At 37.7% G+C, this 144179-nt stretch overlaps 1 protein-coding gene across 3 annotated transcripts; it reads left to right on the top strand.

The window, feature by feature from the left end:
* Positions 1-29800: 29800 nt before the first annotated feature.
* Positions 29801-100633, top strand: SIPA1L2 (signal induced proliferation associated 1 like 2). 3 transcript variants are annotated; one of them, XM_070932562.1, is made up of 21 exons: positions 29801-31326; positions 35048-35181; positions 38974-39162; positions 41673-41847; positions 42709-42812; positions 54177-54334; positions 55288-55864; positions 63573-63847; positions 71650-71907; positions 73199-73282; positions 74583-74680; positions 75814-75917; positions 77417-77802; positions 80115-80339; positions 84619-84736; positions 86977-87196; positions 89032-89163; positions 92800-92853; positions 93728-93845; positions 96070-96151; positions 99393-100633. In XM_070932562.1, exons 1-21 carry the CDS (start codon positions 29871-29873, stop codon positions 99537-99539), a joined length of 5094 nt encoding a protein of 1697 aa, XP_070788663.1. In that variant the 5' UTR covers positions 29801-29870; the 3' UTR covers positions 99540-100633. The 3 variants fall into 3 exon arrangements, with proteins under 3 accessions (XP_070788663.1, XP_070788661.1, XP_070788662.1); XM_070932560.1 differs by lacking the exon at positions 92800-92853 and having other exon boundaries at positions 93728-93854; XM_070932561.1 differs by lacking the exon at positions 92800-92853.
* The last annotated feature ends 43546 nt before the right edge of the window (positions 100634-144179 follow it).

The raw sequence follows: 144179 nt of genomic DNA on the forward strand, positions 1-144179 counted from the left end.
GAAAGATCACTGGCCATGGGCTTTTTAAAATCCTGCTTGTTCTCATACTGTATCGGTGCTCTCCTGATAATGATAAGTATTTGGAACTTGTCAAGCCGTAACAAATGTACAACTTGTGAATGTTATCCTGGCACAGTGAATGCTTCATTAAATTAATTAATATATCACAGTCCCAAAACTAAGTCTGACTATTTGGATAGTCAGATACCTTTTACATCATCTCCACTGAATCCCCCCCCCTCTTCAGAGTAAGCATGTTTAAAATCAACAATTTGTTAAAAATCCAAGTCGAAGCCTGGTTTCTTGTTTCAGAAGGGGAAAAAAAATAGGTATGGAAAAATAGGAAATAGAGAGATGGGGGAAAAAAATCTAATGGAATGCTTCCTCTGAAAGCATTTTGACAGTTTGCAGTAATTATGTGGCCGGAGAAAACTATCTGACTTTATAACATTCATTTTGAGTTGTGCAATAAAATAAATGTCTATTCTGTCAGATTTCTAGAGACTGTTGAACTGATTTACGTGTTAGCCTGACAGTAAGGGGTACAGACATTTAAAAACTATACAAAGAAATATATGAATACAGCTCTCTGAGATTGCCATTCATCTTACAAAGAAGTTTTTAAGTATCTGAAATATCACATGCATGCATAAAGTAGTGCCTAAAACCATGAGAAAAAATGAACAGATTAGTCTGAGGCCAAGTACAGTAATGTTTGTAGTGGCCATAAAGTATTAAAATTAATGGAGTAAGCTACCCAGAGTCACTGTGCATGAGTTGGGTGGCCGTAGAAATGTGTTTAATAAATAAACAAAGAAGATTGCATTTAACAGTTCAGTGAAGGCATCCCATTCAAATGAATTCACATTGTAATAGCAGCTAATATTTCATGGACTGCTTCAGTTATAATTGAAATGTGATAGGCAGATGTTCCTATTTTTGTAAGGACTGCAGATTTCTAATATGCAAAATTAATTTTGTAGAACACTGCAGAAAAAAAAATAATAGAGGACACCTAGTGGTAAAGAGTTGTGCATTCCTTTTTCCTCAAGACAATGTGCATTGTGTACATGGTACAATGAAACTGTATTATACTTTGCAAAACTCTATATAGATTAGGCTTCGTTACTCGAGTAAATTTGCTACTATAAATGTATTAAATGGATTTGGTTGTACTGCAGTGTAGACTAGGAATAGTGCTGCTGGTATTTTGTGTGTATTGTATTGCAATGCAACAATATATCTATTAATTATTCCTAGGAAAAAAGAGTGGCAGATTATAAAGAAAAAAAGGATCTAAACATAGCCAGAATATTTAATTAGCACTTTGTGGGCTAAGAAATCCTGAGTGCAAAGGCAACGTATCTGTTGTAATTTTATATATTATTTTTTTAAAGGATAGAGATAGATAAGGTGGATATTAATACAGCATATATAGATCATTTAAAGAAAATCTATCTATTAGGTCACTAGGAGTCAAGTCCTTCCCAAGAACCTGAGATAAGCAGATGTTATGGTTTGATTGCATTAAAAGTATCATTGCAGGATGTAAACTGTTCCAAGTTTGGAAATTGATTGATGGTGATTTTGTTAATGTGATGATGTTCAAGTATTGCTCCAGATGTTTTGGGGCTGCACCCAAGGTACTTATTATTATTGGCACTATCTTTGCTTTCTTTTGCCATAGTTGCTCTACTTCTATTTGCAAATCTTTATATTTTGTGGTTTTTCTCCAGTTCTTTCTTTTCTATTCTGCTGTCTCTAGGTATTATAACAACCATTACCTAGATTTTTCCATCTTTCTTATCAACAATTGTTAGGTCTGGAGTGCTAGATCTTAACAGTTGTTAAGTGTGGGATGTTATGTGGCAAGTTCTTGAATTCTAAAGTCCCAGAGCATTTTACTTTCTTCATTTTCTATTACTTTATCTACTCTGTGTCTCACCAGTTCTTGCTGGTAGCTTTTATGGCATCTTCTTCACTGTCCGTCACATACTCTTCCAATGCTTCTTCAGCTGTCTATGTACTTGCAACATTCCACACCCATGTATTTTTTTTTTTAATAAGTAGAGTCTGTCAACATTCCTGCATGGAGGAAGAGCATGATTCTTTGTCATTGCTTTTCTGTCTTCTTATCCAGGGATTTAGTTCTGCTTAAGTCCAGACCACTTTTCAAACTGTGTATCTAATGATGATGATGATGATTTACTGCTATTCAACTAGTAATATTCATTCAACTACAATAATGGATGATCTCTGCAATGCCTCAGTATACTACTTAAGTTGATCATTTCTGATGAAATACCAGCTTGATGATCACATCACTGGAACTATGCATTTATGTGTGTTTATGGAATGCATGAATGGCTCTCTGTTTGGCAAAAATCTCCCCTCTGAACAGAGAGATACATTTCCTTGGATGAATATGTAACTACATTCAGAATTTACATGGGAGAGTACATTTTAGATGATACTGATGTGAACTTGGCTACTCACAGTAGAGCATTCAATATGATTTTTGTTGTTTAAAAACAATGGGAAATCCTTCACAGAATTGTTTGCTCCAATAATTGGATTAATATTGTGTAAAATTTAAAGCAAGGCATCTGGGAAAAAAAATCATAGTATAATAAAGCAGGCCAGGAAGAAGTCTGGTTGTGTGGGAAAAGTCAAGTGGAAATGAAAACTTGGTTGGTTGCATATTTTAGAACAATCCTGAGTATGTGTCAGTGTCACTGTAGTGTCTGCTCTATTTCAAGATTAGTCATAACAATGAGATTTAGATGACAGTTGGATTCTTGTGCATGTCATTGTACTACTTGTTTCAAAATACAGTGAAAGTCATTCAGCAATGACTAATCCCTATGTCAGTCTGGTAAAGAACTGAAATTGTGACAGGCAAATCATGTGCAAAAACATGTAATAAATATATAGTTTACAATACAAAAACAGTCTTGAGAGAAACTGTCTTTTTTCGACTAACGATCTATGCAATTTCCCTGTATTTAGATAAATAGGCAATTCCAGGTCTTAAAAGATGGTAAGAAAGTATTTGGGGGATGAATGATACCGAGTTGAAAAGTCAGTTGACAGAGAAATGGATTTTATGATTCACTCAAACTTCAAGATTATGGCATGAAGATCTTTATCTGTCTGACTTGGAAACTAGCTTTGCTGTATAAATCAATGCATAGTTAATCCACTAATTTCTGCGGAGTTTTCTTGCCAGCACTATATTGTCAGTTTCAATAAGTTCAGATTTCCTTTATTACAGGATGTGCTTTTCCTTCATTTGAAGAACTAATGCTTTAATAAATGTCACTTTATGCAATGCATACAAAATATCCTTCTAATATTTTTTTACATCCCAGCCTCCATTTTGAACTGTGATCAACTATTTGATAAGTTTAAAGGCTTGAAATTCAAATAAGTGTACATTTTTTTGAAAAACAATCTAACCATTAGAGTTGATTTGATTACAGAACAGTGGGAAGACTTTTAACATATTTTTAAACCAAAGTGACTGCCAGGCATTGTCTTGTATATAGTAAATTTTCTTCTTTGGAAGCAATGTAGGCTGTAAAATAAAATCTGGTCAGAAGTTATGTTGATGATGTGAATAACTGAACATAATATGTTTGTTGGGAATGTCAGATAGGTGAGATTGTTGGTACTATTTGCTCATAGTGATAATCCCAAATGTTCCTGTTACTTTAAATCATTTTTGGTTGGTTTGGTGCTCAGTTTTATAGTGGGATATCTGTTCCAGCGGAGATCTCTAAATTATAGTATATTACAATCATCCCAACCAACAACCTCCATATGTACTGAATTATATTTTCAACCGGTTTTATGCTGCCTGAGGGATGGAGGAGAGTTGTCGTTGAGTAACATGGAGGACCGTGTTCTCAAAGTCTGATCTGTCTGATCTTATTGTGGGCGGTAGCGTTGTCCCGTCCTCCCAGTCTTGAAATTGAACAGCTGTGATCAGTAGCTTATTTTGGAAACGCTCAGCCTCTCTACAAAAATATGTCCATGTTATGGCTGGAAGCCTTCTCCGCAATCTCGGAGTCAGCTTTACTTTTTCAGACGGACCTAACCACGCAACCTCCTGCCGTTCTTTAGTTTAGCGCCTCATCTTCCTCCATCATGCAGAAGTGAATGTAAAGAGTTTGCGATGCAGCTGGGAATCCGGCCACTGCCAAGCCTCCCTCTTAGCAAAAAGCCACCGGGAGTCATTCCGACGAGCTCTGACGCGCATCGCGAACCAGTAACCCCGCGCGATCACTTGCTCCACTCAGGGCTTTCCGCAGATAAACTTTCCCCAGTGAGGCTATCTACACCCCCACCGCTCCCCAAAAGCAGAACTGTCAGGAGACGAACCCCGCCCTTGCTGCCTGGGAAAGAAAGACAAAAACAGAAGACGGCGGCGGCGGCGGCTTCCCACGGCCGGGGAAAAACCATTGTAAAAAGAAAAAAAGAGAGAGAGAGAGAGAGAAAGGAAGGAAAAGGAGCGGCAAGAGGCCGGGCGGGGCCAATGGGAAACGGGGCGTTTCTCCGCGAAAGGGCGCGACCCAATCGCGTGCGCCGAGGGGGACGCCTCGAACGACGGGAGCCAATGAGGCGCTGGGAAGGCGCGGCTGGGAAGAGGAGCGAATCTGCCTCTTCTTTCTCCCCCTCCCATCCGGCGGCTGAGGCGGACCGAGCCGCAGCTCGCTTGGGCTGGCTGTGATACTCTGCGCTGGGGAAACAGTCAGGTGGCGCGCGGCGGGGAACTAGCCGCTGGTCGCCCGCTCGCCCCCTCCCTCCCTCCCTCCCTCCGGGAGAACCCCCCCCCTCCCGCCCGCCCTCCCGAAGCGCGGTGCCCGTCACTCGTTCAAACGTGCGTGTTGAGCGGAGATCTCGGGCGACGGGGGTCAATGGAGCTCCTGGACGGGAAGCAGCCCGCTCGGGCGACCTGATTATGAAAAGGAAGGTAAGGGAGTAAATCAGGGTCGCCGCCCTGTGTTTGTTTCCCCGCGGGGAGCCGGGAACGGACGTTCCTTCCCTTCGAAAGGCGGCTTCCCTTCCCTATCGCCGAGGATGCCTTTTTTTTTTAGAGTGATGAAGAAGCGAGAAGACTTTGGGGGGGGGGGTCTTATGTAGTTTGGGGAAGCGAGTTAATGGCACCCCGGGGGTCGCGTGCAAGAAGGTGTTTGGGGAAGGGGGGACACTAGGAGAAAAGAAAGGGCGCCCCTCTTTTAAACCTTTGGGGAGGGGAAGGGAGGAATCCCACGAAGAGGAGCGTGAGAAATGTTATTAGCTTTGGCAAGATTGACCCCCGAGACCTGGCCGTGTCCCCTTTGGGGCATAGGGAGCTCGACCGTAAATTTCTCCCCACTGGAGCCCCCGAGGGGGGCGACGGGATGGGCGGTCGGAAGGGAGGGAGGTGTGACTCTGGAGCGGGGGATAAGTGAGGACGCCTGGAGTTGTTGTTTCGCCTGCCTGCCTGCCTGCCGGGTGGGATCAAGACGCTCCCGTGAAAAAAAAGACCAAGGTGTGTGTGTGTGTGTGTGTGTGTGTATGGGGGGGGGGAGAATGCAAAGGGTCGGACAATCCGCCTGCCAGAACCGCCTTGGCCCCTCTCGCCCTGCAATGTTACAGCTGGTATATTTTGACCATCGCCACAGATACATTATATGCACATTATTAATTTCATCCACACTTTGCTTGCGCTGGCAGTGGTTTCTGCTCTATCCACTGACTTTTAAAAGAACGCTGTCCTGTGGGGATGTATGTAGTTGTATCTCAGATACGTTTCTCTCCGAGGAGGAATAGCTTAGGGTGGATAGAATCTTGCTTCTTCCTAGATGAGGAAAAAGAAAACTGCCATCTGCTGCAAATTCAGTCGTTGTAATGTTTTATGTATGAAAAATCACAAAGAAATGTCCCCCCCCCCCACTCCTGTTGCTGCCAGTTCTTGGATCCTGCCCACCCTCTGAATATCTGTGCTCACATATTCCCTTTGTTTAATTTTCTGGATTTCTTTAAAGTACCCCTGGTGTGATGCAAAAAGAGTACCCCCATATTATGAATTTTTGTTCAACTTTCATTTAGAAAGGCTTCACACTGCTGTTGGGAATTTAGTTCACCAAGCTCACAGCACTGCTTAGACCATTACCATAAGTCTCTGCTCAATATATGAACACGTGTAAAGTGTTGTTTTATTGAAACATATTTTAAGAGTTGTTTGTTTGTTTATTTCCAAAATATTGCTTGCAAGATCTATGTTGTGGCAAAGACTCTTTTAAGTGCATACTTTATCCAGTCTTTTTTTTTTTTTTGGTCACTTTTCATTTTAAATGTTAACACTAGGTGGCTTTCTTGCATCATTTACAAAGTACAGCACTCTTGAACCATCTTCAGATTTCTTATGCTCCATTATTAGAATATGGTATCACTTCGTAGTAAATGATTTAAACCAAATTTAAATTCTTCCTAACTGGATCGTTTATGTCAAGACTTTGTTTATTGTATTTGCACTTTTGTTTGAAATTTCTCTAACTTTGTGGTAAAGAAATAATTGGGAAGAAAAATCCACATTTGCATTCAGGGTTTTTCACATTATTTTTCAATTAACATAATTTCCTCAGCACAAAGAAATTAGCAGCCTTACTTAGCTTTACTAGAAGCTGCTGAATTTTTGTTTAACACAGGTGAAATGAATGCTTGTTAGTATTAAAAAAGAGCATAGAGCAGCTTTTTTTGTGGTATGAGGGAAAATAGAGTTTGAAGAAAGTATTGTGTCTTATTGTGGTTAGTAATTATATGAAACTGGGATAAAAACCTCTTTATATGAACACTTGCTCAGGAAGTATGTTTGTGATTATATGTCTCCTTTGCTAAAGAGAAACTTTTTTTCTCTGAACATAATGATTCCAAGATTCTACTGCAGTGACTAGAATTAAAATATAGAAGTTCTGTATGGGATTTGGGTAGGCTTGTAAACTGAATAGATCTCAACAATGCTGCAAGAACTTTGTGTGTTATCTGTGTTTTCTAAATTATTATTGTACCTAGAAAAACTGAGTTGTTTCCAGCTTATATAGTTTGATACAATCACCAATTGTGTGGCATTACAGTATTAAAACAAGCTCAGATAAACATCAAAATAACCCAGCATTTATATAAACTAATTTTCCAGCAAAACTTTAACTATTGATTGTATTAATACTTTTAAGTACTTGACTTATACAAGTATTTTGAAAAGGAAGGATAGGAATAAGATAGCCAAGATGATCTACTCCTTTGATTAACAAGAGATCTCTGAATTACTGTTTCTAATATTTTGATATCAGCAGTCTTTCCAATTGTAAGGTTGTTGTTTATCACTGAGATGGATGTGTGAATAAATTTGTACAGAATTGGGTTGTATGTCTTTCAAATATTTCCCTTGCATCCAGACTTAGGGAAATATTTGTTTATTTACATAGATTGTGCCTTAAATTATTTCTTTTAAAGTAAACTCTTGTTTTCTTCTTTCTTGTGGTTTAACAAAGTTTGGAACAATTTGTGTGCTTTATAAAATGTAGCAGTTGTAAATGGCCATTAGTCTTCTTACTTTTTTCCCCTTTGTATTTAATCAGTTACCCACTTTGAATTATAGAAATGTTAGTATTTCAGAATGAAACTATTTTATTGGCTTCTACTTCCTCTGTATGATTTAAATCTCAGTTTAAAAGATAGTGATGTAATATATGTTTTTAGTTTGAAGGTGGATTTAAGATGCACTTTATCCATATGGCAGACAGTATTCTTGAATTCTTGAGGCTGCTTCCTATACAGTACATACATTGCTGGAAGAAAATAGACTAAAGAAATTCACTACAGAATGTTCTTTGGTTCCTACCTATGCATATTTCAATAAATGATTTGAATTTCTGATAACTGGTTACTAAAGCTAATAATGTGGTTTTTAAAGAAGATATGTCATTTGTAGTTCTTAAATGTCTAAATATAAGTTATATACATACTGATTTTCAAATTCAGTAAAGTTGCAAATTCATGTGTTTTAATTAATATTACTTTAATTAATACTATGTGTTCTTTTAATTAATATTACTTAGATGTTTCTTACTGAACTTTAGTTTCACAAGATGTATTTCTAGCATTCAAGGCTTTTAAATGTGGCCTCTGATTTTAATTTTTACATAGGAAATTTCTTTGCAGGAAATCTTTTGCTACTTTACAAAGTACACTACCTTTTAATTAAATGAAAAATAAATCATGTACAGTATTATAATGTACATTGCTACGTACATTGCCTTTTCATTAAGTCTGGCATTTTAGTAATATAATTAAATAATGTAACTAACATAATAATTGATAAACTTTGAGCAATATGGAACAGGTTTTCTTGTTTGTTTGTAATGCAATTATAAGAATCCCTAGTTAGTTTTTATACCAACAAAGTTAGACAGTTTTGAAAACAAATTGTTGCTCTGGAAATACAGGCATACTTAGGACACCAGCTGCTTCATAGCACCATTGTTTTTAATATTCATTTGACACTTCAGTGTCTCTTTCACAATTTAAATACCAACATGGAAAAGCACACATAAAATGAAAAATTAAAGGATACATTTGTGGGATAGGGAACAAAATGTAATAGGAATGCCATGAACAATGTGGAATCCCCAGATACCTATTACTGGGTATTTATTACTGGTATTTATTATGTTAACATTCAGTGGGACATAAATCAGTCAGCATATGACATGAAAACTACCTGGAAGATGAAGATGAGAACCCTTTGGTGGTATTTCAGACTAAGCAAAAGTATTATAATTCCCATACTCCAAAATCTCAAGCTATTCCAGCTCCTGGTTTTAGGCAAGAGAATGGAGTGTATCAGTTGGACATGGCTGCTTGAAAGTGTCATAAGGCCTGTTATGCTGGCATCCAGCACATAACATTGCCTGTTTTTTCTGGATGAAGTATAAGACGGATATATGTGCCAGTATGGTGGGCAATCCAAAGCTGTAGAAATACCTTTTTATATCACCTTTATTATTTTGATAACTAATTCAAGGCGACAAACACACCAAATATTCTGGAAGTTTATCAGAGGGAGATCTAACCTGGAACTAAAGAGAAATTTCCTGACAGAGAGAACAATTAGTCAATGAAAAAGTTTGCCCCTTGGAGTTGTAGGTGCTCCATTGCTGGAGTTTTTCAAGAAAAGATTGGAGAAACATTTATCCGGGATGGAATAAGAACACCTGCCTTGGACAGGAGGTTGGACTATAAGACCTCCAAGGTCCCTTCCAGTTGTATGATTCCTTCCTCCCCCCCTCATTTGTGATCTTATTATGGAGGGGGGGTGCGGACCTGGCAGGTATTACGGAGACCTGGTTGGGCCAAGAGGGGGGGTCCCCCTCGTTGAAATGTGCCCACCAGGTTTCTGTGCATTTCATCAGCCAAGGGCCCAGGGGAGGGGTGGGGGAGTGGCGGCGATTATTAGGGAAAGTCTTTGTCCGAGGGAGACCACTGTTCTTCAGATAGCCAGATGTGAGTCCCTTTTTGTGAAGTGGGGCCGTGGGGTGCAGATAGGTGTGCTGACTACGTACCTGGCTCTTCTATGTGGCGGCGACCCTGCCCGAGCTGCTCAATGTTATTGCCGGGGTGGCGGTTGATACCCCCAGACTTATTGTCATGGGGGATTTCAACCTACCATCCGCAGGTGAGGCGTCAGAGGCGGCTCAGGAGTTCATGGCTTCCATGGCGGCCATGGACCTGACCCAGTTAGTTCGAGGCCCCACTCACATAGGGGGACACACTCTGGACTTGATTTTTGTCTCTGGTCAGTGGTTGAATGATCTTGGTAGAGGGGACCTAGATATCAAACCCTTGTCATGGACAGATCATTCACTCCTTCACTTGGACTTTCCAGCTGCTTCCCCCTGCCTCAGGGAGACGGAACCGACCAGATGGTTCCGTCCCAGGCACCTGATGGATCCCAAAAGTTTCCTGATGGAGCTTGGGCCGTTTCCTGAGACCCTGGCACATGACTCGACTGAAGAGCTGGTGGCCGCCTGGGAGAGTGCGGCCGCTGGAGCTTTGGATCACGTTGTGCCTTTGCGGCCTCTGACCCGATGCCAATCTCAATTGGCTCCTTGGTTCTCTGAGGAGCTGAGAGAGATGAAGTGTCGGAAAAGGCACCTAGAGAGCATTTGGAGGACTAGTCAATCCGATTCCGACCGGACACTGGTGAGGTCTTATATCAAGACCTACCTAGTGGCGATAAAAGCGGCGAAATCTAACCATTTTCCCGCTCTTATCGCATCTGCAGAGAACCACCCAGCCACTCTGTTTAGGGTGACCCACTCCCTTCTTTGGGGGGGGGAGGAGTGCGGGAAGACCTTTTCCAGGGTCGAGCTGAGGATTTTGTGCAATTCCTGCATGATAAAGTCACTTGGATTCGGGAAGGCTTGGACTCCGATTGGATGAGTCCAGGGGAGGAGACGAGGGTAGGTCTTGAGAATATTATCGGGGAGGAGTTTGATCCTGTGGCTCCCGAAGATGTGGACAGGGTTCTGGGTAAGATTAATGCTGCCATGTGTTTATTAGACATGTGTCCCTCCTGGTTGGTACTGGCCTCCCGGGAGGTTACACGAGGCTGGCTCCAGGGGATTATAAGTGCTTCTCTGAGTGAGGGTGCCTTTCCCACTGCCTTGAAAGAGGCAGTGGTGAGGCCCCTCCTCAAGAAACCTTCCCTGGACCCGGCTGAATTAGCTAACTACCGTCCGGTCTCCAACCTTTGTTTTGTGGCGAAGGTTGTTGAGAGCATGGTGGCACGACAGCTTCCCCGGCACCTGGATGAAGCTATCTATCTGGACCCATACCAGTAGGGCTTCATGCAGGGGTACAGCACAGAAACGGCATTGGTCGCATTGGTGGATGATCTCGGGACAGGGGTTGCTCCTCTTAGATCCTATTAGATCTCTCAGCGGCTTTTGATATCATCAACCATGGTATCATGCTGCAGCGGTTGAGGAAGTTAGGAATAGGGGCCACCGTTTTGCGGTGGTTCTCCTCCTTCCTCTCTGACCGCTCGCAATTTGTGTTGGCAGGGGGGCAGAGGTTGACCTCGAAGTGCCTCGCATGGGGAGTGCCGCAGGGGTCGGTCCTCTCGCCCCTTCTGTTCAACATTTATGTGAAGCCGCTGGGTGAGATCATCCGTGGTTTTGGGGTGAGAGTCCATCAGTACCCTGATGACACTCAGCTGTACATCTCCACCACAGACCACCCCAACGATGCCCTGATGTGATGTCTCACTGCCTGGAGGCTGTGCGGGTCTGGATGGGGAGAAATAGGCTCAGACTCAACCCTTCCAAGACCGAGTGGCTGTGGCTTCCAGCATCCCGATATAGTCAGCTGGTGCCATCGCTGACTATTGGGGGTGAATCGCTGCCCCCCACAGAGAGGGCTTGCAATCTGGTTATCCTGCTGGATGCATGGCTGTCTTGAAGAGTATATGACGGCCGTGGCCAGGGGGATTTTTATCAGGTTCGCCTGATTTGCCAGTTGTAGCCCTTTCTGGACCGGGACGCCTTGCGCACGGTCACTCATGCCCTTGTCACCTCCCGGCTGGACTATTGTAATGCTCTCTACATGGGGCTCCCCTTGAAGAGCACTCGGAGGCTCCAACTGGTCCAGAATGTGGTCGCGTGGGTGGTTATGGGCGCAACCCGTTGTGCCCACGTGACACCCCTCCTGTGTGAGCTGCACTGGCTCCTAGTGGTCTTCTGGGTGTGATTAAGGTGTTGGTTACCACCTTTAAAGCGCTCCATGGCAGAGGACCCGGGTACCTTCGAGACCGACTTCTGCCACCAGTAGCCTCCCACCGGCCAGTTCGCTCCCACAGAGAGGGTCTCCTCAGGGTGCCATCGGCCAAGTTATGTCGGCCGGCGACACCCAGGGGGAGGGCCTTCTCTGTGGGAGCCCCAGCCCTGTGGAATGAACTGCCCTCAGAAATGTGTAAGATCTCCGACCTCAGGGTATTTCGCTTTGCCCTTAAGACCCTGCTGTTCCACCAGGCCAGGCTATCAATGTAATGATTTTAAATTGGATGTTTTAAATTTTGGGGGGGTTTAATATTGAGCCAAAATTATTTAATAATTTTAAATAATTTTAATTGTTGTTTGTGCTTTTAATAGGCTGTACACCGCACTGAGTCCTTCTGGAGAAGGGCGGTATAGAAATAAAATTATTATTATTATTATTATTATTATTATTATTATTATTATTATTATTATTATTATTATTATTATTTTCCCCACAACAACCACCCTGTGAGGTGAATTGGGCTGAGAGAGAGTCATTAGCCCAGTCACCCAGCCGGCTTTCATATTCATCTTGGCTTTCTTCCCAGCTTTGGACCTGGAATAGTGATCCAAATCAGTTCTTCATATAACAGTGTGGATAATCCCTATCACTTTGTACAACTTTATCAATGGAAGGAAGATTAATTTCTTGTAAAGTTTCTCGGAGTGAACTTACTGAGATACTAATAGTGGTCCTACTGTAATTAGAAAGGTCAGGAATGAAGAAAGAGGTAGCAGATGGAAATTTGTGAAAATCCCTTCTATAGAATTCAGAAGTTGATATATGAAATGAAAATTAGAAAGCTATAAAAACTCTAAATTATATTTGATTTTAGCTTCTTATCTGAAAGCTGATTTCTATCACTGTAGCGCTGATAGCTTAAGTTAGATAGCTTAACATTTTTCATTAGCAAAATAGATGTGCTTCCTTGAAAATTCTTTTTTTTTTAATTTGACATATATAACACACTTTTCTACTATGGCAAATACTCAAAGCAGCAAATATGTTTTCTTTCTCTCTCCCCATTAAAATTTAAAATAGAGACCCAGATTGGTATCATGGTGAAGGCATCAGGCCAAGAAAACTGAAGGGAGTCATCTAGTCCAGGCAGTTACCAGGAGTCAGAAACTGACTTGAAGACACTGGCTGAGGAATTCTGGGAGCTGAAGTCCACAAGTCTTAAACTTGCCAAGGTTGGAGACCCCTGCTTTAGATAGTGGCTGTAAGCTATTTCAATGGAGAACAGAACTTCATGCAGTTATGGGGGAGTTCATTCCAGAACAGAGAGCAGCACAAGGTAAAGCTTAAACTGGAGCCATTTTTCAGCAGGTACTTTTTGCAGAGATTAATGGGGGGACAGGTTTGTAATAGGAAAGGTGCCCCTTGAATTACAATGTATGCTGATCAATATCAACAACTTAAATTGTATTTGGATATTTTGCTACTGGCATCATATGAGCCCTTTTCTTTACACTAATTAGCATCCTAATTGGGTTTTGTATCAAATTCAGTTTCCGAACTCTTTTCATATGTAACCTCTTCTACAATATGGTGCATTAGCCACGATGAGTTATTCCAGTACTATAAAAAAATCAGTATGTGTACATACAATTCTAGTTTTCTTATTTCTTTGCTAGTGTATCAGTGTATGTTTATTTTGGCTGCTTTATTATAATAAAGTTTGTAAGTTAATACTTGGTTTTACAGATTGCCGTCCTAGATAATTTGGGATAATTTGTATTGTGCTGTCTTTAGATTGAAGGAGGAAAACATAATTTAAATAATTGTTTATGCTATATTTCAAGAGTAGGTTGTGGAAGATATGTCTATGACAGGGTTCATCTTTCTAGATATAGCAGAACACATCATTTGATGACATCTGTGGGAAATTTATATATTAATTGATTATGTCTGATGAAGTCAGTGTTGAGTTTTTGCAACCACATATATAGGTTTTTTTCTCCACAGTAATCAGTCCCTAACTTGGTCCTTCAGGTCTTATAATAGTACATTCATCATTAGTATTATTAACTAATTAATTTTGCTGGTTGATTGTCCTCTTTTTCATTCTACCCTACTCAGCATTAAAATCTTCTCAGAGAGTCTTATGGATCTGAAATAGGATAATTTGAGCCTGGTTATTTGTGCCTTGGGTGAGAACTCCAGATTGGTTTGGTTTGATTGATGATATATTTGTTTGTTTTTGCAACTAAATGCTGAAAATTTAGGATTCTTAAACATGCTATACTTGCATTAATGACAAAACTTTTGTCCCCATTCTAACACTGAAATTAAAATTAAGAACAAAGTATTTAAAAAACTAGATTTGACTATATTAAAAAGAAAAACTTTTATTTAAACTCCAGTTCTAATATTTGAAAAAAAATGTAATAAAATTTAACTGTTTGAAACAGGCATGTAATGTAAATTAAGAAAAATAGCAAAAGTATGTGATAAAGAGAAGTGGTTGATATCTCTAGCAATTTTGGTAGCAATTTTTTTCATACAGTATGGGGTTGACACAACAATGCTCAGCTTGCTTTCTGTATTTAAGGAATGCAATTTAAAAGAACCATGTCTTATCTAACTAGTTGTCTTAAATAGTTGCCAATATGCTGTTAGGTATGAACATATAATCATTCTTCAATATTTGGACAAATACATAATAACTAATTAAAACTGTGCCAGGAACTGAACTTTTAATTGCTTAGTATAATACACAATGTCTTACATACAGTAGATGAAAGAAAGAATAGAGTGCAATTTTTAGGAAAGAAAAGATTATATACCGTATATTCAAATATGTGCATTCAAACTATAGAAATATGATTGGTAATATTCTGTTTAATTGAGATAATTTGAAATAGAATATTTGTAGAAATGGGCAATCTTGTATATTTGAAAATAATTAAAGGATTTTTTTTATTCCTAGGTATTGTACAATTGTGACAATAAATACACTGGGTAGATAGATTATATGCTCAATTAAGCTTGAGTACTCAAAATAAACCTTTGGAATTACATTTTCATTTTTTTTCTGAATCTTTTTTTATCCGGTTATGGTTGGTAGACCTTATTACACTAGTAAAAACTAATTCAACAGAGCTGAAATGCACTTTTTATTATTTTAACTTTACTAAATCACCTAATTTAGAAAATTAAGGAAAGAAAATAATCTTAAATTACCTAAATTAAAGAAGGAAAATTACATACTTTTCTGATAATAGAAATTTTAGATGTGGAGAATGCTTTGTAGAATCATAGAGTCCAGCCTCCTGCCTAATGAAGGAATGCATTATGGGATCCCTGACAGATGGTCCCGTGACTTCTGTTTAAACACTCCCAGCAAAGTAGAGTCTATCTCATGAGCAGTGTGATCTATTGTTAAAACTGTTTATACTAGTAGAATCTGTTTTGCTGACATCCTATGTTCCCTCTAAGTACTGTATGCATTTATGTGCATGCATGCACACCACTCATGAAACTTGCATAGACAGTAAAAGGCGGACTATGTACAAAATTCAGATTAATTAATAAATAAATGTAATCACATAAAACTTCAGGCTCACAGTTTGCGAAGAGTCCTGGGTAAGCTTGCTGCTTTGGCTTAACTGCAGCAGCAAAGGTTGTTTGGTAGCACTGCAGGGTGAACTGAGACGGAGCTCATGGCAGGAGTTCCTGATCAGTCAATGGTGCAGGAGCACTAAGTGTTTGCTCCAGGGGTGAGTTCTACTTTCCTTTACTACCGGTTTGCAGCGGGAGTGCATTTGCACACTTCGGTGCATGCGCAGAAGCTTCTGAGCATACGCAGATAATCCATGATGACGTCTGGGCGGGTGGGCAGAGCCTCCCGCCGCTTTTACTACCGGTTCACAAGAACCGGACAGAACTGGGAGCAACCCACCACCGGTTTGCTCCTGCAGTTAAACAAGCTGGTGCCTTTTGTCCAGGGCTTTCCCAGTCTTGGAGCAGTATAGTCCCAACTGCATGAAGAAGTCCCCATCCTCCAAAAAACTCCTTACTCCCCCTTCCCCCCCCAAAAAACCACCCCATTTAATGTCTTCCCTCCTTTCAAAAAATGTTTAATTAATATGAATTAATTAATATCTGTAGAATTTCTACATGCAAAAAAGGTTTGGGGTTATTGTTAATAGTACAAACGTCAGTTTTTAAATGTTTAAATAAATCCAGAATACATCCAGAAAAGAAGGAAAGAATAGGGGAAATGAACAAAAGAATGGTCTATCTAAATACCTTTTAATGCTTTTTTCCCCTTTTTTCTTTCTAATTTTTTTAATTGCACGTCAGATTTCAAACGGAGGGGAAAATTATAAATGCTTACAAAACATTGATTGCGATTATTAGTGATCAATGACTAGTGAGGTTAAATTATAATGTTGTTAGCATGTACGCATTGAGCCAGTTTGGTGTAGCAGTTAAGGCACTGGGTTAGGAATTGGAGATTACGAGTCCAAATTTAGGCACAAAGCCAGCTAGGAGTGGGTGAGGGTAGGTCCAGCCACTCATTCTCAGCCTTAAGAGGAAGACAGTGGCAAACCACCTCTGAAAAATGTGGGGATGATTGCCAGGAATCCAAATGACTTGCAGGCACAACTTTTTAAGTGTATACAATTATTATACTTTAGGGTTTCTATCCTTGAAGAGAGATGTAAATATGCTAACATGTTGTTATTGTGTGTATTTCCAATTTACTTGTATACTCATATTGTGGTGCACAAATGTATAGTTGGTTTGGGAGAAACAGAACAAAAGTTTTTTCCCCCCTGCACATGGCATGTCAGAAATTAGAGGGAATGTTGCTGACATCCAACTAAAATCTACTCTGTAATTCAAAATCACTGTTTGTTGCCTTGAAAGAATTCTGACCATTGTAGAGAACTCTCATGTCTCTCTGCAGTCTTCCTTCCTCCAGGCTAAACCGGGGCCAAGATAGTTTGTTATCCACGAAAATACCAAGATTCTTTCTTCATATACTCCTGCCCAGTATGATCTCTCACATCATGTTTTTGATTTTTCTGCCCCAAGTGAAAGACTGTGTTTGTTATTGTTAAAATTATTTTTGCTGATTTCTGCCTTTTGTTCCAGTTTGTCCAAATTTTCTTTTATTTTTGATATTGTCTTTTAAGATTTGTGTCCATTCCTTCATCACCTCTGCATTGTCTAAAATGTAAAGATATATTCTAACTCTTCATTCAAGTTATTCATAAATATGTCAAACAATAGAATAGAAGAGAAGAGTAGAGTAGAGTAGAGTAGAGTAGAGTAGAGTAGAGTAGAGTAGAGTAGAATAGAATAGAATAGAATAGAATAGAATAGAATAGAATAGAATAGAATAGAATAGAATAGAATAGAATAGTTGGAAGGGGCCTTGGATGTCTTTTAGTCCAACCCCCTGCTTAGGCAGGAAACCCTGCACCATTTCAGAGAAATGGTTGTCCAATTTCTTCTTAAAAACATACAGTGTTGGAGCATTCACAACTTCTGGAGAAAGTTGTTCCACTGATTGTTATAACTGTCAGGACATTTCTTCTTAGTTCTAGGTTTCTTCTCACCTTGATTAGTTTCCATCTATTGCTTCTTATCCTGAGAATCTTAAGAAGATCCTACTGATACATTGTTTGACTTTTTCAGCTTGATGTGGAGCCATTGATGTATGTTTTCTGGATACAGTTGGTCAACCAGCCTGATCATCCAATGTAACATGGTCTGGTTCACATTTGCCATCTTCTCCATTAGGTTCTGTTTGAGATCTATCATGTTTATAGTGGAGGGAATACTCAATTGCCACACTAGAGAAGTTCACAAATAGCTCATGGCATTTGGATTAAGAGGCCTGGAGCAGCACTAGCATCCAGTGATGCAGTTAAGAGGCTATTCCATCAAAATCTTGAAAGAATGCATTGAAGCACAAAAGTCAACATGAGCAAAAGCAAGACAACCCTGTCAATGACCAACCCATCAAGTTTCTCCAAAGAAGATGGTTAGTTGCTGTGACAGTTCCTCATGGAACTTCATGGCTGAGTTGACCCAGTGAAATCTGCTGTAGCCAACTTAGGAAGGGAAGGAGCTAATACAAGAATATTGCACATTAAACCTCTGGAAAGAAGAGAGAAGCTGTACTGTACATTTGCGGGAGAAAAAGGATGGCCATAAGATCTGGAATCTAACCCTGTAATTTCTACAAATTCTTACTATTTGTGATTTTCTTACCTGGGACAGAACTTCCATAATGAGGGCCAATTGTGTATATTTTGTAAAAATATACTAGTTGCATTATACTTAACCATGGTATTAATGGTATTAATTATTAATCTTCTATTAAGAATAAAAACAATATAGACATTAATTGCATAGGTACTTTAAAATATCTAGTACAGATTGATAAATCAGGAATCTATTAGATCTTGGTTTGTTAGTGGAGTACTTGTACATGCAGCTTCTTGGATTGTAAACAAAATGAGGAATTTGCTTAGGTGAATTTTGTGTGGGTGGCAGACATATGTTCTTTTTGTCAAATGGCCCTGAACTGTTTTGGGGTCCAATTCTGGATGGGGTTAAGTTTTCTGTTTTCCTAGCTGTTTGAGAGTATGAAGGGGAAAATAGATCCCTAAAGTGTCATAGAGCTTGTGGGGGGGAGGAGATTTAACAGTTGCTTCTCTTACACTCCAGGTTCATATATCAGGCCTACTTCTTGATTAAGATTCTTAGATCGAGAATAATCAGTCAAGTCACTGGCTTGAAGAGCATGATGAATAGTAGCATCCATGGAAAGGTGGAGGCAAATGCAAGACCTTCCCCTTTTTTGTATGCATTGATATTTATGTACATTCAAAAGCAGGCAATGTTTGCATTGCAGGACTGTAGGACTTCCCCTGAAAATGCCGTTACAAGGCACATCTATTGGTTTACTTATGGTTATACCAGTAAATAGGAACAAATTAAGAGTACAGTACGCACAAATCATTCCCTAAAGTAAGGGGTTTCCATAAGTTTGGCTAGTTTGATGTGAAAATGTGTTGTACCAATCTTGAAATATTGCTGCTGATACTGAATGTATTCCAGTTCTATAATATAAGTACTATAGGCGTTCATGGGATTTCTCCAGTGGTTACAGCTGTCTTTAAAAATAACATTAACTGTTGGGTGTGTTTGCATTTTTTGCATTCATTTGATTTGTTGTGAAGGTGGGAACAGCTGAGCAGCTGCAAATTGTATATGTTTATCATAAACTGTAGCAGTTGGAAAATGTTATTCTACCTCTTTACATCTAACAAAAACAGCTTGATGGTTGTTAAAACCAAAGTCATTTACAGTTCCAAGTACACATTGTACAAATTTTTGTCCACAATCCATATTTATGTAAGAGCTGAAAGAAAAGGGGTGTGTGTATACACACACATATACATATACATATACATATACATATACATATACATATACATATACATATACATATACATATACAGTTTGTATAGTCTCAAAAATGTTCAGTTATTTTTTATAAATACTTGGTAAACCTTGATAACCTTTGTAAGTATTATTGGACTATAAAGAATAGAAATACATTCTAAATATGGAATGTTTATCATGTAGAATTATGCCTATACAAAGTGACACAGATTCAGTTTGTGGGCTGTGGATTTATTTTATAATTTTTATAATTCTTGACTCCCGGCATAAACTATTTGTGGTGATTACCATATCCACTTGATCACAATGAATGAAATGTCATAAAATAATTGAAAATATCCTAAAGCAATAAATCATCCCATAATTTAGTAAAAAAACCAACCCAAGATGAAAATCAAAGGGAAAACAACATTTGATCAATATATGTGAGCTGCACTGGTGGCTGGTCTGCTTCTGGATCCAACCCAAAGCATTGATTGTATTGACTTTAAATCCCTTTATGGAATGGGATTAGCGAACCATGATAGCGAACCTATGGCATGTGTGCCACAGGTGGCATGCGGAGCAAGTGTTGCCCTAGCTCAGCTCCAGTGTGCATGCACGCGCCAGCCATCTGATTTTCGGGCCTTCTGGGCCCACCGGAAGTCGGGAAATGGGCCATTTCTGGCCTCCGGGGGGGGGGGGGAGGCCATTTTTGCTCTCTCCAGGCTCCAAGAAAGCCTCTGGAGCCTGGGGAGGGTGAAAAATGGGCCTTCCGGGGCCTACCAGAAGTCGGAAAATGGGCCATTTACAGCCTCTGGAGGGCCCCGGAGAGGCCGTTTTCACCCTCCCCAGGCTTCAAGTAAACCTCTGGGGAGGGCGAAAAACGGGTCTACTGGGAGTGGGAGCATGGGGAGTCGCCCGCGCATGTGTGGGGTGCAGGATGCCCAACCTCCCCGTGCTGTCCTCGTTTTTGGCATGCGACGGCAAAAAGTTTAGCCATCACTGGACAAAGCTACCTTAGGAACTGTCTCATTCCAATGGGTTGGACTGCCCCACTTGCTCCAGCAGAAGGAGTATGGTGCAGTCAAGGAATTTCAGCTAGTGGGGTCCAGAAGAAAAACTTTCTCTGCCATGGCTCCCACCTTCTGAAGCATATTGCTGCTGGAGGTAGGATCCACTCTTACTATCTTGGCCTTCTGGAAGGGCTGTGAAACCTGGCTCTGTCAGTTGGTTCTATGCTGGAGGTGGCTGGTAGACTAAAAAAGAAGATCCTACCTCCATATTTCCCAGAGCGTGGGTGTCAAACTTAATCATGTCACATGACATATCACAACTTTTTTTTTTGCCTTTGTGGAGCTGGGGTGGGCGTGGCCGGTGTGTGACACATCTGGCCCGCGGGCCACCAGTTTGACAGGCCTGTCCCAGAGTCACTTTGATAGTGAAATGGACAGCATATATAAATAGATCTAGTGATAATTTAGAACAGCCAGTTTTCCATTTAAACTGTTCCAGCTTAGCTGTTGTTAAGGCATAAATAAGTTATCATTATTTTTTAAAGCTTACCAGAGAAGTCTAAAAGGCCCAAGGTAATAGATACTCCATGGTCTTCTTTCAAGGAAGGGCATATGCAGAAGACCTTTATTCAAAAAATGCAACTTTTGGCCTAATGTATATGGAAGAAGGTATTCCTTCAATTAGGCAAAATAGGCAAGCAGGGCCCAATCAAGCAACACATTTTTATGTAATAACAAGCTTGATTTGACTATAGAAATTCTTTGGAGGCCAGTATGGATATGATATGCTCTGGCTGAAAGACATTTGATAACATCTCTTGACTTGAGCCAAAGCTCAGAAGTCATACTTTTTGAAATAATAGATTGACTTGAACCACTTTGGGTCAGTACTATTAGCCTCTTCTTAGCTCTGGCCAAAATGTTTCTAGGCTGGATACACTAGCTTGAGGACTGCCCTAGCCCTCACCAATGTTGTCTAGCCATAAAGACCTTGAACATGTTTGACCTCACTGCCTAAGCGTGCTTAATATTAGGTTAGAGAGATTTACTAACCTTATTCTGTTTGGTGGTTTAAAAACAAGTTTTAAAATGCTAAATGAAGTTTAAAAATGCAAATCAAGCTTGTTATTACATAAAAATGAGTCAAGCTATCTAGTTAAACATCATCTCCATATTTACCTCAGAGTTATCTGTTTTATCTCCAGGTGCCTCTGCTGAGATTAGGTAAGTAGCTACTAGCAAAACAGCCTTTCCATGGTAGCACCTGGTGATTGAATTACCTCTGTAGAGAAAAATAAATTTATCAGTTCTCTTTGTTACCATGTAAAGTATTTTACAAGACTTCAACCAACGTTTTTTAAAATGTTAAGTTTCAAAATGCACTGGTGTTCTTTAAGACTTTGTACTGCAACAGTTTTCCCTTGGTTTTATTCGGCGGTTCTGTGTCTGAATTTTATAATTATTTTACTTAAATTGTAAATTGTTCTGACAGCTTTGGCCTAAAACTCGCTTATAGCACCTTTAAGAATAGAACTAATTCTCAAGAGTGCAGTCACTCTTTTTAGAGCAATATAAATGGCTCAGTTAATACATAGATAGGAAAGGGGCCACCTTCTAGAACTGCAATTCTATATACATTTACTGAGAAATAAACCAGATTTAATTTAGTAACTAATTTTATGTCAGAACTTCCTTGTCAGTTAGAAAAACAATACAGATGCGTTCTTCGTTTATATTTTTATTGTGACAACTTATGTCACCTCAACCTAGTCAGCTGTGCTTAAATTTTGTCATCCCAAATTCGCTCTAAAATGCTGCTACCTATGGAATCAAGAGACATTTTGCCAGTAATTGCCCATCACATTTCTAAGCCCAAGAATCCAGATAATGTTACTGACCTCCCTTTGAATAGAAGCCCTCCAGCAACTAAATGGAGTTCAGACTTCAGATACCAGGAAACAATGCTTTATTTAATGCTTTCCAACAAGCTCTGAAATATATCTTTCAGGTTCAGTTGGACTCAGAGCACTGGCTAATTTTGATGATCTTGTTTATCAATTTGTCTAGTCCAATGATGGCTAACCTTTTACTCGTTGTGTGCTGTGAAAGTGCAAGCGCGTGTGCGTGACAGTGCGCTTGTATGCTGTCACCCATAATGCAATGCACCCCCTTGTGCATGCGTGCATGACCCCGCATGCCTTCCTGCCTCCCCTCACACATGCGTGCGCGACCCCCTGACCTCGTTTTGGGTCTAGTAGGCCTCCGTGCAGCCTCCTGGGACCAGAAATGGGCTGTGGGGGTGTGTGCCACTTCCCGCCCCCCCCATTTTGGGCCTAGCAGGCCTCCCTGCAGTCTCCTGGGCATTGGAGCTGAGCTGGGCGATGGCTTGCATGCCCTCAGAGAGGGCTCTGAGTGCCATCTGTGGCACACGTGCCATAGGTTTGCCATCACGGGTCTAGTCCATCAGATCATAAACTATCCAATTCATGTCTCTAATCCCATTGCTTACCCTCACTTTGACCATCTAGGGATCTTGTAATTGTATTTAACTTCTTCCTTGCGTGTCCATTTTTTCTTGGAGATAGATTGGCTACATGTTACTGAGATTTGTTAGAATTTATCTTTTTCATCAAGGAGCTGTCACAATTGCTAATTACAGCTAATCACATTTCCTGCGCTGAGAGTTATTTCTGATAGATGGGTGGCCATATATATTTGTTTAATAAACAGATTTTATAAATCAATAAACTTTCCCATCATCACATCATGCCAAGCCAATCCTGTTTTATCAGTAAAATACTCTGAACGTGCTGACGGTTTTGGAAAAGAGGCAAATATGTGGCAAAGCAGCTGTGTAAATGTGGCTTTAGTAAGCTATTTTTTTCATTCCTCCTCATGGGAACAGCTTTGAGAAGTTGTAGAAAGATTTTTTTAAAAAAACTAAGTTCTATCGGGAAAGTCAAATGTATTTTTCCCCTGTTGATATGAGGGAGGGTGAATTTTAAATCTAAATTGACTTGGATATTCTGCCTTGTCTTGAGTGTAACTCTTTTCATTTATATATTGCTTGGAAATATAAGCATGGAAAATGAGACCTCTGAGAAAGAATCCTGATTAGCTCTATAAACATGTTTTAACTGTAATGTACACATATTGAACTAGCTTGTTTCTCAAAACAGCATCATAAACTAGGATCCAGTTTGAGATGGTCAACAGGACAAGAGGTTTAGTTTTCCAAACTTTAATACTTCTGCTGGAGCCCATCTTCAGGGAACTTCTCTCCTTCTCTCTAGAACAGTGAAGGCTAACCTTTTTGCTGTTGTGTGCCAAAAGCGGAGGGAGTGTGGGGAGGGTCACACACACGGGTGACCACACCTATAATTCAATGCCCCCCACGCATGTGTGCGCAACCCCCCCTGAGCTCCCCCCGCTTTTGGCAAAAAGGTTACCAGTGGTTACCAGTGGGCCCGGTAGGACCGTTTTTTGCACTCCCCAGGCTCCAGAGGCTTTCTTGGAGCCTGGGGAGGGCAAAAACGGCCTTCCCCACCCTTCCGGAGGCCAGAAATGGCCGTTTCGCAACTTCGGGTGGATCCGGAAGGCCTGAAAATCAGCTGGCCAGCTCATGCATGCATGCTGGAGCTGAGCTAGGGCAACTCTAGGGCAGCCCACAGATATGGCTCCACGTGCCACCTGTAGCACACGTACCATAGGTTTGCCATCACAGCTCTAGAATGTGTGAAAGAGAGAGGGAAGTTCCCCAAGGATGGGTTCCAGCAGAGTCCGAAAGTTTGGAAGACTAAATCTCTTGTCCCCATGACCGGCTCCTGCAACATTATCCTGGGACACATATATTTGCCTTCATCATAGGTTTGTTCTCTAGAAAGAAACAAGCCATGTGAGCATTTTTCTTTGTATTGTCGATTAGCAGAATTCTTACTAATCAAGATATCAAATATTGAAAATATCTACTTATTTTTCTGTCTCATTCTATCCCTTTTCTTCCTGTCTCTCTTAGCATGATAGGAAACAAAGCCCTTTTCTGTTTTCATTGCTACACAGAGTTGAATTTCCAGCTTGGAAACAACAACAACAAAAACTGTAGTTAAGAGAATATGAAATTGTATTTGCAGGATGCTTGCTGTATGAATGGAAGGAAAGGTTCCTTTATAAAGATCATCTCATTGTGCTGAATATATTATTGGCTAAATCAGTTTTAGCCTAGTTTAGAGAAACTAGCTGAAAAATAAATATTATATTAATTTGAAGAGAAAGCTTGTAAATTTTAGAATCTTGCCCTCACAAGCAAATGTTGGCCAATGTTTAGCAAGTAGTTCTCCAACAAATAGAAAATGTTCAAATGTTTTTTTTATGTATTCATTGATTTTACACTATCTATCTATCTATCTATCTATCTATCTATCTATCTATCTATCTATCTATGCATGCATGCATGCCTTTGGCAGTGTGGTGATTGAAGTGTGGAGATGACTAAAAGTTCCTTTAATCTGGAAATTTCTTCCTCTATATTTACTCCTTCCACTTTCTGATGTGTAGCTTGGTACAGCGGTCATGTGCATAGTATAGAGTCATGTTGTGCAAACTTCGCCTTCATTTTTTTCCTACTAGGCTGAGGATTTATTGGTAGATATACTGCTTTCAAAATCAGCTTTCTATTTGCTTTTTATTAAAGTGTTTTTTCAACCAACTAATTGTGTTCTGTTTTATAATGGATGTCATTGCATCCATTATTTTTTAGCTTCAGAAAAAAATGTCACAAAGATTTACTTTTAGATCTAACTTGGCATCTTTTAGAGATATCCTCAGTTGCCCTCTCCACTCTTCACTTTATTTGTACTTTCTTGAGTCATCTGGACTTTCTTTGAAACACAATATTGCAATGTTATTGGGCACCAGCTCTGTTCTGATAGTTTTAATTGTAAACGTATTAGAGATGGGAATTATTTAGGTGCCTGAGGAGTCATCTCAACCAATCCCTGTTCTATAAAAAGACAATCTCTTCTCATTAAATATTAATTTGAGCAACCAGTGGTACAATAAGGCTCATTGTTCTTGCAGAAAAGCACCATTTTATTTAGCTGAGTGCTACAGCCCTTCAAAAGTAGTAGTCAAAATTCCAAATAATTACAGAAAAGTTTCTCAGATTAAAGTAACAGCAGCTTCTGTTTTTTTCTTTTCCAAAACCCACTATATCCTAGCTACAACCAGAGATCTCTGAATATGAAAAGCATCTTTAAAACTGAAGATTTAAAGTTGAACATTGGTTGAATGAAATACTTGCTTACAGAAAATGACACACATTTAGGGCTTGAAAAGAAGGGATAGCAATCTTCAGAAGTAATGCAAGATAAAGTCTAGATTATAGATATTAGCTTGGGTTAGAATAGTAGGACTATTATTTGGAGAAAATGTGTGCTTTGGTTGTGCGCGTGCTATAGGTACAAATAAGAATGACAATTTGCTCTACCTTATTATATGAGTATTACATGACAGTCTTGATTGACTTCTACTACCCAATATGACTTGAGACAAAGTATAAGGACCTATCCGGTAGTAATTACTGTATATGAAATATTGTAACATAAGAGGAGAATATGATAAAGGGTATGAATTAACAAATGAAATGGAAGAGAAAAATAAGTTGCACCTGTGAAACTAACAGAAAAGGGAAGGATGTAATAGGTCTGAATAAAAGTGGTCAGATCTTGTGAAATGGAGCTGGTATGCAGAGAGATGAAGATATAGGCTTCATTATGAATGAAAGAGTTGGCTTATGTTAGAAAATATGGATTGGTCTAGCGCAGGTTGCTGCAAGGACTAGATTAGCAACGCTAGAAACAGAGGTACAGAAACCAGTCTGGTCCATTGCATAGACATGCATAGACATGTAGTAAGAAGCTTTCAGATATAACACAGAAGAGATGTAGAAATTAAACTTGGATTATCCTATATGCAGCTTGTCTCTTATACTCTGCATATGTCGGATTCCTTCTTGAACAATTTTTCTAATTATTTCATTAAAACAGTTCATCAAGGCCTGTAAGGAATCTATACTTCCAATATTTCACAGAGAGAAGCCTAATGGCTGTTCTATATATAGATTATAAATTTATAATATCGGGCTGAAACTGGCAAAAACAAAGGTATAGAATCTAAGGCCAGACAAAGCCATTATGCAAATACTGTGCAGATATTCCTCAACATTCAAAATTAAGAAAAGGGTGGCAAAAACTCAGGTAAGGAAAAAGAACTGACACATAAATATGGTTGGATTCATAGCCATTATGAATGCCAGTAGCTGATTTTCATTCTAACAGAAATGTTTACATCTGCAATAAAAGCTATGTATATTTTGAAACTTGACTCTTTAGCTCATGAGAATATGTTTGTATTCCTAGAGAGAGCTTTATTGCTATGCCCAGTTAGTAATGGTTGCATGTTATGCTCTAGTGAGTGGTGATAATGGAAAAAACAGATTTGTGTTTTGGGAACCTTCTGAATAAATATGAAGGAGAAAAATATTCAGGTAAGGGCATAAATGAATGAGTGGGAATGCAATGAAAAAAACAAAAATGACTGGGCCATATGAAAGGTCTAGACAGAAAATTTCTGTAGGTTTTGAATAAGTCTAGTATGTAGATACATATAGCAAAATAATGAATATAAATCTAGATGCATGATTGATTTATGCATGAAAGATTGAGAACATGGGTAAGGGTACAAGAGTGATGAGTATTTAATGTAGGACAGGCTATTTTATACTAGTATTAGGATATTGGAGGAAAAGGACATGGAAGAAAAGGAAAAAAAGGGGAAAAACCATAGAAAGTCTATAGGTAGGAAGGCACAAGTTCCATATGAGGTAGATAAAGGATATATTCTTCTAACAGAATAACTGGAAAACGGACTTACAGAAAATATGGAAGCTGTTTGAAAAGAAATAAAAATAATATAATTTTTCAGAATCGTGAAGAAGTGGGAAGTATGCTGAGTATATTGCATATCAGTTTCTCTTCCCACTATCTAGGAGTAGCCATGACTCTAGGATGTCACAGATCTGGCATCTCAGAGGCAATACCATCCCATCAAGAGACAACACTGGAGATGCCAAATAATCCTAATGAACCAATAGTGACACTGTCTTGCTTCTATTCAATTTCAGCCTATTTTATCCTATCCAGATCTGACAACTTCCAGACACTGGGCCAAGATTTTCAGTTTTTTCCAGGGTAGTTCATAGTAACCATGTACAGTTGGTGTCACCAGTGTATTAATAGTGCCATACCCCAAACTAAGGGAAGACCTTTCCTTCCAGTTTGACAAAAAAGCAGGGAGAAAGGTCCAAAGCATGAGCCGTCCACAAAAGAGCAACTGCTTAGCTGATCTTCCTCCCTCCCGTGCCTGAAATTGCTCACTGGAGGGGGAGCAGAACTATCCACTGAGCAGTGTTTCCATTCTCCAATCCAAATGGTCCAAGAGATCAGAATGGTCAAATATATTAAAAATTGTTGAGAGATCTAAGAGAACCAGTAGGGATTACTATCTCCATCCAGGTCTCAACACGGATCTTCTACAAGAGTGATCAGAATCATTTCTAAGTTTGAATCCAGTCTGAAAGAGTTTAGTTTGTCCGCTTTTTGTATGGTAGCTGAATACTAATCAGTCTTAGTAAATTTCTTCAAGAAGATAAGATGATAAACAGGGTAATAGCTGGCAAAAACAGATAGATCAAAGATAGCCTCTTGAAGAGGGAGCACCCATAGTTTCTTTCAAGACTGCTGTCACTCTAGCTCCTAAAGAAAGGTGGTTACCAGCTCCCAGGTCCAATCCACCATGTTCTCTATCAGATCTCTTAATGAGCAGAGAAAATGATGGATCAAGTCCATAAGTGGCAGGGAACAGTTGGGACAGCTCTATCTTCTTCCTCAGAGTCCATGGACTACTAAAACAGCATGTGCTATGGGAGGATGGAAAGTTCAAATGATTGTCTTGTTTATGATCTGATTAAATCATGGTCTGTCAGACTCTGATGATTGAATCAGATCAAAACACTCATTGTATTGTATCATTTTTACAAATAAAGTCATATGTCTGACACTGTTCATTCATGTTTACAGTGGTGTCAGAGTTCCAGATCAGTTTTGTATATTTAATATGCTGTTAACATTTCCTATTGTGGGTGTGAGTATCAGTAAAAATCCTGTTTGCTTTACTAAATATTAGTAGAGGATTATTTTGATTCATGGATTTTATATCCTTTAAAAGAAAATATGGACCATTTCTTAACTATTTATGTTTGCAAATGTCAGAACCTTTATATGTATTAGGACCTGGGGGAAGCTTCAGTTTTGACAGTCTGTTACTTGGTAATTTAATCAAATCTATCAGTGGAATCACTTTTTGCATAAAATTAGCAAGTCTATTCCAATTCTCAGATCAGATCCCTCTGATGATTTATATGGTTTCCATAAATGTGCAGAAAATATTTTAATCAAAATTGATTCAGAAGTGATTCTTCAATTCAGACGTTCAAATTAAATTAGATCTCACACTGGAATTATAATCAGATTATAATCAGATTTGGCTGGTTTGCACATTTCTATTTTGTATGTGTCTCCCCTTAAGATACGTAACATAAAATCTTTAAAAAATGCAAATAAATCAGCTATCATTCATTAATAAATATTTTGATTCAAGTTGGAAATGTAATATTGTCTGGTCTGAGATATTTTTAGAAATGTAAGCATGTAAGTAATCTGTATTCAAGTTTCAGTAACGGATCTTTTAAACAGTGGAGGGTTCTTGTGATCAGAAAAGCTAGTGCTAGCCAATAATTTAACATTGCAGTGAAGATTGGTAGGAACAGACTTCCAACATTCATTCTCTGGGGATTCAGTGGCAGAATTATTTTATTTCCCTTGTTCTGACTTTAACTCTAGGTAATTTGCAATCAAGATAAAGTACAATAATTATACAGTATATTATAAACAATGCGAATATAGCAAACTGTAAATATTAAATATTCATTTTTAAGTTATTAAATATTAAATATAATATTGAAAGCTCTAGAATCAACCTCTGTAGAGAAGCCATGCGTTTACAACTTTACAATAGTTGTACCATAGGAGAGGAGCCTCTACAGAGATCAGGGAATAGTTGGATATTCAAAATTCCCTCACTAGTTTTATGAAACTGACTATTTACACCTAGCAATAATAGAACAGGCTGAATTTAATTAAATTATTTGCAGTTATCTACATTTAATTATTTATTTACAATTTTTGGTGGTGGTATATTTGTAAATATATGTTTTTGCATTCAAAATGTATGTTAATTTATTTTCTTTCTTTTTTTAATGTGGACAGATACATGGAGTGAATCAACTCCAGATTCATTCTTGATCAAAATATATGAAGACTGAGAAATGAATTATATAAGACTATCGTCTGAAACAGCAACAGGATCAAATTTTAGATATATTCTTATTTTATTTATAATGGAAATGTTACAGCAACACCATTGGTCTTGAAGATAAAAGATAATATCCCATTTTCTTTGGATATGAGTGATAAGAAATCTTCACAAGAAGAAAAGCACAGGCCTAGCAGAGGTTCCTCAAAATACAGGGAATCTGTAAGAATAATGCAATCAGATGATTACTTTGCCAGAAAATTTAAGGCTTTGAATGGTAATATGGGTCCTCCTATATCTCTAAATACCAGCAACAAAAGTGAAAATAGTAACTCAGCCAATGGTACTCCTGCTGTGCCTAAAATGGGAGTCCGAGCCAGGGTATCTGAATGGCCACCTAAGAAAGAGTGTGTCAAGGAACTACCCAATGCTACCTGGGAAGACAGGCCTCAAAGTGAGAGTGGTGGATTAGTAAATGGGGATCAGAATGAAGGACAGCAAAAGGAACAGCTTGATTTGGAATTTGCAGGAGCCAAGTATGGACTAGGAGACATTTTTATCCATTCTCCACATAGGGGACTTCATCCTATAAGGCAAAGAAGTAATAGTGATGTTACAATCAGTGACATTGACACTGAGGATGTTCTGGACCAGAATGCTGTGAACCCAAATACAGGAGCAGCTCTTCATCGGGAATATGGAAGTACTTCATCAATTGACAGACAAGGCTTGTGTGGAGAGAACTTTTTTGCAATGCTTCGTGGCTATACAGTAGAGAATGTTGAGCATAAAATACATGCACCGTTTGGACTTCCTGAATTTTTCCACTGTGACTCCGCAATTTCTCCAAGTCTCCATGCGGCAACCCAGATTTCAAGAGGAGAGTTTGTCAGAATTTCTGGACTGGACTATATGGATAGTACCTTGCTTATTGGTAGAGATCAGGGAAAATCTTTCAAATGGAGATTAAAATCAGAGTCAGTAGAAACATCTCTTTTTAAAAAACTGAGAACTGCTAAAAGTGAACACGAAGCACTAAAATTCGCAGCTGAATTAGAGGATAGTAGACTTGAGAAGAATGTTCATCCTTGGAATTGTCAGAAGTGCTTTGCACACTATGATGTTCAGAGTATTCTGTTTAACATAAATGAAGCAATGGCTACTAAAATTAATGTAGGCAAAAGAAAGAATATAACCACCGGGGCGTCAGCTGCATCACAAACTTCAATGGCAACAAGCCAGATTGGGAGCTGTGAATCTCCTTTGGGAAGTAAAGAGGATTTAAATTCAAAGGAAAATTTGGATGCCGATGAAGGCGATGGGAAGAGTAATGATTTAGTACTGAACTGCCCTTATTTCAGGAATGAAACTGGTGGGGAAGGAGATAGGAGGATCTCACTCTCTAGAGCAAATTCAGCATCTTTTTCTTCAGGAGATAATTGCTCTTTTGAATCTTCCCTAAGTTCACATTGCACCAATGCAGGTGTTTCTGTCTTAGAAGTACCAAGGGAAAATCAACCAATCCACAGAGAGAAAGTAAAACGTTACGTCATAGAACACATTGATCTCGGTGCCTATTATTACAGGAAGTTCTTCTATGGCAAAGGTGAGTGATTTTCTTTTAGCATCTTTCACTTTCAAGGTGTTAGGGCTTGGATTTTATGTTCTTTTAAAATAAATTACTGAAATTGCATATTCCTTTGTTGGAGTTGTAGATCTCTGTCTAGTTTTGTCCTTTGATTTTACAGAAAACCATAATTAGAATTAGCTTTAAAAACCAAATACGACATCAACAAGGTTCTTTAGACTATAAGCCATACTGTTTCAAAGAACATTGATGTAGCTTGACTTTCTTTGTGAAATTCAGGAATTTAAAAAATTCTGTGATATCCCCATTTAGTCTTTTTAGGGCTAAACATGCTTAGTTCCTTCTTAATTGTGGTGTCAGAACCCTTGGCAAAATAATTGAAGTAGTTTAACCAATTTAGAAAAAAAGTATACCTAAATTTTTCTGGCAATTTTATGCTGGTGTATAATATTTAATTGCTGATCAATTAAAAATCCCAAATTAGTTAGTTCTGTTGATGAGCATTGCTGGAATGTAGTTTTCAAACCAGTTCTGAAACTATCTAATGGCAGGGCTGTTTTAATTAATTTGCTAAACTAATGGCTACAGTCTTACTTTGCAACATGCAAATAGACAATACATATATTGTGTCTACTGCATTTCCACAGTCCACTAACAAAGTTTATCAGTTTAAAAAATGAGATAAAGGTAATGAAGATTTGTTCTTGATCCATTTGTGGTGATTTTCAGCAGTTACTGCATTGTTTCCAAATAATTTAACCATTTTGTCTAGAATTTTCCAAATTTTGAGTACTAGATTTTAGTCTTCTGATTCTTCCTTCTCCCTTGATTAAAGATAGAGGTTGCCCTTTGACCTTCTTCATGCATCTGGTATTTCAGCTGTTCTCCATGAAGCAAAATGCCTGGTTGAAATAAAGTGGCCTGTCTTGATGCTTTTATTAGTGGCAGTGAAGTAGAATGCTTTCCATTTTGCTGCCTTGAATTGAATTGCTTCTATGATTAGGCTTGAGGTAACTCTGTGAAATGAAGTAGTGCCACTTTGCAAAAGCCAATTTACCATGTTTTGATCATCCTCAAGCTGCAATCTTGATCAATCTGCATTTCACAATTACTAGCAGAACACAAAGCTGTTGTTGGAGAAGATGAAGCCAAGTAGTTTTGCTTTTTCCTTGATATCTGGTAGTATTTTACAATTTTGCTGAGCACCTATTGTATTAATCTTTTTCTTTTTTATTTGAACATATTTAGATCAGTCCATTTTGTTTATATTAACAGCTTTCTGAGCTTTAGCTTTCAATCTTAATTTTTCCATCCATCCATCCATCCATCCAATTTCTTTACTACTCATCTCACCTAAGTTACTGTCACTCCTTCCATAATAGTATGTGTCATGTTTTATTATAAATCTTAGATCATTGCAAGCTTTTTGAACAGTGAAATCAATTTTTTCTTTTTCTTGACATTGTTCTTGTTTGGGGCCATACTTTTAATATTTCTTTTTAATTTATATTTCATACCCAGATACATATAAAACATGCACCCTACTTTCAAAGTTTATTAATTTCCTAAAATATTTTGCCTTATGTTCTATGTTAAATTTATAACTAGAAACATTATGAAATCAATTTAAGTTTGCCCTTGGAAAGAAAGAAACTTTTCTGACTGCAGAAGTGGTAGATTCTTAAACTAATTTTTGAAAAATAGTTTTGTGTTCCGAACATGTCAAGTTTCTTAATACTGTTTTAACTGAAACATTATTAAATAAGTCAGGCATGTTGGTTCTCAATATTGCAATTGTGCTCCAGTTGCATACTTTTTAGTATTGAAAGTTAAACATTTATTTACACAGAGAAAATAGGCGCTGTGATTATGACAGTGTACCATATGGGCAAAACCTGCCATTTTTGTAGAAAATGAATATTCTAACTTCCAAGAGGAATTTCATGGTGCGAGTAATTGCCCCCTTTGATAGAAAACTCTTTTAAAAAATTTTTCCTATAAAGAATATAGACAAACTATTATGACTGGAGAAGGGATCAATGAGGATATTTTTTAAGGAGGAGAGAACATGCTTGGATTGAGAGATAGAGTTGAGAGAAATTGATTCTGTTTCTTTCCTACCTATCTATGTTAATGGGTTGAATGAGTAACTGAGGGGGAGAGGGAGAGTTCCTGGAGAGAACAATTATATTTTAGTGCACTCATATCAAACTTTGAATCAGTGGGCTCCCGTTTTATATAGTCTTGGAATTTGGAAGTCAAAGCCCTGTTGAATCATAACACTAAATGGATTTTTATAAATTGGCATAATTTTCATTAGCCTTATATAATGAGAAGAATTATTCCTAGAATAAATTGCATAACAATTAAGTTTGCCAAGCTTCCAAAAGAGGTGCTGTATTTATTTATGGTTAGTCATTAAACAGATTTTTTATGGTTGCCTGTCTTAATTAATATAAATCACCCAATGTAATTTAATGTGATGAATAAAAGGACAAAAACAAAAGAAAAATCAATAGAAAAATAATTGAATTCCCATTAAACATTTTTCTAGCAGAATAAGATTGGTACATATAGTGCTGACTTTTCTAATACCCTATCCACACTGGTCTGTGGGGGAAAAACATATCTTCAAGTCCTTTGAAAGATTAACAGTTTGACGTCAGGGTCCGAAAACCATAAAAAATAGGCCAAAATGTTGACTCTCCAAAGTAAATTTCTTTATTGTTCCACACCTATAGACAGAATCTTGCCAAACTGAAACATTCTACTATCTACATCAAGTGTATATTCTGAAAATCATTATGGAGGGGTTGTCTTCATCCTTTTTCTCTCACACAAACTATCTGAATTGAGCCACTTCTTTCTCTGGAATGCACCTCCACCCTCCTGGGAATCCAAACTACTATATTCTCTCAGACATGCCCAACATCACCAAATTTAGAAGTGAGAAGCTACAGGTTCAATTACAAAACTAACAAATTCCTGATCCTAAATTTATAGTGCCATGGTTCTAATTGTTCCCCAACATGGTGACTTTCAGGTTTTTTGAGCTACATCTCCTATCATGCTCAGCCATCTAGCCATTGACTAAATCACATCGGGAGACTACTAGGTGAGGCTGTGTATCCTACTGTCAATAATTACCTTGCTTTGTATGATATTGATAAGCAAATTGTTAATTATGAAGCATATTTGATAAATTAATACACTTGTATTAAGTATATTAATGAAGAATACATGTAAAAATCCATTTTATATTGTAGATACAATCCCAAAAGCACATTCTAATAGTATTGGCTTCTGGTGGATAATTAATTCTTATGTCGTTGAAGTTAATGACATTTACAATATGTTTACATGTATTGAATTTTGCCTATTGTGAATTGAAGATCATTTTTTTTCTTTTCTTTTTTTAAAAAGGGGGTATTTCCCTTCCTATACAAGTTTAACTGATTTTAGAATAATTTAGATTATTGGTATATCTAAATTAAGAATATCAGGAAATAATACAATCTTTGTTTAATCAGTATTTAGATGAAAATAGAATTGTGTAGATATTCTCACATGAATGTTTCATCATACTTTTAGATATAAAAGTTGTCATAAAAATAAAGTTAGTATCAGTAATAGAAAAGCATAAGGAAGGATAATCTAATATCAACCAGTGATTTTCATTTGTGATATAAAGAGGAATCTAACTGTTTCATTATTATTTTACCCTATTTATACATTACAGAGCATCAAAACTACTTCGGAATAGATGAACATTTAGGACCTGTAGCAGTCAGCATTCGAAGGGAGAAGTTTGAAGAAGGAAAAGAAAAAGAAGGTTTACAATTCAACCATCGTATAGTGTTCAGAACAAGTGAGGTAGGCTTTCCACAGTGCTTCAAAATTGAGATGTAAAAGAGAAACAGATTTTTATAGAACTTTTTATTACATATTTACTTTATATTCCTTCATGTGGACTGTATGGTTCCACATATATATACTGTAACTGGATAAATTAAATATGTTCTCTGAATGATCTATGATGGCTGGAGAAAGTATCATTACATTGTCTTTATTTTGTCTTTCTGCACATTAGTTCCCAAGGATGGTTGGAAATACTAATCTGTGTATACACATAATATTCTATTAACACTTCTTCATGCTTATTTCATAGATTAATTAGAGTGAAACCCTCATTTAGTCATAAATGTAGATAATGGACTCTATCTGTCCACACTTTGGAGATACTTTTAGAAGGCAGGATATGGAGAATTGCTGTCAGTTCTCATAAACAACTCAGTGAAAGCAATTTGGGCAAATGAACTCTAATCAATTATCTTTCAAGCAAACTTATAGACATTATTTGAATATTTTAAAATGCAGAGACAAATGTACATATATGTATTTCCATGTGTGGGTGCCCTTAAGAATATATTTCATGCTTTCATCCATTTTATGTAGTATCACATCAGTTTTCATTGCACAGTTTAGTATGCAAGACAACAATGACCTTGTTCATTCTAATCCTTTTCGTGCATTTGCTCTTTTTAATACTGATCTTCTGTACTCAGCTTTTATCATTATCTTTTATCTTCTCAATTCAAATAAAATTGAGCAAACAAGTAATAGTTTATATAGTGTGTGTAAGAGATGTTTGCATCAATTTCAGGTTTTCATACTTTAATGGAGTGATAGTTACACTTTATAATGCAACCTTATATGTGTGCATGTATATTTACTGATTTTAATAGCATTTATTTGGCCTTTCCCTGCAATAGTATGTTTAAATATTTTGGGAATAAATTCATAGATGGAGTGTAATGGTTCTTAAAGTACCAAAACATATTAGAACCTAGCAGTTCTTAATTCAGAAATTCATTTCTTTCTCAGTTTTAGCAACTAAGGGAAAGAGCTGTAGGGAACAGTTAACATTTTCCAAAGACAAACAGATGGAGAAAATAGAATCGGCAAATATGCAGAAGTTAAGTATAACTGTAAAGAGGATTATAGAACTATAAACAGACTTGGAAAGAGTGTTTGGAAGAAGAACTGACTTGGAAAAAATTAAGAGAGGGAAGTAAGTGAAGGGTGCCAATTCTATTTTTAAATACAATGTTGTTGAATATCAATTTATTTGTGAAGTTTAAAAATGGAATTAGGCATTTTATTAAAGTTAAAAGGAAGGATATTTGAAGTACCACTTTTCTTAAACTGTATGCATTTCTTAAAAGAAAAGATGTACTTTTGAAATGTGGCTGTTGATAACCAGCAAATTAATTTTTGTAAGAAAAAAAAGTTTTATTCAGACGAAAAAATTTCAGATTTATCATAGGCCTCATGAAGAGCCTTTGTAAAATATAATGTAAGATGCTCAGAATTATGCTGGCTATCACATTGTATTTCTAGGAAAATATCAGAAAAGTGAAATGAAATGCAGGTGTTTGAGATTAACTGACTTTAAAATATTTATAAAATCAAGATTGGCAACGTTCTTGCAGGGAATTATTTTTCATTCTGGAGATGACTCAACTTTGTAGCAGTATTGGTGAACCGTCCAACTTCTAAGATGAGTGTAGTTGTTTATTCTGTTCTTTCCAATTGCTCCTTTTTTAGTTATCAGAATGGAGCTTTCTTGTGCCAGCCCCACTTATCCATCATTATCATAACTACTCTCCTAACAGATCATTCTTAGACGTGAGACATAATTCTCCCAAAGCTCTACTTGGTATGGAAATCTGAACAGAAATTTGCTCTTTTTTTCCAGTGTTAGAATTCAAGAGTCATCTATTGAAGCTAAATGCAGAGAGATTCAGACCTCATAAAAGGATTTAATTTTGGTCATTATACAAATAATAGTTAAACTATACAGTTCCCTGTCTTGAACATAATACATTGGTTTAGATCGGGGCGAAATTCATTTACCTTCCTTACCGGTGCGGCTTGCGCGCACCGTCTGCACATGCGCAAAGTCTTCTACACATGCAGAGAGGCTTAAAATGTCGCAAAAAGCAACATCATGACAAGTGGGCGGAGCCTCCCACAGCAGCTGCTCCCAGTTCGCCTAAGCCGGATAGAACTGGCTGAATTTCACCCCTAGTTTAGATAACCTGGAAAAATCCATGAGGATACCAATGTTCATATTGGTTTAATGAATGAAAGTAGCACAGCTTAACTACTAGCTTCTAGGAAGGTTTATTGTCTTCTTGTACATGTCTGAATTTACTGAATGAATCTAATTGACTATTCTCTATCACAAATCATTGTGAATTAACAGCACTTCTTATGTTCTTACCATCAAGATCCCTCTTGGACTTCTTAAGTGATAGTACCTCACCAACAATTTTCTTAATGATAGAGTGGTTTATAAAACGGGTTTAAAGTGAATAACATTTTATCTACCTCCTTATTCCAGAAAGCTCTCCATAGAAGATCCCGCTTGTTCTCTACACTATATCTTACGACAACTCAAAAGTATAGATCTTTCAGCAAAATATTGCTATGCTTCAATATTAGAAGTATTTCAAAAACATATACCTTTGAATCTGTATAATCATTAACCCACTCTCTATATTTTATATAATACAATTTTTGGAAGAGCGAGACAAACTAATCGATATAATAGATCCTATTTGCTTGTCTCATAATATATTGGCAATACTACTATTGATTCCAAGTATATAGCATGAAAGAAAGGATATTGAGGCAGAAATATTGCAGGGAAGGCTTGGAAATCCACGTTTTAATCATCCTCATCTAGGAAGCTGGAGAACAAGAATTTAATTCTTTAAATGATCCCTTGGTTGTTAATCCAAAAGTGTCACACCATAGTGCAATTATAGTGCAATGTAAACAAAAGTCCTAGAATCTGTTTATTAATAGATTCTCTTTTGTCCTGTCTCACTTTGGAAGTTATATTTCAACTTCAGGCCATATCAGAGAGATGAACTTTCAAGCAATTTGCTGATAAAATTTATGCAATTTATTTAAAATGGGAGTGGAAAGTTTCTGGTCTTCCAGATTTGAACTGCAATATCCATGATTAATACCCATAGTGCCTGAATCTGAAGACAATTGAAAGTTTGCAACACCTAGAGAGACACAATTTCCCGGCTTTATTCAGGGGACTGAGTAAAACATGATGGCATTATAATAATTTTAATTCTTTTAAAATTTTAAAATCTAAATAAAGAATGACAATGGCTTTCCACCAAGGAGCCATAGTGGCGCAGTAATTAGAATATAGTATTGCAGGCAAGCTCTGCCCACAGCCAGAAGTTCAATCCTGTCTGGCTCAAGGTTGACTCAGTCTTCCATCCTTCTCAGGACACAGATTTTTGGGGCCAATATGTTGACTCTGTAAATTGCTAAGAGAGGACTGTAAAGCTCTGTAAAGCAATATATAAGTCCTAAGTGCTATTGATGTTCTTAAGAGGGGATGGGTGGAGGTCAAAATAGGCAATTGTAACTTGGTGGTCAAAGACTTTGAATATGGACTGACTTTGCACGCATGCACAAAGGACCGGGATTGTCACAATTTGCTTGGTTCCCTGCAAATGCCACTGATTTGAACAGGTTTCACATCATGAATTAAGCATCAGTGTGTCCACATTGTTAGTTGCTGAAGACTGCATTCATATTAAACATATTGCAATCTATTTTCTGTTGCTACAGCTTACAACACTGCGAGGAGCCATTTTAGAAGATGCCATTCCGTCTACTGCTAGACACGGCACAGCACGAGGCTTACCTCTTAAGGAAGTATTGGGATATGTAATTCCAGAACTGAATATTCAGTGCCTGAGACAAGCTTCCAACTCACCCAAAGTGTCTGAACAGCTGCTTAAGCTGGATGAGCAAGGGGTAGATATTGATTTTTTTAAAACATTAGTATACCAATGTGTTATTTCCTTTTCATAAATAGAGATTTGAGATTCCTGATCTTACCTGTTTGAGAGACGAAGATTTTAACTGCAGTGACTTCCATTAGATAAATAACATAGTAGAAAGAGGATTTTCGCATTAATAGTCAAGCAAGCACATTCAAAAAGCATTGTGCTAAGAGCATCAAATTACATAAAAGGAGAAAATTATTGTCTTGCTAGTCTTTCACCTTTTCCAATTTTCCTTTCCTAATTATAATTAGCACATTTTATTCGCAATACTAATCTTCCTACTGATGTGAGAAATTTGATGGCTCAAACAACTGTATTCTTAATTGGGACTATCTAACAAGTTAACACTGCATGAGCAATGAAATGCATATATACTTTAAATTCAGAGTGAATAAAGGTGCGATTGTCTGGTCTAATGCAGAAGATCTGACTTTCTGCAACATTAAAAGGCATATTTATGTATTTGAAGTAAACTGCGTATATGTGTGTATATCATGTAAATATTATATTTATATATATATATATATATGAGTGTGTGTGTGTATATGTATATATACACCTATACATATCTATGGAAAAAATGAAACCACTGTTTTAATTACCTTTGTTCATTGATAGAACATTTATTTAGCCATCTAAATCATATCAGTTTTATAAAGATGTTCATGTATAAAGAAAGACATATCTTTTTTCAGGTTGAGGTATATTTTTGTGCTTTTAAGGCCAGAATAAAATTACATTTGATTTAATTTCATTTCATTTAATTTAGTTAAAATTGAATGCAGTTAACATGATCATAAAAGAACTGATGTATGAACATTGGAATCATACAATGTTGACAAATCAATAAGAATGAGGAGGGAGTAGGATGAGTTTATTGTGATGTCAGGAGAACAATTACTATTTTTTCTACTGATAGTAGTTTATACATGCTTGGTAAGATCTGATGACTATCAGAACTAAGCACAATGAATTTGACAATACAGAAAATTATCTTTCTTTTAAGTGAGAGCACGGTCCCCACCCCCCAAATATTCTTCAAATAGCTAGGAAAATAGAAAATAATAATTATAACAAGGAATGTATCAAATAGCAGGAATTTAAGTAGTGAATAAATGAAAAAAAAATCTTAACAGTCAGAAATTTTAGAAGTCATTAAATTCCTTGAAGTTTTCAGTAATAGCATCTTTTATATAAAGTGTATTCTATTTGTATATTATTTTATTTACAAATGGCTACTTACAATAAACACATTGCATGTTCATTTAACAGGATGATTGTAGTTGCTGTGATAATTGCTTATGTTTGCCCTATCTTATATCAGATTAATAGGTTGCATTCTGGTAAAAGTAAGTTATTTGCTTGGCAGATCTATTCCATTACCACATTTCATTTCCACACCAATTAAGAGTATTGTCCTAGCCTTCTAGAGCTTGCCTTTACTTGATGTACAAATTAGTTGTGTATCATTGCATTTTTTTTCTCTAGGCATAGACATAATTATAATTTCCCCACATACTTTTCTTAGGGAATGAGGATCTATGTTTATAAAATAATCCACAGATCATTATGCTGGGACTAGAGAGAAATATATTTCATTTGGTTTCAATCAAAGCTAGAAAGCTCAAATAACTAATCTTTTCTATGCATGTTCATAATGAAAATTCTGGGTAATATGATATTGCTGTAAAAGAAAAATAAAAGTTTTGATTACAAATTTCCAATTTGTAAATGGAAAAGTCTTTCAAAATTAATTTGCAACATTGGGCTTGCTTTAGTCATCCAAAAATAGAAGATGCTGCGATTATCCAATACTTCATAGTTTACTACTTGAAACATCTAATTTGCCATTTCATTACCATATTTTTTGGAGTATAAGACGCTCAGGACTATAAGACACACGTACCTTTTTTGGGGAGGAAAACAAAAAAAATCTGCCTCTGCCTCTACCTCTGCCTCTTAGCAATTTGCCTCCTTGCAGCAAACAGCAAACAGCCTGCTTTAGTTTCATTTTCATTTTTAGCACAGCCTGATTAGCACAAGAAAAAAAAATCTGCCTCCCAACAATTTGCCTCCTTACAGCAAACAGCAGAGGCCCGCGCAGCAATAGGCAATGGCAATCCCTGCAGCCTGTAACAGCTGAGGGTTGGGAGGCTGATCTAACCGACAATCAGCTGCTTGTGTTAATCAGGCTGTGCTGAAGCTGAAACTGGCTGTTTGCTGCAAGGAGGTAAATTGCTGGGAGGCAGAGGCCAAAGGGTGGGGGCCGGCGGGTGGGCGGGGCTACATTTGTTGTATAAGACGCACCCAAATTTTCACCCTCTTTTAGGGGAGAAAAAGTGCATCTTAGATTCTGAAAAATACGGTATTTAAAAATGTTTTACACACACACCATACATATTTTTTTTTTAATATGATGGAAAAGTGGATGGGAGATGGAAAAATACTTACTGCTAACTATTTTTTTCCTAATTTCAGCTAAGTTTTCAGCACAAGATTGGAATCTTATATTGCAAAGCAGGCCAGAGCACTGAGGAAGAAATGTATAACAATGAGACAGCAGGCCCTGCTTTTGAAGAATTCCTTGACCTTCTAGGTCAAAGAGTACGACTCAAAGGATTTAGCAAATACCGAGCACAATTAGATAATAAAAGTAAGTAGCAATGACAAAATGCAATAAAATATTAAAAATGGTAATGAAATATTGCATTATTTTTTTTTATTTTTTTTGCTAAAGTAGCGCCTGTAAATTCCTGGGTTTTTCCCCCACCCCCCTTCTCTTCTGCAGAAGAGACTGTTCATAATGCCCTGCAGCCATCTCCCATCTCCATTTGGACTTAAATGCTTCCATCTCCCTTTGTGGTCTGTCATTATAAGTGCCAATTGTTTTATGATGTGCAGCCTTAAGACATAAAGCAAAAACAATGGGAAGTAGGAATGTTGCTTCTAATATATAATTGATAGATTTTGTGAGGGGCTGGTGTCTCAAAAAGTTTGTATTTAATTAACAGCAGGCTATTTATACTGGAGGGGGTGTGATGGCTCAGAGGTTAAAGACACTGAGCTTGTCAATTGGAAAGCTGACAGCCGGTTCAAGACCCAAGCACTGCACAATGGGGCGAGCTCCTGTTCTTTGCCTCAGTTCCTGCCCACCTAGTAGTTCTAAAGCATGCCAATGTGAGTAGGGTGCGAAGGTAACAGTGTTCCATGCATGTCGGCATATAGTCATGCTGGCCACATGATCACGGAAATGTCTTCAGACAATGCTAGCTCCTTCGGCCAAGAAAAGGAGATGAGCACCATACCCAAGAGTCGCACATGACTAGACAGGAAAACTTTTACCTTTCTTACTTTTTACCTGCCAGTAGTGACCAGCTAGCAATGACCGTACGCCAGTTAGGTTATATAGGTTGAAAAAAGTTTAGCGTGGGAAATAACATTCACTTGAAGAAAATGCACTAAACTATACTTTAATGTCTATATTTATGTACTCATTTTTGGAATTTCTTTTCAGCTGATTCAACCGGAACTCATTCTCTTTATACAACCTATAAAGATTATGAAATAATGTTTCATGTTTCAACTATGCTTCCATATATGCCCAGTAATCGGCAACAGGTATGTCTGCTTTGGAATCTTGTACAAATATTTGGCTAAGTAGCAGCAACAAAAAAAGTCAGCTTGTAATTTTTTTTTCCCTGTTCAGTTGTGTGCTATGAACAAATTACAAAAATTATGATTCATTTAACTTACTGTAATTTTTTTTTTAATTGTACAGTATTTCCAGTATTCAATGATATAAATAGTTATTTTTTTTTCTAAAACAAATCTTGCCATCTATATTATAGTATTATACCATGCATTTGGTTCATTTTTTAATATATTTTGTTATACTTTGCTTACTACACTATTTGTACCTGATACAATTGGAGCCTATTATGCAGAAAATGTGATGTCTGAAAATTGTTTATTTCTAAGTATTCTTTTAATATCTTAAAACACTAAAGTTGGCTAAAATGACATGGTACAGGTAGTCCTCGACTTACAACAGTTAATTTAGTGACATTCAAAGTTACAACAGCACTGACTTAACAATTGCAATGATTCACTTAACAACTGTGGCAAGAAAGGTTGTAAAATGAGGCAAAACTCACTTAACTGTCTCACTTAGCAACCTAAATTTTGGGCTCAGTTGTGGTTGTAAATCAGTGGTTCTCAACCTTCCTAATGCAGCGACCCTTTAATACAGTTCCTCATGTTGTGGTGACCCCCAACCAGGGATGGGCGTGACTTGGATGTCATATGACTGGGTGGGCGTGGCTAGCTTGTCATGTGACCGGGTGGCCATGATTATGTGTATAGGGACTACTCAGAGGGCTGAAAAAAGTCATTTCTGACAGGTCCTCGCACTTTTGACTGGTCCTCACACTTATGACCATCCTCACATTTATGCCCGTGCAGCATTCTTAACAACCATGTCACTCATTTCACAACTGCTTCTCTTCAGCATGGTGATAAGATAGGGCAAAAATGTAAAATGTGAGGACAGTCGTAAGTTCGAGGACTGGTCAAAAGTGCAAGGACCAGTCAAAAATAACTTTTTCAGCCCTCTGAGTAGTCCATATGCATAAAAGGATACAGCAATAGAGAGGGATGAAGGAAGGGAAGGGAAATTAGAGTAGGAGGGAGGGTAAGAGAGGGAGGAAGAGAGGAGGAGAAGAAGAAAGGAAGAGGAAGTAGGGAGGAGAAGAAGAGGGGGAGAAGAGAAAGTAAGAAGGAAAGAAAAGAGAGAGGTGGTAGGTTTGAGGAGAAAGATTGCTGTACAATAAAAAAGATGAAAGGGAAGAAAACCAACCCCAAACAAATATAAAGATATTAAGATAAAGAATGAATTGTTAAACTTTAAAGAATTAAAGAGAACAAATATGAATAAATAGCAATAATTAGAAACACACATACAAACATACAATGTATTTTCTTTGAACAAAGTATTTGGCCGGTTCACAAATTTAAACTGTGTTTAGTCATTTCAATTAAATTTACAATTTCTATATTTCCTTTTTGCCATATTTATTCCTCATCTGCTTTCTCTCCTCTTTCTCTCTTTTTGTCTCTTTTTCTTTTATTCTTTCTTTTTTCTCTCTCCCTTTCTCTCTCCCTCTCTCTCTCTCCCTTCCTTTCCTGCTTTCTCTCCACTTTCTTTCTTTTTCTCTTTCTTGTCTCTCCCTTCCTCTCTCTCATTCTCTCTCATTCTCTTTTTGTCTCTTTTTCTTTCATTCTTTCTTTTTTCTCTCTCTCCCTTCCTCTTTCGCGCTCTCTCTCCCTTCCTTTCCTGCTTTCTCTCCTGCACCCAAAACAGGAGCTTCAGGCTGTGTCAGGCAGAGGCAGGGGTTGAAACGGGAGCTTCAGGGAGCACTCCCGAAACTTCTCCTGCGCGGCTTTTGCCGCTGCAGGCATCGGCGGTGGGGTGGCGGCAGGGAATCCCCGAACTCGCCCACCAGAAACTTCTCCTGCGCGGCTTTTGCCGCTGCAGGCATCGGCGGTGGGGTGGCGGCAGGGAATCCCTGAACTCGCCAACTTACTCACCCAAATAAGTGAACTTACTCACCCAAACTTTTTCTGTTGAGCTCTTGCAGCTGTAGGTATTGGCGGCGGCAGCGGTAGCAGCAGCAGGGAGTCCCTGAACTCCCCAGGACTTTTCCTGCACTAGAATCTTTTCTAGTCACGTGCGCGCACACCCACATGCACCCACGCACACACTCTCTCTCCGCTCTCTTTGCTAAAGCGTGGGGCATCACATTGCACGCTGGGATACGCAGCCCTCCAATAGAGACAGAGGGTGAGGGTGAGTGAAGGCGTGGGGGGGGCGAGAGAGGGCTTTGGCGACCCTTGTGAAATGGCCGTTCGACCCCCAAAGGGGTCGCGACCCCCAGGTTGAGAACCGCTGTTGTAAATCAAGGACTACCTGTAACCAATTTCATCAAGTATTAGGAGTTTTTATAGAATTTGTTTTATTGAAGTTAATGGTTTTGACTCTAAAGGATTCAGATTAATAATTTTGTAATATTGTGTTTGTACTTGGTCTAACTATAGTGTGTTGAATTCAAAGCTTTGCAAGTGCTTTGGGATTATCTGGAATATTTTATATGCAAAGTGATTGGAGGTTTAAAAATCACTTTCAAAAATAATGCTATCAAGGATTATGGGTTTAATACTAGTAAAAAGAGCTATTCACAAATGAGATTACTGCTTAAAATGCAATTTTTTATATCTTATGATATGTGCAGTTCGGAGAAGAAATGTTCATAATTCTACACACCTATAGAAAGAATAATGACTTTTACACATATATTCCAGGTTGTCTGGAAAATTTTCAAAACCTAATCTTTTGTTGATGAGAAGATTGGAGGAAGTGTTAATAGTAATATTAGCTATGATAGCTTTATTAGGCTATGCAATTATGCCTGGAGAATATTTCTAGTTATTTGAGAACAACAGTATTCAGCAAAAGTGTGTAGATATTTTAAGAACAAAAGAGATAGCTTTGTAACCATCTAGTCTGGCCTGTAAAAAAAAATGTAATGAAAAATTCATTTTTGAAGGAACAGTACAGAGGGAGGGAGAGAGGGAGGGTGAGGGAGGGAGGGAGGGAGGGAGAGAGAGAGAGAGAGAGAGAGAGAGAGAGAGAGAGAGAGAGAGAGAGAGAGAGAGTTCTTTTGGAGAAAAAAGGAACAGGAAAGATAAGGAAAAGTCACAACTAAGTTCACAAACTTCTGAACATGTTAGGAAAACATACAAGATATGGCTTCTTGAATTTTTTCCATCTCTTTAAGCAGCAGGGTAATAGGTTCTAGCTACCTCTATTGTACTCTGAGTAACAAGGTAACTGCACTTGTATGTGATTCTGCTTTACCTCTGAGTGTCTAGGTGTATGTGTAGATTGGAAAGCATAGAACTGGAATGACCAGGAGGGAGGGAGGCAGACTCCACACACTCCATTTTGCTCAGTCTTTATTTTATTTTATTTTATTTATTTCCTAATTTATTTTATTTATCAAGTTTACACGCCACCCATCTCACTCTGTAAAGTGATTCTGCAAAGTCTTTTAGGGACTTTTATTTATTTATTTATTGGTTCAATTTATATGCCGCCCTTCTCTGGAGATTCAGGGTGGCTTACAATGTGTTAAGCAATAGCCTTCATACTTTTAAAGAGATATCCTGCTAATTGACAGAGTCCCGAGTCCCTTTACATAATTTCTTTCCAGCATTCTATTGGATTAGAAATATTTTTGGGGAAACCAATAAAACTGCCCAATTAGCTTGTAAAATCATTGGACTGAGAAAGGTCCAAAACATACACAGAATGTACTGTAGAAGGGATAGTCTGAAAGAGGACATGTGAGCTTTCTATTTAATTTTTTTTCCTTCCAAAACTAAAAAGCCAGAGTCGGGGAAATCTACTGCTTTGCTCAATCAAAAGGTGTGCTCTGTTTTTGATGTTAGAGATCAGTGTTAAGGCCATCCTTTTGCTAAGGCTAAGGACTATAAGATCTCTGCTAGAATGATGGTATTGAATGGTATTGAAAGGTTGATAGTATTCAACCTTTCATTCTCTGCAATAAATATCCTGTCAAAGATTCTGGGTGCCATTAAGTAGAAAAAGAACACAATTTTTTTTCCTGAAAAGGGCACACACATATTCATTTTGTTATTTAACTTATATGCTATAGTAAATGTTAACTGCAATAATAGTATTAGTTAGTGCTCATCAATAATTCCTCACCTAATTGAATAGAGATATCAAGTGAGATGTTTCAAGCACTCGTCCTGAATACTCTACTAAATTAATATTTCATGGATGAACAGGTGGAAATAATGCGTATCAGGTTTTCATATAACAAAAAATAGGATATGGAGCTAACGATTTAGAAAAGAAATGTGAAATTTTGAATTTTAAGATAATTTTAAATTATCTTGAAGTAGCATAGTGACATTTAACAAATATAAGTGCAGATTTTTTCCTTAGGAAACAAAAATTAAAATGCATAGATCTTGAAATAGTAGATGAATATTAGCCAGGTCTCAAGTCATCCAAGCTCCGGACCTACCCAGCAGTAACAACGCCAGGCGTGTGGGTGAGTGAACAAACTGGGTTTATTAAGCCGGCCTCAGGCATGCAAACGAGACCCGAGGTTTGACACCAGGAGTATAATATGACTGCAAAAAAGGCAAAGTATATTTGATCTAAGACCGTAAATTGCATAAGTGAACAAACATGGCAAATACAATTTTAGACTTACATCAACAGAAGAATAATCACTCACAAACTTTCAGTCAGAATCCGCTTCCTTTTGGCCATTGGTTCCTCTCCTCACATGGCTTAGGTAATTTGCAACTCCCACAGCCAGAGATACAGAACTAATGCCCTTTCACAACACAAGTTCTTCAATTCACCCATCCAAATCCTGATGACCACAAGATGACAGCCAAGAAATACACACATACAATTATTTTAAAAAGTTCAATCACTTAATGAAAAGAAAAGAAAAAAAAAGCAATTTGCAGATATTGTTGGGCAGAATCAGAATTCAGTCCATGTATTTATTTTATTGAAACTCAAATATTTTGGCCACCTAATGAGAAGGAAGGACTCACTGGAGAAGAGCCTAATGTTGGGAAAAATTGAGGACAAAAGAAGAAGGGGACGTCAGAGAATGAGGTGGCTGGATGGAATCACTGAAGCAGTAGGCATGAGCTTAAATGAACTCCAGGGAATGGTAGAGGACAGGAAGGCCTGGAGGAACATTGTCCATGGGGTCACAATGGGTCGGACACGACTTCACAACTAACAACAACAAATTTATTTTATTTATTAAATTTATCTGCTGCCCATATCACCAAGACATAACCCTGAATCTCAGCCTTTAAGATATTGCAAACAACACAGATCCATTTCAGGTGCACAGTAATAACAGGCTGCCAGCTCTGAAATGGAGATGAATACAACAAAGCAAGTCTATTTTATGTGATATCCTTTCAACTATTTAAAGAATGCTTACATATCTCCCTCACTCTTTTTTTTTTCCAAGGAAAAACATAGCCAACTTCAAATTTTCTTCAGGCTTACTTTCTAGTCCCCTAATTATTGTTTTTATTGCCATTCTCTGAATTGTTCTATTCTGCCCAACAATATCTGCAAATTGCTTTTTTTTCTTTTCTTTTCATTAAGTGATTGAATTTTTAAAAATAATTGTATGTGTGTATTTCTTGGCTGTCATCTTGTGGTCATCAGGATTTGGATGGGTGAATTGAAGAACTTGTGTTGTGAAAGGGCATTAGCTCTGTATCTCTGGCTGTGGGAGTTGCAAATTACCTAAACCATGTGAGGAGAGGAACCAATGGCCAAAAGGAAGCGGATTCTGACTGAAAGGTTGTGAGGGTAGTGATTGAAAGGTGATCAGGGACTGGATGGAAGGGGGCATGACCAACAAGAGGCCCAAGTTTGCTGATCCAGAACAGATCATTTCAAGTCTCCACATCAACATATCTCTATATTTTCTGCATTTGGTGTCTAGAGATAGAATGAGAAGGAAAACATTACTTCCAGAGTCAAATATTTAAAGCTGTGCTCTAACTGCCTAAGCTATGAGTGGGCCATGAAAGGCAGGCAATAGCACAAGGACATGTCTTCTGGAAATGGTTAGGTAGCTGTTTTCAAATTTTAATTTTAAATAGGTTTTTTTGAGGAAGTTACATAATATTCTCAGAGACTCTTCCCATCCTGCTTACAATCCTTTTGGACTGTTGCCTTCTGGCAGAAGATACAGAACAATTAAAACTCGGACCACACATTTTCTGAATAGTTTTTATCCCAGAGCTATCAAAATTTGATTTTAAATAGGTTTTTTTTGAGGAAATTACATAACATTCTCCGAGACATTTCCCATCCTGCTTACAATCTTTTTGGACTTGCAGAAGATACAGAACAATTAAAACTCGGACCACATGTTTTCTGAATAGTTTTTATCCCAGAGCTATTATTGCACTCAACTAAAGGGCCACCATCACTGAGCTGTTGGACAGCATTACTTGGTCTGTTGTGTGGACGTTTGGTTGGTTTAGGGGCGGGGAATTTGTGGTGGGTGGGGGTGTGTTTGGGGATTGTTATGCGTGTTGGACCTGGTCTTTGGGTGTTATGTGAATTTCGTTGTATGGGTATACTGTGTATATACGTACAATGACAATAAAGTTAAAACTAAAGCTAAGCTAAGTTTTGTTTCCAATTGTAGACAGCGACAACAAAAAGCTCTACTTTATGTTGAATGTTGTTTATTATAGCTTTGTTGAATTTGAAACTGCGGGCAATAACCTTTAGCCTTCCTAGATTTACGCCTTCCAGATTTATATTGTACCTGTCACTGAAATTGTGGCATTTCCTTAGCTACTCATAGCATTGTTCTTTTTTTCCCCTCTTGGTTTTTCTTCCTTCCCTTTATTTTATTTCCAAATGTTCCTTGATTCCTCCCCAGAGAAATTAAACCTTGTTTTAGTTTATCTCCAGCATATTGCAACACTCACTTCCAGAAGCAATCAATCCCTTTTACAGTGTTAGTAAACATTAATCAGTCTTTATAATTTGTACTGTCTTGTTAAATTTAACAGTAGTATCACAGCATATTCCATAACTTCTCTAGAATTAAAACAATGTGAGCACTGTTACTGGACTTGTAAATTCGAGTAATAGTGATATCTGAAGATATAAGTGCCTTTAATTGTATTTGACTGCTAAATATATGTCTCCGTAAGTTCTGATAAGCACACTCAAATAGCTAGCCCTAGTCAGCCTTAATATGTAAAAATATAATTAATGAATATTTACACGCCTTGTTGTTATCTAGTTGTCAAATAATGTAGAACATGTCCACAGGTATATTCTAGACATGGTATAGTAATCATTCTTTTCCACTGAGATGCAATAGCTGATATTCTCAAAGAATAACCTGCCTGGTCTTACAGTATAGAAATTCAGGGCTCGAATTATTTCATCCCATCGCTTGTTCAGATGTGATTTATCAAAATTGTTATCCATACTTTTTTCTTTGTTTAAGAATGAATTAAATCAATCTGATGCTTCAGTATCTTTTAATACTGATTAATACAGTGTTTGGGATATATCTACTTTGACCAGGTTTGATTAAAATGTGTGATATTATTGTATCTTGTTATAATTTAACCTCGTGAAATTTTACAGCGATTCTAAGGTTGCGTCGCGATGGCTTTTCATTCTGTCTTTAAACTGAATGAAGAAAGATGGTTTATCCTTTACTATATAGCTCCGGTGTTTTACTTTAATGCCATACAACAAAATCAGCACAGAATCTACTTGATTGGAGTGATTTGTTAGTCCAGAAAATAGTCAATCAGTCAGTTAAATAACTTAGTTGCTTTATCTGGAACAAGTTAGCCCAAATTATAAAATATAGGTAGCTTATTTGGATATGTGTGTATGTGCATGTGGATTAAGGATCAGTGCCTCTTGGGGCATTTAATAAGTAGAAAGAAATGAATAAATATTACAATTGAATGTTAATGGAAGCATGGTGAAAGGATACTGAGCTAGAGAAGAAAGGCAAAGTCTTTAGATCCATTAGAAATGCAATGAGTACTTCTTTTTAACATTCTCTTAACAGGATGTACCTTCATGACAGGCTGAATTTTCATATTAATACTAAATTTAGATAGATCATGCAAGTGAAAGTATGGTCTTCATCCCTTATTTGAAAAATTCTATAGCAATGTGCATGTTGGAATTGAAGGAAAAGAGGGATAGAATCTCCTGTTAATGTTGGCTGCCTTTGGAAGTAACGCCACATGATCTATATGCTATATTGTACATTGAGTTATTTTTTTAATAGTGATTGCATTGATTAAGTTGGAAGGGCAGATAAATCAATAAAAAATGACCAATGTGTGGAAAGAAAAAAATCAAATTAAAAACAAAGGAAATGAAATGTTTGTATGCCTCCCTCCCCCCCTCTCTCTCCCTCCCTCCCTCCTTCTCTCTCCCCCTCCCTCCCTCCCTGTGTGTGTGTGTCTCTGTGTGTGGGTGTCTGTGTGTTTTCTTAAATTTACTTCGATATTTAGACTCACTGGTCTGTTTTCCTGATTTGTTTATCTTGGTGATAATGGTAGTTGTATTGATTTAAATGCACACACACACACAGTATCTCGGGCCTTATTCATTTTTAAGAATCTGAGAATTTCATTCCCATTTTATTTTAATTATTTATTTGTACTTCATCTATATTATTTTTTACAAATAACTCAAGATGGCAAACATATCTAACACACCTCTCTCCTTCTCTTTTCTCCACAACAACAACCCTGTGAGGTGTGTTGGGCTGACAGAGGGTGACTAGCCCAATATTTGAAGCTGTTTGAGCCAAATGTTTATCATGCCGGTGAAATGGAAGTGTAGGGCTGTGCAAGAACTGTCTCTAAATGAGAGACACCACAGTTGACATCATTCCCACTAACAGAGTATAAATTTCAGGGGCCTGCCTCAGATAGTGCAAGGCCTTTGCCCAGTGGTCTTTTAGCTAAGGCTGAGCACATCTCTGCCTTTCCTTTCCAAACAAAAATGGAGCACGAGAAGACAAATTCCATGAACTATATCAACATAAATGGATGTTGTCTGCAGTAGAGTACATTCTGACGGATTGATTGATTGTGTGCCATCAAATTGGTGTCCAGTCTTAAGAAAGACATAGGTTTTTTTACGGGACAATCTGTCCTCGGTCTGATCTTTCAGGTCTTCCAGCAGTGCACACATTGCTGCTTATAACTGAATTCATCCACTTTGCTTCTGGTTGTTATCTTCCCTTTCTCTGTTTGCAGAATTATAGACTTCTCCAGGGAGCTTAGTTCTTTGCCTAATGTGCCCAAAGTATGATAATTTGAGCCTGGTCATTCTCAAGGGAGAATTCTGGGTTGGTTAGTGATAGGATCTGTTTGCTTTGTATGGTATCCATGGTATTCTCAGTAATCTTCTCTAATCTTCAAAGATGTCAATATTCTTTCTATCCTGCTTCTTGAAAGTCCAATTTTCACAGTCTTAGAATAGCACAGGGAAAATTATTGTCTGCCCAATCCTGATCTTTCAGGTTTACATCCAGCAGCTGAGTATTTTTGCCAAGGCTTTCATTGCTCCTGTATCAAGTACTAGTCTGTGGTGTATTTTTTGATTGCTAGTTCCTTTGTTGTTGATATTCATTCCTAAAAGACAGAATCTGTCCATCATTTCAATATCTTCATTATCAATTTTAAGGCTGGTTGCTATTCTGGTTTATCAATTTTATCAATTATCATTATCAATTTTAAGGCTGAGTGCTATTCTACTCATTAGTTTGATTTTTAAAATATATTTCATATTATTCCTATTCTTTTCTATGTCTTCCTTGGCTTTAGTAACATTTCAATCAGAATATCCTTTTTTGGCTTGTTTATATTTTCCTTGAAGTGGGTTGAAAGTTAGAAGAATTTATTTTCTCTCAGGAATTAGGATGAGGCTATTTGGCCAACTTTTTATAAAAATACTTTTAAACTAGGGAAAACACTTTTTTTTTTTTTTTGCTCCAGAGTGAAAATAATGCATGTGAAAGTTGCATGAGTTTTTCTATTTTTTTCTGACAGTGATTTATCAGTATAATATTTCATATACCAATATGAAATTCATAGGTTTTATTCCTTGGCTATTAGCAACATCTGACTATCAATTATTCTTCATTTTGGAAAAATAAACTGGCACTAATATATTTCACTTCCCTAAAGATAATTCAGTATATTCTTATATTTAACAATTTATACTCCATTAAAATGAGTATATGTGTGTATGTGCAATTATAAAATGAATTATAGCTACAGTAAGACTGTTATTATATTGCTTTTCATTCAGAAAACTTTGGTTGCAACAGATGAGGTTTTGGTTTAGACTTCTCATAAAGTTTGTGTATTGTTTCTGAAGCGGTCTGGATAATTGCAATAATTCATATCATTTGTATCAACTTGGATGATTTGCATATTTACAGAAAGGTTTAATAAATCACTTAGCATTGTTTGCATAAGGGTAGAAAATATGGCAATACCACAATTACACAAATGAAACAAATGGATTCTAATGACCTAGTTCTGTATTTAATGGTCATTCATAATTAAATGGACACCCTTTTTCTCCAAATGGTCCATTAAACTGAAGTTTAACAATGGTTATTTATGATGTCACGACAAAACTTCCATTAATCTTAATACAGCTAGATTATATTCTGTAGCCATCGTTAACAGCTTGTGTCAGATGAATATTTTCTCACTATCCTCTCATTTTAAAAGTGTAATTAAGTTGCCATTTAACTGAAACAGGTTAAATATAGGCTAAATTGAATCTATACAATTCAGTGACCTTACTGGTTACTATACCAAGTAAATACAGGAAAAATCTTGCAATAATTCTAAATAGCTTTGAAACTCAGGTACTGGATTACCTAGTTTTCTACAGTAGTTTCTTTCTCTAAAATCTGTGCTTTTAAAATAATGCAGAAAAACAGCTTTTGTTCTCTTCAAAAATTAAGAAATTGTATTTTGGGAATGAAGAAGAACAAAACAACAAGGGGTCAATAAATGTGGCTTTATATTTCATGTTGCACCCTTGAATATAATTAACAATTCCCTTTCTTCAAAAGCTATTATATTTCAAATACATATGAGTGATAGATTATTAAATATACATGGGAGTGATTAGTGTATCATTATTGATTCATCACCTCCATGTGCAATAATACATTTATTATGATTTATGTGACTTCCATTTTCTTATATGACTTCCAATTTATTTAAATTGACACTTTTCCCCCTAGTAGGTACAAGAGTTGAATTTTCATAATTAATTTTTTTCTTTTTTTTTTCTTTTTTTTTCTTCCTATCTAGCTTCTAAGGAAAAGGCATATAGGAAATGACATTGTTACTATTGTCTTTCAAGAGCCTGGAGCACTTCCTTTTACTCCAAAAAATATCCGTTCTCATTTTCAGCATGTCTTTGTCATTGTCAAAGTCCACAATCCATGCACTGAAAAAGTGTGTTATAGGTGAGTACAAATGTGTGGACCAATAGTTTTTGCTTCTTGAAATCCACTAAGCACTGTATAGGTTTTCCTGAATTTTAGCATTTTCGTCTGTCATCTACAAAACCTAATTATTAGCAAAACTTAGAAAATCAGTATTTAGTCACAATAATTAGTTGAGTCAGTAATGAACTTTCCTTTGAGAAACAGTTTCTACAGTATTCACAGAAGCAAAGGAAGTGATTCTCTTCCCCTGCAGCCTCCCCACACCTTCAATATTAGATTCCCCCCCCCTTTCGACTTTATAAAGTAGTTCTTAGGAATATCTGAAGGCTGCAGGGGAGAGAAAACCAAAAGCAAATCTTATATATATAAGCAGAAGTATGTTTGTGTTCTATCCCAGCTTGCCTATAGCACTAGCAATAGGACTTAGATTATATACTGCTTCATAGCCCTCTCTAAGTAGTTTACAGAGTCAGCATATTGCTCCCAACAAGTTGGGCCCTCATTTTACCGACCTCAGAAGGATGGAAGAGCTGAGTCAATCTTGAGATGGTCAGGATCGAACTCCTGGCTGTAGGCAGAGTTAACCTGCAATACTGCATTCTAACCACTGCACCACCACAGCTCCTAATTACATGGCTGGAGAATGGCATCTGTAGTTGAGGTAGACATTTCATGTCTTTGCGCTAAATTTCTTTCAATCATTAAAGTTTTACTAGAACTCATGTTGTGATGCAATGGTACAACAGAAATTTAATGGTTGAGGACTAATTGGCTAATAACACATATATTAGAATTTGCAGCAAATGCCATAATTAGAATGACTTCTTCAACCTTCACTGCAGCTGCTGCTTAGTCACCAAATGTCTATTAAAGAGTATAAAAATTGTTAGGGAAAAATAATTTTTCATTTGTACAAAATCATGATGTGAACAGTAAAACTTTTTCATTCTCTCTTTATTTTTTTTTTTTAGTGTTGGAGTTTCAAGATCAAAAGATGTTCCACCTTTTGGACCACCTATCCCTAAAGGAGTAACTTTCCCTAAATCAGCAGTTTTCCGGGACTTCCTTTTGGCCAAAGTTATTAATGCAGAAAACGCAGCCCACAAATCAGAAAAATTTCGAGCCATGGCAACCAGAACACGTCAAGAGTACTTGAAAGATCTAGCAGAAAATTTTGTTACTACTGCTACAATAGAAACTTCAGTCAAGTTTAGCCTCATTTCATTAGGTGCAAAAAAGAGAGAAAGAGTCAAAGCAAGAAAGGATGCTCATTTATTCAGTGTTGGAGCAGTAATATGGAATGTGATAGCACGAGACTTTGGTCAGTCACTTGATATTGAATGCCTGCTTGGCATCTCCAATGAGTTTATCGTCTTGATAGAAAAGGAGTCAAAAAACGTTGTATTCAACTGCTCCTGCAGAGATGTTATTGGCTGGACATCTGGGTTAATGAGCATAAAAATCTTTTACGAAAGAGGAGAATGCATTCTTCTGTCCGCATTTGATAACTGTGCTGAGGACATCCGAGAAATAGTTCAAAGGCTAGAAGTAAGTATATGTTTCAATGCTTTTGTTCTTCAAAACTTATTGAGATACTTTTAAGAAGCTTAAAGATGAATAAAGTTAAGTGACAGCACTATGTATGTGCTTCAGTAAAAGAACACTGCTCTACCAGCAGAGAAGCTATAAAGAGGAATGAGCACATGTTTATTCATCCTTCAACATGCTCATTGGATCACAATAACTATTGTGTTCTTTGTATTTGTACGTAAGAGAGAGAGAGAGGGAGGGAGGGAGGGAGGGAGAGAGAGACAGAGAGAGAGAGAGAGACAGAGAGAGAGAGAAAGAAAGAATAAGCACCAATATTGTATAGTAGTTAAGTTTTAGGATTACGATTACAGAGACTTTTTAAATTTCCTTTAGCACTGACAGCAGCTGGATGACTTTGGCTAAGGCACACTCCTTCAGCCATAGTCTGGGAAATACGTACATAGAATTAACATAATAACATACAAATTTTTATCTTTTATAAATCTGTAGAAATGTATGAAACAACTTCAAATAAATTTGATCAGCTTGCTGCTGACAGATGCCACACATTAGCAATGCACTGCTGCAACTTTCATGCAGATTGCCCTTCCAATGTTGCATTATAATTTTTAATCAGATGAATTATTTGCATTCTTAATCAGCAATGATTACTCAGAAGGCATTTTAGCAATCCTGTGGATTTCAGTCACAAATGTGGTAATAATAGGACAACTCTAGAATATATGAATTAAGATTCCAGTTCCTGGATTGCATACTTAGTCTCAAATTGCAATTGCATCTAAGTCTTACCAGACATTCTGGAAAGTGTTTACTACTAATGCAACAAAAGTTCCTATTGTTTAAAAATAACTTAATGACCTCACTTAATGACCATTTGTTCAGAGGCCATTTGAATTGACAACAGAGCTGAACAAGAGGTACTTATAACCGATTCTCAAAGTTCTGACTGTCAGTGTTCTCACAATCACATGATAGCAATCCATGTGCTCAGCAATGACTTTACAATTCTGATATTTTAGCATTGCAAGATCTGATGGTCACCATTTGCAACCTACACTGCTGACATGCTTAAAAATGGTGTGTGGTTCATTTAACAATGGTAACCAGAAAATTGGAACCGCATTTGCTAACAGCACAGTCACATGACATTGTGTGTTACAACTGTGTCATTTAGTGTTGGAAATTCCGATCCCAATTGCCATCGTTAATTGAGGACTGCCTAATTTTAAAGCAACCTTCCACTGTTTCCTGAAAATTAGTTGGAAATTCAAGTAAACACTGTAATGTCATTTTTAGAAATTTTGAAAGAAGTGGATTGCTGGCTAAAGAACCTCAGATGGTTCCTCCAGAGCCCCTGACAGCTATGACATTACAATTAAAGCAACAGCATCAGTATCAAATAGCCCAAGAAACAAGTGCCTCAATTAACTTAATAACCCAAGAGCATTTTAGGTTAAAAACAGCTACATCCTGGTAGGTTCATCCAAAGTAAAAGATCCCTTTTACCCCAAAATCTATTAAAGAACTATTATTAAATTATGATGATCCTCTAATGAGTTAAAAGATCAAAGTCAGGCTGTGATTCAGTATGTTTCAAATAGTTCTTGCAACATTTAAGTTCTGTTATGCTAGGGCAGTCCCATGTAAAACAAATGATGATAAACTAAATCTAGAAATAGCAAGGGTTGTTTTCAGTGCATTGTGTTCCAAGCAAAGCTGCAAGTGATATACCAGGTAAAACTGTGCAAAAGTCCTACTTGCCACAGTCAAATCGTAACCCTAATCCACTCAGATAAGACTAGCAGCACCATAACACTTTGCTTCCAACTCTCAGCCCTCCCAGATGTTCTGTGGTTGATGGTATTAAAACATCTAGGAAGACAAGAACGGTCATATTCCAGCCATCCAAATCCCATCCCAGATCATACATGAGTAAACTCAGTAGAATTTCTATCTGATGCCTACATCCCAATCCAAATTGCCACTGATCCAGATACTTCCAGAGCCCTCTACCACTTTTTCAATAATCCAATAATCCTTTCCATCTCTATTCCAAAGTATAACATCACAAATACAATGGTTCCCCAATTAAGGATTGTTTTGGAAATATGAGCTATTTGGAGGGAAACATGCTAGGACTTAAACTGCTGCCATTCCTAAACTTTGTTTATGCAACATGTTTAACCAGGTTGGATTGGGCAGCTCTTATTTACACGACAAGCTTTGTTAATTTAATCTTTGTTTATATTTTTGTTTCATGTCTTAGCATGTTGTATGAATCAAATTTGTTTGGTTAGGGTTTAAAGTTCCTTACTGTGCGAATTCAATAAATGTAAGTTTATTCCAGTAACAAAGCTATCCTTTGTAACTGTGATGGCGAACCTATGGCATGCGTGCCACAGGTGGCACGCAAGCCATATTAGTGGGTACGCGAGCGTTGCCCTAGCTCAGCTCCAGTGCGCATGTACATGCTGGCCAGCTGATTTTCGGGCCTTCCAGGCCCACCGGAAGTCAGGAAACAGGCTGTTTCAGGCCTCCAGAGGGCCTCCGGGGGGTGGGGGTGGGGAAGTCTGTTTTCACCTTCCCCAGACTCCTAGAAAGGCTCTGGAGCCTGGGGAGTGTGAAAAATGGGCCTTCCAGTCCCATTGGAAGTCGGCAAATGGGCCGTTTCTGGCCTCCAGGGGGGTGGAGAAAGCTGTTTTTTGCCTTCCCCAGGCTCCTAGAAAGGCTCTGGAGCCTGGAGAGGGCGAAAAACAGGCCTACTGGGCCCACCATGCCATCACATGCCAAAAGCAAGGGGAGCAGGAGAATCATGTGCACATGCATGGGGGGAGAGGGGTGCATTGAATTATGGGTGTGGGCACATCTGTGCACCAGTGGTGGGTTGCTCCCGGTTCGCACCAGTTCACAAGAACCGGTAGTAAAAATTTATAGTAGTTCGGAGAACCGGTAATAACATTGGCTAGCCATGCCTCCGAACCGGTCCCTGGCCCGGTCGCCGCTAATTTAACCCCACCCACCTCATCAGAGGCTTTTTTTTTTTAAACTTTTAAAAGCATTTTTTTCTACAACCTCTTCGGCCGAAAAGATGCTTTTAAAAGTTAAAAAAAAAAGCCTCTGATGATCACGCGGCTCAGCTGGGATCGTCAGAGGCTCTTAAAAGCATTTTTTTCTGCAACCTCTTAAGGTTGTAGAAAAAATGCTTTTAAAAGGAAAAAAAAAAAGTTGGCCATGCCCACCCAGTCACATTACCCGCCCACTAAGCCACGCCCACAAAATAAGCCACGCCCACAGAACTAGTAGTAAAAAAAATTAGAACCCACCCCTTGTGAGCACGACACCGCGCTCTCCCCAGGTTAGCCATCACTGCTTTATAACAATACTTATTGAAAGAAAGCATAAGACAGGAAAAATTCCTATTACTTTGTTAAAGACCTCACTTTGTACAATTAGATAATTGTATTTTAATCTCAATTTTTTTTAAAAAAATAACCACCCTTCTTCAAAATTCCAGTACTCCCTGACACCATTCTTTCCCTCAGGTTACTCCTTTCGGACTGGATAGTGTTTGGCTGGGTGTGGAATTACGGATACAATAAACAGAGACAGAATTTACAGATTTCAGAAGGATAACTTTACAGTTTAAAAAAACAATAACATAAAAGTAGCAAAACAAGTTCAACAAGGTTTGCAAATGATTACTTAGTTACTGAAATAAAAAGAGAATGCATCTGGTAAAGGCAAATTTTCCTTTTGGCATTTCATTTTCTATAAATTCTTTTTCAAGCCAAATTCTTTTAGTTCATTTTCTTTGTGTTTCCTAATCATCATACAACTCAAACTCAACAAGTTGAATTTCGGATGAATTTCTTCCTCCCAAGGATGGCACAGGAGGCTACAGAGATTTCTTTCCAATTGGCATTTTCCCTCTCTGCAAAATAAGCTTTCCACCTGACCTCTGGATTGTGTCAGAAAGATTCCTTCTTTCTACCTCAGTTCTTATTATTTCTTCCAAACTTTCCGCTGATCAGTCCCTGTTAATTTGTCAATTTCCTTTATTTTCCTTCTTGCCCAGTTCTAGGTTTTCAGTCAATTCCTAACCAAACAATTTCATTTGCTCCTTAAAAGTTCATTATCTATGCAGACGGCTTCTTCTGAGAAAACTTTTAATTGGCTGATGAAAGTTATATACACTTTCTGCATATAAAGGAGTTCCAAACATTTCAGTGATTAGGTTTGATGCATTGCAACAATCCTACTGTTATGCTTACATCAAGTATTGTAATCCAAATATTGCTTTATCAACACTAAACAAGGCAAAGATTACTGCAATTCAATTATCTTGATGGAACTATGGGGATAGGCAAAATAATAGCAGGGGATAGTGGAATTCCAGAAACACTCCGTGTCCTTTTTTCCAGTGGGAGCACCTAGGGAGCAAAGTTCATATATCCTATCTGTCATGTTTTTTTTGAAAACTTTAATTCCATAATACAGAGTTTTCCATCCTTGACAACTTTAGGATGTATGGACTTCACTCTCAGAATCTGCGAAATAGATGGGTAGTTTTCCAAATTCGATAAATAAATAAAAATTGGGAGTTGGAGTCCACCCATCTTAAAATTTGTTTTATATATATATCAAATTTAGAAACTGTCCAGCTCCATACTCTGTTATTATTGAGGTTGAGAAACATTGCCACAATTCACTGTCATGATGTATGGGGTTATTTCTCTCCAGTGATTGGAAATAAAACGTTAGAATGTGTTGGTAAAACTGGGATTTATATAGGTGAAGGAAAGGTTTTTTTTTTAATATATATATTTCCTTTAAACTTCAGAAAATTATAGATGTGTTTTAAAAACCATTTAAAGGAAAATGGGATTGCTTTCTTAATGGTTGATCATTCTAATTATAGAAATCATTTTAATGCTTTATGACAAAAATCTAAGATGGAATGAAAGATAAGTAGGTAATGTATGTAGATGTTTCAAGAAACGTGACTAATGACTTAGTATGCTACTGCTCCAATTGTTCCATGTTTCAAATACGTTTAACCTAAAGGAATTGTCAGATATAATTCATCATCAAGGAGATTTCTTCCTCTGGCTCTGGGTTCCCTGCTTGCTGACTTTTCTTTTTCTTAATCCTCCCTTTTTGGTTATTATCTGTTTAGTATAGAAATTTATAAAGTCCCCCAATTGTTAGCTGTAGGAAGATTTGAAAAATAGATGATTGAAATACCAGCCTTACTCTGAAACCAAACTAGGCAAAATCCTAATCATAGCAATATTTGAATCAAGATTTGTAAATTTTAGGAAATATTGGAGATCAGAGAAACCAAATCTATTTTTGGGTTTAAATCCTGAATTCCAGAATTGGAAGAAAATGATGGATTATAGTGGAATATATGAGATGTATAAAATAATAAGTATTATGTGTAATACTATTAGGGACTTTCATATTGATTCTTCACAATGTACCTCCTAATAATTTATAGACCTAATAAAAATCATCAGAAAAAAATAAAGTGAATATCAAAACAATTTTTTTGTTTATACATAGAAGTAATATTCGTTACTTTTAAAATATTCTGCTTTCAAAAACAGCTGTCTCTTGGAAGAGAAATTATGGAGACCTAAATAAACTTTTTTTCACTGATTTAAGAATTTCTTCAAGTTTGTTAAAAAACTGAAATTCACCAGAGTACAATAAATTAAAAATGCTGTTAAAAAACTGCATCTGCAAGGCTTTACAGTGGGGCAAAAAAGTATTTAGTCAGCCACCAATTGTGCAAGTTCTCCCACTTAAAAAGATGAGAGAGGCCTGTAATTGTCATCATAGGTAGACCTCAACTATGAGAGACAAAATGAGAAAACAAATCCAGACAATCACATTGTCTGATGTGGAAAGAATTTATTTGCAAATTATGGTGAAAAATAAGTATTTGGTCAATATCAAAAGTTCATCTCAATACTTTGTTATATATCCTTTGTTGGCAATGACAGAGGTCAAACACTTTCTGTAAGTCTTCACAAGATTGGCACACACTGTTGCTGGTATGTTGGCCCATTCCTCCATGCAGATCTCCTCTAGAGCAGTGATGTTTTGGGACTATCTCTGGGCAACACGGACTTTCAACTCCCTCCAAAGGTTTTCTATGGGGTTGAGATCTGGAGACTGGCTAGGCCACTCCAGGACCTTGAAATGCTTCTTACGAAGCCACTCCTTCGTTGCCCGGGCGGCATGTTTGGGATCATTGTCATGCTGAAAGACCCAGCCATGTTTCATCTTCAATGCCCTTGCTGATGGAAGGAGGTTTGCACTCAAAACCTCATGATACATGGCCCCATTCATTCTTTCCTGTACACGAATCATTTGTCCTGGTTCCCCTTTGCAGAGAAACAGCCCCAAAGCATGATGTTGCCACCCCCATGCTTCACAGTACATATGGTGTTCTTTGGATGCAACTCAGCATTCTCTCTCCTCCAAACACGACGAGTTGTTTTTCTGCCAAACAGTTCTACTTTGGTTTCATCTGACCATATGACATTCTCCCAATCTTCTTCTGGATCATCCAAATGCTCTCTACCAAACTTCAGACGGGCCCGGACATGTACTGGCTTAAGCAGGGGGACACGTCTGGCACTGCAGGATCTGAGTCCCTGGCGGCGTAGTGTGTTACTGATGGTAGCCTCTGTTACATTGGTCCCAGCTCTCTGCAGGTCATTCACTAGGTCCCCCCGTGTGGTTCTGGGATTTTTGCTCACCGTTCTTGTGATCATTTTGACCCCATGGGGTGAGATCTTGCGTGGAGCCCCAGATCGAGGGAGATTATCAGTGGTCTTGTATGTCTTCCATTTTCTAATTATTGCTCCCACAGTTGATTTCTTCACACCAAGCTGTTAGCTTATTGCAGATTCAGTCTTCCCAGCCTGGTGCAGGTCTACAATTTTGTTTCTGGTGTCCTTCGATAGCTCTTTGGTCTTCACCATAGTGGAGTTTGGAGTGTGACTGTTTGAGGTTGTGGACAGGTGTCTTTTATACTGATAAATTCAAACAGGTGCCATTAATACAGGTAATGAGTGGAGGATAGAGGAGCCTCTTAAAGAAGAAGTTACAGGTCTGTGAGTGCCAGAAATCTTGCTTGTTTGTAGGTGACCAAATACTTATTTTCCACCATAATTTGCAAATAAATTCTTTCCAAATCAGACAATGCGATTGTCTGGATTTGTTTTCTCATTTTGTCTCTCATAGTTGAGGTCTACCTATGATGACAATTACAGGCCTCTCTCATCTTTTTAAGTGGGAGAACTTGCACAATTGGTGGCTGACTAAATACTTTTTTGCCCCACTGTATGTGACAACCTTTGCTCACTTTACACATTACTGGAATAAGTATCATTAACTTAGGGCTGCTTGTTTTTGAGTAAATATGCCTGGGATTGAAGATCCCACGTTGAAATACAGAGTACATTTTTCTAAACATTAGGTCTTTTAAACACAAAACGTCCTGCTTCCTGAATAACTCTGCTAGAATTACACTTTTAGGAATAGTGGCTCTACCATAAATCTGAGATACTTATAGCTGTTCTGAAATATATATATAAAATATTCACATTTTATCATGAAAAATGCTACATTGTTACACACTAAGTGATATGTAGAAACTTTCTTATTCTTATCAAATCTGATGGTTCTTTAGATAGTAACCAGAGGATGTGAAACAGCAGAAATGACCTTGAGAAGAAATGGCTTGGGACAGCTTGGATTCCATGTCAACTTTGAAGGGATTGTAGCAGATGTGGAACCGTTCGGTTTTGCGTGGAAAGCAGGCCTGCGTCAGGGCAGCCGCCTCGTAGAGATCTGCAAAGTAGCTGTAGCAACACTCACTCATGAACAAATGATTGACCTATTGCGCACATCTGTGACGGTCAAGGTGGTGATTATTCAGCCTCATGAGGATGGTTCACCTAGAAGGTAAGACATTAGTGGGTGTATCTTTGAGCTTACATATGAATTTTGTACAGGCTTTCCTTGCTGAGATGATGACATTGGATACAGGTAGTCTTTGATTTATGACCACAATGGAGCCCAAAATTTCTGTTATTAACTGAGACACTTGTTAAGTGAGTTTTGCTCCATTTTACAACCTTTCTTGCCTCAGTTGTTAAGTAAACCACTGCAGTTGATAAAGTTAGCAACCCAGTTGTTAAGTGAATCTGGCTTCCCCCTTGACTTGGCTTGACAAAAGGTTGCAAAAGGTGATCATATGACTTTGGGACACAGCCCAGCAGTGGTCATAAGTATGAATCAATTTCCAAGCTCCTGAATTCTGATCACTTGATTCTGGTGATGCTATAAAGGTTATAACTATGAAAAGTGGTCATAAGTCACTTTTTTCCAGTGCCGTTGTAACTTTGAACAGTCACTAAATGAACTGTTGTAAACCGGGGACTACATGTACTTTCCCTCTGTAAGAGACTGAATTAGGAATTATTTGGTTAGAATGTAGCAGTCTCCCTTTTTTAAAATCATTGTTTTAATTAGAGAATCTTTTGGAGAATAAAAAAAAGGGAAAAGTATATTTTTTAAAAGAATAAAAGCAGGAAAAAGAAAATAAAGGAAAGTGAAAGTGAAGAAAAGAATAAAGAGATGAAAAAGAGAAATAGAAAAAGTAATGGCTTTCAATCTGCTTTACAGCAGTTATAAATGCATTCAAATTTTGTCTTCTGTCTCTAAAGTTACATCTGAACTCCTTTTTCCTTGTAATCTATCCTTTCTCATTGTCAACCCCAAAAATCACAAATACGTTTTTCCCATTTTCAGCAAAAAGTCCATAAATGGTTTCCAAAAGAATGGAGTGATGTCATATTTGACTCTTATGTATTCAAAAATATAAGCCACATCCACCTGGGCCGTATAAAGGCTCATATTATCCAACACATATTTTCTCTTAGTTGTACACTTAGATGTCTTCGGGAATCTCACAAGCTTCTCGGACTAGAGTTCCATTATCCTCTCTCACAACCGGCACCTGCTACCTGGGTAAGCTGCATTGGCAGCCCTTGCCCTGCGTTCTCCAGAACATGATAATGGAGTGACACTGGACCTGAATCTAAAGATTGGATGTAGCCATATAGACCCTAACTAACTATTTATCTTGGGCCATTTAGAAACCATCTAAGTTAATACCCTGTTTCCCCGAAAATAAGGTCCTGTCTTATATTTTTTTGAACCCTGAAAAAAGTGCTTGGCCTTATTGGCATGCGCTCAAAAGCCCAATTGGGCTTATTATCAGGGGATGTCTTATTTTGGGGAAAACAGGGTAGTTATTACCATAACTTGTGGAAAAAGATTTCATCTCCTGTTTGAAGCTACTTGCTTTTGTCTGCTTGGAATCTCTTGTCATTGAATGACCCCAATTTTAATCCTATGTATGTGGGCACAAAACCTGCCTCTCCATACTCCGTGTAATTGAATTGACCCCTACCTTGTTTCCCTTGCCCTCTTTTCTGAAGTATAAAGCGACAAACATTTCTTGCATAGGAAAAGCATTCCAATTGTGAACATTTTTGTTGTTCCTCATTTGTTCAATCGTGGAAATAATACAGGGACACACACACACAAATGAAAAGCACATAAAATCAAATTAAAACCATAATATTTGAAAATACAAGAGTAAGATAAAATACCTAGCAGCTGTGGTATTAAATAACACCTTACATTGTCAAGACTAAGCAGGACAGGATCGACTTAACCACTTTCCAAAAAAACTTAGCAAGGAAGGAACATCCTAACTTTACTCTATGGAACTGGGACTGCCACTAAGAAAGCCCTTTTTCAATTGTCAAATCCCCTGACATTCTAAGTAGCAAAAACCAGAAGCATACATTTCAAATTGGATGTACAAGATAAGCAGGTTATACTCAGAAAAATTAGTCCCAAAGATAACAAGAACCTGAGTCATAAAGAGATTTATAGATCTTCACCAGCAATTTTAACTGTACTCAGAAGTCTGTTGAGAACCAATGCAGCACCTGCAAAACAGATGTTATTTGGCTAAAATGCTTCTTGTCTACTCCTAAATTTTGAATCGGTTGCAGTTTTTGTATAATCATCAGAGACAGCCCAAAGATAAGAATTTGTGCAAGAATAAATGTCATCAGGGCATCCTCCTCCAATTACACTTATATCTGGTGTAATGACTAAAGGTAGCAAAGGTTTTCATGGCTATAGCCTCTATCTATTAGCCAGGCAGGAACTATAAATCAATCTCCCATATTATGGATCTGTTCCTTCAAAGAGATTGTGATCCTGTCAAGAGCCAGTGTTGAAACTAGATAAACAATACTGCTGTCATTCTGGAAAGTTGATCACCTGCAGACTAGGTCTCTTTGAAGAACTTCACTGCTTCTCTTCTGCAATCTTAGAATTACAGCTACTGCAGCACCTAAACCAAGTCAAGAGGAATTCTGGCAAAATAATTCCTTTCCACAACCAGACTATAGTAATACATGCCAGATCTGCCCATTCATCTCTGTCAAAGAAAAGGACGGGTTGCAGATTGATTCAGGCCAAGGCTCTCAATGATCTGGCATCCAGGACCTTCTGGGCTGGAAGTGGTGCTCTTTAAATTGACAATACATGACATCATAATGCAAATCCCTATTTCAATTCTAGAATTGGATACTAGTAAATAAGTTGCAGGTTTTATCAGATTTTTCAGTGGACTGTCATGGCCTTTCACAGATATATTCAGCCCCTGAACAGTCAAAATTAATTTGCATTGCAATCAGTAAAGAGCTTCATAATGTTCCCATCAGATTCTGTTCTTTTTTTTTTTTTCCTTTTCTTGGGAATGCCTTCTGGGTATGCTCATTGGATGCCCATCTTATCAATAGAGGATTTATCATTTTTCTGTTGCTGGGAGAATGATATGTTTGAAATCTGAAAGCAGTGAATAATGACTTTAGCCAATTAGTTCCCTCTTACAGTTAAGGATTGTATTTCTTTGAATCCAAGATCTGAGGAGTTATGATACATGCACTGATAAACATATTTTTCCTGGTGTTGTTTTGTTTAAATATCAGAAGCCAATAGTCGGAGGTGAGGAGGAGACAAAGGATATTAGAGGGAGGTTGCAAATGCCGTTTGATTTTGCTTGTGCTCTTTATTTCTGGTTAAGAAGGCTGTAGTCTTATGCTCTCTTGTCTGGGAATAAGACTAATTAGACTAAGTTGGACTTGGATCTGATTAGGGACATAGAGGATTGCATATAGGAATTTATCAAACATACAACAAAAATAGAATGTGGATTAAAAGAGGAGAGAGGAACTGTTCCTATTTTAATTACATGGTGAGTTTATAGATTAATTATCTGTAAAGAGTCTCTGATCATACATAGGATTACCTGGAAATAAGGTCACCTCAATGTGAGCATGGAGAAGGGAAGAATTAGTGTGTGTGTCAAAAAAATCTGTCTATCAACCATAATATAGACCAGTATGATAGATATGGCTCATAGTCTTCAATGAAGAGATCTTCATCCATCAGTGGATTGATTTGGGATAATAGTAGTAGTAGTAGTAGTAGTAGTAGTAGTAGTAGTAGTAGTAGTAGTAATAATATAATAATAATAATAATAATAATAATAATAATAATAATAATAATAATAGTCCATCGTCCTAGAATTTTATAAGATACATCAACAAATTGCAGCTTCCTGCAATAACATCAGTGGAACTGCAAAAAAATGTGCTACTTGGAACATCGTACATCTTAAGAAGGTACTTGGTTGATACCTAGGATGCTGGCAGCAACCCGTATCAACCATTAGTCAATGGTATTTGTAATGCATTTTTGAATGTTCAGTTGACTGAGTTTCATGTTTAATGAAAAAAGTAAATAATAATAGTCTATGGTCCATTTTTGGCCAAATAGTGGAAGAGCAAAAGATCAGCTTCTAATTGTCAAGATGATATTGGAAAACTACAAGAGAACAAAGACCAACTTGAACATAGGTTGGATTGATTACAAGAAGGTATTTGTCCCCATGCCACATAATTGGATAATCAAATGCCTAGAAGTAACAGGAATAGTAGAAACATCAGAAGCTTTGTGCAAAGAACAATGGCACAGTGAAAGATACAGATGCTAATGATAGGAGGAGGTTAATCTAGAGAGGAATCTTTCAAGGAGATTCACTTTCAACATCACTGTTTGTCATTGCATTGATTCCTCTATTAACAATGCTGAACAAGTCAGTCCATATCTGTCAAACATCAAAAACATATGCCAAGCTATCCCATGTCCTTTATATGGACAACTAAAGCAGTATGTCAAAACATCATCAGCAGAATTGTTGCTCAATACTGATTATACATACTGCCAACATATTGCAGTAGAGTTTGGACTGGACATACAGGTGAAACTCAAAAAATTAGAATATCGTGCAAAAGTTCATTTATTTCAGTAATGCAACTTAAAAGGTGAAACTAATATATGAGATAGACTCATTACATGCAAAGCGAGATAGTTCAAGCCTTGATTTGTCATGATTTTGATGATTATGGCTTACAGCTCATGAAAACCCCAAATTCACAGTCTCAGAAAATTAGAATATTACATGAAATAAATAAAACAAGGATTGTACATAGAACAATATCGGACCTCTGAAAAGTATAAGCATGCATATGTACTCAGTATTTGGTTTGGGCCCCTTTTGCATCAATTACTGCCTCAATGTGGCGTGGTATGGATGCTATCAGCCTGTGGCACTGCTGTGGTGTTAGGGATGCCCGGGATGCTTCAATAGCAGCTTTCAGCTCTTCTGCATTGTTCGGTCTCATGTCTCTCATCTTTCTCTTGGCAATGCCCCATAGATTCTCTATGGGGTTCAGGTCAGACGAGTTTGCTGGCCAATCAAACACAGGGTCATTAACCAGGTTTTGGTACTTTTGGCAGTGTGGGCAGGTGCCAAGTCCTGCTGGAAAATGAAGTCAGCATCCCCATAAAGCTCGTCTGTGGAAGGAAGCATGAAGTGCTCCAAAATCTCCTGGTAGACGGCTGCATTGATCCTGGATTTAATGAAGCACAGTGGTCCAACACCAGCAGATGACATGGCTCCCCAAATCAACACAGACTGTGGAAACTTCACACTGGACTTCAAGCATCTTGCCTCTCCATTCTTCCTCCAGTTCTTGGTTTCCAAATGAGATGCAAAAGTTGCTCTCATCAGAAAAGAGGACTTTGGACCACTGAGCAACAGACCAGTTCTTTTTTTCTTTAGTCCAGATAAGACGCTTCTGATGTTGTTTGTTGTTCAGGAGTGGCTTGACAGGAGGAATACGACATTTGAAGCCCATGTCCAGGATCCGGTGGCTCTTGATGCACTGACTCCAGTCTCAGTTCACTCCTTGTGAAATTCCCCAACACTTTTGAATGGCCTTTTCCTGACAATCTTCTCCAGGCTGCAGTCATCCCTGCTGCTTGTGCACCTTTTTCTTCCACACTTTTCCCTTCCACATAACTTTCTATTAATGTGCTTTGATACAGCACTTTGGGAACATCCAACTTCTTTTGCAATTACCTTTTGAGGCTTTCCCTCCTTATGGAGGGTGTCAATGATGATTTTCTGCACAACTGCCAGGACAGCAGTCATTCCCATGATTGTGATTCCTACTGAACCAGACTGAGAGACCATTTAAAGGCTCAGGAACCCTTTGCAGATGTCATGGCTTAATTAGCTGATTAGAGTGGGACACTTTGAGCCTAGAATATTGAACCTTTTCACAATATTCTAATTTTCTGAGATTGTGAATTTGGGGTTTTCATGAGCTGTAAGCCATAATCATTAAAATTATGACAAATCAAGGCTTGAACTATCTCGCTTTGCATGTAATGAGTCTATCTCATATATTAGTTTCACCTTTTAAGTTGCATTACTGAAATAAATGAACTTTTGCACGATATTCTAATTTTTCGAGTTTCACCTGTATATGGTAACCTCACCATCAACAAGGGAGAAATACTGAAAACTGATGGTCTCAAGATTTTGTACATAAAAAACATCAGGACACTAGATGAAGATGATCACGATAAATACATATGTAACCTTCAAGCTGACAACCTTAAGCACTCTGAAGTCAAGAAGTAGAAGTGAATACTGAGTGTGAAGAAGATCTTAAAGTTCAAACTCAGTGGAGGAAATACCATCAAGACAATTAATACCTGGGCAATTCCAGCCATTAGATACACAGCTGAAATAATGGACTGGATTCAAGTTGAACTAAAAGACCTGGATAGAAAGATTATTTACTTTTTCATTATTTTCACAATGAATCATGATCTTTGTCCATGCAGGGATGTTAACACATACTAAACCAAAGAAAATAGGTAGGCATGGAATGTTGCAAATACACTAGACAATTGAAGAAGAAAAAGGGCATTGGAAGAATATCTGAAGGATAGTGAAGAAGGAACTGAAGGTCACTGAAGCTAGTATACCATGAAGACTTACTGAATACTGAAAATATTAAACTTGCCTACAAGAAAAGAAGAAATAGAAAAAGACATCAAAAGTGAAAGTATTGCATGACTGGTACATTAAAAAACAGGCAAAGCAAACAACGACAACATTTGGCAATAACTAGGAGCAGGAAAACTGAAGAAAGAGAGGGGGGCTAATTCTGGCTGCATAAAACCAAGCCTTAAGAACAAGTACATATAAAACCAGAATTGAGAAAATAGCAATAAGATAGTAAATGCTGTCTCTGCAAAGAAGCTAATGAAACAGTGGATCTGCAAGAAGATTGCACAGACTGACTACAAAGGACATCATGACAAAGTAGCAACAATTGTGCATTGGACGATCTACAAGAAATACCATTTGCCTGCAAGAAGAACTGGTGGAAGGACAAAACAGGCAAAGTAATAAAAAAAGAAGCAGCTAAAATGCACTGGGACCTTAGAATTCAAATAGACAAGCATCTATCACATAACCCCCCAGACGTAACAACTGTGGATTAGAAAAACAAGGAAATCTGGATAGTGGACATAGCAATACTGGGAGACAATAGAATGGAAGAAAAAGAACTGGAGAAAATCACAAAATGCAAAAACCTACAAATAGAAGTAGAATGATTAGGGCAAAATAAAGCAAATAGTAATAGGAACTTGAAGGTAATCTGAAAACTGTTAGAGCACTAGTTGAACACTATCGGCAATGACAAAATCACACAGTCAATTTCAAAGAACAGCTTTACTTGGAACAGCACACATCCTGAGACATTGAGACAGTATCTTTAATACTATCAAACAACTTCTGCCTATCCCAGATCCTTGGAAAGAGCTCGATTGTGGATAAAAATGCCAAATCCAGTCTAAATATTTGTACTGACTGTGCAACCAACCATAATAATTATATTAGTACAGACTTACATGGGTACACATATTTGCTACAACTTAGTTTTCAACAAGTTAAAATACTATAATAAGTTCCACAGTTTATGTCATCTTGTCTTTCAACCTTCCAAGTTTTGAAATACCACAGTTTATAAAACTTGACTATACTTTTTATTTAGCAGACAGTTATCGTAATTATCTACCAAACATGCACCTTATATTTCATGCAGTTAGGAATTCACTGCTCTTCACTTTGCAATCTACTTGTATGAATATGCCGGTGGTAACAAATTAAACTTACCTAGTATGAAATGGGGCATCATTGTTATGGTAGAAAATACCTTTGTGATTCATTGCGATGTTCACCTCTGCCGTAGGGGATGCTCAGAACTCTGTCGAATTCCCATGGTGGAGTACAAACTTGACAGCGAAGGCACCCCATGTGAGTATAAAACTCCTTTCAGGAGGAATACTACTTGGCATAGGGTGCCAACCTCTGCTGGGCAGCCTCTCTCTCGTGCCTCTCCAATCTTAGGAACAACTGACAGACTGCATTGCCAGCAGCTTCTTCATCAGGCACAAACTGCTATTCCTCGCAGCACCTCTTTTGACAGAAAGCTTCCAGATGGCGCAAGGTAATATACGCTGTTCCAGCTTATATTTTATAAATGCTGTAATCAAGTGAGCCTGGGTTCTATCTGCTGTATTTTTTTTTTTTCTGGAAGCAAACAATAGTCAATGCTGGTAATATTGATACTAAAAGGAAGATGCAATTTTAATGCATATCTCTGCCTGGAATATAAAAACTAACAAGCTTCTTTTGACACCCTCAGATGACTAACCAATAGAATAGAATAGGTCTTCTTGAGAAATAAAAACGAGGAATAAATATTTGACAGTAAATAAATTTGATTCTAAATTGGGCAATTTTGGGTTTCAGGGTTTAGTGAGAATGTCTAGAGTACAGATTTCCTGATGTTTTTCCGGCAACTGTGGTTGCCATTTTTTACAGAGTGGTCTGCTATGCATTTTCTCAATGGAAAGCATATTAGTATTTAATATGAAAATATTCAGGGTACATGGGAGACTGAATATGATTTTCCTTGCTCAAGACTCATAAAGAGTTTCTGTAATGCCATCTGAAAATATAATATTATAGAGCAGAAAGGGAGTTAAGTGTACCATTGAGTCCAATCCGTTGTTCAATGAAGGATATTTTTTTTGGAAGAGCACAACATTGAAGTAATTTTATTACTTTAATAATTTACTAATAAATTTTATTATCTTTATAATTCATTATATAAGATGTCATTAATTGTGAAATAGTTTGATTATTAACAAACACTGATGTGACGAGGGCATGCAGAATGTGTACTGTTTTGAAATTTCAGTTATTTTCACTGGAACGTGAGTCCTTTGGAAAATAAATCAGTCACTGGAAGTCATAAATGAATAAATAAGTCATAAATGAGTCACTGGGACATAAATCAGGCTGAGTGCCTGATTATTATAATTGTTTATATAGTGGTACCTAGGTACTTGCCTGCTTTGAAGTTCATCAAATTTGTTACTTGATGCATTTTGACCCAACATTTTTGTCCCAGAACTTGTTGTTTGTTTGCTACTCGACTCAAACTTGTCGCTGCCAGTTGCCTCTTAATTAATATATTATTCCTTATGGGGAAAGATTGTTTGGTACTCGCCGTTTTCGGTACTTATCACACATCCTGGAACTAATTAACTATGAATACCAAGATCTCACTGTATAGTCAAACTAATTACATAGTTTAAGTTTTAAAACTATTGTATATGAATACTTCATATGCTTAAATATAAAATTTGTTCATGAGAAATTTTGTTAAACTAATAGGATGCCTACTGGATCACTACATATCTCGCCACATCTTAAATTACTCATTATTTCAGAAGTTCTCCAAGCAACCAATCATCCTCCAGTGATCCAGGACCAAGCGGGAGTAGTCAGTGGAGGCATCAAGTAGGATATGATGGGTACTTGTTATTTTTTATATCTTGATTGTGAAAAATATATATGTAAAACATTCTAACTGCTTGTAGCCTTTATGAAGGTTTTTAAATAATTTTATAAAGGTTATCAAAAGATGAAATACAAATGAAAATGAAAATAGGGGGAAAAGGGGGAAGGGAAAAGGGAAAAGGGAAAGAAAGACGTGTAGAGTAAAGGGGAAATAAAAAACAAAAGTATTGACTTCTGATTCTTTTTAACACAGTAGGATAAAATAATACCCTTACTGCTTCAACTTTTTACTTTTACATTCTTAAGATGCACTAGCCATATATATTAGAGCAGTTAATTTAGCCATCTCTGCTAGTTCCATCAGTTTTTCCAGCCATTCATCCATTGTGGGAGCCTCTAGGAAAGTTTTTGTTGAATGAGATAACATCCTTGCAGAAATAAATTAGCAGCTTCAATTTTCACTTTTCTCAATTTCTGAAAATTCAGAATTAATTCCCACTTGCCTCTGCCATACTATCTCAGAAAAAGCAGTTGCCTTTTTAGATATACTATATTTGTGCCCCTGTGTGCTTGCAAAGCACCTTCGAATGCGAGCCACTACAAAGCATTGCTACTTAGCTAAAAGGAGGAGAACCGTACTATTCCAATATAAATGAAAATGCAGATGTCTGCTGTGTTTAATAGAGATTAGAGAAGAAGAGCCGCGGTGGTGCAGTGGTTAGAATGCAGTATTGCAGGCTAACTCTGCTCACATTGCCAGGAGTTCAATCCTGACCGGTTCAAGGTTGACTCGGCCTTCCATCTTTCCGAGGTCGATAAAATGAGGACCCAAAATTGTTGGGGGCAATATGCTGACTCTGTAAAATGCTTAGAGAGGGCTGTAAAGCACTGTCAAGCGGTATATAAGTCTTAAGTGCTGTTGCTATTGCTAAAGGAGAATATTTATAGTTTGGGGTTAAATGAGGAGTCCTTGGTGCTTTCTGAGCATGGTTGTTTTCTTGCAAATGTTTCATTATTCTAACTAGGTAACATTATCAGTGCTAGTGCATCACTAGTACTATTGTATTATGATATGAATATCTCACATATAATGATATGAATATCAGTTCTATTCATATCATTATTAAATGAATAATCCTTCAAATTCAGCAAAAACTGTATTCATCACCAATAAACCTTTTTTTTTTGTTCAGTCAAAATAATATGAAAATAATATTTAAAGTGCTATGTCATGGGAGCAATAAGTGGTTCATATGGAATGAGTAGTTTTCATAGTGAATTAGAAAACCCACCGCTTTCTTTTTCCACTTAAAGATGCCAGTCTCCTTTACTTCATGACCATCAAGGTCTCCTGGAGAGCGAAGAAGGCAGAGAACATGAAGAATCTTTGGAAGGGTCCAGGCATCCCAACGGTAGTCAAAATTCTTTTACAGTCAAATGACTTCTTTGCTGAATTGTTCATTTCTGTGAGCTTATGAAGACAAGGCAGGCTATCAGTATTAATAAAACAAACACAGCTGTGTGTCATCATCAGTATTCTGATGGTGACAAATTCCAAACTTTTGTAACTCCCCTATTGGTATTTTTATATAAATCTGTGTATTTCAAAGTATACTTACTGAAGTTTTGGGGAATAACAGATGAAAATACAGATGCCCCCTTATATATTTGATGGAATCCTAGGTAAATTGAGTAAATTTACATTCATCAAAAATCAGTCCCAAAATTGGGTGAAACTTGGAAGGGTTAAAGTGATAGCATGACTCAGCACAACTAAATTTACAAAATGTGGGATGATTCATAATTTCTACATAATATTTTGAAACATATTATTTACATGTTCATATAATCTTTCTCATTAAGTTGCGAAGATTTTTATAAACTTTCCTATTTTGTCTTGTGGATCCCTACTATTTAATTATATTATCTATCATAAAGAATGGAATCAACTATACATATATCCCAATACATTTTGTTTGAGGATAGCTTTTTCCTCCTAGACAACATGCAATGCCTTTTTTTTCAAAAAAAATATATCTGGGATTAAATTTAGGGTTACTTTCTCTTTAAAATTCTGGATGACAAAATTCAGAATTCTAGTGATAGCAAGGAGATACTAAAAACTTTTTAACTCTTTCTTGCTATCAAGTGGCCATGCAGAGTTTTGGATCTGTAACTGATAGCCCTGTTTAGAGCAATAGTCTTTCATTTTCCACTTGCTTTTTCCTGATCACCTCCACGCTCTCTTGATGCTGAGGAGCAGCATAAGGGTGTCAATATTGATTTTGGGGCTTTGCTCCATTCCATAATTTATTAGGATGATGTTGCCAATGTGTATGTGATAACTGTTTCTTCTTATCCAGAACTGTCATAGCTAATAAATCATGAATCTCTCAGTTTGATAAGGGCAAGATATGATTCCAAAAACTTCAAGGAGCGTCCTTGTTTTAAAGTAAACCATGTAATGTTAAGATAGTAGTTTTTTTTCCCCTTGTACCTTATGCTTATGTTATTGGATATTAAAACAAATAATTAATTATGGCAGAAACGAAGTGGCATGCACCATCAACAAAGGTTTTGAGTTCCTATAAAGACCGGGCACTACAGAAAGAAAACAATGGGAAGGATTCACCAAATAAATTTTCTCATGTAAGTTTTTTTTAACTTGGGAATTCTCAAATAGGAATCTTTTTTACATGTGTCTGAACAAAGCCTGTATTGCAAAAGTCTGAAGAAACATGAAAATGCTTGCAGATTTTGAGCTTACTCCTTTGATGGAAGGATGATGTTTCATCATAATCTTCCAATACAAAATCATGAAATAGGAAATATAAAGAACAAATTGTAAAAAAAAAAAAGTTCAATGAGCTGTTATGTTAATTTATACATTTCTATATTCTACAACTTATTTTGGCATGAATTATTTTAATGAAATAACTCTGAGAAATGAATTTGAGTATAGAGAACATCACCCAGTAATATCTACCAGGTTTGAATATGAAATAAAAGGAAGTCTCTTCTAATAAAAAATAGTAAGCCTCTTTGATGCAAAAATAGCTGTAAGTAATCTTTCTGGCAGTGACCTCAAACAAGCACATGATAAGGAACACATCCTTGTTTCTAGGCCACCGAATAGTTTAAACACTAAGTAAAGTAAGCATCGCTCTCCATTCTGAGCAGAACTTTAAACTGCATATTCAGAAATATACACTTTGTTATTTTTGATGGGCCTTTTTATATTGCCATATCTTGGAATAAATAAAATAAATGTTTATTTTCAATTATGACTATATGATTTTATTAATTTTATATTTTATTTTATTAAGCAACATTAAACATAGATTGGTGCACCTAAATAGAACTTGTCTCTTATGTATAGTATATTCCTGTAAAATTTTAGTAGTAATGGCAATGGGCAAATTACAATGAAAAATATTTTCAAATGAATTTAATAATCTTGCAGACATGGCAGAAGGGAAGGGGAACTTTGCATTGGCAGAGGTTACCTGCTTAATGTTGGATTTAGGCCACGGAGAGAAAAACAGTTACTATAGTTACAGTTAATGTTTAGTTAATAGCTTCAGATTGGGGAACTTGTAGCCCGCCAGATGTCATTGAACTGCTCCTGGCATTCCTGACTCTTGGCCATGCCAGCTGGCTCCAAATTAGGGTAAAACTCCTAACTCGGTGTCATCTGGAAGAGCCTAGCTTTCCCATAACAGTAAAAGTAATTGGAAGATGCAGCACCCCTTCTTGAATTCTGAGCTTATCATTTCAAATTCTGAACATAATTCACTTTGTACGATAAAAGGAGAATATTTGGAGCTCAGGATTGAAATGAGGGGTCCTTGGTGCTCTCTCTCTCTCTCTCTCTTTGTCTGTTTGCTTGCAGATGTTTCATTACTCAAACTAGGTAATAACATCAGTGCTCAAAGAGGACCAAGAGTCCCTTACTTTGTACAATTTTATAGAATCTTATAGATGGTTTTTGAACATGAGTTAATTGAAATACTAATAAGGCAAATGTGGTACATGGGGAGTGGGTGGGTGTTGCTTCAAATTTATTTGGCATTTCGAACTAGTAATGTGTTTCTCATTTCACTGATCAAACTGCAGATAATGGAAATAAAACTATATTTCTCTTTAAGATTGGAGACAAAAACTGTTCCAGCCATTCAAGCAGTAATACTCTATCCAGCAACACATCAAGCAACAGTGATGATAAGCACTTTGGCTCTGAAGATCTAATGGACTCTGACTTGCTTGGATTAACATATATTAAGGGAGCTTCTACTGACAGTGGAATTGATACTGCTCCTTGTATGCCAGCTCCAATGTTGGCTCCATTGCACATTTCTGGAAGTCGGTCAGGGCTTCATGGACGGACAGATCAATGGGCTGAATCATCCGAAACTCCAGGAGCAGATGATGACATGAAAGTGTATGCTGTCCACAGTTATGCTTCAGCCATTTCTAGCAGTCATATAGGTGATGGCAGCATGGGAGATCTCAGTGAATTATCTTCACATTCTAGGTGAGTTTTTCCACCCACTTGTTTTTCAGGCAACTAAACCTAAAATCCTGAGTGAAGTGTAAATTTGCTTTTATTTATTTTATACTTTAGTGAGAGTGTTTTAACCTTATATTGTCAGTGTTACATATCAGAAATTAAGAAATTTATTCTGGTAAATCATGAGTGTCTGAATTCGTTTTGTATGGTGATACCTATCTGTCCAAAATTTTACATATTTTTACATTTAATAAAGCTAAATATGTCCCATATACCAAAGCGTTGGGTAAGATTTGGCTTGAGTTACTGTTACTAGGGTGCCTTACAATATATCAAACCTGTCTTTGTTGAGCAATGTAATTTAGATAACACATTCTGTTCAGATATTATAAATAGGGTTCAGCTTTTTCCCCCCCAGTATCTTCATTGCATTGGTGGGATTCTCCCTCTGTCATGGGAATCTTCCTGTCTAGTCGTAGGAGACAAGTTTTGCATAAAACGCATTCTAGACACTGATTAATGAAGAGTTATACCTTATGGCAAGGATTAAATTGGATATCATTCTGTCTCCTATAGCCTATTATGAAATCAATTTATGATTACACTGCATCTTTTTACCTGCAGAAGTCTTTGAATATTCCATGGAAGGGTTGCTATTTTGTATCAATAATTACTTTTTCATGGCATTAAGTGAAAACGTTTAATTTAGATTTAAAGATATGATTAAAATACTTCTGCATAATTTTATGATTTCAAGTCATTGATCATAAATGTGATGTGATTTCCTTTATCCCCAGTCACATATGCACAATTTGTGTAAGTCATGAACTAAAAAAAACAGGTTCATGTTTTTTGTTTTTTTTGTAACCTCAGTCAGTAAATGAATAGTTGTAAGTTAACTACCTGTAGTAACTAGAGAGAAGACATTCTCAGACACAGTATTCTCTGTCTATAATATTTTTCCAGGAATACTCATATGATACAAACATTGAGGTTTTTCTAGTGCTAGAAAAATACTTAACTAGTCTTGTATTGTTTTATTTTTGTAAGGTCAGTACCAACTTTTGAAGTTTTTTCTGTGTTTCAATTTTTACTATTTTTAATTATTTTAATTTTAATTTTAATTTTTGAGAGAGATATGTTTCTAGCCCAATAGATAACTAAAATAAGATTAGTAGTATTCTTATACTACTGCTTATTGAAAACAAAGCAACAAGCAAAGACTGTGGGGAGTCTTTACCCCACACAGAGAGGACTCGCAATCTGGGCGTCCTCCTGGACTCACGGCTGTCTTTAGAAGAACATATGACGGCCGTGGCCAGGGGGGCTTTTTATCAGGTTTGCCTGATCCGCCAGTTGCGGCCCTTTCTGGACCGCGACGCCTTGCACACAGTTACTCATGCCCTTGTCACCTCCCGACTGGACTACTGCAATGCTCTCTACATGGGGCTCCCTTGAAAAGCACCCAGAGGCTCCAACTGGTCCAGAATGCGGCCGCGCGGATGGTTATGGGCGCAACTCGTTGTGCCCACGTGACACCCCTCCTGCGTGAGCTGCACTGGCTCCCAGTGGTCTTCCGGGTGCGATTCAAGGTGTTGGTTACCACCTTTAAAGCGCTCCATGGCATTGGACCTGGATACCTTTGAGACCGTCTTCTGCCACCAGTAGCCTCCCACTGGCCAGTTCGCTCCCACAGAGAGGGTCTCCTCAGGGTGCCATCGGCCAAATTATGTCGGCTGGCGACACCCAGGGGGAGGGCCTTCTTTGTGGGAGTCCCTGCCCTTTGGAATGAACTGCCCCCAGAAATTCGTAAAATCTCTGATCTCCGTGTATTTCGCTGTGCCCTCAAAACCTTGTTGTTCCGCCAGGCTGGGCTATCAATGTAAAGATTTAAATTGGTTTTAAATGGGATTTTAAATTTGGGGTTTTATAAATTGGGCCTATCATTTAATAATTTTATTTTAAAATTTTATTTTTTTTAATTTGTCTGTCTTTGTGTTTTTAATTAGGCTGTACACCGCCCTGAGTCCTTCGGGAGAAGGGCGGTATAGAAAATAAATAAATAAATAAATAAACAAACAAATAAATAAATAAATAAATAAATAAATAAATAAATAAATAAGAATTCAACTTTGGTTGGATATGAACTCTGCATTACAGAAATAAATTACATGACATATTATTGACTTTTAAAGACTTTATGGAGGATGGGTGTATGGATTTTGTGTGTGTGCGCGCTTTTAAGATAAATAACAGCCAACCTTTTTCCTGTTTCACATTTCCTCCAGCAGTACTACATTAAATATTTTATTGTGTGCATTTCCCCCTTTTTCTAGCGGGTCACATCATTCTGGAAGTCCTTCAACACATGGTCCTAAAAGCGCTGGATCATTAGATACCTCCAAAGTATATATAGTCTCACAAAATTGTGCTCAACCAATCTCTGGATCCATGGCAAAATGTTACCCTCGACAAGGAGCAATGAATAAATATGTTATTGGCTGGAAAAAATCAGAAGGTAGCCCCACGCCTGAGGAATCTGAAATTTCTGAATGCCAAAAGTAAGAATCTTTTTATTCATATGTGGTAGAGAGAAGTTGGAATTTGAGGAGGGAGGAGGTCATGGAAGAGAGAGAGAGAAAAAAAAAGGCAAATTACATAATGATGATTCCCTAAGAATTAAAAGTAGATAAGGGTGCTGTACAAGTAGAGCCTCTGGGTTCTCCTTTTAGGTACTTTCAGACTATTGAGCAATTTGTCTGGTTTATACAGCAATTTAAGGGAATCTTAAATTTATAATCTGTTACTCCATATTCGTCCTGTTCATTACATTTATACATAACAAACACACATATGCACATACGCACACTGAAGAAAACCTGTGCAACAATATGTTGACAAAACAGATGCCGTGCTGAAAACAATTCATCTGACAGTACTCATATTTCATGGACTTTAAAGCTGAATTAGCATTCAGCTTGTATCTGCTTTACTAGAACTTTGATACATTAACAACTCCATTAATCGTGTCCTCTCCTTCTGTGTGAAATATTTTGAAAAATGTCTCTCTCAACAATATTTTCTCAGAGCTTACCGTGCCCAGCTTCTTCAAGCTCTGGTTATAAGCCTTAGTCAATGATCCTCTGATCTTCTTGCTTGATCTTTTCTGAATTTATTATAATTTCTCTGGATTCTTCTTAAAGTGTGCTGTTCAGAACCAGACACTTTAAGCGTTTGTGGTGGGCATTCATTATTTGGTAATATTACTCCTGCTGAAGCAATCTTGAATTGGGTTTATTTTTTTTTTACAGTGGCATCACACTGCTGACTCCTAATGTTTTCAGTTAATTACTCTTCCAAATTCAAATCAATAAGACAAAATCATTGAAGAATAGAGGATCCAGAACTGATCCTTGTGGCAGCCCACTTGATGCTTCTTTCAAATGAAATGTAGACCTTTGAAATACTTCAAATTTGAAGTATTTTTTTAACAGTGTTTTTATTATCTTCAAGCTTCAATCCTGCCTCTTTTTCCGCTTCATAGAAAACATTTTTGTTGCTCTATATCAAAATAGGTGCTGATTAGCTCTGTCATTTGTTTCTTGTGCTCTTTACTGAGTGAAGGTAAAAGTACGTTGGCTTGTAAAATAATGTTCAGATTAGAGTCCTAACGTGCATAAAATGATGTGATCATACTTGGATTAGAACGGCTTTGGTTACCTGTGGAATGTAACTGCAAATAGTATTGTCCTTTTAGTTTTCAAAATACAAAGTTTACTAATGGACTTTCTGTGTAATTTGTTTCACATTCTGTTTGGCAGAATTCTGATCAAAAGTATAAGTATCAAGAGATAACAGTGATTAATATTTAGAAAATATATACCTTTACAGGTAGGGGATGTATAGACTGTAGTTTTCCTGTTTGGCAGGTTATTGAGAAATGTATTAATGTGATACATATACAGATACATTTATTGATATATATATATATATGATTAAGTGGATAGTTCTAAATTATAGAACATTGTATACAAATACAGTGTTTAATGTTACTTGCTGAATGGGATGAGTGATAAGTAATTAAAAAAATATGCGCGAGAAAAAATAGAATCCTTAGCAGATGCTTCATATCGGTAGGAGTGTTTGTTATCTCCTTGGTTTTTTTAAATTTCCATATGGATAAACATATAAAAATGCTTGTGGTGATGTTAGAGGTGTAATGGTTGGGAATATAAATGTTTCTGTATTTTTGGTATGCAGAGGATAATGGTGTTCCTGGCTGAGAACCTGAATTATTTGCAGGGAATGTTAGATTAACTGTATGAAAGAAGGAATATGGAGCTGAAAATGAATCTATTGAAGTTAATGGGAATTGCTTTTGCTGGGAAAGATGAGATAAAAATGGCAAGTTAGGGATATATGGGAAACAATTAGATTAAGTAGATTAATACTTTGGTTTACTGCAAGGTAAGGAAATGATGTACAAGTGTTAATAAAAATGTAGTGAGTAATATCCTACTATTAGTAATGGTTTACTCAAACTTGTCAAGACTGAATGAATGAATGACCAAAGAAAATCAAAAGTGCTGTTATTAAAGTCACTTCATATCTTCATATCTTTTTGAAAGATTCATGTCTTCCTGAAAGATCTGCAAGATCTTGCTTTTGGAACATATCGCCACATCTTGGCTATGGGGACAGGATTAGATACCTTCATCAATCAGACTTTTTATTTGATCTTCTACTTATTTTAAGCCAAATGCTCTTTGCAAAATTGCCCGCTCATTCATTTGGATTTCTGAGTAGGAATGGATGTTCTTAATCCAGGTGCAGCTCTTCCACCTTCTCTTCTGTTCCTTTTGAACACATTATATCCTTTAGCTGTAGTCATAAACCCCAGGACTCCACTGTGCCTTATTAAACAAATATTTGCCATTAGAGTTTAGGCATCTTGCTTATTTCCTCTACTCTGAACAAGATCGCGTAGACAATGAAAGGCAGAGAATTTATGAGCTTTTGCTTTTTCAGATTTGTCTTCCAGGGATTTCAGAGACCTATTTCACAAACATTTCACTTTCTACAGTGCAAAACTCTTTGTCTGAGATCCTTTTATTTTCCTTCATTCTTAGCCCCCAACCCCCAATGCAAGATGCAAACTTTCTTGTTCTAACAGTCCATGATACAAGAAACCTAATTGCTTCTATTGATATTTGCATACCCCATTTTTAGCACGCGGTACTCTTCTTGGACAAGCTCATTATAATCATGATCACTATACAGAGCAAACAAAGGAGAGGGCAATAAAAACACAATAATTTCCAGCTTGCTTTTATTTTACTAAACCTTAGTCTTGTACAATTAGGAAATTTATTTATTCATTTAACCAATTTATGTAGTCATGCATAGGTGACCTCCAGGCAGCTTAGAAAATTTTAAAAATCTACCATATAATAAAAACCGATTTAAAAAATCCCTATTTCACATACACACACACACATGGCAACAATAACGCAATCAAATCAGCCACTTGATCAGTTCTATCTCCATTTGAGGTCCCCAGGCCCATCCACTAAAAAAAATACAACGTTTTTAGGGTCTTTTGAAAAAGCAACATGAGGCCAACCCTACAGGGAGATATGGTTAAATATCATGTCTATGGAGATTCTCAGTTATCCAGGTCATGGTTGTCCCAAAGATGCTTTTTCAAGCGGCAACTGGACTTTCTGGTTTTTCTTTTAAGACATTTCGCTTCTCATCCAAGAAGCTTCTTTAGCTCTGAAGAAGCTTCTTGGATGAGAAGTGAAACGTCTTCAAAGAAAAACCAGGAAGTCCAGTTGCCGCTTGAAAAAGCACCTTTGGGTTAGACATCATGTTTAGATGTATGTTTCTAATTGTAGAAGTCTGTTTACTTCTGATAAGTATGTAGTCGCTGATTTTGTTGGAATTGATAGCTATTGGTCTTATATATTTATGATTGAAATATTTGGGAATTTTCAGTCTGCATTATTTTAATATGTGACTTAACTGGGTCTTTATGAAAATCAGATACTTTGTGTAATTGTTACACCAAACAGTTTTGTCAGATTTCTGGTATTAATAAAACCATGTCTTTGTATTTGAACCAATTATAATTTCACACATTATCCCTGGAACTTAACTAATAATGTAAATAACATTCTTGGGGGATAAGTGAGCTTTGTTCTTTATTCTGATCTTGGATTTTAATTAAAACATATTTGAGAATATATTGAAAAGAATAAAGCGCTTTTTATCTTTTAGGTGTTCTCTGAAATGTCAGATGGAACCCTAGAGCTAAATTCAATTGGCAATGGCTCCCATTAACACAAAAAGGGGGAAGAATTACCTCTGTGTTCTTTAATACTAATCTGCCCCCCAAATGTTCTTTTGGGCGTTGGGAACACTTTGGCGCCAAGGGCGAGAAGAAGCAAGTATCATTTGTCAGCAGATATCTACTTGCAAGATACAATTTTATGCCCCAGTATTTTAAGGGATTATTTCTTCATTGAACATTTCAAGATTGGAAATATTTCTTCAGATAACTGTTCTTTAATATATATTTTGATCATGATTGTTTGTTATTAATTTTAGTTTTCTGTGCTTAGTTTAAATGTTGTACAAATTAAAATGTGTAGATGTACTAGGACTAGAATAGAATTAAGCGCGCGCGCACGCACACACACACACATTATGTATGGGTATGTATATGTGTGACATGAAGAGGAATAATTATAAAGATATTTAGATAGGAACACATTATTAGTTAACTAAAAAAACTTGTCTCTGTTGGATGTATAATTATGTTGATGGCCTTTCTTCAAGTCAGCTTCAAGCTTCTGTCAGGAGTATAGTTTCTGAAGGCCAGCAAGCTCTCTCAAAAGAAGAATTTCTGAAGTTGATGATGCAGAATAACATCTCTGCAGAGGATGGAAGAAGAAAGGTTAGCTATTTTTAAATATATATATATATATATATTTATTTATATATATTTACTTCTTAGAGGCTATTATGCCCCAAATCCACTGACATTGCTAAGGGTTTAAAAACATTAGTAATGAGAAAGGAAGAGAAAATAATTGTGAGAAGTAGGATTGTACAATGCATTTAGAAGAAATATTTTGCAAAACCTAGTGTATAAATGGGGGAATCCCTTCTCAAAGCGCAGGCTCTGCATTTTCCAGAAAGCTTGTTTGTAACTGCTTTTAAGGCTTGTCCCCAGTTCCACAGATAACATTGTCTTCAAAGCTACACATAATTAGCTAAATAAGAAATGCATTATATGTTTAATTAAGAGCACATATTTGTATAGTCCAAGGGACGCGGTAGCTCAGTGGCTAAGACGCTGAGCTTGTCGATTGAAAGGTCGGCAGTTCAGCGGTTCGAATCCCTAGTACTGCGTAATGGGGTGAGCTCCTGTTACTTGTCCCAGCTTCTGCCAATCTAGCAGTTGGAAAGCACATAAAAAATGCAAGTAGAAAAATAGGGACCATCTTTGGTGGGAAGGTAACAGCGTTCTTGTGCGTCTTTGGCATTTAGTCATGCTGGCCACATGACCACGGAGACGTCTTCGGACAGCGCTAGTTCGGCTTTGAAACAGAGATGAGCATCGCCCCCTAGAGCCAGGAACGACTAGCACATATGTGTGAGGGGAACCTTTACCTTTACCCTTATTTGTATAGTAAATTAGAAAAATGCAACATTTGTATCACATTTGGAAAGCTGTACTTAAAATCAGCTTTACTTTACCTTATAGAAAAAAAAAATCATAGGTTGCATTCCAAATAGTCATGCATTCTGGATTACTTAAAACATTTTCCCCCTACCAGAGTTGATTCAGATTTGTGAAATGAGAATAAAATTCTTAGAGACATGTGCAGTTTAGTTTATCCATGCTTGAGGACTGGTCTCTCTTAGCATTCAGATCTCATGTTGTGAATGTGGAACAGTGTATATCAATAGGTGGCAAAAAGGAATTTATATTCACACAATATAGTGTCTTTCGCTTACCAGGATAGAGGGAAGACTAACCTTAAAGAATAAATCTAATTATGTTAGCTTCCCAAGCATCTGAAATCCCCAGGGAAAGTCCTGCTGCTCTGTGCTAAGGCTTATAGATTGACACTTGGTGTGACATGGAGATAGACCTTCTCAGCAGTGGCATCTACCCTAATAGCTTCCACTTTGCAACATGCTAGGGTGATATATTTTATAGACTCTTTAAAATATTGACTTCCTTATATTGACTTTCCTTGGACATGAGCTCTATTCCCTGTTCATTTATTATTTGGTTCATTAACTTTACAGAGTTTCACCCTGAAATGCTTTTGCAACTTAGCTAAATGCTTTGGATTGTTTTATTAAGAGAAGTGTTATATAAATACATAAAATAATACTAAATGTCTTCTATTTTCCATATATGTGTGTGTGTGTGTGTGTGTGTTTGGGGATTGTTATGTGTGTTGGACCTGGTCTTTGGGTGTTAAGTGAATTTCGTTGTATGGGTATACTGTGTATACATGTACAATGACAATAGTTATTATATATTCAGGAAGTAGAGATATGTTTGTTTTATTCTGTATTATTTTAGGGTTAGACTGTATTTCATGTAGAATTAATTATATTGATTCAGTATTAAAATGTAGTCTTACTCATTTCATGAAAACATAATAGCAATAGCGCTTAGACTTGTATATCGTTTCACCGTGCTTTCCAGCCCCCTCTAAGCAGTTTACAGAGTCAGCATATTGCCCCCAACAATCTGGGTCCTCATTTTACCCAACTTCCATCTTGGAAGGATGGAAGGCTGAGTCAACTTTGAGCCTGGTGAGATTCGAACTGTCAAACGTCTGGCAGCCGGCAGTCAGCAGAAGTAGCTTGCAGTGTTGCACTCTAACCACTGTGCCACCGTGGCTCAATTCTTTATTTAGCAGTGGCTGCATGTTGTATTCAACCATTTGGAGCTAATTTTCTACTTTCCAGTAATTCATGATGGGACAAGCTTGTATATGAGGAGAAAATTACCTTTGTCATAATGATACACTCTAGTTTCTGATGCTAGTGAAGCAGTATTGAGCAGGCTATCTCTAGAATAAGATTTATTTTTGTGTACACTAAAAATCTCATCATCTTTATGATAAGTGTTCAAGTCTGTGTACTAATTTATTCTCCTGAAATGTTTAGTTTTCATTCTATGGCAACCTATCTCCAAGGAGAATACTGTACCGTACTCTTTCTGATGAGAGCATATGTAGCAATCGGAGAGGATCTTCCTACGCCAGCTCACGGAGTTCAATGCTAGACCAAGCATTGCCAAATGATATTTTGTTTAGCACTACGCCACCTTACCACAGCACCTTACCTTCCAGAACAAGTTTAAACAATGGTAGTGGAAATCTGCGACGTAAGTTGTGTCTGTTCGTATGTGTGATGCATCTACTGATTTTATGTTCGATTTTCAGTTGGCAACATATCATCTGAATGAAACATTTTTAAAAATTGCTTTACATTGATGGGAACAGTTGATTCATCTAGCCAGGATTGTCTGGAGGTGGGGTGGAGAAGAGTCAAGATGGCAGGCATGAATTGTGCAATCAAGCCTTTGCCCCTTCGATTACAGGGTCATGCCTGTCATCTTCATATTTTCTTCCCCCACAATTCCTTTGCATTAACTGGAAGTAGCTGTCCAGAGTTTCAGTTGAAGACATCAGACTAGAAACCTGGAAGATTGTAAGTTCTAGTCCTGCTTTACACATGAGAGCTAGCTGGGTGACCTTGGGCTAATCACTTTCTCTCAGCCCAACTCACCTCACAACATGGTTGTTATGGGGAAAATAGGAAGGATTATTAGGTATGTTCACCACCTTGAGTTATTTCTAAAAATAATAAAGGTAGAAAATAAATAAATGTTAAAATCTGTGAACTGTAGCTACAAAGGATATGAAGCTCCTCTACTAAACTACTTTATAATATTCTTTAGACTACTGTAGAGATTCACAAACTTTTGGTACAATCTCTAGATTCCTCTACAGGTAGTTGTTAATTTATAATTTTTAACCATGTTTCTTTGTATAAAAAATACTATAAATTGCTTCTTCAATCACATAAACTGCATTTAAATTAATTTTAAATTAAACTTTTTGTATATATAGTATGTGTGCTTTTGATTCATTGACTCGGGTGGAATTTTTGCACTTTTCTTGGCAACATTTTTGAAAGTAATTTGTCATTGCCTCCTTCTCAGGACTGGCTCAAGTTGTCCAGTTGGCTTCATGCTTAAGGAAGGGACTAAAACTCATTGCCTCCCATTTTCTTGCCTGGTTCTTTAACCACTACACCAAATTTGGTCAATCAGTTAAACTTTTTCAAAAAAAAAATTTTTAATGCTGTGGCCCTCAACTCAAAATAGTATGTGCACCCAAGCTTTAGATTATTGTAAATGACATAAATTGTTTGTACACGTTCATAGTTTTAGGAACAAGTTTCACCTACTAATAGTACAAACTCCATGGGTATATTCTGCTGGTATGGGTAACATTTTTACCACTTCTCAATCTCAATTGCATTCACCGTTTGTTAACAGGAGCTAGGAATAAAATGAATTGTTCAAAATTTGAACAAACCTGAAGGAAACACTTGTGATCTGAAGGTATTATTTGAAAGATTATTATCTTTCAAAAAAGAAAATTAGATGATTTTCTTCAGTCAGTTGAAAACGTACAGCTGAAGGAAACGAAAAGATTTGACAAGAAGTAGTGGGTTAGGTGATAAATACGTGGCATATATGAGCTGTCATATTTAGTTTTACAGAGGCATTGAAAATCTCTGACAAATTCATGTGCAGATAACAATTGCCAGGTCAAGCAGCTCAAAAACATCTGTGTACTAAATATAATTGCATAAACTTGCAATGAAGCACAGGAGAACACATCTAATTGTAAGTGAACTCTGCTGCAGATTTTGAGACTAATAAAGCCTTTACTTTCTGAGTACAGAAAGTACTCAGTCTTGCCAATGAAAAATAAAGTGAGACTATTCATATATCTTGAAAACTATACTTATATTGCATCTTCATCCTATTCTTCCAGAAAAACAAGCAGCTGTTTGAATTCTACAAAATAGTCATCCCACCTGTTAATGGGCCCCTTTTCTAGCAGTTGCCTGATCCTCATATATTTCAATGTTTTTCTTTTCTTTTCTAACCTACTATCTTAAAGCCCACTTTTCTTTTTAATGTAGATGAACTATGGTTCTCAGATGGATCTTTATCTGACAAATCAAGATTCAATGATCCTGGCTTAATGCCCCTTCCAGATACAGCAACAGGATTAGACTGGTGTCATTTAGTTGATGCTGCACAAGCATTTGAAGGTAATGTGCGATCAATGTAACTGCTGCTAAATTATCGCAAATTAAGATGCAACCCTCCTGTTATTACCAGAGGCAGTGGCACTCAAAAACACTTGATAATTTGGCAATTCCGTGCATGCTCTTCTAACTCATCAGTTTTCTGTTTCTAAATCTGTAATTCCCAGTTGATAAGTGGATTGTATAAGTTTCATGGTCTATCACAGGGGTGTCAAACTTGATTTCATTGATGGCTGCATCCAGGGTTGTGTTTGACCTCGGGGGCAGGGGTCGATGGCCAGGGTGGGTGTGGGTAGCTTGACATCACTTGTATCGGGGGCGCCTGTGGTGGCCCAAGCCCTCTGCCAGAGATAATGGGCTCCCAAGCTTCATTTTCGGCTGCAACGGCCTCCCGCAACCCTCTGCCAGTGAAAACAGAGCTCGGGAAGGCCCTGTACAGCCCTAACTCTGTTTTAGCTTGCAGAGGCACCACGGGCCAGTCCTTTGCTGTTTCCAGGGCGGCCCCGCAGGCCAGATCTAAGCACCCCGCAGGCCGGATCCGCCCCATGGGCCTTGAGTTTGACACCCCTGGTCTATCAGATTGCTGTTAGGTGCAGTGGACTTAAAACAAAATATACAGCTACAAGATTAAGAAAATATCCTTCGTTAAAAGCGAATATTGATCATTTTTTCTTCATATTTACATGGCCACCTATCTCACAGTCAGGTGACTCTGGGTGGTGTACAACAAAATTAAAAACAATATCTACAAATTACCCTTCAGGTAAAGTTTTTTCTAAAGTCATTTTTCTAAACATAGTTTCTGTTATGTCACAATAAAACTAATAAGCAGGTAGCAGGACAGAAATTATGATAGCTAGATGATAGCTAGAGAGAGAGAAAGAGATAGTTGCAGAATCTTAACAGTTACATGATTGCAGTTTGCGTGCTTTGCGACCCGTGCTCATTTATAATGGTCACCAGAATTCTGTGGTTATGCGATCACCATTTGTGACCTTCACATCCAGCTTCTGACAGAAATAATGGAGAATCTGGCAATAAAATCAAGTCATGATTGCATGATTGACTCATTTTAACAACTGCAGATGATTTACTTAAGGAACTGACATTTTCAGTCTGGCATGGTGAGGTGATCTTTCATTTAACCACATCACTTATTGACAAAATTACTGGTCCCAATTATTAAGTGAGGACTACCTGTAGTTTTCTGTTCTGTTCTGTTCTGTTCTGTTCTGTTCTGTTCTGTTCTGTTCTATTCTATTCTATTCTATTCTATTTTATTCTATTCTATTCTATTCTATTCTATTCTCACTCTTGGTTTTATACATACATACATACATACATACATACATACATACATACATACATGCAAATCCTCTTAATCTGGTCCCTTTAAATCTTTTAAAATGTTTGTCTTTTGGTTACAAAGACCTTAATTACAAAGACTAATATAACACATTATATTGAAAGACATAAGCAATCTAAAATGTGTTAGTTGGAAAGGGTGCTACCAGGGTCTTTTTAACTAGAAAATGTCAAGACTCCTGACATTTTGCTACTACAAAATAAAACAGCTTTTCTTTTAATGTATCATTTATTAAACTTTGTAAGATAAAAAATAAAAAGATAAAAATGCTTAAAACACCCTCTTCCCTAAAATAAAGCATAAGCATACTATAAAGAGGTTGTTTTTATCTTGCCCCTGAACCCATCTCAATATCTTACGTTGTACCTTGAGATGTTGCCAACTTCATTCAGGACAGCATCTGTACTCTTCCAGACGCCTGCAGTAGTTTCAATGAATTGTCTTGACTGAACACGGTGGATTAAATTCACAGTTGTATAAATAAAAGGATGTTTGTGCAATGGGTTTCTTGCTGGCTTTTCATGGTAAGATAATGCACTCTCTAAAAAGCCTCTCCTGAAATTTGCAAATTCCTGAGTGGTACATGCTATGTTTATAAATAGATTCAGTATGTATACTGGATATGTGTGTATGTGCGAGTGTACACACACACACACACACACACTGGTTTATCTTTCATTGTCATTTAAAATGAAAAAGGAGGGAGACCAAGCTTCAGATTTGGACTAAAGCATTTGCTTTTCCCTAAATTCCAATAGATCTTACGTAAAATAGAAAATGAATATAATGAAAAACTGCATATCCTAGTGAACTTCATAAGCTTAATGAGACTTTGAAATTTGATTTCTCCTTTCTGTTTAGACATTCTAACTAGAGTAGCACATTCATTTTCAATTTAGACATAAAACAGGCAGTAATTTTATAAGCAAAGAAAATACATCTATGATACTATAATTTACTTTTAAAAAACAAGTATATTGTTGATAATAGTTTTTTCTGGTTCTTTACACAGATATAAGTCATGTAGCTGTTATATATTAAGACTATTATAGTATAACAAAATGAATAGAATTTATCTTACAATGAAAGTTATAGAATTCTGTTCTGTATTCAGTTTCTGGGATGCTAGGTGGAAATAACTACAAATATCACACAAATCATCTCTCTTTAATGGTGAATTATATCCATATAACGGTTTTCCAAAGTAGCTTCAAACAGTACCCCTTCTATTCATAACACCCAGCCCTAGTTTCTCCTTTTTAGCCTTTTCTTTTTTTGTGTGTCTTTCATAGCAGTTGTTTTACTACATTAAAAATTAATATTCTGCAAACATAACCTCTTATGTAATTATAGCTCACAGTAATAATTATTCAGCTCATAATACCTTTAATGTATTGATCATTACCTTGAATATTTGCTCATTCAGCCAGTCTATAGCAGTTTCTCCCAAAATTAAGGTTAAATACATAAAACAAATGGAGAATGAAGAATAAATCAAAAGTGAATGCTCGTATCTTGCTATAAAGAGAGAGATAGAAAGTAGTCAAAATATCCAAGTAAACATTGCTTTGTGCACTGCCTTTTCTATCAGTTCTCAACATGTACTGATAAACAATAGATTGAAAGATTAAAATAATGTACTTAAATGTATTTAGTAGAATTAAAAACATTAAAATAAGGATGAGAAAGAATATGCTGTATGTTTCTGTGTTTCATTATTTCAGGACATACCGGTAGATGTGCAAGGCATTTTGTCTTTTCTCACTCTTTCAGAGTGAATAAATTCACTTTTGAATGTACTCATGTTTTATTACAAATTTGACTTGTAAAACAAAAAAGAAAACGAAATGCTGTTTCTTATTTTAAAAGTTCAGCTATACTTAAAATTCAAAACCAGGCTAACTCACAAACCTATTCAGTAAACTTTACTGCTCTTTCTCTAATATTCCTAACTAATAAATATATCTGAAAAAGAAAAGTGTCACTGTTTTTGTTCCATGTTTTATTTTATATATTCTGCAACTACTTTATTTTAACGACTAGAATTGTCAGCATCCAGATCTATAGAGGAGAACATGACAATGCTAGATTGATGATGAAAAATATTGAATTAGAGGGGTTTTCTTAGAAACCCCACAGTAAAGTTTACACAACATAACCCTGTAAATTCCACAAGATTGAGTTGTTTCAACATAAGGATAGCAAGTGCCATAATCCAAAGACAGTTCAGTGGACTCTGTGTTTTCATAGGAAAATTCTAAATCTTATTTCAGATTATGACTCTGACGAAGAACTTGGGCCAATCTGTCATCACACTTCGTTTCTAGGTGATGATCTGGGTAGACTGTTGGATATTACATTATTTTTTTTAAAAAAAGTATATGCTTTTATATGTTTGCACGGTTGCATGATTATATACAAGGTTTGTGTCTTTGCAAGAAGAAAAGAAGGCATGCTGTGGTCAGGGCCAAGACCTAGAGACATGAATTCAGTCGACAAACAAATGATCTTTGCTTCTACTGAATACAAACGTTGCATGGAAAAAGCTCAAGAGTTCTGTTCTTGTTCTATAACAAATGTGTGCGTGCCATACTTTTTTTTTTTCTTTTAGTACTGGGTATAATTTTGGCTGCCACACTGCATGCCTTTCAGTGGGGAAGCTTATTTCCCAAAGAGTAAAGCATGTATTTTGTCCTTGGAAAGGAAGTAATTTAAAAATCATTGGTGTAAGCAGCTTTCTTTATATGACTAAAATTGATCTGCCTGTGATAAGATCATAATGAAAATTTTAGCTCATTGGAGTTCAAGTATATAGGTAATTAGTTCCTTTATTCAAGTAAAATAATAGATCGGATTTCATACTTTTAAATTAAATACAAAGCTTTTTTTCTTATGAAATATCTGCTTTGCCTTGAAAGTATTTTGGTTTTAGAATTTCTGTGAGTTTTGGGGAAATGAGATGAATAATAAATAGTGAAAATAAATGTCAGTTACAGCAACTCTCAAGCTGTAATTAATAAGCATGCTTTGGTATTTGTCTGGCAATCCAAGGGATGGGGAATGAGGATTTAAAAAAATGGTTTGCAAGCGTTGTCTTTTTTTTGGTTATATCTGGATTCAGCTCTTGATCAGTTTTGTATTCTGAAAGTATTTCTAGGTTACCTTTTTTTTAGTTATTTGCTTATGCATTTGCCTTTCTAGATCAAAGAGTGGCATCTTTTTGTACCCTGAATGACATGCAGCATATGCAGGCTTTGGAGAATAACCAAGCCTTGGGCTCAAGTCCAACAAATGGAAAAGACTTCATTGATGCTAATGGGTATGTAAAGTATGTACAAAGAAGGCTTCTTCCTGCATGATTCTACGACTTAGATTTTTGGGGACTGTTCAATTCCAGTAGCAGCCAGTTCATATGGACGCTATTTGCAACAGACTGTCTCCGCAGTGAGGCACCCTGTGTGGAATTCCCTTTCCAGCAGAATACAAGGAATTCCTTCCATATTGGCCTTTAAGAAGACTACAGAACACGCCTTTCTCAAATGACTGTTGATAATGTTCAGTTATGCAGTGCAAGTCTGAATTCGTAAGGTTTTAAATAGTAGTTTAATAATGATTTAATTTGCGGTGGATCTGCTGTTTTAATCATAGGGATGTGTATTTTTTTTTTTCTGCTCAGATCCTTTGATAGTGGGTGGTCTCATAAATAGCTCTTGTTTCACCTTTGTTACTTTTCTTTTAATGCTGATAATCCATTTAGGGAGAAAGGTTGAGAACAGAAGTGGGAGTCATGATCTACATTTCTCTGGCTTTAAGAAAGCAAAACCAAGTATACAGTGCAGGTAGCGTCTGCAATTTAGATATATTCAATTGCTTGTTTGAAGTCTGTATGAGCTATAAGGAGTTCAGGTACTTTTCTTTCTTTAAAGAGCCAGGAGCCATATGCATGTCATCAAAACATATTTGGTTAGATTTGTTATGGCACAGGAAACAATTTGAAATGGCGTCACACTGTCACTTGAAACTTTTGGCTTTTCTAATTCTTCTCCTTCACTGCTGTAGCCAGCATCAGGCATGTATATAGTATAACAATGTTATACAATGTTTTAACAATACTTGCTTTTCCCAATTTGACAGCTTCCTTTCTATTCCCTTACTTTTTCTCCATCACTTATTCTCTTGCATTTGTTCACATAATTTCAATTAGGCACAGCAGTAAGCAATCTTAGTAGAGTCTGATGTGCATGTTTTTTTATTGGATTACATTTTAGGGAGTTCAGCTTTGTTGCTTTATTATTTCTTCTCTTTGTTTTACATTGTGATCCACAAAATTGAGTTGGGCAGCTATGTCTGTCTCTCTGTTTGTCTAGCTATCTTCCCAAGGAAGGGAATCCAGCAATGCTGGCCTTGCTTGCATTAATCTTTGGTCAGCAGTATGTGTACAATACTTGGCAGCTTCTTGAAACAATCTTCTTTCCTTGCAACTTCCATCACTATGATTTCAGCTACTGATTTACACCCATCCTTATTTACTTAATTTGTATGCCACCCATTCCCAAAGGAGACTAACAATTTCAAAGGCAAATTACCTTGGGGAGGGGTGTCTGTATTTTCCTTTTGGGAAATACAGAAATGTATTAGGAGCAAGAAAAATCACATTGGTTGTCTCTCCCCTTTATAGTTGTACCTCCATTGTGGGGTTTTGTCCTCCGTAATAAATGTATTTACATTGTTATTCATATAGCTTCTAAATATATTTGCCCTTTCTTGCATTTGTTCTAACACACTTTCTTCTTTGGACACAACTCTACAGTTTTCTTAGCAATATAGAGGTGATTTGCCTTTGACATGGTTTTTGTTTTACTTCCTAATCTACCTTATATCCCTGGTATTTCTTGTGGTCTCCCATCCAGTTATTATCCAGGTTTAAGCCACAAGATCAGCCAAGGTTTACTAGGCATTACTATCTAGCTGGGTCCATTAATCCACACTTCACTATGTCATTAAGACTAATTGTTTTGGATTTCTAGTAACAGAAAGCCTTTAATTAATGACCAGACAAGGCTTTGGCAGATCATGGTGTTTTTAAAATTATCTAATTGCTTTTTTAATGGCTGCCCACTCTGGGTGGCTTACAAAATCCAGAAATAAAAACAAGTAAAAATATAAAACAACACAGGCAACTGGACCAAAACAGCCCTAACAATAACAGGAAACCACAACAGCGCCCTTACAAACATATTAAGCCTTGGTCTAAGATCTGAAACAGACTTTAAGGGGTTTCCCAGAACCCCAGGAGAATGGAGTTTAGTACATGCTTTTCATTGCATTTAAACCCAAAGAATGTATCTCGACAACTTTTCATTTGAGATTGGGTCTTTTACTTTACATGTTTTGAATTCAAATCTGAGTGCATTTATATGGTTTTGAAAATCATAATATACTGTTCATTGTTCAGTTGCTATGTATGGTTTGTATGGAAATGTTTTATTAGGAAATCTGTATGATATTTTGAACTAACCCCAAAATACATTTTGGTTTTTTAGGGAGGATAGTCCTACTACTTTGACTGGAAAAGTAAACCAGCTAGAAGTGATCCTTCGACAACTGCAAACTGATCTTCGAAAGGTAAAAAAAATAAAATGTCTTCATTAATATCACATAGTTTGAATAAAGATACTGTGGGATTTCTGTCTAGGACCTGCACACTAGCTTACATATTATATGAAAGCTACACTCACGTGGTACTGGCTGCTCTGCCATTAGAAGCAATGTGGAGTCAGCATACTGCAAATAGGGTAATTAGGGGTGGTGAAATGAATTGAAAGAAAAACTGTGTGTGCTGTGACCTCAAACCACATCAGGCCATTCAGCAAACCACATTTTGCCCTTAAAATTATGGGAAATCTGTACATGATTTCTGCTTTCTAATTTAATTGTTTCCTAAGTGTTCAGATGTATTTATTGTAATCTTTTCTTGAAAAAGTAACTTTTTTGAAAGGTAGATATGTATTCTGAGATATAAATTCAAGTAGTATGCCATAGAGTCTCTAGTGAATCACATTGCTGTATTGTCCTAGACAGATCAGTGTCTGCCTTCATGGAAGGCAACTGTATTTAAATAACTATTTTTAAACCAGGAAGTAGCCCTGGGAGGATGGGAGGGGGGTATATTTTAATTGGGTGGCCCCATTGCTTCCATTGAGCAAAAGCCATTTTCATACCCTCATTACAAACTTAACTAGTAGGCTATCATGAAAATAATTTGAATAGGAAACATCCTGCTTTATCTAATTTATTTTACAAGTGTTCAAATACACAAAAAGGATGTGTCAATTTAATTATGCAATACTTTCAATTTAGATTGTTTTTGATGACCCAGATTGTTGGGGGCAATATGCTGACTCTGGAAATTGCTTAGACAGTGCTGTGAAGCACTATGAAGCTGTATAAGTGCTATTGCTATTGTAAACTAAATGTGGTATGTTGCCTGCATATTTCAGAATAACAAGTACAGTATAACAGTATAAAAAAATACTGTACCCACTTCAGTGAGGTATGAAAATATAGATGTACTGTTTTTCCAATTACATATGATGGTGAATGAGTTTACAGGCAAATTTTACAGCTATCAGCAAGTCAGTGCTATCTGACTTTTGAACTTTTGGTATCCTGTGTAAGATTAATTAACACACAAATATCTTTTCAAACATTACAAGGAATAATTGCATAACATCAGCTAAAGAACTTACAGTATTGTGTAACTAGAAAGCTTGATGTCTCAAATTAAAATTTTCATAAATATACAGCTCACACGGCATCTGACTGCAGTAGATCTGATTAATTAAAGTCATATCTTGTACAGTTTATAAAAAGGAGTGGTTGGGAGTGATTTTGGGAGGTGGTTGGTGGCATGAACTGCTAGTTAAAATTGACCCCTTAGAGCAGGGGTGTCAAACTCATGGCCCACAAGCCAGATGCATCACATGCTGGCCATGCCCACCCACTCCATTTTTAGGAAAAGGGAAAGAAGCCACAAATACGTCAAGTGACGACAACATGACATCACGAGTTTGTCACCTACGGTATGCTTTAGAGAAATGTCCTCCTGTATCTTTTTTTAAAGGAGAAATGCAGAGAATTGGAGGGATATTAACTGGCATATCCACCACTTTTCCTCTGACAAACTCAGTATAGGAATAAAGTGTCCTTTTACTCTGAAAAAGATGTATTTGTTCCTCTTTCCCTTTGCTCCAAGTTACAGTTCTTCCAGATGCTTAGCATTTCTTCTATTTTGAACTTAAGATCATCTTCTAATGGGAAAGATTAAAATTTGCTATCAAATCTAGTTGCACAAGTGGAATATTCATTCATGAAATCGTTTTCTGAATCCCTGTTAAACTTAATAAAAGAAATAATACCAAAAAATCTCAGTCATGTTCTGAGAGTAGTGTGCCGAATTAGAGAGTGAAATTCTAATATTAGGTTTTTATATACTAGACAGTAACGCAATTTCATGCCTACAAGCTACCATGTCAACATATTGCAGCTACTATGACTGACTCTGAGTATTCTCCTGTGGTGGAGCCTCAAAATATGAAATAAGCAATGCAAACATTTGTATATACTGTGGTTCAGACAGTACAGCCTATTCTTAAGCACTTATGAACACATAACATTTATTTCTATAATAAAGCAATGCAACACAAAGCAATGCAATACCACACAAATTCTTTTTTTACATAATATATATTCTTTTAACTCTAATTGAATGCCATAACATTTCCTGTGCTTTTTGTTCGAATAATGAATCTGATTATTCACATAGTTGCTGCTTCATTCATTCATCTGATATGTGCTCTCCCCATATTTCAAATCAGCTTTTTTAAAATAGTAACTTGTTAATAAGGACAGGACAGTTCTTTATTGGCCAAGTGTGATTGGACACACAAGGAATAGGAGTAGGTAATAGGAAAGATGAGAAGGATAGTAGTAATTCAGTCTTACTACATGATCAGATATCCTTAGGCATAAGATAGTGCTGTGGGAATTATGTGTTTAGCAGAGTGATGGCATAACAGACAAAAACTGTCTTTGTGTCTAGTTATTTTGGCATGCAATGCCCTATAGAGGTGTCCTGAGGAGAGAAGTTGAAACAGTTTATGTCCAGGATATGAGAGATCTGTAGATATTTTCTCAGCCCTCTTTCTGGCTCTTGCGGTATACAGATCCTCAATGGAAGGCAGGCTGGTTGCAATTGTTTTTTCTGGAATAAATAGTAAATAAATACTAATAAACAGTAAATAGAAACAATTCAACTGGTCATCTTGTTTTGTCTCGTCTTGTGTTTTGTTTGCAAGCATGTTTAAGTCTTATATCTTTTTATGAAATGACGTCTTTTGATTGATAGCATGATCCTATCAATGACACAGAAACTTGGTTATCCAATCCCATTTAGCTTGTTTACGCTGCAAGGTTTGTTGTTGTTGTTAGTTGTGAAGTCGTGTTTGACCCATCGCGACGCCATGGACAACATTCTTCCAGGCCTTCCTGTCCACTACCATCCTCTGGAGTCCATTTAAGCTCACACCTACAGCTTCAGTGACTCCATCCAGCCACCTCATTCTCTGTCATCCCCTTCTTCTTTTGCCCTCAATCTTTCTCAGCATTAGGCTCTACTCCAGCGAGTCCTTCTTTCTCATTAGGCTGCAAGGCTACCTTTTTTAAAATCGAATAAATGGAGATAAATGGAGAATCAGAATTGCACTGCTATCATTGTGACTAGGGAAATAAATATGTGCATGTTTGTTATCTGTGCTACAAAAAGAATGATTATAAACATGATTTCACTCCTCTTTCTGTGATCTAGGAAAAGCAAGACAAGGCTGTTCTCCAAGCTGAAGTCCAGCATTTGAGGCAAGATAATCTAAGGCTTCAAGAAGAATCACAAACAGCAGCTGCTCAGCTAAGAAAATTTACAGAGTGGTTTTTCAGTACAGTAGACAAAAAATGCTAATATCTGAGTTTTGAAAAAGTGCTGTTGAAAAACTTAATAATTTTGAATTTGCCTAATATTATTTTAATCAGCCTTCAATCTTTTAGACATTTTCTGTGATAACCTCCACCCAGGCCCCTTCATTTGAACAAAGCTACAAACTATTAGAAATTCTTTATATCCAGTTGAAGAAGAGAATGAATGACATACATTTGCTTTCGTGAAAATGAATGTACATTCCTGGTGTCATTTTAGACATTTTAGAATAAATTTCTGGTTTGAGCTTGCCTGGAAGAGAATGGTTTTGGGGGTTTATGGCCACTCCTTTAGGTGCTCCAGTGAAGTTGTGTAAGCAATTTACAGTAACTTGGGTTTCAGCATTGTAAGATAAAGAAAGTAGACGTATACTTTCATGTTTAAAGGTGCTCTATTTTTTGTATGTACAGTAGATATTTCCACAGTCACATTGTCATAGCAATAAGAATGGAAGTAGAATTAAATAGTCACAAAGCTGTGTTTATTAATAAAAATAGCACTGATAAGTTTAAGAGTAGTTTGGATGCAGATATATTAGCAATTATTTATTTGCAGAAAAAAAAATGGTGCCTGAATTTAAATTGTGTTCCAATTTTTCTAAAGATACACATGCCTTGTATAATGGCTCATTTGATCAATTCACTGTCAGTGACTTTATATAATTCATATTCAGCAAAGATGGTTATAGAGAGCCTAATTATAATAATCCTATGTGATGTGAACCAGCCAATCATTTGTATAATGCCAGATTTGTTTATCTTTGTACAGAAGCTTTGAGCATGTGACTTGTATTTAACATCTTTTATTTAAGCTTATTTAACCTCTTTAATTTTATAAAGCTTTTGTTTTACCTGCACTATGGTGAGGAGGGAGTTGCAAGCGACAGTGTGTGTTTAGCTTGCCAATATGGCACTGCAGAGTTCTAGAAGAGTCTAACAATTGAATGCTGCTAGTACACAACTTGTGTTTGTATGCTTTAACATTTTAACTGATTTGTTTGAAATGAATATACATTGCTTTTTTAAAAAAATAAATGTTTAAAATATCAACCACAGGCAATAGTCCCCTGTTTTCACTGATTAATGTTACGGTTGGATTTCATTACAAAGAACAGCATAGTAGAATATTTTTGTGATCTACACAGTTCTATATGTAGTAGTAGATTCCTGCAGGGGACTGGAGATTGGACTTGATGATTTCCAAGAACTTAACAGTCTGACATCAAACTGATACAAAACTTGTGACATTTGCGGAACTATGATTCCAACTCACTTTTCATACTTTTTAATGTCTTTCAATAAAGGAGAAATCAAATATCAATGCTTTTAGTTCTATACACATATGAACAACGAATATTATGGGATTTATTTTTCAGTAACGTACAGAAGTGCCCTATAAATCATTGACTCAAGTTTTCTATTAAAGTATTGATTGAGAATATTAATGTAAAAAGGCAATGTATTAAAAGATTCCCTGTGGTTTTAAAATTGTAATATATTTTTTTCTTTGCATAACATTCTGAACACAGGCTGCCTTTTAGAAATCCTGCTTCAAATGTATTAGCTCAGACATTTTGTAAATATAAAATAAGATCATGCAATTAGAAGAAAGGGAAGATGAGGGACACATAGTCATTTCTCCCTTAATTCTGCTACCTCAAGATCAACACATCATTTTATAAAATTTGTCTTTAAAAATTATAATTTAATGTAAATTTTAAAACCTGGGTTTTCCTATTGTTCAAGCATTATGTTATACCCAAAATTCTTTGCCTGTTCAACCATGCAGTGTTTCACATATTCATTCTCCAAATTCAATTTCATTAACAATTTATTAACCTTTGCAATAACACATTTCTCATTACCACACAGTATAATTTCAAATTCATTTTTACAAAGTCAAACTCACAGCTTTTTTTTTATTGGGTTAAACATTTCTTAAGTACATAAACCAGTTACAGACACATCCTTCTGACTCCAACTCTTCTTTGCACTTAAGGTAGGTTCATCTTGATTAAAAAGTATTATTTTACCATAGGCCACCAGTCTGTCCTTGCCATTGTTTCTTTTCTGAAAGAGGCTTCCTGAGGTAACATCCAAAGAGATATCTTTGTAAAGAAGATTTTCACAAATTAGTTTTGAAGAGATGCTTTGTTTGAAATGTTGTTGAAGAAAAGCAGTTCTTCAAAGCTTTGCATAGTCCTTATAGGCAATGCTTTATCAATGTCTGGTGTTAGCCCAGGTTCCATTAAATGTATGAGAAAAAGTGAGACAAATACATGTAACAATGGAAGGATAAACCTAACTCTAAATTTAAATAAAGGCTTCAGTTAGTCTAAACCCAAAGAAACCTGAAATAATTTATGTACGTTCAGGTATACTTCTGAAACGAAGTTGGATTAATTTATCGTAATGATGTTGCTTACCTGTTCTACTTGGTGTGTACTCTCTCTTTCACCGAACTCTCTCACACAAAAACAAAAATACAATTCTTCTTCAATCGCATTTTGAAAGATAATCTCAAGTCATGTGATATGGTTTGCTTCAGTTGCTGAAGGCATTTTTTAAAAAAATTGGATAAACTGTGCATTAAACTCTTGCCAGTTTAGCGGCAACTTGATCTCCCTCCATTTGAAAGTGAGAAGGTTTTCACAGCAGAACCAAATATGAAAAGAAACATCTGCAATAATAATTGTGTATTCATGCTATAAGGTTGCTCAGATTACAATATTAATGAAGCACTTCAGTGTTTAACTGACCATGTCTGCAATAAGTGCTTAGATGGGATATATAGAGACATCAGTACGCAGAAAAATACAGCCTGATAATAGGCATCGCTTGCTTTTGACAGAGGGCATGTAGCGCTGAAAAAAAAACAATTGGAATCCATACCAGTATTTGATGTATGTTTAGTCAGAATAAAATAGGTGACGGCTCCTGTAATGTAATCAGGAAGGCCAAAGGAAATGAACTGATGGCTCAGTGAGGCACCCAACAGTTTCAAATAATTCAGAAGAAATTTTAGCTCACTGTTCTGTAGAATTCTGACACTGGATTTAAATGGTTATATTCTCTAAATCTTCCTAGAAAGTAAATTACCTGCAAAATATAAAACTGTGTCTTAGGCAAGCACAAACCTGATAGTTTTATTGCAATTAGGCCTTGAAACAAACACTGAGGGGCAAAAATTATTATAAATCATTGAACTTACTGGATGTGAGATTTTAATAGTCTTATACACAATATGGAGAATTTGATAGATTTAATTAGGTGGGACTTTTGAAATATAAACACACTGCCAGCCATTCGATCCTCACCGGCTCAAGGTTGACTCGGCCTTCCATCATTCCAAAGTCAGTAAAATGAGGACCCAGATTGTTGGGGGCAATACACTGACTCTGTAAACCGCTTAGAGAGGACTGTAAAGCACCATGAAGGGGTATATGTCGTAAGTGCTATTGCTATATAAGTCATAAGTGCTATTGTGATAATAAATCATAGAATATTGCTTCTTAATTTGGGAAAGTTGATGTCACATAAACAATAAAAATGTTAACTTACAAAATATTTGCTTGATTGATTTATATTTCATTTTTTCTACTTTCATGAGCAACTGAAAAATGCAATATTATTTTAGAAAAAAATGCTAAAAATAAATAAAACAGCGCAAAACCTTAGTATTAAAATCAACAAATAATTAAAAGCTGGGTGACAGAGATGTTTATTTTTTTACTCTGCTTTATCTAAACACCAATAGAATAAATTACAGGAATACCTTGGAAGAACGTTTCATGAATGAGATGATGACACTGAGTAGCAAGAATATTTTCAGAAACATGTATCCTATAGATTTATTTCATTTTATTTTATTTAAACAAATGTATATATGGCCGCCCAAGTGACACACAATGTGTGGTCTTGATAGGCTAACACTACTTCAGTCTGATGGAACTCTAGAGGAATTAAACTATATTTAAAGTAATAATAACATCGTCCATGCAGCATTGTTGACAGACTCTGCTTCTTACCAGAAAGATAAATCAGCATGGAATGTTGCAAGTACACCAGACAACTGAAGAAGAAAAAAGGACATTGGAAGAATATCTGAAGGATAGTGAAGAAGATACACTGATAGCCTGACTAGGTTAAGACACAAGCTAAGACACTGAGTTTGTCAATCAGAAAGGTCAGCAGTTCGGCGGTTCAAATCCCTAGTACAGGTCTTCTGCATGAGCAGGGGGTTGGACTAGATGACCTCCAAGGTCCCTTCCAACTCTATTACTGTTAATTAGCTAATATACCATAAACTGAGTACAGGAGAGACAAAATGGGCCTACAAAAAAAACCATATAAAAATTATAGAAAAAACAGAATAGAAAACACTAAAGTAGCTGCTGCAAGAAAATCACACAGACTGATTACAAACAGTGGCATGACAAAGTAGCAAAAATAATGCATTAGAAGATCTGAAAGAAATACCATTTGTCTGCAAGCAATTGGTGGGCCCACAAAACAGGGAAAGCAATAGAAAAAAGAAGACGCTAAAATGCTCTAAGACATTAGAATGCACCCACACATCTGTTATGCAACACCCAGACTTAACCATTGTTCATAAGGAAGACAAACAAGTCTGGATAGTGGACATGGCAGTATCTGGAGACAGCAGAAGAGAAGAGAAAGCACTGGAGAAAAATCACAAAGTACAAAGACCTACAAATAGAACAACTGCAGGAAAAGAAAGCAAAGATAGCACAGATAGTAATCGGCAGCCTGGGTGCTATCCAAAAACATCTGGAAGCACAATTTGAATACCAATGGCACTGACAAAATTGCCATGCGAAAGACAGCTTTACTTGAAACAGTTTGCATCCTGCAACAATACCTTTAATATTATTAACAGCAGATTAATAATCTGCTTATTCCAGATCTTTGGGTGCACAAAAATGCCAAAATAAATCTCAGCAGTTGGCTGACTGATCAACAAAAATAAATAAATGTATGAGTGGGCCATCCTCTCCTTAATGGAATGTCAGCCCCCTGTAGAAAACATTTGCCATTGGGCTCATTCCTGGCTATTTGGGTCAGGCAAACAATATCTATGAAAAGTGGCCTCTAAAATATCCAGGGCCTAAGCTACAGTATATAAAATTTTAAAGGGAGTAACCAACATCTTGTATTACACTCAGAAAGAGACCAATGTAGCATCTGCAGCAATTGTGTAACATGGCATTGTTAAGACTAACCATACAAGCCCATGGGAGAAGCCGCTGCTTAGCTGACAAAAGTCCTATGATATTTAAGGCTTTAGAGGTCCATAAAAAATTTTTTGAATTTAAACTTATAATGGGAAATAAAATGGTATGGCATGACAAAAATAATATACTTTCATATTTAACAGACATTTGCAAAATAACTAATACATCATCCCATTCATCCGTTAAACTGAGATTATATTGTACCGAAAGAGAAATTTTCCAGACAACACCATTCAATTAATATTGACCATAATGAAACATCTGAGATCTCATTGTCTGTCTTCTGAGTTTTGTAAAAATGTGGCACGGGGGAAATAAGAACAGTTCAACTGTTTCCAATTTTCCAGTCACTTAGAAATTATCATCTGATGTTTTCAAAATCCTAGATTCTCAATTTCCTTAATATGCCTGTTTGACAATTCCAATCCAGCTCCGTCACTAGGACCAGACGTTTAGTCTTCTGAGCTGTCAGACTTATGCTGGAGCCCCTCCTCTGGGAACTTCTTTCTCACCAGAATGTGAGCTACCCAGATTGAATCTGCAACATTATCCTGGGACATGTATATTTGCCTTCATTTGTAACTTGTTCACATCATAGCAGTAAATCAAACAAATATTTCCATATCTTTCTAAATGCCTCCATTCCCTTAACAGCAGTAGTAATCTGTTTAGAAAGAAACTTGGTATTTGAAAAGCAATTGTTTCCCCATATTGTTGCTTTCCAAGTACCACAATTCTTTTTAAAATATTAATTTCCTTTTGATAGAGACAACAGCTTGATAAAATCCTCTTGTAAAATATTATGACTTTTTAAAAGTATATATTTTCCTTGAAGAGAGAGTGTAGAAAACATATATATAAAGCATTAAGGGGTTAATGGAAGAGTCATGTTTGGAAAAGAACTGAAGTAGAACTTGATCAACATCTTTAAACATTTGAACATTGCCTCTGGAAGTAACAGGTGGCTTAAAATGGAATTTCCATTGTCAGTGGAAAGCATTTATTATATCTATTTAAACTTTCCTCAGGACCCCTACCAGATGCTACCTTTGACAGAGAGAGTGTCAAGAAGGTAAACAGAACTTCAGAAAAAATGACTGACTGAATAGTCTGCTTATCTTGAGATGAGGGTCTTCAGTTCATCTAATATTTTAAATCTTCTAAGTACTAGCTTAAATATATCATCCAAAAAGCTGCTGTGCTTTTGATCTACGTTTATGATTTATAACCTGCCTTTTGAACCCAGTGCACTGTAAGTTAAATGGAGCTCTTTTACAAACATTACAAACCTGCCTTAGTATGCCATAGAACCTCATTTTTTTATTTTTTTTTATTTTGGTTTGAGTTAAGAAGGAAAGAGTTTTGTCAGTCTTTTTTTCAGTGCGCTGCCTTCTGCTGTACATCTTTCCTTTGGTGCAATCCTTACATATGGCATCCATTCAAAGTTCAATAGCAGCAAACTAGCAGTTCCTTCTACTTTGCCTTCCTCCTAATCACCCTCCTCTCTCTTTGTGAGTCCCTTTGAACTTAACCCATCAACCTGGCACCAAATCGCATCTGTTTTATAGCATTCTTTAACTGAGAAAGCTAATGTGAAAAGGGGGTCAAACTGCACCGTGTCACTATTGCCATGGAAGCTATTACTGTTTGAAGCGGGTGAAAGCTGCTCTTCCATTAGAATAGTTTGCACAGGAGGAGATTTCACATTTTTGGTTTTGTTTAGTATTTGTTTTGTTTGTTGTTGTTTTCTGTTAAACGTTTGTGTTTTAACTTTGGAAATAAAATAAAAATGTATTTAAAAAGGGGAAGAGATTCTAGGAAAAATAGCAACATCTTGCCCTCATGTCTTGGACTTACTGTTCAGAACTCTAGAGTGGTATAAAGAGAAGGCCCTCGTATCTCCTGACAACTTGTTTGCTTCCTTACTAGGGTTGCTAAATGTCCAGCAATAGGAGATATGTTTTTTATCCTCATATCTTCTGTCTAACAGGCATAGCCTTAAAATTGAATATTTTCTGGTTTTTTGTCTGTCCTGTTTTTTGATTTTTTGGGGGGGATTGTTTTTACAACAGTAGTCATGCAAACTTTGGTGTACTGTGACCTTGTAAATCCTCTACTACTTCTTTCCCCTCATCTGTCAACAGACTAGATTTACATTATTTAATTTATTTCCTGATTCCAGCAATTGGCTTCAAGCCAGCCCCTTCAAATCTCTAGTCTATATCTGTAGACTGCAGATCACATGTCCTATTTTGATGGTAGCTTGAGAAGCCTGTCATCATCCATTTTATATTATTGCTAGCAAGTTTTTTAATATAAAGATGTGTTGGAAAAAAACTGTGATTAAAAAAATGATCTTTCTGATGCTGGAAAAAGTTATTTTATGTAGATGTACAAGTACATTTTGCAATATTTTTTGTTCTAGATGTCAAGAAAGTTAAAGAGTTAGTATGTGCCCCCCCCCCCATTTGTCCTCTTTCCCAGTTGTCCATGTTCTCCTTTGTCTCTTCAGATATCTGGTAACCCTATTCCTAACCACTGCTTCTACGCAGTGATTCTTAAAGGTAAAGGTTTCCTCACACATATGTGCTAGTCGTTCCCAACTCTAGGGGGCTCATCTCCATTTCAAAGCCGAAGAGCCAGCGCTGTCTGAAGATGTGTCCATGGTCATATGGCCGGCATGACTAAACGCCAAAGGCGCACGGAATGCTGTTACCTTCCCACCAAAGGTGGTCCCTATTTTTCTACTTGCATCTTTTACGTACTTTTGAACTGCTAGGTTGGCAGAAGCTGGGACAAGTAACGGGAGCTCACCGCGTTATGCGACACTAGGGAGTCGAACTGCTGAACTGCTGACCTTTCGATCGACAAGGTCAATGTCTTAGCCACTGAGCCATTGTGTTAATGATTCTTAGGCATCACTAAAAATGGACTTCTAGACCCCTGAAATTTATGACAGAGAATAATTTCTTCCCTTGACAACAGATTTTCAAATCTGCTTGAATCTAATCACATTTTAAAAACCTTGATACTTAAGATATGCATATGTGGAAGCTTACAATCTTTCTTAAGAGGAAGACTTATTCCTTTTCTCCAAAGGCACAAGTTCAGTTTTTCTCTAGCTTTACAACATTTTGACATGCTTCTTTCTAAATCATTGATCAGGAACTACCTTTCATCTCCCTCAAGGCTCACTTCAAACAGATTGTCTCTATTATTTAAAAATCATACACATTGGGTTAAGTGATATAATGGATATGTATTAATCTTTATAAGACATGCTTTGGGTTGTATATATATGTGCATAGAAATTGGGGTGTGTGTACCCTGTTTCCCCCAAAATAAGACATCCCCTGATAAAAAGCCCAATTGGGCTTTTGAGCGCATGCACTAAAATAAGCCTCCCCCAAAAAATAAGCCCTCCCCAAAAATATTTAAACACAGAGCTGGAAATCAGATAAGACGGCAAGAGGAGCCCATCTTGCTTCATGTGCCCCAAAATAATAAGACCTCCCTGAAAATAAGGCCAAGTGCTTATTTCAGGGTTCAAAAAAATATATGACAGGGTCTTATTTTTGGGAAAACATGGGTATATGCATATAAAAAGATTTTTTTTTCTGTGACCTCCTAGTCCTTTCTGCAAACTAATACAATGAACAACCAACTTCTACTTCATAGAAACATAATTATTTTTCCATAATCTTGGCAACATGGAATTGATCATTCAGCTGAACCAAATGCAATGGCATCAGCTTCCAAAGCATTTTCCCTCATCCAAAATCTTCATAATGGGCTGCACCATCAGATCAGCATCAGAAAGGTGAGAATAACATAGGAGATGCTGTGTATACAGGTAGTCTTTGACTTATAACCACAATTGAGCCCCAAAATTTTGTTGCTAAGCAAGGCAGTTGTTAAGTGAGTTTTGCCTCATTTTATGACCTTGCTTGCCACAGTTGTTAAGTTCATAACATGGTTGTTAAGTAAATCTGGCTTGGCCATTGACTTTGCTTGTCAGAAGGTCACAAAAGGTGATTGCATCTTGGGATACTGCAACTGCCATAAACACATGCCAGTTGCCAAGCATCTGAATTTTGATCATATGACCACAGGGTTACTGCAATGGTTGTAAGTGTGAAAAACAGTCATAAGTCACTTTTTTCAGTGCCGTTGTAACTTTGAACGGTCACTAAATGAATAGTTGTAAGTGAAGGACAGTACAATCTGTGCCTACTTGTCTTAGGACAGGGATGTCAAACTCAAGGCCCGCAGGCCAGATCCGACCCCCGGGGTGCTTAAATCTGGCCTGCGGGGCCGGCCTGAAAATATCAAAGGACTAAGCCACAGTGCCTCTGCTGGCCAAAACGTTTTTGGCTGGCAAAGTGCTGCAGGAGGCATACATCCCGTCTCCCCCCCACTCCCCGCGCCCACCCACCCCACAGAGAACTACAATGCTGATCTGGCCCTTGAAGAAATCCAGTTTGACATCCCTGCCTTATGCCAACCCTTTGCTCTGGGTAGGACCCTAGCAACTTTTAGTCAGAAGAAATATGCTCCATTTCCAGTCTGTATTTAAGAAGCTTGGCAATGGAAAGATTGCTATTCTGGAAGTGCCCCAAGGGCTAAGGCAACAATCATGAAATAGTGTGAAAACAATGGAGGGAATGGAATTTGCAAACTCTTTGTATATATAAATAGACAGCTTTCATGCCTGCTCCTGCTTTCATCTGCAAAATGTGTGCCAGGAATTCGGTTCAACTATGTAGTGAGTGTGTTAGCTTAATAATATAGGCAATTCAGGAATGCTTCAGCACCCCCTTGCCCTTTGCAGTACCTTGCAGATTGTTTTAATGGACCCATATAATTGTTCAGACATCTTTTGATAGTTTTTTTCAAGTAAATGAATGTATAGCATGGTAGAAACAGTTCAAATTAGACAAACTAGTCTCTTACATTTACCCAAAATGCAAGCATTTCAGGGTTTCTATCGCCAGCTTTTGGTTTCAGAGATAGGATCCACTCCACACGCATTCAATATTTGCACCCTCTTCACAATAAATTCATGACTCCAGAACTTCAAAAGCTTTTCTTTATTAGCTTTTGAATACTGTATTATTTTAAAACATTATAATTACATTCCATAACTAAATGGAAAAGCATTTTATTAGCTAATTTTTTAAAAAAGAAACACTTCATATTGCTTCTCTTCCAAACGGAGTCTTTATCACTAGTTAACTCTATAGATTTTAACAGATTCTAAATAGCCACTTCAGGAATCTATTTCTTCAGTCTGTCTAAACATTGGGGTGAATAAGACATTTTATATTTTAATAACATGGTGATTTTTTTTTTTTTTACTTTCCTGATGGAAATTTCTCAACATATTGGAAACAAAACCTCTTCATCAAAAAAGGTTGGATTAATCTTGGTGTGAAGAGCAAGTTTTCTACATTACATTCCACTTGTTGGGAAAATCTCACCTTCCTGGAAACGTTTCAATCAAAATAATTTGGTAAGGATCAACAAGGGTAGCATGAGAGTAGAAAATAAATCTGAGAATTGCAGAAGGCATAGCCACTCCTGAAAAAAAGAAAAAGGCTAAACCTTGAGCCCTTGTAAACACATATCTGGCCAACCAGTTTCAAGGAAATGAGGTAGAGAATCGCAAAACACTTGGACAGTTGCTCAGCTTGCCAATATGTTTTCTACCAGAATAGCAGTAAACATGGGCAGGACCTTTTGGTATGCCCTCCAAACAGCCCCAACTAAGGAGAGAACATATGCTGTGAAGTCACTGACTGTTGAGATGAAGGTTTTGAACAGATGCTAATAAGAGCCCAAAGCACTAGAATTTAGGAGATAGGAGAGGCTATGAAACCAATAGGTAGAAGGACATATTGCTGTATGTTTAAAAAAAAAGGATTTATCTCTGAATTAGCTTGCTGAAATCAAAATCATTTTCCTCAGATAGATCAAAAATATACAATTGGCTGTAAGTGATCAGATGCTGAAAAAATTGCTACCCTGACCTGGCTTTCTATTATGATCGACTCTTATTGATCTAAAAGAAAGGGCCCTGTAATATTGTCTAAGAAAAATTCAGAATAAGGAAGATCTCCATTTAAAAGGCTTTTTAAAAAGTTAATTGTAACCAATTTGACAAGTTAGGCGGCAATACATTATTATTTTAAAATGGCTTCATTTTCAATTAATTAAAAAAAAATGAGAGCAGACTCAAAAAGAAGATCTCCAGGAAGAGGAGAATGCAGTTATACATAAGAGGAGAAAAATATACAATTGAGCAATCAGCATTTTTGAGAACTGTTTAACAGCTGCTAAAATAACCACTGTGAATATTGCATATGTCATCAAGTAAAACCTATTATGGAGTGGACCGAATCATTACATAAGAAACAGATGAAAAATATGAAGTATCCTATAGAATTTCTCAATTTGTCTTCACACATACTTTCTGTATGAATACAATAATAGGTCTGATACGACATTTTGGCAAATTCCATTGAGACATCCCTTCAAGTCACTTTTGACTCCTGGAGACTGCCTGGACAAATCACTGCATTTTCTTGGCAAGGAATTTGGAAGTTGTTTACTGTCTTTCTAAAGCGGAGAGAAAAGTGACTAGTCCAAAGTTTCATGCCTAATAGAAATTAGAACCCACAATTTTCCAGTTTCTAGCCCATTGTCTTTAATCCAGGGCTGAAATTCAGCAGGTTCTGACAGGTTCTGGAGAACTGGTAGCGGAAATTTTGAGCAGTTTAGAGAACCAGCAAATACCACCTCTGACTGGCCCCAGAGTGGGGTGGGAATGGAGATTTTGCAATATCCTTCTCCCAGGAGTGGGGAGGGAATGGGGATTTTGCAGTATTCTTCCCCTGGGGTGGGGTGGGAATGGAGATTTTGTAGTATCCTTCCCCTACCACGCCCACCAAGCCACACCCACAGAACCGGTAGTAAAAAAAATTGGATTTCACCACTGCTTTAATCACTATACCAAACTGACCCTTCCACCTCTCTTAAGGCTGTGCAAATCTTTTGATATATGTCCTTTAAACCTTTGCTTTACTTGAGTCAATCATATAGCCATTTCTGCTTCCAGGACAGTTGTAACTTTCTCCCAGTGACAGTGTATACGTAGCCACTTCCCTGGGAAAAATATGACCATAGGAAGTAAACCACTGGACTTGGAAAATATGTGACTGATTTATTAATTTGAGATGAAATACTTTCTGGGTTCTTCTGCATATTGCTAAACACCTCTCTGGAAGGATTTGCATTGCCCCAATATGCATTTCACATTTTTATTATTCACAGATAGGGGAATTTAATCTTTTCTTTAAAAAATTCATCATAACCTGCAACCATTCAAACAATCAAGAAAGTAGCCTATAATAAAATGTCACATTTAAAATGAGGGCTCGGTTAAAGCTACAGTAGGTCTTTTTAAAAAATCAGTTTGGAAAATTTCCTGTATTTTAGAACAAAGTTTTAAGGACAAACAGTAAAATCATGAGCTTAAAAATAAAGCCCAGAAAAAAACTACCAATTCAAAAATGATTTTAAAAAAAGACTTCCATGTTTTGAACAGGCAACATTTGTTTTGCTAAGTAAAGATCCTAACCACTCTGTTGTTACTCCACTACAGAGAAAGGGGGTTGGAAATTATTAGAATACACATAAATTCATTTAAAAGGGTGGTCCTTCAACAAAATAGCCAGTGAGTTGCTGAGGTTGTCTGCCACAAATTCAAGCATTCAAACCCAAATGGGCAGGAGCATGTACTCAAAGAGATATAAAAATGTACTTTGGAAGTAGAACAGACCCTGAGCTCAGTTTGAAAGTTTCTGTCTATTGTCTATTTCTGTCTTCCAGGAACAGCTATTTGCCCATTCTTCTGATGGTACAACCAATAGTAAAAATAAATCCAAAATCTAAGCTACAAAATGTCCTGATTAATGCCATCAAATCAGTAGTGGGTTCCACTTACCTTTGCTACAGGTTTGGAACTGTGAGCTCGCGCGTGGCGCTTCTGCGTATGCGCAAAGCGTCCATGATGATGTCCTGGTGGATGGGCGGAGCCTCCCACCGCCGCCTCTACTGGTTCGCCCGAACTGGGGCAAACAGTAAGAAACCCACCACTGCATCAAATCATGCTCGACTCTTAGTGATTACATAGATAAATTTTCTCCATGATGATCTGCCCCTAACATGGTCCTTCAGCTCATCCAATGACACTCTTAATTACTAATGTAACTGCTGGTTGTTCTCTTCTTCTGTTTCCTTGGCTGCCCATAATATTCTCAAGAATCTTCTCCAAGGCCAAAGTTCAAAAGTGATAATACTCTTCCTATCTTGCTTCTTTAAAGACCAACTTTTGCTTCAGGAGGGCAACAGATACCTCGTGGCATTTGTCCTAGTGCCTTAATTCAACTTACTTTGGATCATCACCACTTTGTATTGTTAATAATAATTTACACATGTTCAAATTTCTTTCTCCACATTATCTGTTATATTATTAGTTTGAACACAGTGTTATCATTATTTCAGTTAAGAGCATCTATTACACTACTATCTGCTTTTGATATTCCTGTTGCATCCTGTTTGTGAATCACAAAATATGACATGCTTGCCTGCTCATTTTATCATGTCTTCCAGATTCCAAATTTGTCATATTATAATCTTACTAGCTCCAATATTTCTCTATTTAGTTTTGTTTACCTACACTTTCTGTATCATTCTGCTGCGTGTTACTTAACGCTTTCTCCTTTATTGTATCATAAATCTTCATAAACTGTGTGTATTCATGCTTCATAGTACACTGATATAATATCAGCCAGGAATTTTCTTCCCTGTGTTTTCCTTTCTAAGCCATTTTATGATTCAATTTTTTGACATGAAAAGCAATTTATAATTCCTTGGAATTACATTTTTAATACTGACTGCCATTTATTTTTTGTTGTTGTTCATACTACTTGGTTGTGGTATTTGCCTCCACATTTTTTTTAATAGAGGCTGCAGTTAAGTAGCAGTCAGTTCTGTGCCAAAAACTATCATCACCATGCTGATCCATAAAGAGGAAACAATACAAAACTCTTAACTGGATAAATTTTGCTAGGACTGCGCAACTTTTATTATCTTCAGAACAGCTGGATTGTAATAAATGAAAAATATTTGGAAAATTGATTGTGGATTAAAAGATCGAAATGACCAAATATAACTCCATACCTATTCAAGAAGGGAAAGAAAGAGGATCCAAGAAACAATAGTCAATTTAGAAAGGGTACTAGAACAACTTGTCAATGTATTTGAACATAAAGAATTCTGAAAAAGTATTAAAACAGACTATCAAAGCAATACATATGTGGGGGGAAACACTGTCCTTATCAGAACTATGACAGGTTACTCAAGATTGTGTCATGTCAGACTAACCACATCTCACGAGACTCATGACTTCATTGATGGAACAAGCAAATATTGTGCTGCAGTTTTAACTTAGCAAACCATGTAACAGAGCAGGAGTGGAATCCAGCAGGTTCTGACAGGTTCTGGAGAACTGGTAGTGGAAATTTTGAGTAGTTCGGAGAACCGGTAGTGGAATTTTTGAGTAGATCAGAGAACTGGCAAATACCACCTCTGGCTGGTACCAGAGTAGGGTGGGAATGGAGATTTTGCAATATCCTTCCCCCAGGAGTGGGGTGGGAATGGAGATTTTGCAGTATCCTTCCCCTGCCACGCCCACCAAGCCACACCCACAGAACTGGTAGTAAAAATATTTGGATTTCACCACTGTAACAGAGCCTTATAAGGAGAGGATAAATGAATATGGAGTAGTATAGTGTAGTACACTCCAGTGAATTCCCTCCCCTTCCAGATTCAAAGGATCCTTTGCATGTGGTTGCTGAAATAGTTTTTGCATGAACCTGGAAATATCTAGTAGCATCCTTCAGAGTTCTGTCCTCACCATGTATTATTCACCATCTTTATAAATGCCCTAACCTAGAAGACAAAATAGAAGGGAAACAAGTTCATAATATCCAGATAACATTCAGAAGAGGCTTAAGGAGACATCTCTTTAATTCACTGAGACATAAAAAGGAGGAGGAGGAGGTACAGCACAATCAGATTTGCATGATGCTGTTGTTATCGCAAACCTCATGTTTTAGCTTTTGCAGGGAGTTGATTACATGGTCTGATCTACCTAGCAGTGCTGACACTTGGGAGGTTGGTTAATAGCACAGAGAATACAATCACAATTCAGAATAACCTCAACTGTCTAAGACAAATCAAATAGGACAGTGTTCAACAAGTTATGATTGTAGGAGGTTAGCACACACCCCTTTCCTAGGAGAATGAAATATTTTGGGAAATATCAATAAGGCAGAATATTATGTTTCCCTGGATGAGAAATGGAGAAGCATATTTTAAAGCAGCTCCCATCTTCCTGCCCCCACCCTTTGTCAATGGGCCATTAAGGCCTGGGCCAGTCTATTCTACATAACAAAGATCTACCTCCTTCAGGCAGAGCCACAGTAGGAATTGCCAAAGATCCAACCAAGATAGGATTAGCCCTCTACCCATCTAGCAACAGAAACTCACCACATAGCACCTGGGAAGATTACATCAGCCAGCAAGGCTAGCTAAGACCCCCACCCCCTGGGAGCCTGACAACCAATCAGGATACTCTTTCTGGGTCCCAGGAAGTTCAGAGTCAGGGAGAGCATAAAAACCCAGGGACTCACTGTATCTGCCCTTTTCTGTTCAGGAACTCAAGCCATGTGATCCTGTTCACCATTAAACCATCTTTCCAAGCAGTCTCCATGTTTCCAGTGTCTTTTTCCCCACTTGGAGCAGAACCTAGAAGGAGATTTCTTCCAACATGATCCTGCATCATAAAAATCAACTGCATAGATTCAGAATGGAGAAAACTTGGGTTGATAAGGAAAGCGTTTGAGAAAAATCTAGGAAATCTAGGAAAAATCTAGGAACATCAGCTCAGCATGAACAATTGTGTGGGTAGCAACTTTAGAGGATATTGCATATTAGGTTACATTAACGCAACCATAGTGTCTGGCTTATGAAAAGTAACTGTTCTACTATACATAGCTAGGACTTGTACCTGGACCCCTAGGTTCAATTCTAGGTATCACAATTTAGTCATTTTTGTCAGTTTGTTGCAGAAATTAAATCCAGAAAGCACACACAGGTAAACTGATGGAGCAGGATTCATTAACTTCTTTATATACATAATAACAGATGAAGTAAATTTTACAATACCAATAGTTGATTCTTCCAACATGGTAGAAGTTACAGGCAAAACACAAGCAGAGTACAGCAGACTAGTTTTAGTTCTCAGTTCAGAGCAGGCAAGCCCAAACTTGTTTAGTTCTCAGCACAGAATCAGACGCAGAGCTTAAACCTGCCGGGCTAAGCCACGCCCAGACTTCTTACTAAGTTTCTGTTTCTAAACAATCCCAATTGGCTGACCTGTTACCATGTCTATCCAAAGTCCCCATTGGCTGACTTAGTTGCTATGCCTATTCATTGGCTGATCTATTCTAGTCTATGAATATTCATACTCTGACAATTTTTACCCTGCCATTCAAATGTATTATCAAATCGATTTACAAAGCAAAAAGGTCAACCCACAATATGAAACTCTGAACTAACCAAAAGGACATCTCCAATCAATAGCAATTTAATTCCTTTCCGCTTGTTCCCATCTGTTTTCTGTGTGACTTCTCATCTGATCTCTTGACCCTAGCTTCAGCAGGATGTGGCATAAAATTTCATTATATAACCCTAAGGTAGCTGCTGTTATCTCCAAGCTTCTGTCTTCCTGTTAAGTGTCTAAGTACAATCTGAATGTGGCACTATTTTTGCTATATTTGAGGGTCTTTTCTTTGGGTTTCGGTTCTTTTTTTTTAAAAAAAAACCTAGTTTTTGAGATCTTGAGGGCTCGTGTGTTTACAAAGAGCAGTTTTAAGAGAATCCATTCAGAGACCTTTGTCTCAAGGAACCAGTTACCCCTTTCTACAGCATTGAACAGTGCTGAGGATCTTCAGAAGTCTGGGACACTACAGCTAGACAGGTTATTTATAAGCCCTAATCTTGTTATTGGATCATACAAAACAAGTATCTCTTCCACCTTTTCCTTCCTTAACAGAAATGATTAATGGCTTAACCCAAGGATGTTACATTTAGGAATTCCTTGCTAGGAATTTATAGCATCATCCAAGCCTTCTGAGGCTAGTCCAATGCTGACAAAGATGGACTTTGTATTGCCAAAGTGATGAGTGGGTGAAGCTAGTGAATAAATGCTCATTATCACTTTCTCGGAGATAAGAAACATGAGAACACTGTTGCATCCTGCATGAAAAAAACTGATAAGAAACACGCACAGAGTCACTAAAATGCTAATCTAAGCTAAAATGCACAAACACATGATCATAACATAAAATTCAGAGAGAAAATTTTCAAAATTAACAGAACAATTACTTCTGTGACTTAATCATTTGTTCCGTTGCATTGCTTGTATAGCTATTGTGGAACATTAGTAAGTCAAGGTACAGGTAGTCATTGACTTACAATCATTCATTTAGCGACTGTTCAAAGTTACCACAGAACTGAAAAAAGTTACTTACAACCAGTCCTTGCAGTTACAACTGTCACAGCATTCCCACAATCATGTGATCCAAATTCAGTCACTTGGTGACCGACATGTATTTATGATGCTTGCTTGCAACATCCCAGGTTAATGTGATTGCCATTAGCGACCTAGCAACCTTCTGACTAATAAAGTCAATGGGAGAAGCCAGATTTGCTTAAAGTCTGGATGATCCACTTAACAACCACAATTTGGGTGATTTGCATAACAACCGTGGCAAGAAAAGGTAGTAAAATCTGGGACAACTCCCTTAAGAACTGCGTTTCTTAAGATGGAATGAAAATTCTGATCCCATTTGTAGTCATAAGTCAAGGACTACCTGTGCATTAATTTCATCAGTCCCTACCCTTCATTCCTGTGCAGATATTGAAAAGACACAGACCTGCCTTCAACAAATCAGTTTTCATTTCACCTGAACTGTCATAGGTCAGTCCTTAAACAGTACCCTGATCTATTTCTGGATCTTGGCAGACAAGGGGTTTTTCAATCATCTTGTTCTATTTATGTAAGAATTAGCCTGTGTTTGGGAGCTGTGAGTAGGATAGTACCAGTAACATAAAGTGAGTGATACTAAGTGTCCTTGGTGATTCTCAATCATCCAGGTCATGGCTGTCCCAAAGGTGCTTTTTTTCAAAAGGCAACTGGAATTTCTGGTTTTTCTTTGAAGACATTTCGCTTCTCATCCAAGAAGCTTCTTCAGCTCTCTTCAGCTTCTTGGATGAGAAGCAAAATGCCTTCAAAGAAAAACCAGGAAGTCCAGTTGCCTCTTGAAAAAGCACCTTTGGGAGTGATAGTAATGTTTTCCATATTTCTTTTGTTTTGCAAGAGGTAGGATTTGATCATTTATTTATTTATTTATCTTTTTACTTATTTATTCAATTTCTATAGATGCCCACCTCAACCAAATGAGTTTGGGTGGCTTACAGCTCTAAAACTCTAAAACAGTTAAAACAATTAATAACAGTAAAAATGTCTCTTTAAGATTTATATGCTCCAGTATTCTCACCTCAGATGGAAGATATCACACTGCATCATTTCAGCACTACAACTGCCATAAATGGGCAATGTTAGTAAGCTCTAACAATTGCAAAAGAAAAGAGTGCTTTGCATGCCATATGCGGCTTTGTGGTTGTAAATTGCCTATTTGTGGGGCAATTGTCTAAGACTCACAAATGGGGAGGGCTCCATCTCAGAGACAGTTCAAATGAACATATTTTCAGTCCTGTAAAACTAATCAATTAAAACTTAATCCCAAGATCTTATTTCAATAGAGACGCTGAAAATAGGTTTTGGGCTAATCTACATTCAAAGCAGATTCCAAGTAAAACTGTGCTCGCGTTCCTCTTTTAAATGCTTCCAGCCTTTGCCTTTCCCAGAATATGCCTGCAAACTCAAATCAGTTAATACAAATTCTTTTTTCCCCCTTCTGTCCATCAATTTTCCTTGAGAAACACACAGCAAGCACATGCACTTTTCCAACATTATCCTTCTAGGAAACTATATTGCTGGAAAGTGCTGTGGAGACTTTCTTTTCTGGAGTTTTAGATACTACATATCATGCCAGCCTCTTTGGAGGCAAACAATGTTATGTACAGTTCAGAAAACCATTCTTGCTTCCCTATAATTGCATTCTATTTTTATTTTGTTCATTGCATTTCTCATGTCTCTCTTTCAAATTTACTTCAACAGCTATATTTTTTGTGCAATCACTTATGCATTATTTTTTGTTTGTTATACTTCTTTGTCTTTGTCTTTTTGTCTCCTTTGTCTTTAGGTGTTAAGTGAATTTCGTTGTATGGGTATACTGTGTATACACGTACAATGACAATAAAGTTATTGTTATTATTCACTTATGCATTAAAAAAATGAAAAACCCTCCTTCTGAAGATCTTGTAAATTGCATTGTATAATTACTTTCTTTTCCTTTACTCATAAATGCTGTGTTCAGAGATTTGTTTTGCAATTCATCTTCATTCTCAGGGATCAAATCACTTCATATATTTCTTTAATACTGGCACTCACTCTTTTGTATTTAATTCACATAAATTATGTTCAACTTTGCTTTATATTTTTCCTGACATACATAAATTCTAAAGTGGGCTGAAACATACTTTTTTCCCCATTTATTTTAACAAACTTTCATTCCTTGCACAAACTTCTTACTACCTATTAGCTTTCTAAGATTTGTGAGTCTGAAGATTTTTCCATCCGTTTCCCCAATTTTAATAAACATTCTACCAAAGTACATACTGCACATCAGCGTTTGCCCTACTTTTGTGATAACTTCAAATCATTAACTCCATTTTATTTATCAGACATAACTACCTTGATTACATAAAGTTTCAGATCCATCTTCCACATAGCATCATAAAGTCTATCATTCACTGCAAATAAGTAGGTTCTTAACCAGAGATGAGATTCAAATCCCGGGGCTACCGGTTTGCTATTGGTAGCTCTGGGAGTGGGTTCTGCTTACCTTTACTACTGGTTTGCAATGGGGCCGCGCGCGTGCATGCTCTTCTGTGCATGCGCAAAAGCATTTTGATGATGTCAGGGTCAGTGGGCGGAGCCTCCTGCCAGTTTTACTACCAGTTCTATAGAACTGGTCCGAACTGGGAGCAACCCACCACTGGGTAGTGCGCGAGTGCGCACGCTCGCTTTGTGAGCATACGCTACTTCTGCACATGTGCAGAGCATTTTTGATGACAGCTGGGTGGGTGGGCGGAGCCTCCTACTGCCACTGCTACCTGTTCACCCAAACTGGTGTGAACCGGTAGAAACCCACAGCATAGCAGCATCTACTTATGAAAATACACATACGTTCACATTGCCCACCAAGACCCCTCTATTGTTACCACAAATATTTGTATACATTCAGCCATAATTACAATTATCTGGCAAGGGGACAATACAGAACTTTGGTTTATTCCTTACTCAATGTTCTACAATTCACCAAGCATACCAATTATTTCTCATATGTTTTATTTCATCAATTACCACTGTTTCTGGATTCAGCTGTCAGCCTTCATATTCACACAAACATTTCATAGTTCTATTCTATTCTATGTACCTTCTTTCAATAAACATGCACAAGTGAAATAAAATGTTCTTTTTCTCAATGGCTTTTTTTACCCTATTTGAATTTATTAGCCACCAAACTCCAATGGACTTGCTAAAGAGCAGAGGTCTGGTGTGAATATCGATGCCCAACTCACACACTGCCCTTTTCAAATGTTGTTCCTTATCTCCTCTAATTTGAATCAGAATTCAGCAGGATACCTGCCCACACATTTAACAAATCTCTCCCCTATTGTGTTTATACTGTTTCTGACTACCTCTCCCCTTCCATACAGGGTCAATAATGTTCCAAATTTTGGATACACACAACTACTTACTTCTGAAAAAAGAAGAATTTCTGAATTTGCCATTCAGTCAAGAACCCAATGTCTTGATGTTATGATCCAGGACAATGGGATTTATTCAAATGAGTCACACATTTCCACCAAAGAACCTAGGTAGAAACTTAGTGGTCCAAACCACTTAGTGACTTCCCTGTATGAAATATAAATGGTGACCTGCTAAACACTATAGTCCAGCCTTCTAAGTTTTTTTTTTTTTTTTTTTTTACAAGAACAAGAATTCAAATTTTCCTATGGGGCATAATGGAATGGACCTATTGTTTTCAGTAATAAATGCTGATATCTTTCAAATAAACTCCTTTTCAAACCAAACAGCACCAGTTCTGTGCAGCAGTATGAATATTCTGTTTTTTTCCCCTATTATATTTATGCTAAGATCCTTCTTGAGTTCCAGAGTTGCTGCAGCTTGGAACAGATACGCTGTACCATATTTTTTAAAAAAGATGTCATGTACTATTAATCAATTGGACTATTATTGATTTAGTTTCATTTTCTTTGACTTTGCCACATTTCAGAAAACAGGTGTTCAGGGCCATCTTAAGGCAACAGAAACCCGTCTTAGCTGCATCCAGTATTTTCTTGGACTATATACCTTTTCTCCTTCTATATACTGTAGGTTCAGTTCTCTTCAGTACAGTATTATTATTACTCTATCATTAGTATTTGCCTCACTTCAATCTACATTAGGCGCAACTTAGAACTATGAAAAGGCAGCTCCAGCCAAGGAATTGATCACACATAATACAAGGTCTCTCCCAGTTTCTTTTTCTCTCATCACATTTAAAAAAAAATGGGGGGTGGGAGAATCAATGAAATGGAATCACTCAGGAGGAAAGGGAAGAATGGAAAGGAATTTCAATTGGATGGCATCTCGGTATTTGAATATAAAGCCCTTCTGATGTAGATGTGAAGTAGAAAATAGGCTTGCTTTTGCATAAACAAAGAAAAATAGTTAGGAATGAAGGTCTAAACATGACTAGTCTGGGCTGTTCATTTTGTATTTCCCTCACAATTTTTTTTTTTTTTTTTTACACAGAAGGCATTTAAAGTAAAGTATAAATTTATTCCTCTTGTGGACATCTTTCTCACACTTCCTTCTCTGTTTATATTCATGGTCTTCCCTGTTGCAACAAATAACAGGGGAGTCCTCATGTTTCCAACTTTTCAGCCTATAAAAGCTCACAGACGACAGTACTCTAGTTTTGATATTTAGACGTTTTAGTGTCTCCTGAAACATCTGATAAACTGATCCAATGTCAAATAGCCCTGAGTAGAATTTTTCTCCAAAGAGCTTCAAGCATGTATTTTTACATCTACAAAACCAGAACTACAAACAAATAAATAAATAAATAAATAAATAAATAAATAAATAAATAAATACAACAACAACAACAACAACAACAACAACAACAACAACAACAACAACAGGGTTTTACAAGTCACTTAAGTGTTTTTAGGAAGGTAAATATAAGAGTCTAGACCAGGAGTTGTCCAACCTTGGCAACTTTAAGGTTTGTGGACTTCAGCTTTCAGAATTCCTCAGCCAACCATAGCTGGCTAGTGAATTCTGGGATTTGAAGTCCACAAGTCTTAAGGTTGCCAAGGTTGGACACCATCTGGTCTATATATTTTCTGATTTGCTGACTAGGTCCAGGACATCAGAAAAGGGTCCCTATCCTTCCAAAGAAGCTGGCTTTTGTTCACCCACAGACTAGATTTATTAGATAACCATTTGTCTGAAGCGGTGTAGGGTTTTCTGCCTAAGCAGGGGGTTGGACTAGAAGACCTCCAAGGTCCCTTCCAACTCTCTTATTCTGTTTTCTGTTACTTTCATTTCTTTCCAGGGATGAGCAGCTGAGTGCTCTTTCGTGACAGAAACTAATGTTAGCCTAAGGAAATGTGTGGATCAATTTACAATTTCATGATAGGATACTTTTCAGATTGGTCGATTTCTTTGCGAGTAGAGATTTAAATGTCCTTTAGAGTGGGGGTGTGGGGTGGGGACTGGGGGTGATTAGTGTAAATTTCTGTTAGGTTCTTCCTAAACCTCCCTTCCCCATTCATCTGCATGAATCCTCTTAATTCTGCTGCTGGTTCTCGCCATTATTTCTTTCTTACTTTGCCAACATTTTGTTTCAGATCTGGTCAAAATCTACTTGGGTGTAGGAAAGGATAAGCCTTTCCAATGAAGCAATTAAACAATTGGTGAATGAAGGCTTTTGGGATATGTGGGAGGTGAGAAATGGTTTTTTGGGGGAAAGAAGAGCTATGTATTTACCTCACTTATGAAGCCTACAGGTAACCTTTTCTCCTCTCCTCCTCTGTGGCTCTTATTTTTATAATGACTTCTGCATTTCTGATATGTAAGAGCAAATATATATTAGAGCAAATATACACAAATATATAAAAAAATACCCTGATGAGCAGTTTTGTATTTTACGCTCATTTCATTTTTGCTACTATCACAACTATAGAGCACAGATGCCATATCTTCCTCCATACTAGCTCTGTTTACCTGAGAATACAGAATTCCCTATTATTGCAAATTTCAGATTCAAATTCCTCTATCTCTGGAAAGTGTCCAAACTGAAAAAGATAGTTAGTGCTTCATCAATTCCATCTCCCAATGCCTCAAAAGTGGTTTTAATGTAATTAATTATCTGTTTTTAAACTTTTGCCAATTCAGAAATTGAATTTCTTTTGAAATTGAATTTCTTTTGCATGGAATAGGAGTGATATGCTTATATGCTTAGCATATCACTCCTATTCCATGCAAAAGAAAAGAAATAAAAGGAAGAAAAATCCAAGCAGTATAGCACAGGTTAGTCAATTTCATTCACCTTTCCTGGCTTTGAAAGGTGAACTGCAAAACCGTTAAAGCAGAATTCCACTTACAAGTCCTGTTTAGTGTAGCTGACGTTTAAGAGCCATGAGGAAAATTAAGGCAGGAGTTTCAAACAGCTTGCCTCCTCTTTCGAAAATTCCATTGTTTCCAATTCAACCAATTCCTCTTCCACCACAGCTGAGGAAGAAGTTGCTGAAGAGAGATTAAAAATGTGAAATCGGAGTGGTACAGAGCTGATCCTGGAGCAATGCAGAATAAGGTGCCATGAGGTACATCTTGAAATATTCTAGGAAATACTTTCAAATCCTCACTTTAAATAATCTGAACCTATATTTCTGCATCTGTACAATCTGCATGTACTGTATATGGCTTTTTAAGATGTAAAGATGTAAAGTTTTTAAATGTTTCAGTGGGTACAACAGTGACCCTGTAGCATTATAATAGTTGCTTGTCAACTAAAGAGATATATCTTGAGACATCAGGCTATTCAATGCAATGTGAAAAACTTCAAGTGAATATGAAAACACCAAGCTCTCTTCCAGAGTTATTTTTGAGCTCTACTTTTTAACACAAATTAATCATATCAGTGATTTTGCATTTTGTACCATTCAGTCAGCCCCCAATTTAGTTTCTTTTATCTCACAAGTGAAAATACTTTGTGAAAGATGTGAAAAATGTTGGCCTATGAATTATCTTTTTCTTTTAAATACCCACCTAACTTAAAGGAAGTTCTTTAAATGGGGTAATTGTGGTAGATGCTATTGGATTGCTGCAGGGCATCCGTTAAATAATAGACTGATGGGGAAATGAAGCTCATCTGCAGCAAATAGTTTTCTTAATGAAGCAGGTAAAATCTCCTTTGAATTGTGCTCAGTGTCTAATGTTTTTTATAAACGTTTCTTGACAACAATATATTGGTGGCTTGGATCTGTCTTCTCCTGGGATGTTGTTTGACTACAGTACTTCGTGTAGCCTACAGATCTGGTAGACTAACCAAACTTGACACTTAAAACCTCATAAAGGTCATCTGAATGCTACTAAGCTTTAATTATAGCAAAGCATTTTCCAAATGATGCTGGCATATATAATAATAATAATAATAATAATAATAATAATTTTATTTCTATACCGCCCTTCTCCCGAAGGACTCAGGGCGGTGTACAGCCTATTTAAAAACACAAACAAAACAATGATATAAAATTTAAAATAATTAAATAAATGGCTCAAATTTAAAACCCCAATAAATTTAAATACCCCAATTTAAAACTATTGTATTGATAGTCCGGCCTGGCGGAACAACAGGGTCTTCAATGCGCAGCGAAACACCCGGAGGTCAGATATCTTACGAATTTCCGGGGGCAGTTCATTCCACAGGGCTGGGGCTCCCACAGAGAAGGCCCTCCCCCTGGGCGTCGCCAGCCGACATAACTTGGCTGACGGCACCCTGAGGAGACCCTCTCTGTGGGAACGAACTGGTCGGTGGGAGGCTATTGGTGGCAGAAGACGGTCTCGGAGGTACCCGGGTCCTATGCCATGGAGCGCTTTAAAGGTGGTAACCAACACCTTGAATCGCACCCGGAAGACCACCGGGAGCCAGTGCAGCTCGCGCAGGAGGGGTGTCACATGGGCATAACGGGTTGCGCCCATAACCACCCGCGCGGCCGCATTCTGGACCAGCTGGAGCTTCCGAGTGCTCTTCAAGGGGAGCCCCATGTAGAGAGCATTACAATAGTCCAACCGGGAAGTAACAAGGGCATGAGTGACCGTGCGCAGGGCGTCCCGATCCAGAAAGGGCTGCAACTGGCGAATCAGGCGAACCTGATAAAAGGCCCCCCTGGCCACGGCCGTCATATGCTCTTCTAAAGACAGCCGTGCATCCAGGAGGACACCCAGATTGCGAGCCCTCTCCGTGGGGGGCAAAGATTCACCCCCAATAGTCAGCGATGGCACCTGCTGACTATATCGGGGCGCCGGGAGCCACAGCCACTCGGTCTTGGAGGGGTTGAGTCTGAGCCTGTTCCTTCCCATCCAGGCCCGCACGGCCTCCAGGCAGCGGGACATCACATCAAGGGCATCGTTGGGGTGGTCTGGGGTGGAGATGTACAGCTGGGTATCGTCAGCGTACAGATGACACTTCACTCCAAAACCACGGATGATCTCACCCAGCGGCTTCACATAAATGTTGAACAGGAGGGGCGAGAGGACCGACCCTTGCGGCACTCCCCATGCGAGACGCCTCGAGGTCGACCTCTGCCCCCCTGCCAACACGAACTGCGAGCGGTCGGAGAGGAAGGAGGAGAACCACCGCAAAACGGTGCCCCCTATTCCTAACCCCCTCAACCGCTGCAGCATGATACCATGGTCGATGGTATCAAAAGCCGCTGAGAGATCTAATAGGACTAGGACAGAGGAACAACCCCTGTCCCGAGCCCTCCAGAGATCATCCACCAACGCGACCAATGCCGTTTCTGTGCTGTACCCCTGCCTGAAGCCCGACTGGTACGGGTCTAGATAGATAGCTTCATCCAGGTGCCGGGGAAGTTGTCGTGCCACCACGCTCTCAACAACCTTCGCCACAAAACGAAGGTTGGAGACTGGACGATAGTTGGCTAATTCAGCCGGGTCCAGGGAAGGCTTCTTGAGGAGGGGCCTCACTACCGCCTCTTTCAAGGCAGCAGGAAAGGCACCCTCACCCAAAGAAGCACCTATAATCCCCTGGAGCCAGCCTCGTGTAACCTCCCGGGAGGCCAGTACCAACCAGGAGGGACACGGGTCCAATAAACACGTGGCGGCACTAATCTTACCCAGAACCCTGTCCACATCCTCGGGAGTCACAGGATCAAACTCCTCCCAGATAACATTCTCAAGGCCTGCCCCGGTCTCCTCCCGTGGACTCATCCAATCGGAGTCCAAGCCATCCCGAATCCGAGCGACTTTATCGTGCAGGAATTGCACAAAATCCTCAGCACGACCCTGCAAGGGATCTTCCCGCACTCCCCCCCGAAGAAGGGAGTGGGTCACCCTAAACAGGGCGGCTGGGCGGTTCTCTGCAGATGCGATAAGAGCGGAAAAATGGTTAGATTTTGCCGCTTTTATCGCCACTAGGTAGGTCTTGATATAGGACCTCACCTGTGTCCGGTCGGAATCGGATTGACTAGTCCTCCAAATGCTCTCTAGGCGTCTTTTCCGACGCTTCATCTCTCTCAGCTCCTCAGAGAACCAAGGAGCTAATTGAGATCGGCATCGGGTCAGAGGCCGCAAAGGCACGACGCGATCCAAAGCTCCGGCGGCCGCCCTTTCCCAGGCGGCCACCAGCTCTTCAGTCGAGTCGTGTGTTAGAGTCTCAGGAAACGGCCCAAGCTCCGTCAGGAACCTTTCGGGATCCATCAGGCGCCTGGGACGGAACCATCTGGTCGGTTCCGTCTCCCTGCGGTGGGGGCAGGCGGTAGGAAAGTCTAGTTGAAGGAGTGAATGATCTGTCCATGACAAGGGTTTAATATCTAGTTCCCCTCTACCAAGATCATTCAACCACTGACCAGAGATAAAAATCAGGTCCAGAGTGTGTCCCCCTATGTGAGTGGGGCCTTGAACTAACTGGGTCAGGTCCAAGGCCGTCATGGAAGCCATGAACTCCCGAGCCACCTCTGACGCCTCACCTGCGGATGGGAGGTTGAAATCCCCCATGACAATAAGTCTGGGGGTATCGACCGCCACCCCGGCAATGACATCGAGTAGCTCGGGCAGGGTCGCTGCCACGTGGCAGGGAGCCAGGTACGTAGTCAGCAAACCCATCTGCACCGCACGGCCCCACTTCACACAAAGGGACTCACATAAATATGTACTTGCATAATTCTTAAATTCAGGAACTTACAGTAGCTTCCAAGAATATTATCAGAGCCAATGGAAGGTTTCATTTTGGGATAGAATTATTCTAAAGAGACTAATGTGTATTTATTTCCTTACTGAGCTTCCTAAGGACTGAGGATTTTGTTTCTCCTTTATCTGAGAACATTATATGCATTGGAGCTATCAATCCAAGTTTTTTTCTATGGGTTTTTGCAAACTAAATATTGCACAGTGAGCAATGGGAATTGACAAGGAAACTGTTTTCCCACTGTTGTTGTAATGCCTTAATTTCTTACTTTCTGTTATACTATGGAAGCAATTAGGTAAAATCAGGAGCTGAATGTTGTTCCCCACTGTTAAAAAAAAAGCGGGGGGGAAGGAAGGTGGATGAAAAACAATTTCCATTAAATTAACGGCTTTATATAAATCTATGCAGTGACCCACCTTTGGAATATAGTATGTTATGCTAGCAACATTGTAAGGCTGGAAAAAGAACCAAAACTCATCAAGGATAAATCATTTACTTTAAAGAAAAAACTTCTTGGTCTCCTGCCTCCGAAGTCCATTCCAGTCCTACGGTCTATGTTTTCTATGTCTATGTCTATGTCTATGTCTTCTTATAGTCAGGGTTCAAAAGATATTAAAGAGAGACATGACAGAAACAAAATCAAGCATTGTAAGGTGATCTGACAATATAGAAACTTGAGGTCACCATCTCTGGACACTAAATCCCATCAGCTAGGGAGCTACATTTGGTGCATACTAGGTGGTGGGCCTTTTCTGTTTTGGCTCCTGCTTTGTGAAATATCCTTAACTCCGAAGTAAGGCTGGTTTTTTAACCTTTGACCTTCCAAATATCCTTTAAAACCTGGTTGGGCCATTAGATCTGGGGCCTTCAAGGGACTGGGCAATTACTGAGGTGGCTCCCCTGTTCTTGTCTTTAGCTTCGTCTTTTACAGTTTTTTTTTAATAATGGTAATAATGAGTATATTTATTTATTTATTTATTTATTTATTTATTTATTTATTTATTTATTTATTTATTGAATCTATATTTCCGCCTATTCACCCATGGTGACTCAAGGCAGCTTACAGAATAGAAAACCACATTTAAAACAATAAAAAACTAACAAAAAGAATCAAATAAATAAATATAGTACAATATAACAAAACCACCCCTCCCCACCTCTCACCCCTCCCCGCCCCAGCGACAACAGATCACACGAGCCATTTAATGGGCTCCATCCCACTCTGGGTTCCCCGTGTCAATTTATTGTTACTTAGCCTTGCTGTAGGCTGCCCAAAAATCACTTATTTTTGAGATGGGTGGCTGTATGAATTTGACAAATAATTGTGACTATATTTATTATAATTACTTCCTCCTGCAATGCAGAGCTGTTACAATATGCAATATGCTACCGTCAAACCTTTTTCTCTACTCTGATGGTACATATGCATAATGCCCCCAGAAAAGATTTCTCTGAATGACTAAATGCATTGCCCTACAAATATGGTCTAAGTACTCCATTTGCCCAGAAGGATAATTTGGGTGGTGGGGGTAGTGGCAGGTGAGATATGACAATCAGACAAGAATACCTGCAATCAGGTGAACAGCTTAGGAAATCAAGGAACATCCCTAGGTATACAATAAGAAAGAAAAATTGGCAGGTATGCTAGATTTAAATCATATGTAATGATAACACGACAAACAAGAAACTGACAAGGCCTTCTGACAAATAAATAAATAATGAAGGCGCCATCCTGTTATTAGCCTAAGAGACAGAGCGAGAGACACTCTGTATTCTGCATTCACAGCCAAACATTTCCTTAAGGAATAAGACCGTTGAAGGTGTAAAATGATATGAATCATCTAATCTTCTACAAGTACCCACTTCTCCTGATTGTCAGCTATATGACTCAAAGGCTGTTGATATAACAATAAAGCTGTTGTACTATATATACATCACTGTCATGGGCTTTGATACATTCACACCATTACACGGAATGGTAAATGATGCATTGTGAGTCCCAGAATGGTGCACTCCCATCATTCTGTCCCTTCACTTTTTAATATTCTGAAAAAGTAAAGTTTTGGTTATTCAAAACAGGCCCTTCTGGAATGGGAAGTCTGTTTTTTAATTAATGTTTAAACTGATTGTATTTTACCTCACAAGATCTTATGGATTTGATGGAGATTAATATGCTTTATATTTTTTGGTTTTATAGACAGGAAATTGTTTGCCATTCAGAACAGCCTATAGCTGTGATGGCAAACCTATGGCACGGGTGCCATAGGTGGCACACAAAGCCATATCAGTGGGCACACAAGTGTTGCTGTAGCTCAACTCCAGCGTGCATGCATGCGCCGGCCAGCTGATTTTTGGGCCTTCCGGTCCCACTGGAAGTTGGGAAATGGTCTGTTTCCGGCCTCCGGACGGCCTCCGTGGGGGGTGGAGAAGGCCGTTTTCACCCTCCCCAGGTCCTAGAAAGCTGCTGGAGCTTGGGGAGGGTGAAAAATGGGCCTACTGGGCCCACAGTGCCATCATGTGCTAAAAGTGGGGGGGGCACATGCACAGGGGCGGGGCGCATTGAATTATGGGTGTGGCCACGCACGTGAGCGACCTCCCTGCACTCTGCTTTTGGCACGCGACAGCAAAAAGGTTAGCCATCACTGGCCTATAGGGTAAGTAAGTAAGTCTAGCTAGCATTGGGGTGCATGGTTTAAGGTCATTAACATATAAGAAATTAACATATGTCTGATAATGCTCTCTCTCTCTCTCTCTCTCTCTCTCTCTCTCTCTCTCTCTCTCCCTCCCTCCCTCCCTCCCCCCCTCCCTCCCCCCTTTCTTTCTTTCTTTCTTTCTTTCTTTCTTTCTTTCTTTCTTTCTTTCTTTCTTTCTTTCTTTCTTTCTTTCTTTCTTTCTAGCTCTATGAGATTTTTGGCCTTGCCACATAAATTCATTCATAGTAATTGCCTAGTTTCTTCCTTCATTTGCTGAAAATTTTTTTCCATTGCTCACAACCAGTGGGGAAAAAGTCATTTCAATGGCTCTCATAAAGCTTATGGCTGGTAAGGAATTCCAAAAATCTTGAGACTGAAAGCTATAGAATACAGAGTGTACAGAATGTAGAGATTTTATGACCCTCCAAATATTGCTGAATTACAAATCCTAGCAATCTCAGCTATTATGTTTAGCTATTAGTGATAATAGTAACTTGCCATTCCGTGACATTTGGAGAAACACAGGTTCCTCACCTTGGATTTAAAAGGACAAGTAAGAAGCAGAAAATATTGATTAATGGGTTATACATACTGCTGAAGAATTAGATAATGTACGAGAAGAATCATGCAGAACATAAGTTAATAGAGGAAAGTAATGGTGGACTCAGGTAGTTAAACTATGTAGCTCACAAAGTGGCAATTGCTGTTTAAAATACTTCCTGTGCTGAAAGATTTCACCTGCAATGATTGACATGGCCTGTGGTAGTCATTACAATTTTCAGGCCTGGGTAATGCTAGGTCCAAGGACAGCAAAATTGGCTATTTACCATGGAAGAAATCCCATAGAAGATCTACTGCCTTAATACCTTTTACACCCTATTTTGAGTATCTAAGATCTATTGTACTCTAATTCTTACTAGGCATAGCCCAACCCTTCCACTTTGAAGTATGGAAGGTAAGTGCTGGTACTACATTTGGAGACCCCTTTCTTAATTTTCATATCTATAGAAGTTAGAGGTGGACAACTATGGCCTTTTTATGACATGTGGTCTTCAATTCCCAGAATTCTTCAGCCAGCATGGTTGGCTCAGGAATTCTGGGAGTTGAAGTCCACAGGTCATAAAGGGACCATAGTTACCCACCCCTAATATAAGTGGTATATAGTGTTTCTGTTTCTGCAACCAATATTATGATGGAGTTTGAAGACAAAGAGAAATAGTTTTCATTCTGATGTATCAATTTTGAAGTGCTATGGATATAAGCTCAGAATGAATGCAAGGACCATGGCCAATCCCTGAATGGCTACCATTAATAAAATGGGCTGAAGTAAATCTGGTTATCAGAACAGCTCTCGATGACCATGTAGTTCAGAAATTTCCCTCTCTTCTTGGTATTCCCAACAGTTAAGATTTAGTTACCAACTATATAGCAACAGGCCCCTGGCACTTAAGATACATGGCCTATGTTATCCAAAGCATTGAGCTCCTGATGAACAGCAAAAGGAAAATATGTAACTACATAATCAATGAAGAAACTTACTCTCACAGTCAAAGTAAAGAGGAAGTGCACAAAACAGACTTACTATGGCCACATGGCTGATTATATTCTGAAGATAGTTCTCTAGAACTGGTGTGCCACTGGAGAGGAATATAATGCAGTGTATCGCTCCACTGGAATGCACACTGAAGCTGAACTTTTTAATTAAAACCCTCATTCTTTTTAATTCCCTTCCTAAACTTCTTGATTAAAAATACAGCACATTTCTCTATCTTAAAAATGCAGTCGGGTGGCTGAGTTGAATTTTGATAAATACTACTTTAGTCACTGAGATCTACAATATTCTTCTGTTTTTTCCATGTTATTAAGGGCCCAAGTATTTTGGAGCACTGTTCTGTAGTATAAGTGTTTACATTTTAGCAATTACATGTTCACCATTTGTACACAATTCTATTTTAAAATCAACCTTACACTGTTCAAAGCCATAAACTCTTTTGGCTATTTTAAATTTGTAGATAAGCTGTAGATAAGAAAACCATTGACAACTATATCCATCTTCCACCAGTTTTTCTCTTCATTTTATCTTGACAAAGTTCTAGTATTTCATGATAAGTTAGCCATTTGTGCTTGCCTATTATTCTTGTCTATAAAATGCTTCTTGGGCTAAGAACCGCAAACAGCTCTTTTTTAGGCGCAATCTGGGTTTGCATCTATTCCCTATTTTCATTGTGGCATGTGTAATATAATGGTTTATATTAGAAGAACTGTGGTGACACAGTGGTTAGAATGCAGCACTACAGGGCTAACTCACTGCTCACTCCAGGAGTTTGATTCTGAGTGGCTTTAGGTTTGATTCTGAGCGGCTCTAGGTTGATTCAGCCTTCCATCCTTCCGAGGTGGGTAAAATGAGGACCCAGATTGTTGGGGACAATAGGCTGACTCTGTAAACCGCTTAGAGAGGGCTGTAAAGCACTGTGAAGCGGTATATAAGTCTAAGAGCTATTGCTTTTTAAAAAATTTCACAATAACTTTGATTTTGTCATATTAAATAATAATAATAATAATAATAATAATAATAATAATAATAATAATAATAATAATAATAATAATAATAATAATTTTATTTCTATACCGCCCTTCTCCCGAAGGACTCAGGGCGGTGTACAGCCTATTTAAAAACACAGACAAAACAACAATATAAAATTTAAAATAATTAAATAAATTGGCTCAGATTTAAAACCCCAAAAAATTTAAATACCCCAATTTAAAACTATTGTGTTGATAGTCCGGCCTGGCGGAACAACAGGGTCTTCAATGCGCAGCGAAACACCCGGAGGTCGGAGATCTTACGAATTTCCGGAGGCAGTTCGTTCCACAGGGCTGGGGCTCCCACAGAGAAGGCCCTCCCCCTGGGTGTCGCCAGCCGACATAACTTGGCTGATGGCACCCTGAGGAGACCCTCTCTGTGGGAACGGACTGGTCAGTGGGAGGCTATTGGTGGCAGAAGATGGTCTCGGAGGTACCCGGGTCCTATGCCATGCCAGCCAAATCTCATGAGCTAATGATCCCAAGGATTCTTAGCTTATTTTTTTTAAAAAAAAGCTTCCCCAAATATATGCAAATGTTATGGAAGTTAATATTCTTATAAAAGCCCTAATTAAGTGGTGGGATTCAGCCAGTTCGTACCACTTTGGGAGAACCGGTTGTTAACTTTCTGAGCAGTTTGGTGAACTGGTTGCTGGAAGAAATCATTAGGGCAGAGAACCGGTTGTTAAATTATTTGAATCCCACCATTGCCCTAATTTCACCACAAATAAGAAAGGACATCATATTCCATTGGAGACCAGGGTGTTGAGACAGATCAGGGAATTTTGTGTTTTAAAATAGAGCACTTCCTGTCATCCTTGATAATATACAGGATGATTTTCCTTGGGACAACAGCTGAGAAGAAAGTCGAATCTCCTTTACATGCCAGGCCCCAATGAAAATCTTGTAAAAGATATTGTTGGAAATCATGCTTATCCTTACACTGACTTTCCAGCTGGTTACAGAGGATTGCTTAAAACTATCTCCATGACTTTTACAAGCAGCTTTTCAAAAGCTTTAATTAGTTCAAGAATGAAAATACTGAACACACCACCCAGTTTGTGAATGGAGTTTTTTCAAACGAAGTAGAATGTGGTCCCTCTAATAGAATTCACTTTGCAAATCGCAACTGTTTTTCTTTCCATACAGTAAGCTATAATATTTGTAATAAAACTTTACCAGCCTTCAGCCTTCAAAGCTAAGACGTAATAGGGGAGACCATGCAGGCTTCATATCTTCAATTTGAAATTCTCTAATGTGAGTGGAAGATGAAGCTTCATTTAGTTTGGTTAATAAGCTCCTTCTTTTTTGTGTGTTTTTTCAGGGAGCCCTGTGCATGATGAGAATTAACTCTGGTGCTCTGCTGATGCTAGGCACTTTCCGCTAATCCTGGAATCTTAATATCTAAGAAAAGGCAGGATATTTTGTATGAAATCCAATAACAAGAGTGGAATTTTAATGTGTTAATTATTCATCCTCAGCTGGTGTTCTTAGAATATCTTCCTGTTCTGAACATGTATTATGAATGGTTTCAGCTATACATAGAAAGGTCTAAAGGGCCACTGCTTCAATTACCTGCCATAAATTAGCTGCCTGCTGTCTTGGAAAGGGATTACCCACCCTGGTGCATGCAAAGGAAACATATGGGTGATGAGGAGCAACAGCCTTTCAAAAGGGAAGCATCCTTAATACAACTCAGCTTAGATATTGAAATAGGTTATCACATATAAGCACAAACGTTTCAAGATGCCTCTTATGATCAGAAATGTAAATGCTTTGCCATTAGAGAGGAAAGACATGCCTTTGTTTCTCAGACTCAGCAGTTCATCTGACAACCATTTTCCCCACATCATCTGGCACCTTTCAGTCCTAGTGCCTCAGGCTAGAAAATTAGTTAATTGGCAGCAAGTCACCAATTAACAGGACAGGTGGCAACTCAAGAGCAGATCCACCTGATAATTCACTTGCTTGATACCCAGCTGAAGTTTCCCATTTAACTGCCCTGCTGTACTGACAGGGAGGGGAAGAGAAAAATGCCTGATCCTTATACAATCTGCCCATCCCTCAATCCTGTTGTCTCTACTTAGGAAAATAGCAAACTGTCTTCTACCACAGGAGATCATCGGTCAAGCTATTCTCATACTGTGGATGTTGAGAAGAAGCTGTCTGGAGTTCCACCCCCAAACTTTCTTAAGAGATACAAACCTGTGACTTCTAGTACCTTCTTCAGTGAGGTTCATAGCAGGACAAAGCATCTTCCAAATATATACTCTTAAAAATAATTAGCCATTATTAAAGCACTGATGTTGTTACCTATGGTAGTTTGCATAATGAAATGTTTGCAAGGAAGCCACCAAGCTCAGAGAGCACCAAGAACCCCCTCAATTAGCCATTAGTCTGTTTCTGCTTGCATACTTACCTGAATATCTTTCTTTGCCCAGTGACTACTATCACTTAAGCCTGTTGCAGGTAGCCTATCCCTCTCACAGGGGTGTCAAACTGGTGGCCCGTTGGCCAGATGTGTCATGCACAGGCCACACCCACCCCAGCTCCATGAATGGGAAAAATGTCACGAAATGTCATGTGATGGCAATGTGATGTCGCAAGTTTGACACCCGTGCTCTACAACAGAGTTGGGAAACTATGGCTCCTTTATGACTTGTGGACTTCAACTCCCAGAATTCCTGAGCCAGCATGGCTGGTTGTCTTAGGAATTCTTGGAGTTGAAGTCCAGAAGTTATAAAAGGGCCATACTTCTCCACCCCTTCTCTACAAGGCCACTATCACCAACTGCTCTATGGGAAGGATCCTAAAGAGAGAGGAAAGGAAGCAGGCAAATGCCATTCCAGAAGCCTAATGAACTCTTCTAGCTGTCACTATCAACTGTCCTGTAAGAAAGATCTCAGAAATATTTCTTTTTAAATATTATTCATTGTTGATGTTGCTTATAAGATTTGTATCCTGAAAAGTAAGATATAATATTAATAATAGCAATAGCAATAACAACAACAACAATAGCTATGTTAATGCAAGAGTCAGCATGAAGATGCACTAGATATGATAGCTAAATGGTAGCCACAGATTCTGGAATAGTGTTCAGGAGCAACAACTGAAGAGGAGCAACAACTGAAGAGAATGATCGTCTTCATATTTTGGTCTAGCTGAATACCCGTGCTCCGCTACGAAACTATGTGATCGGGCTTGATAAATTGACACTTACAGCTTGAAAATTAATGAGTAGTTATGATCGGCCTCTCCTCTCCCCTTCTCTCCCTCAACCTTGCCCCACAGAAGTCTATCCTATCCTATCTCACTTCTCTTTCTCAGCCTTGCCCCACAGAAATGTCTCCTATCCTATGCCCTTCTCTCCCTCAGGCTTGCCCCACAGAAGCCACCCGTATCCTATCCCCTTCTCTCCCTCAGACTTGCCCCACAGAAGCCTCCCCTATCCTTCCCCCCTTCTCTCCCTCAGACTTGCCCCACAGAAGCCTCCCCTATCCTATTCCCTGCTTGCTGCTGTTAAAGTAAAACTGAAACTCCTCTCCTCTGCTTGTGTTTTGCATTTGGAACAGATTTCTTTTCAGGTGGGGAGGGGGAGTAGAACTCCTTAGCATCAGAACATGTTAATCATAATATAGAAAATACTAATGCTCTGATGGTCATTTCGAAAAATCCTTTCTTAGTGAGCCAAGAGGAACATATGTGGAAAATTTCAAGTTTGTAGGCTTTATGGTTCTGGAAATTTTGTGATGATGCGTGAGTGGTATTTTGCTTTTATATATATAGATTGGATTGAGACTGAATAATAATGAGGAGTCCTGCTTCCTTTCACTAAAGACCCAAGTAGTCCAGAGCTATATTCTCACATGTATATTCAATTATGTCTGGAAAGTCCATAGACACTTTCTTTTGTTTCATTCTTATTTTTCATCTTTTTAGTGCTGTTTAGTGCTTTAGTGCTTTCTCTACAGAAAGCAACAGTGGCTTCTGCTAGGAAGTCAGAATGATAAAAGGAGTATCATGACGTTCTGATGTGAGCTGCACCCTTCCTCTACGTGTGTGGTGATATGGCATGCATGTCCCCAAAGGAGCAAAGTTGTGATGTCAATATGCCAATTTTATTACTCCAATGAAGTAACAAGATCCCACAGATGTCTTAAGTTGGTCATCGTCTGTTTGTCACTTATTCTATTGTTGTTAGGATATTTGTTTGCAGCTATTGATGATTTTTCTGGGAAAATATAGTGCAGTCATTTTCCACTGAGTGGCTTTCTGAGCCACTGTTACTTTTGCCTTTGATATGTATTTCATCCCTGTCATTGTATACAGTATACCACTCCACTGGATTGTAATTGGTTGAATGGACACCGAATATAATAATTATATAGATAGAAGTTAATTGAATAAGCAGTGGATAGTTAGTGGCAGCATTTCCAAGGTTGAGTAATAGTAACATGGCAAATCTTAGTAACTTGACAAAAATTCAACATATAAGGAAGAACAATGTCATTACCTGGAAAGTAATCCTGCCAGTAAATAAGCACATCCTGGTTGAGGATAGCAGTTCTGCCACTAACAATTACAAGTGGAAGGATATTATTTTCCAGCAATTATAGTATTCAGAGGACTGGTATCCCTGATCCCAGAAGTAACTTGCCTTTACAACGAGTAGCAATTGATACGGATGCTTCATATATTATAATTGGCTGCTGACAAAGGATGAAGGACAATATGGGAGGAAGTAAAACTAATCATTGCATTAGTACAACGATTAATACAAATGGGAGAAATAGGCTTAAAGTTGTAAAGGGGTCAGAATGAAGGTTTAAGTCACAGATTTCACAAAGAGATTGGATAAAGAAAGCAAAGAAATAAATATAGAAAAAGATTGAGAAAAACATGGCTGGGATCACACAATGCATTACTCTGTAAACCTGGATTAACAAAACCCAATTGCTGTGTCCAATGAACAAGGTAATAACCAAAGAAATACATGGTGCAATGATATAGCATAATATACTGCTTCACACAATCTATATAAGATTATGACTGGGCTCCCCAAAATACATTGACACCCCCACCCAAAAATACCTAACCTCATTTTAATCTGATGTTGCTCAATTTTCAAAGTGAGTTTAGGAATACAATATGTTCTCTCCATTCTCCTATACTTCCATGGTGTTTCTATTATGATCTGCATCTCTTTCAAACCAAACATTCCAGTTATCCTATCTTGACTTGCATACAATCTAATATTTGTTTAGAATCCCCTATGCAAATTTTAGTTAAACTACTGGCATAATGTTAACCTTTTGTGGTTTCTAAAGCAGACACCCCAAATGTTCCCTGCTCTCTAGAGTCAGATGTCCTGTAAGCTTTACTGCGGTCTGTGTATTATTCTGGGAGGTCACTTAGAGTAAAGAAGGCAGAATCTGTCAAACTGGTTAACTTCCATCAATCTAAGCCAGTATTTGTCATCTGTAGCAACCTGAAATGTGTGATCTTCAATTCCATGCTGGCATGCTGGCTGGGAATTCTGGGAAGTGAAGTCCACATATCTTCTAGTGTTTAGACATTGGTTTAATCATCCAAGTACTTCCACCAAATCCAAAAACAATTGTTAAGGAACCCAAAGGTGCTTTTACAACTGGCAACTGGACTTTCTGATTTTTCTTTGAAGATGTTTCGCTTCTCATCCAAGAAGCTTCTTCAGCTCTAAAGAAGCTTCTTGGAGAGCTGAAGAAGCTTCTTGGATGAGAAGCGAAACATCTTCAAAGAAAAGCCAGAAAGTCCAGATGCCTCTTGAAAAAGAATCCTTGGGACAACCAAGACCTGGATGACTAAGAATCTCCATAGACAATTGTTAGGGAAGTTGTTCACAGAAATGACAACGCAGGCAAAGTGGCATCACTTCTCTTTGTGATGGGTAGAACTGCTATAACATTTGTTCCACAGATAGACCCCCAGGAGAGTTAAGAAGATGCCATGAAGTCCGACCGGAAAATAAACCATATTTTAAAATCACAGGTTTGGGGAAAGGACAATAGTGCCTAATTACAACAATTAACAATGTCATTGTGGGTTTTATATCCATTTCCTCTGTCTTTGACTTTAATGATGCAAAAAGAAAAAAAGAATTTGATCCATCCCTTCTAGGAAGTGGCCTCTTTTCTTTCATATATATTTTATAAGGTGGGTTTTAAGTTCCCATCCGTAATTTTGTTCAATTTGTTCATTGTCAAGAGGGCTTCAGCCTTTTACTCATCATCCCAAAGAGAACTCGATCTACCTCTTGCATCAAAGCACATTAAACCTATCCTTGAGTCCAGTGGTGAAATCCAAATTTTTTTACTACCGGTTCTGTGGGCGTGGCTTGGTGGGCATGACATGGGAAGAATACTGCAAAATCTCCATTCCCACCTCACTCCAGGGGAAGGATACTGCAAAATCTCCATTCCCTCCCCACTCCTGGGGGAAGGATATTGCAAAATCCTCATTCCCACCCCACTCTGGGGCCAGCCAGAGGTGATATTTGCTGGTTCTCCGAACTGCTCAGTATTTCCACTACTGGTTCTCCAGAACCTGTCAGAACCTGCTAGATTTCACCCCTGCTTGAGTCCAAGCACAATGAGCCATGTGCAAAACCACCTTTGAGGCAACCTGATGGTTTGATCTCCAGCTAGAACCACGAGAAAGGGAGTGGGGGGGGGCAGGGCAAGGGGTATAATGCTAAGCTAAATCATCTCATCCCCCATCATTGCCTCCCCACTGGCCTCATTTGCAGGTTGTTCACTGTGACTCCTGTCTCTCTGCCTAAGAATCTAATTCATCAGCTTTCCTGCAGATGGGCTCATCTCCTGGGAGTTCAGCTGGCTCTATAATTAGTAGCAGTAGCATCTTCAAAGAAGCAGGGAGAGCTGCTCCTCAGAGGCTCCACGTGTTCTGGTCTCCCCACAGGCATCTCTCTCCTCCTCACTTCCACAAGAGCTCCAGCCCAGGGGGGGTATGCCTTTTCTGTGAAAAGACTTCCAAAAATGGTGAATTTAGGGGTAGCTAAACATGGATTAGCTAAACATGGGCAAACAAGAGAGAAGCTGGCAAGAAAGAGAAGGTCAGCTGGTTGTGCATAGGGATTACTGCTGTTGGGTGGTGGATGCTTCCTCCTGACGCCATTCCTCAGTAGCCATGGTAGCCAATGTAATGCACTGCTGCTTGTTGGGGAGCAAATGGCTCAGCCTTAATTAAACTGCAGGAGAGAATCTCACAGGACATACCTTTGGATTGTGAAATATTTTGCATGATGTTCCTTCTCCTGCTTCCCCTCCACTGATTTAACTCTTTAAGAACCCGAGGAAAGTGCTTTATCAATTACTAGGAATCGGCATCTTTGGTAACTGCCCCCTTGATAAAACTGGACTGACATCCATGGTTGTTTCCCTAGATCCATTATAACATTTCTTTCATTTGAAAGAAATGAAATAAGGTAATCCTCATTTAGCAACTGCCTTGTTTAGTGACCATTCACAGTTACAGTGATAATGACCAGTTCTCACGTTTATGACCTTTGCATATCTGGAAAGGAAAGGAAAGCTGAAGTAAGATCATAAGTACGGGCCTGGTTTCATTTAGCAACCACTTCACTTAAAAACAGAGTGTTACCAGACCCAATGCTAAACTTTATTCAGATCAGTGGTGGGTTTCTACCAGTTTGCCCCAGTTTGGGCGAACCGGTAGCGGTGGTGGCGGAAGGCTCCGCCCACCCGCCCAGACGTCATCAAAAATGCTCTGTGCATGGGCAGAAGCGCTGCACGCTCGCAAATAAGTGGGGGTGGGAATGGAGATTTTGCAATATCTTTCCCCCAGGAGTGGTGAGGAAATGGAGATTTTGCAGTATCCTTCCCCTGGAGTGGGGAGGGAATGGGGATTTTGCAGTATCCTTCCCCTGCCATGCCCACCAAGCCATGCAGTATCCTTCCCCTGGAGTGGGGAGGAAATGGAGATTTTGCAGTATCCTTCCCCTGGAGTGGGGAGGGAATGGGGATTTTGCAGTATCCTTCCCCTGCCATGCCCACCAAGCCATGCCCAACAAACGACACCATGCCCACCAAGCCATGCCCACAGAACCAGTAGTAAAAAAAATTGGATTTCACCACTGACATATTCCAATAGGTAGTGTGTATCATTTCTGCAAAAGAAGACTGTGTGGTATGCAAACTCCAATTGTAGTTGATTTGGCTACACCTTGGCTATGCAAAGAATAACCTATCATTCAGTTTGTCACACATTCTGACAAACTGAACTCTGATACATTTGTACTTCAGCAACATGGTCTATCAAAATTATGATTTCTTGGGATGCTAATATTGTGTTTGCTGATGAAGTAGCCCATTTTATGGCATTGATCACGAAGAAAGGCTTACGTAGCATGATGCAAACATTAAATCAGAGTTCAACTAGAGGTAAACGCGAAAACAAATCTGTAACCTCCATCTATATTTACCTATCTTGCTTTCGGCATACTTAGATTTAGAATCATAGACTTGAAAGGCACCATTTAGGTCTCTGGATCTAAATTTAAGCATCCCCAAGTTAGTTGTGAAGCCAGGAGAAAACAGCTGAAGAAACACATCTTTTAAATGTTAGAACTGTCAAAAGCGATGCTCCCAGATGTCAAAGCTTTTTTTAAATCCTAGCCAGTGACAGATTTATATCTGGCCATTCTAACAATGCACAGTCTGTGATCTTTGGCCATTTCCTGCCAGAATTATTGCACATGTTTTAAAGATGTGTGAATAGAGAGAAGGAGAGACAAAAGTATTTCTATCAAACAGAAAAGGACTGAGCGGTTGTAAAAAAAAATACAGTGTTGATTTGGGTGGTAGGGGGGAGAATATTCTTTCTAATTGGTGTGGGTTTGCAGAGGTTGTGATGAAAGGTAGCATAAGGTAATAACAGGGTGCCTTTGTTTTTATATTTCCTGGTTTGTGTGTGAGAAATCAGAAATGAGACACAGCCCAGATCACTGAAGAACCAATATATAAATCCACATTGTAGTATTTCTAATGCTAATAACTTTATATTATAACCAATGGCCTTCTTTTACACAGGTTCACTATGTTGTACTGAGATTCAAGGGAAAATGCACTAATGTTCAGAAAATATTCACAGACGGGAAAAAGTTGGAAACGTGCAAACTTTGTCAGGCAAAGCATCACACTTGGGCTTGGAGTGGAAGGTGTTTTTCCAAGAGTAGATAGGGCTAGATCAAACATGTCACCTGGTTGTATTAAAATCACATCCAATAAATTACTCCTCGTATTAATATTTTCCCTCTTTGATCTTGAGATTGCAGCAGGTAGAAATGCAATAAACAGCATGGCAGTTCTCTCCCATGGGAATTTTGAGAGCTGCAATCCTGACACAGCGGATAGATACCAGATTTGGGGAACCTGCTTTGTGTTAAAATTGAAGTGCTTCTAATGCACATATTTTTAGTCAATAAAATACACTATCCACCCATTAGACGGAGATAACACAAAAACTAAAGATCTTATAATTGACTTCAGGAGGAAGAGAGATGTACATTTACCATTGTACATAAATGGTGAGGAGGTGGAGGGGGTGGGTAGTTTTAAATTTTTGGGCACTTATATCTCGGAGGACCTCTCATGGACTATGAATGCTAACATGCTTGTGAAGAAGGCACAGAAGAGGCTGTACTTCCTGAGAATGCTCAGGAAGATAAATCTATCTCAGCATCTACTTCTGTCCTACTATCGCAGCACCATTGAGAGTGTCCTGACATATGGCATTCTTGCATGATATGGGAGCAGCTCTGTAGCGGACAAAAAAGCTCTACAGAGAATCATTAAACTGCTCAGAATATCATCGGACTCCAGCTACCAGCCCTGGATGACATTTTCGAATCTCGCTGTTTGAGAAAGTTGCACAACATTCTCAGAGACTTTTCCCATGCTGCTTACAATCTTTTTGGACTGTTGCCTTCCGGCAGAAGATATAGAACAATTAAAACTGGGACCACACATTTCCTGAATAGTTTTTATCCCAGAGCTATAATTGCACTCAACAATGAACTAAAGGGCCACCATCAGTGAGTTGTTGGACAGTATTATTTGGTCTGTTGTATGGCTGTTTGGGTGGTTTAGGGGTGGAGAATTGTGGTGGGTGGAAGTGTGTTTGGGGATTGTTATGTGTGTTGGACCTAGTCTTTCTGGGTGTTAAGTAAATTTCATTGTTGGGTATAATTTGGTTAAAAAAACTGATATACTATCTATGTAGTATTAATATAGATATATTTTTTCAATTGATATTGTTCATAACAAGAGATGTGATCTCTGCTGGGGCAGAATTAGAATTAGATATTTGCATGAAAAGGAAAAGATACAAGATCTCTCTCACTCAAAGCCTAACAAAAGTATCATAATGTTGTTTCCTGTGATTGGAAAGTTAACATGATTAAAATATATGAATTTCATCTTGCACAGTAGAGGGTTTAAGTTATGCCCCTTGGAAATCTGTTGTCATCTTCCTGGCTTTCATCTGGTGAAAGCCAGGAAGATGAAAACAGATTTTCAAGGGACATTGCTTAAGCCCTGTACTGTTTCCATGAAATTGGCACATGTCCATCCCTCATAACTTTTACCTTAAATCAGCCATTTAAGGTAGACCCCATCAAGAAACAGATACCACAGGAATTCCAGAAAATCTGCTTTATTGTTGTAGGGAAATGTTTCTCAACCTTAGCAATTTTAAGATGTGTGAACTGGATATGTGGCTGGCTAGGGAATTCTGGGAATTGAAGTCCACACATCTTAAAGTTGCCAAGATTGAGAAACACTGTGGTAGGGTATAATAACAGAATCTTGAAAACGTTTCCCATCTTACAGTAAAAAACAAAAATAAAAAGAGATTCTTTTAAATTTTTTTCTCAAGCTGGCTTCAATTGCTGCCTGTGCAATTTCTTCTCCAAATTCCTCCTTAATGATTTATATAATTCCTTTCCCCTTAATGGGTCTTTCATACCTTCCCCGAGGTATGAATTTTGACTTCCTTTACAGCTTACTTTCATGCCATCTACTCCAAAACAAAATTGCAATAGCTCTTTGGGTTTCCTGTATAGTAGTCTACAGTAGAAAACAGATCTTTCTGAATCTCACCTAAAATGTGGGCATTGAATCAGTTTAGATTGCCTCTGGAGTAGTAATCTGAACTTAGTTGGTGCATTTCCAAGATTCTTGAGTAAGGCATCTCTACG

The sequence above is a fragment of the Pituophis catenifer genome, unplaced genomic scaffold, assembly GCF_029215685.1.
Source record: "Pituophis catenifer annectens isolate HBS135680 unplaced genomic scaffold, rPitCat1.0.hap2 SCAF_1, whole genome shotgun sequence".
NCBI classification, from domain to species: Eukaryota; Metazoa; Chordata; class Lepidosauria; order Squamata; family Colubridae; genus Pituophis; species Pituophis catenifer.

Bases quoted from the DNA above. Each gene is read 5' to 3' on its own strand.
- SIPA1L2 (XM_070932562.1), top strand. From the start codon at position 29,871: ATGAGTGATAAGAAATCTTCACAAGAAGAAAAGCACAGGCCTAGCAGA. The intron at 54,335-55,287 runs GTGAGTACAAAT...TTTTTTTTTTAG, and splicing joins ACTGAAAAAGTGTGTTATAG to TGTTGGAGTTTCAAGATCAA. The intron at 96,152-99,392 runs GTAAAAAAAATA...TCTGTGATCTAG, and splicing joins TGCAAACTGATCTTCGAAAG to GAAAAGCAAGACAAGGCTGT.